At 40.9% G+C, this 141,474-nt stretch overlaps 9 protein-coding genes and 1 non-coding gene across 16 annotated transcripts; 3 read left to right on the top strand and 7 right to left on the bottom strand.

Annotated features, from left to right (window-relative positions):
- Positions 1 to 40,436: 40,436 nt before the first annotated feature.
- Positions 40,437 to 59,050, top strand: rorb (RAR-related orphan receptor B). Of its 3 annotated transcripts, none has more exons than XM_086313772.1 (10): positions 40,437 to 40,748; positions 55,109 to 55,194; positions 55,305 to 55,446; positions 55,640 to 56,071; positions 56,528 to 56,649; positions 57,034 to 57,166; positions 57,315 to 57,422; positions 57,555 to 57,665; positions 57,913 to 58,025; positions 58,269 to 59,050. In XM_086313772.1, exons 1-10 carry the CDS (start codon positions 40,742 to 40,744, stop codon positions 58,431 to 58,433), a joined length of 1,419 nt encoding a protein of 472 aa, XP_086169898.1. In that variant the 5' UTR covers positions 40,437 to 40,741; the 3' UTR covers positions 58,434 to 59,050. The 3 variants fall into 3 exon arrangements, with proteins under 3 accessions (XP_086169898.1, XP_086169897.1, XP_086169896.1); XM_086313771.1 differs by lacking the exon at positions 40,437 to 40,748 and adding an exon at positions 54,228 to 54,523; XM_086313770.1 differs by lacking the exon at positions 40,437 to 40,748 and having other exon boundaries at positions 55,072 to 55,194.
- Positions 59,051 to 62,243: 3,193 nt separating this feature from the next.
- trpm6 (transient receptor potential cation channel, subfamily M, member 6) lies at positions 62,244 to 82,788 on the bottom strand. The gene is made up of 40 exons (XM_086313769.1): positions 82,615 to 82,788; positions 81,774 to 81,853; positions 81,545 to 81,583; positions 80,731 to 80,920; positions 80,212 to 80,425; positions 79,830 to 79,954; positions 79,527 to 79,698; positions 79,257 to 79,431; positions 77,790 to 77,913; positions 77,636 to 77,708; positions 77,397 to 77,497; positions 76,628 to 76,762; positions 75,929 to 75,982; positions 75,485 to 75,619; positions 75,240 to 75,365; positions 74,823 to 75,091; positions 73,602 to 73,830; positions 72,280 to 72,432; positions 72,024 to 72,179; positions 71,769 to 71,897; positions 71,417 to 71,668; positions 71,114 to 71,288; positions 70,137 to 70,251; positions 69,862 to 70,058; positions 69,629 to 69,761; positions 68,000 to 68,438; positions 67,032 to 67,689; positions 66,634 to 66,725; positions 66,361 to 66,463; positions 66,068 to 66,114; positions 65,886 to 65,950; positions 65,764 to 65,789; positions 65,597 to 65,647; positions 65,389 to 65,454; positions 64,983 to 65,281; positions 64,778 to 64,860; positions 64,496 to 64,701; positions 64,350 to 64,401; positions 64,119 to 64,231; positions 62,244 to 63,439 (listed from the first exon to the last, which is right to left on the bottom strand). The coding sequence occupies exons 1-40, from the start codon at positions 82,630 to 82,632 to the stop codon at positions 63,345 to 63,347; spliced, it is 5,964 nt and encodes a 1,987-aa protein (XP_086169895.1). The 5' UTR covers positions 82,633 to 82,788; the 3' UTR covers positions 62,244 to 63,344.
- trnal-cag (transfer RNA leucine (anticodon CAG)) lies at positions 72,887 to 72,969 on the bottom strand. The gene has a single exon. It is a non-coding gene; the product is annotated as a tRNA-Leu (tRNA).
- Positions 82,789 to 84,166: 1,378 nt separating the features above from the next.
- LOC147317107 (uncharacterized) lies at positions 84,167 to 85,883 on the bottom strand. The gene is made up of 2 exons (XM_086312864.1): positions 85,406 to 85,883; positions 84,167 to 85,158 (listed from the first exon to the last, which is right to left on the bottom strand). The coding sequence occupies exons 1-2, from the start codon at positions 85,772 to 85,774 to the stop codon at positions 84,997 to 84,999; spliced, it is 531 nt and encodes a 176-aa protein (XP_086168990.1). The 5' UTR covers positions 85,775 to 85,883; the 3' UTR covers positions 84,167 to 84,996.
- Positions 85,884 to 86,982: 1,099 nt separating this feature from the next.
- carnmt1 (carnosine N-methyltransferase 1) lies at positions 86,983 to 92,177 on the bottom strand. Of its 2 annotated transcripts, none has more exons than XM_086313766.1 (9): positions 91,863 to 92,177; positions 91,442 to 91,583; positions 90,900 to 91,095; positions 89,393 to 89,562; positions 89,071 to 89,211; positions 88,780 to 88,958; positions 88,311 to 88,424; positions 87,822 to 87,925; positions 86,983 to 87,729 (listed from the first exon to the last, which is right to left on the bottom strand). In XM_086313766.1, exons 2-9 carry the CDS (start codon positions 91,579 to 91,581, stop codon positions 87,532 to 87,534), a joined length of 1,242 nt encoding a protein of 413 aa, XP_086169892.1. In that variant the 5' UTR covers positions 91,582 to 91,583; positions 91,863 to 92,177; the 3' UTR covers positions 86,983 to 87,531. The 2 variants fall into 2 exon arrangements, with proteins under 2 accessions (XP_086169892.1, XP_086169893.1); XM_086313767.1 differs by having other exon boundaries at positions 89,393 to 89,559.
- A 221-nt stretch (positions 92,178 to 92,398) lies between these two features.
- LOC147317105 (serine protease inhibitor A3K-like) lies at positions 92,399 to 95,673 on the bottom strand. Its single transcript, XM_086313768.1, has 6 exons — positions 95,550 to 95,673; positions 94,489 to 95,104; positions 94,310 to 94,377; positions 94,020 to 94,213; positions 92,675 to 92,822; positions 92,399 to 92,595 (listed from the first exon to the last, which is right to left on the bottom strand). Exons 2-6 carry the CDS (start codon positions 95,096 to 95,098, stop codon positions 92,401 to 92,403), a joined length of 1,215 nt encoding a protein of 404 aa, XP_086169894.1. The 5' UTR covers positions 95,099 to 95,104; positions 95,550 to 95,673; the 3' UTR covers positions 92,399 to 92,400.
- A 314-nt stretch (positions 95,674 to 95,987) lies between these two features.
- LOC147317104 (dual specificity protein phosphatase 26-like) lies at positions 95,988 to 99,151 on the bottom strand. Of its 4 annotated transcripts, XM_086313760.1 has the most exons (5): positions 98,740 to 99,151; positions 98,456 to 98,642; positions 98,120 to 98,150; positions 97,752 to 97,980; positions 95,988 to 97,661 (listed from the first exon to the last, which is right to left on the bottom strand). In XM_086313760.1, exons 2-5 carry the CDS (start codon positions 98,632 to 98,634, stop codon positions 97,465 to 97,467), a joined length of 636 nt encoding a protein of 211 aa, XP_086169886.1. In that variant the 5' UTR covers positions 98,635 to 98,642; positions 98,740 to 99,151; the 3' UTR covers positions 95,988 to 97,464. The 4 variants fall into 4 exon arrangements, with proteins under 4 accessions (XP_086169886.1, XP_086169888.1, XP_086169885.1 ...); XM_086313762.1 differs by having other exon boundaries at positions 97,752 to 97,963; positions 98,120 to 98,188; positions 98,456 to 99,149; XM_086313759.1 differs by having other exon boundaries at positions 98,456 to 99,147.
- A 368-nt stretch (positions 99,152 to 99,519) lies between these two features.
- On the bottom strand, positions 99,520 to 103,056 carry bag4 (BCL2 associated athanogene 4). The gene is made up of 5 exons (XM_086313758.1): positions 102,772 to 103,056; positions 102,142 to 102,261; positions 101,739 to 101,969; positions 101,281 to 101,550; positions 99,520 to 100,995 (listed from the first exon to the last, which is right to left on the bottom strand). The coding sequence occupies exons 1-5, from the start codon at positions 102,847 to 102,849 to the stop codon at positions 100,540 to 100,542; spliced, it is 1,155 nt and encodes a 384-aa protein (XP_086169884.1). The 5' UTR covers positions 102,850 to 103,056; the 3' UTR covers positions 99,520 to 100,539.
- Positions 103,057 to 103,367: 311 nt separating this feature from the next.
- On the top strand, positions 103,368 to 106,780 carry lsm1 (LSM1, U6 small nuclear RNA associated). The gene is made up of 4 exons (XM_086313763.1): positions 103,368 to 103,723; positions 103,874 to 103,942; positions 104,087 to 104,202; positions 105,592 to 106,780. The coding sequence occupies exons 1-4, from the start codon at positions 103,678 to 103,680 to the stop codon at positions 105,760 to 105,762; spliced, it is 402 nt and encodes a 133-aa protein (XP_086169889.1). The 5' UTR covers positions 103,368 to 103,677; the 3' UTR covers positions 105,763 to 106,780.
- A 996-nt stretch (positions 106,781 to 107,776) lies between these two features.
- On the top strand, positions 107,777 to 135,636 carry grk5l (G protein-coupled receptor kinase 5 like). Its single transcript, XM_086313757.1, has 16 exons — positions 107,777 to 108,299; positions 124,766 to 124,861; positions 124,989 to 125,101; positions 130,764 to 130,841; positions 131,127 to 131,224; positions 131,369 to 131,461; positions 133,096 to 133,159; positions 133,253 to 133,393; positions 133,470 to 133,660; positions 133,819 to 133,856; positions 134,048 to 134,137; positions 134,220 to 134,428; positions 134,514 to 134,651; positions 134,924 to 135,061; positions 135,173 to 135,304; positions 135,392 to 135,636. Exons 1-16 carry the CDS (start codon positions 108,248 to 108,250, stop codon positions 135,473 to 135,475), a joined length of 1,755 nt encoding a protein of 584 aa, XP_086169883.1. The 5' UTR covers positions 107,777 to 108,247; the 3' UTR covers positions 135,476 to 135,636.
- Positions 135,637 to 141,474: the final 5,838 nt, after the last annotated feature.

Raw genomic sequence — 141,474 nt, 5'->3', positions numbered from 1 at the left:
GGTTGTAGCCACAGCTGCCCTGGGGCAGAGTGACAGAAGCGAGGCTGCCATATTGCGCCATCGGCCAGTAGGCGATGTCTTGCCCAAGGACACAAAGACAAGGACAGAGAGCCCGGGGATCGAACCAGCAACCTTCCGGTTACAGATGCGCTTTCCAACCCCCTGAGCCACGGTCGCACACCCAATTGTCACAATTGTAGTTCTGACATGCTTTTTCTACAATATTTCTCACGTCCTTACACTCTCTGTGTGTTTATACCACTCTGAATTTAGTCCTTAGGTCATGATCGGGGCAGGAGCTTGCCCCTCCCAGAGCCTGGTTCTGCTGGAGGTTTCTTCCTGTTCAAAGGGAAATTTTCCTTCCCACTGTCACCAAGTGCTTGCTTACAGGAGGTAGTCTGACAGTTGGGGTTTCTTTGTATTATTGCAGCGTCTTGCAGTGACTGCTGTTGTGATTTGGTGTTATACAATTAAGACTAAATTGAATTGAATTAAATGTTTGGTTTAGAGTTTGTACTTTTGACCTCAAACATAAAAATCTAGAGGAATCAGGAGTCGCACAAATCTGGATAACTGTGACATTCATCTGTGCCCACATGACTATTCTTTTTTTATGGGCATGAGGCTGAATTTTACTGTCTTCACACTGTCAGAAGTGTTCTCAGGAAACTTGGTAGCTAGATGCAATGCTCATGATTACCCTCTCTAGCATTACAAGGACTTTAGTAGGTCATTTCAGTTTGATGGTCAGCTGTATTAGTGTAACCCACAGAGAAGCCAAATCAAATGGGCAAAAAGATTTGAGTACTGAGGCAGAGACAGAAGGGGAACTGCACCATCTTGAAAGGCAACACAACTAGGGAAACTGTGGTGTTCCTGTGGTGTCTGCTCTGTTGTTAACTGAAGCAGCCTGGTCTGAAAATAAATGTGCTACAGCTCATTGTGCATCCAAAGTAAACCAGGAACAATGTCGGCAGAGGGTCATTTAAGACATCTCCCTCGGTGGATATGCCAAACAGTAGTATGGTAGCTGCTCTAAACACCAGTGAAGTCTGTTGTAGTCTGTAATGGTGTGGTGTGAAGTGTGAAGTCTTCTACCTTTTCAGTGGAGGTGGAGACATTCATTCATAAATCATAGCCATGCTGGCAGAAAAGACTAAAAGTGGCCAGACCAAATGCTCACCTCTTAATACTATAAGAAGTTGTTACAAGGTAACATGTAACAAAAACTTGCATCCAGAGGTGAAATGAACAAACAATGTTGTTGAATTTTGTAAAGACAAACCCACAATTGAGAATTTAAAAGATATTAAAAAGTTACCAGTAACACACAGACAGAAATGTAACAGGCTGTTCTTGTGATTTCTCATCACTAGCTGATGCTAGCCCTTAAATGGCTAGTCTAGCAAGCCATTACATTAAATGATTCATTTTTTTGCTACTTTTTGGAACACACAAAACATTTTACTGAAGGCTGGCACTGCCTTTTCTGTAGGAAGACATTCAATGGAAAGTTATCTACAGTCTCACAACTAATCAGTCGGTGCAGATGAATGGTGAAGGTGATTAGGTCATCTTGCACAGTAGCCCAGATTTGCAGAGTTAATAATAGAGTTAACATGACTTTTAATCACCTTTTAGACACGCACTCCTTTGCATTAATCAGCATTTTGGCTCATGTCTGAATAAGCAATCTGATCACCTTTCCATAAAATAAAGATGGCGATCTTTGATGCCAGTGAGTTCCAGGCATCATTGACTACAAAGAACTCTGAGCAAGCATTAAACATTAATTAAGGATCACATTTACTTTATTTTTAATTTATCCAATTATGTTTAAGGCACTGAGGGTGAGGGACTGTGTTAAAAGAATCAGTAGCTAATATAATATTTTTGTTCATTCCAGATCTTTAGTACCATGGTATACATTATGAAAGGTTTGCCACGGTTTCAACATTTCTAGACCCAGCTATGCATCTGAATGAGAGGAACATTAATTTAAAAGTGACTATGATAAAAGGCATTACTTTAAGCCACCAATACATCCACGCCTGAAAGGGGCTTTGGAGCCACAATAGCTGCATTTATGGAAAAATGCCAGGTTGAAATAAAACTGTAAATCCACTTTAACTTTCAGGCAGACAAATATACTGTGGTTCAAAGGGAAGCCTCATTTAAATTGTATGATGTCTAAGTACAGTAAGACCTACTGTGGCTCAGAGAGAGATGATGATGGAGGGAGAGTAGTGAGTGTGCAAGGGAGGTTCACATACTATAAGAGCATATGAATGAACTTTACATGTAGGTTTGTCTAGACACCAGGACACCCCTGTACACAAACGGAGCACTTTACACAAAAGACCACACGTCTCATATAAAATAAAATAAAAAGGCTTTCTAACAAGAAGGAAGAGGAGAGAAACCACAGTAGCATTTGTTTGATAAACTCTTAGATCCTCTTTATATTACTGACATCTCTGGTGTTATTACAGTAGTAATTTCATGACCATAACAGCTCAGTCATTTATTACTCACGTGACTGCTGCTCTGAACCTCTGAAGGCACTGAGGCATTAGCAGTAGATCCTCAAGTAGATCATAGATGCTCAGTCAATTGAGAAGTGGGGATTGCAAAGATCAAGTCAAAACCTTAAACTCTCATCATGTTACACAGTTTTTACATTTGTTAAATGGCACGCATTTTTTACAAATGAGGCCACAGCCACCATGAAAAGTTGTGGCTGGTCTGCAGTTATGTTGAAGTAAGTGGTGCGAGACAACATAATGTCCACATGAATGCCAGAACCCTGGGTTATTCCCAGCAGTAGAAAAGTGCAGTAGTGCAAGCTGCTTTTATCGCTTGCACTGTTGTCGTTTCAAATGTTGTCTTTTCCTAATCACTGCATAAGGGGAGATGTCCTGACCTGGCCTGACACAGTCATCATGTCATCACAATTTGTCCCTCGTCAACATGTCTCAGATCCTAACCCATTGTAATTTTTCCTACCTCCAGCACATCAGCTTCAAGAACTGCCTGTTTATTCAATACATAATGTACCCTGCTCCTTGGCAGACGCGACTGCAATGAGGTCAAGAAACTTGTTCACCTGTCAGGGTTACAGAAGGACAAAATGACGTGCAAGTGCTGCTGTGACAACCCAGGCTTTCACTTGGATGATGAAGCTCTGTTCTCATTCATCTTGATTCCAATTCAAGTCCAGTTGTTCATCAATATTAAGATGGATAGTTGGACCGCTATAACTTTTCAACATGAAGGGCATCTTAATTACTGGAAGAAAAATGTTTTTGACGTGAAACGAATAGTTTTTATTACTTGTACTCAAATCGCTTTTAGATCGAATGTATTTTTTAATGGTAAATGGCAGTTATTTCACTTAATTCATGTTTAAATAATAAATAAACACTTAACTTGAAAAAACAGTCAAATGTTTCACCACATGAGTTTCCTCCTTTCAAGATTAATGAGTATGATATACATTTTGTCACCACTTACTTCAACAGTAAAAGAAATGTATAGCCAGTAAATTAAGTAAGTCATTATAGAAGACATGAATATTCACTGACTCTGTTCTCACAGCAACAGAATCCGTCATTTAAGGAAAGTCCCTCCTTCCTCAAACAAATGCAGAAGTTCATGTGGCAAAAAAGGGGGAAGGGTAGGAAAGGCACCTACGTTCATAAACAGTCTGCGGTGAGAAGGTCCCACCCACACAGTTTACAGACTGTGAATGTTGGGGTTGCTGGATAGGTTAACAAAACATTGGAGTCCTATGAGTACAGCACCTTCTGTACCTTACTCTGCGTCCACTCAGGAAGCAGTTTGCTCATTGTGCATCGTTTTGAAGCTGGCGATTGGTCCATAGACAGTATAAAACATGGATTTACCTATCATGACCTATCTTGGTTGCAAAAAACAGATGTGACAAATCATGCAGGTCTGACTGTGAAACGCACTCACGGGCTAACAATTTGAGACCAACAAGTCGTCAGCCAATGACCGTTCTGTTTGCTAGCACAGATAATCTTTTGACACACGGTATGACCAAGATTTACAGAATAGACTTATTTTTCTAATTAGCATGACCCAAAACAAGGGACTGAGCCCATGAATGCATTAGGAGAGTGTTTACACTGTTAGGTCAGTACCAAAAGCTGTTTTAGACTTCGATAGGAATAGAAGTCTTTGAAACCACAGCTATCGCCATTTTGTGGCCTACAGAAACATTGTGGGTTTAAAGCACTTGAGTATTGGCTTCATTTTTTTGATTAATCTCGCGTTCTGTGAGTTGGTCACAGGCTAATGGTTCCAGGCTCCGGTTACGTAGGTTACTCTCTAAAAAGTATCTGTTATCAGCTCATAATTGGTAATCACTCAACTCAAATGCGAGAAAAGTTTTGCTTGCGACCCACTATCTTTTTGTTTCCTCTGGGGTTTGTTTTTTTTTATCTGAAGTCACTCAAAATGACAAAAGGGTAATTTTTTGTTGTCTGGTTACCATGTCACAGTAAGTCGCTTCCTCTGTGGACACATGTTAACACTCTAAGGGCTAAGTCATCATCTGTGCTAACCCTAACCCTAGTCCCACCTTCACTTTGGGGGAGCAGCACCAACTCTTGCTAGCAAAAAATTCTTTGCAATATCAAACTAAAACCAATACCTGAATCCCAAATATCTATTGAGATTACACAAGATATAACACAAATTGATTTTTTTTAATGTATTGTTCTACATGGTTTAACAATAACGTTATCACATCTTAAAGTATGAACCTAAATTATCACTGAGTGAGTACAGAAAGCAGCTTTTTGTTAGTAAGCTATGTCCTCCTGGTGATGAGGGTGGCAGATTGAAAAATGCCTGCATGCGTCTTTCTGAAGGGCAGCTAAAAATTTCATCATGTTGTTTAATCTGGGTTTGTTTTTCTTGGTTATATTTAGATGTCTTTACTTGTTTACGCTTGAAAAAGCAATTTTTAATTTGAGACTCCAGGCATTATTTGACTACTAGCTCGAAGATTTAGGGTATTTCATCCTGTAGAGCTCAATTAGTACATTTAAAAAAGAATTATCAGTTATAATAAATATTTTCTCACTTAGCAACTAAAGAACCCGAATCATGGTGAGATGATGTGTTTGCACTGAGAGTAAGACTGATTTAAACGGCAGGCTTAAATTGCAGATTGTGTCGTAATTGTTTGTGCATTTTGGGGTTGTGCTCACGCATGCCTGCGTGTGTGTGCGAGTGTGTGCTCCCCGTACTGTGATTGAAGTTATCCATTATTGATGATGTCCTGATGAGATCAATCAAGCCAGAGTTTTCTCGTCTTTTGGCTGCTGAAGCTGATAATGCCGTTATGACATACTAATCGTCATGTCATGAATATTTAAATCACAAGGAACACACATTCCATATTCATGACTCTTCTCTGTTTTTTGTCTAGTTTTTTTTACTTTAATTTTTCCCCCCGTCTGGAGTCACCCCCCATCATGCTTTTCTCTCTTAATTCATTTTAGACTGTATTTATAAAACAGTCACTGTCGCCATCTCGTTTGCTGTGAATCTAATCTCTAACATTGAAAATCATTCCCACAGAAGATACCAGATCTGTAATTTTACGCCTGCGCTCCGTTTTCCGGCTGTGACCAGAAGTCCACAGAGATCCATAGCACATTTCGGTTTCCTCTCCATCTCGTCTGTTCTCCACTGCATTGTTGTTTTATTTACCTCAGAGACAAACACCATATTTATTCATGACTCCTCACAAAATGCTGGTAAAATAAACATTTGTTTTCTCCTAATGAAAAGCGTGTTTCGGAAATGAGTTGTTTTGTTTTGGGCTCGACCCCAAACAACTTGCTCTCGATACAACAAATATGTATGAAAATAAAAAGGCAATAATGCAATTGGTTACAGCGTAAATGCATTTGTTCCAGCAACTATCCTGCGGAGGCAGGCAGATCAGTAATAATTCATAAACAAAAGAGCTAACTGTGTTCATAATTCATAAGAAGAGAAACATATACACCCCAGTCATTGCTGTGGCTTACTGGGCCAGTGTGCAGTAGAACAGAAAATGCTTGGATGCGTTGAACTTAAAGGTTCGAAGAGCAGCATCAGGAATTCAAAATTCAAAAGTGCACAATGACCAATTATCAAAAGTTACACTTAAAAAACGATTTAAATCCAATGGACTTTTGTGCAGTTTCCTAAGCTGACCACAATACAGACACAAAGTGAGAGTTGCAGTACTCACGTGTGTGTGTGTGTGTGTGTGTGTGTGTGTGTGTGTGTGTGTGTGTGTGTGTGTGTGTGTGTGTGTGTGTGTCTCCGTCTGTGCTGGTTGGCATGAATGTTTCAGTGCTTAAATGGAGGCAGACATATTGAATCTTCACTTATCCTTGGGAGAGGCCTCTGGCACACACACACACGCACGCATGCACACACACCCACACACACAAGCGAGGCTAGGAAGTGGTGTGTGGGAATATTCATACAGCATTAAAAAATAATGGATTGAGACACACCAAATATGGCATATGTGAATACATGTGTGGCTGTGAGTAATTTGCAGTAAAACACAAATTTCATCTTATTTCATAAGATTTTTTTTATTTTCTATACAGGAAAACATTTTCATTCTTGCACTGAAACCCTTTCATTTTATTAGGTGGAAGGACTTATTTTGTAGAGTTGATTTCCTCATAGACATTAAGTGAGCTCTTCTAGACCGGATGCATATGGATGGATGGATGGATGGATGGATGGATGGATGGATAGATAGATAGATAGATAGATAGATAGATAGATAGATAGATAGATAGATAGATAGATAGATAGATAGATAGATAGATAGATAGATAGATAGATAGATAGATAGATAGATAGATAGATAGATAGATAGATAGATAGATAGACCACTGCTTCCTTTTTTTTCAGATAGGTAGAAAATATGAAGGATCTTCATAAGTTTATGGTCAAAACTTCTTTGTTTAGACTACACCTTTTGGTGTATGGCTTCCCTGCTTTGTTTATATGTGTTATGTATAAGTACTCACCGTTAAGTGCATGTCTTAAACTACAGAAGCATGCTCTCATTGGCAATTTGGGGGAGGAAAAGATCTAGAAGCATCGTTCTCTTAACAACCTTGTCTAGACCTCTGCTCTCAATGTACATTACAAGTGGCCTTTATTCACACACACAGAGGCACACACACACAAACTTACTCACTGACTTTAATAGCTATGGTGTGTTTTTGTAAGTTGTATAGGTTGCCTCGAGCGCTGAAGCCCACAGACAGGCAGGTCTGATGGAAGGATGGATGGACAAGAGGCATTAAATTACATGCTGACTGACCACAGAGGTGAAGACTCAAGCCCCAGGCCTAAAAGCTGTCTTCCTCTCTTTGTCCATTGCCTTCCCCTCTGTCTCTTCATCCATTTTCTTCAAACTCTTTTCCACCTAAATCCTTTTTATCTTTAACAAACCCCTCTCACTCTTTATGCTCATTTGAATGCCTATAACATTGATTCCTCCTGTGAAAGCTCAATTGTACATTTATAATCATGTACGCTTTTTTATTTCTTTGTTGGGCATGTTGTGTGGTCCATTTGGGGGGGAATTGTGTGGCTCTGCAGAAAGGGCAAATGGATATTTCTGGATAAATACATGCAATGCATGTAACTCCTGCATGTGCTGTCTGTCGGCAATGATGATTGCAAATCTACAACCATAATTTTTCTCACAACAAGGCACACTAAGGAACAATTAACAGTTTGATAGTTAACAGAAGATAAAATTATTGTTGTCTATAACATGATGTTCTAACACACACACACGGTTCACCTGCTCATTATTGCAAATATCTAATCAGCCAATCATATGGCAGCAACTAAGTACATTTATGCATGTAGACGTAGTGATTGATTGATTGATTGATTGGTAATTTATTTCAACATGTGAACAATATACAAGTACATTTAGAAAAGAAATAAGAGAGAAAAAAATACTATACAAATTACATACAAAAAACCATTCTGATTAATTTACATGTTGAAAGGGAGTGGGAAGAAGTATACACTTATTTAATCCCACCCCTTTGCCATAAATTATCAGTGAATATTTAGTCAGCTTCCTTACTGATATAATTTGTAATGAAAATAGTGAACAGATTTCTGATAGTGAAGACAACCGGCTAAAGTTCAAACCGAGCAGATGACTTTGAGCTGTCATGGTTGTTGTTTCCAGACAGAGTGGACTGAGTATTTCAGAAACTGCTAAACTACTGTCATTTTCCCACAACACCATAAAGTTTGTCAGAGAATGGTCTAAAAAACATAAAATATCTAGTGAGGGGCAGTTCTCTGAGTAAAAACGCTTTGCTCATGTCTGACATCAGAAAAGAATGGCCAAACTGCTTTGAGCTGACAGGACGGCAACAGTAACTCAAACTGGAAAAAACGTTGCCAGATCTGGTGACTCTCAATTTCTATTGCGACTGTTAGACGTTAGGTTCAGAATTCATTTATGACCCGCAGCTTTCATGTCAAACTGTTCAGGATAACACACCATGTCACAAAGCTCAAATCATCTGAAAATGATTTCTTCAACGAGTTCAATGAGTTCACTGTAATTCAAATGTCCTCGTCACCAGATCTCAATCCTATACAGGATGCTCTGCCACTCTGTTCTATTGCCACTAGGATATAGTGGACCAGAGGATTTACATGAGCCATGTGCAGCTAATAAACTCTGAATTCTCAAAAAATACAATATGGATATATGGGTAGAATATCACGTCATTATTCAGACTTTTGTTAGATATGGGTACATGAACCCAAACTCAACTCCAGAACCTTAATTTGTATAACTTTCATATATGAATATGCAACTGAAAAGTGTTACATGCACTTACTACTAAAGAAGATGATGCAATGATGATGATGATGTGAGAAGCTGGTTAAACAGAGCTTATTTCATACGTGGACCCGTGAATCTGGTTCTCTTTTCGATTTAGAATCATCAGTTTCTTACTAACAGTTCCTCCTGACTTTTCATTCTGCCGCTGCACTGGCTGCAAAGATACACAACTATTATCGTAACATGCACAAACACACATTCTTCTCTATCACTCACAAACACACACACGCACACTTTCCCTCACACCATCACCCCCTACTCTTGATAGGCCAGAGGGGGTTCCATTAGCTCCCACCACCTGCTGTGATACACCCACTCATCCTTTCTCCCCACACACACACACACACACACACACACACACACACACACAACGCACACTTGCATGCACTTGTGTAGAAATGTACAGTCCTTACTGGCCCATTATTTCTTTTCTTATGTGCATAGCAGCTATGAATTCATTACAAATTGTGATTAAATGTAACAACAGGTTTTTAAAAAGTGCAGCCATATGAGGAAAGACTGCTCCTTTACAAAAATTGTAAATCTTTTTATGGTAAAATGTTATAAGATCTAAGTAGAAATATTAGCAGTAAAATGTAAAAAATGATTAGGAAATTATTCTTTAACCATTAAAATATTGATATAATTACCTGCAAAGAATATCCAGTGTTGTCAGTCTACCACACTACTGACTGCTAATGATCTAGTTGATGGTCTTTATGAATACTCAGCTTGCGAAGATTAATAGTGCTGTAGTGGGCAGGGTTTACATGGCTCTACTGTCAGAATATTAGAGTACTGTACTTAATAAGTATATATATATATATATATATATATATATATATATATATATATATATATATATATATATATATATATATATAAAACTAATGTTTTTGTGCTTTTCTTCTTGTTTCTGTTTATCACGTCATCTCTCACTCCATTTCTTCCTCACTGTTCTCCTCCACATCATTCCCATATTTCGCTTCTCCATATCCCGTCCTTTCCTCCCTCCCTGCTTCCCTCTCATGCCCCTCCTCAGCTCGGTAGCCATGCTGAAGACGGGGCGATGCGCTGCAATTACTCTAATTGGTTGTGACTTCTTCATTTACATGACAAGTGCGCAGCAGTCCTGGGAACCAACGGCCTGCTTTCTGCACCCTTCTCCAGCTCTGGTCAGCCTGGGCCTGAGGTCCCCTGGGTTTGGTGGTGGGGGGGGGACCACTATGAGGAGCAATGGTGGGAGACAAAGAGGTGGGTGGTGGTGGGGGGGGGGGTTTCTGGCATTACATGGTTTATGATTCTCCTCATGGGTCTAGAGAGTCTGAAGGACCCAGACTCACAGGAATGGATATATTAGAGGGGAGTCTGCAGTAGAGAGCCAGAAGTTCAGCATCCTACAGAGTAGCTCTGGGAGCAGATGAGAAGCAGCTGAAAGTTTAAGTCTAGAACTAAAAAAGCTCTCGGAGATAAAATAACAATCGGAGCCAGAGATGTCCTGACATCCCCGAGGAGGTCTTGGAAGAAGTTTGCACTGGGAGTGACAACATTCGGGGGGTTAAGGGGTGATGGGATTTTGGATGGACGCTTCAGAACAATATTGTCTGCTTCTCGACATTCCTCCTGCTCATCGTCACGGCGACGCTGCTACTGCGGCCACCACCCCTAACAAGGCAGCGATCTCAAACAGTGAAACTACTCATTAGCGTGGCCGGGGTGCATATGTGTGTGCGCGCACGAGTGTGTGTGTGTGCTGTACTGTTAGTTTAAGTATTATGAGTGTACTCAGCTGAGCTATTCTTATGGTAATTCAGGAGTTAGGTATTCATTCGGTGGGCGGCTCTAATGTTTGCTTTGCGGATAAAAAGGGGCTTTTATTGCCAGATGAAGTTCACTTGTCAAGACTAATCTCATTTAAACAGCTATTCTGCAGGCCAGAGAGGGCAACACAAACTATTACTCAACAAGCTGGTGGTATTGAGCTTGGTGCTGTTTATTTATGAAGCACTGAAGAGAGCAGGCACATTTCTTTTAATTGATCTGGAGGAAGAGCGTGCCTCTGAAGGATGGGTTTACATTTTTCAGCCTGTCCTAAAGCAAAATTCAGGTGTTCATATATAAAATTATCATGGGGTTTAGTTCCTTAAATGATGGTGAGCTGACGAAAGAAGCAAAAATTTGAGTGATTTTTTTTTTTTTAAACCAGTTGAGTCTTTCATTTAAAAAAAGAAAAAGTAAAAGTGGGCTTGTGGGTAACCGGTGAGCGATTTAGGATAAATATTATATCAAACAATTAGAGCTGGGCGATAGAACGATAACGATATGTATCGCGATATAACTTTTACTCGATAGAGAAATTAAGCTATCGCGATAGACCTCGTCGCTCTTGTCCTCTTAAAAAAAAAAAAAAAAAAAAAAAGATCAGCCAATCCAAATTAAGTAGCGCAGAGCCGAACCAATCACAGCCGCAGCGTCACGTCGCGTGACTTGTTACGTACAGCACAAGTGCCAAACCGCACGTGTGTTTGTTTGGGAAGCAGCCAGCGGGTAATGGAGGAAATGAGTGTGCCGACTAGAAAAATCAACCGAGCGTGACCGAAGAGAAAACAGATAATGGTTCCAACGCCGGAGAGATTGTCGAACGGAAGAGCCATAGAAGTTCCGTAGTGTGAAGGTATTTCGGCTATTTCAAGTCTGACAAAAATAGAGTAGCGTGCACTGTAAATTGTGCCGAAAACAAGTCTGGAAATACAATAAACTGGTGCATGCGTCACACTGCGCCACGTTATTGTTTCGGTGAAATGAATTTCTACAATACTGTTAATTCTACTCTCTGCAGTGTTTAAATGCTTACATATACACACAGTTACTGTCCCTCCACACTTACGACTCGGTTCTGCTTCTATGCCCCAGCTTTGTTTACTTTTTCCCACCGAGGCTTCTAGACTTCTGATTGGCCAACATTTCTGCACGGTTAGGAATCTAGCGCCACCTGCTGCTTTGGCATGTTCATAGCAGCGTTTTCCTTCATTTCTGCCTTTATGTGTGGACGGGATTATTTTTTAAAACGAAAACGGAAAATCTCCGTTTTCAAAAATACCCGTGTACGTGTGGACGTAGCCTCAGTCTCTGACTGGAAGCGCTAATTCGTCATTCGGCTTTTGTCAGACTAAAGTAACTGTTAAAACTGTTTGAAAAGCTCAGCTATACAACAAGGAGAGATTGAGAATTTCCTTTTAGTTCTCAGTTTATTTGATATTGACAAAAGTTAGTCAGTTTTGTCTGTTCTTCTGTAAAACAAACTAAGATTTATTTTTAGAATTAATATTTTGTTTCTAAGTGGAATTGACAATTTAGTCTGTTTCGTTTGTTCTATTTTGAAACTTAAACGCTTTAGCGGCTGCCTTTTGTGTAGTTTGCAATATTTGCCTTTATTTATCTGAAAAAGTCTCATGTTCCTTAAGTACATCTACCCTGTTGAACTTATTATGGGAAATAAATATTTAAATAAAAACAAGCTGCTGATTATTTCACATTTTACTTGTGAGCAACGGCACATTTAAATCTTACAAATATAGTTATTTGGCTTATATCGTGATAGATATCGTTATCGCCTGAAATGAAAAAAACATATCGTGATATGAAAAAATCTCATATCGCCCAGCTCTACAAACAATATTACCCTAAATTAAGCTACAGCCTCTGTGATGTGAAATAAAGTGAGCTGAAGTTACTGTATTCAACAATAAAGTGTTTACCTAGGCTTAAATTTCAGTGTAACAGCTATTCAAAAGTGCACTGTGTTCCCTGCTCTTCATGCAGTCCAGGCAAAACTGTGACGATGCTTCTCTCTGTCTTCCCCTCATTACTGCGCATTTGTTCCAGACAGTAAAGGTTGCCAGCTAATGAGCAAATGAGAGTAAAAGCACTGCAGCTTTTTGAATTTATTAGAATCCAATCCAACTTTATTTATAAAGCACTTTAAAATAGCCAGCACAGGGCCAAAGTGTTGTACAGTAAATAAGTGAAGAACAATAGATAACACAAAATAGCAAAAAATATAAACTAAATAAAACACATAATACATAAAGTTGGATTGAATTATGAAAAACGTAAAAAAGTTAAAAACAAACTCTGTAAGCAAAAATTGCCATACTATTCAACGACAAACACGGCAGACTAGAACCCCGTTTTTAGAAATCTAGTAAAACGCCGTGTACAGCGTGAATAAAAGCGGCCCCATCTCAGCATTAATCCTGCAAGCTGAAAAAGGATACTTGCTGTGTGCGTTTAACTGAAGTGCAAAGTGACAAGTTAGGAGCGAGAGCCATCTCGCTGTTACCGCAAACCCGGTGCGTCACTGCACCTACACCAAAGGACAGCGGCTTTTACAAAACGACAGCATTTGATGCCCTGGGAATGAGAACAGGTCGAACTGTTTTGCCTCTCCCTATGAGTGATATAGCTTATACCAAACTCAACAGAGCTTAAGGGGAAACAACCAGCAGCTAAAGTCAGTGTTGTCAGTCTTGACCCCTGCTGACCTCAATGGGGACACTTTTGCTACTGAGAGCTTAAACAATGGAGATCTCCCTTCAGGGGTTAGAAAGAGGAGAACAAGTGACAATGATGGGCAGTAAAACACGTCTTAGGCTGGATTCTCCGTTTCTGTGATGGTTGTATTCACTTTCAAACTGTGAGGTAAGTTGAACAGAGCAAAATGGAAAATGAATCCAGTGTGTTTCCAAACATTGTCATGGTCATAGTCTTAGTTGTCTGCTAAGGTTATTGACCTATACAAGAAGGTGGAGCGACATGAAACAAATGATTTTCTGCACAGGACAGGGAGACTAATGTGCAACAGGAATTGTACCTGCAGTGAGGAAACTTAAGTTTATGATTGCATTGTAGTTTCCCACGTGATGAATATCTAATTAAACTTTTTTCAGTATACATTTGGAAATCCAATTAGTTCACACAGAACCAGTGCGTTAGTCTCCCAAGGTGACAACAGATTAAAATAGATTCAACTTCAAATCATCCTTTAAAAGGATCATTAGGCTACTCTATTGCTGTCAGATCAAGCTCTCTGATTCCAGGCATTAAAAGAAACACTATTACCACAAGCAGTACTGGTACCAATTATCTACTTTGTGCTTTGATGAGGGGTTTTTTTTGTTGTTGTTCCGATATTCATATCTCAAATTCGTGTCAAATAACTAAGCATCCATTTTTTTGCAAAACGAATACACAGCAGTATTTTTTAAATGGATGGATTTAAAAATTGATGCAATTGCTCAGCAGCTATTGCAGTTAAATTAAAGCAGCAATTAAAGCTGACAGTTTGCACTTGATTGTTTCATTTTAATTTGTGGCGTCACCAAATTTTTCTGTCCCTAACTGTAACTGTATGTCAAACCATGGTAATAAAATCTCCTGGATACTGTAGCTCTCCTTTAAAGGCAGGTTTTTATCAGTGCCTCACTTTATTCATATCCTCACAGTCTGCTCTTCAGCACAAGAGGAAGGTACACGTTTTTCTATCCAGAGCTAAACGAGATTCTAGCTGTTCCCTGAATTTACAGGGTGAGCTGCAACATGAACGCATGAGTATTTATACATAATTAGCTATAATTATATATTTGTGTTGCCTAGCTTGTACGGCTCACCCCTACCTATTAGCTTAAATCATCATCTAATTGGTAGAGGTGAGCAAGACATTTCCTTTTGAAATAGAGTAGAGGTTTTTGGCTCACTTCACCTACACGTATCTGTTTTTCTGTTTTTATCTAAGAATTCAAAATATTAAAGTGAAGTGAGATGTGCAATGCATGCTTTTGCACTCCTGTAGAGATGGGCCTTTTTAAACAACAGACAGGGACGTTTAACAGCACTTAGTGCTGCTTTAAAGATTTTTCCACAAATCTCAAACAGTCCAGACCATCCGTCCATCCAGGATCACAGCAGTCTGAACAACAAGTACTCACTGCACTGTAAAAAATGCTGCGAATGCGATATAAATCCTCGCTTGGACAGATATAAATATTTAGACTAATGTAACTGGTAATATTTATGTTGGTGTCATTTCTGGCCACCAGATTTGGATAAGCTAAATGAACTGCAACAAAGAAATTGTTTTAATGGGCAGCAGAGATTTTTTTTTCATCCAGACTGTCTTTTCTTAAATGACAGTCTGATTTTTTTCTTTTTAAATCATGCATTTTTAAAATTTTGCCTGAAAACAGGATACTTTGCAAATTTCCAATTTATCTTAAATCATTTCTAACTTGTCTCACTTGTTACCTTCATTTTCAATTGTGTTGGTAAGTTTAGGCATCAGAACCAACTGGTTGTGGTGTTACAGTGATTTTAGTTCTGCACGTTCTGCATACACACACCCAGCTGATAGTCATTGTTTAGCTTTAAAACGTAACAACTTGTACAAATGGCCTTTTTTGTGAGCAGTTTTGAATTTTTTTATGTTGATGTAAAGCATTCAGATTGTATGTTTTAGATGAAAATATATTCAGGTATTTTTGTGTACTGGCATAGCATTTCCTGAGTTACGCTAGAAAACAAAACAATTTTGCTCAGATCTCCATTCCTCTCCTTTACACATATAAACTTTGGGACCAGTAAATACTGTCATCATCAGAGGTTTCATGCCACAGATCACCTCTGTTAGTTGCTGTCTGCGTGTAACTGTGACCTGCTTACGAGGAGTTTGGAGTGTTGCTCTGAGCTTGCATCACTCAGACCTGCAACTGTATTTGCATGGCTTCCTCACTTTGAGCTAATGCAGCTATCAAAGAGACCCCCTGAAAAACATGCTGCTTCTTGCTTGTGAGCTTGCGTGTGGATTCACTCGAACAATTGAGCCAAACCTACGGGCTTATCTGTTTCTGGCTGCGCAGACGCCAACTCACAATAAAGTTTTTCACAAGAAAACGCTCTCCTTCTTTACTTCTTCCCCTTTACCTTGCCTCAAGGAAGTCGTGCTTTGGCAGCTGTAAATGCCAGTATCACTATAATATAAAAGAGTGATTGTTTCTTTATTCTCTGGGGCCTTTGAGTCCTGCTGAGATAGTATGCTAGGTGTGTTCTCAGAAAAAACTGTGCGTCCATCCATGTGTGTGTGCGTGTGTGTTTTCTCAGCAATGCTTTTGTTGACTGTGTGAAACAGACACTTTTTAAAGCTGCCTTTTGAAGTTGTAGATCCTCAGAGAGAGAAGAGCAGCGAGACAGAGAGCTTGCAGATAGTGACAAAGCAAAAGGTAGCAGGCGTGTAACAGGACAGGACACACAACCTCGCAAGACATGTGATCACCGATACACACATTTACTCCCAGCTTCTCAGCAGACTGCCAGATTCCCCGCTGAACAAGCCAACGATGAAACCCAAAGCTAACGTGTGTGTTCTCTTTCTGACCACAGCTGCTCCGCTCTCACGCTCCCTGAGGTGTGTCCCTCACACACACATACACAAACACACACATACGCTCAGACACACATGCAGAAACACACACAGGAGCGCGCAGCGTGCAGGGACGAGATAGTGACTGAAGATACAGAAACACACAGAATTTTATAAGCAGAGGGAGAGGGCTTTTCTTTTTTCTTCTTGTCACCGCTCTCATCATCGTATCATTCAGAGCCAGGTCACGACCAGAGAGGCATCAAAGATGAACTCCCAGTGAAGCCACAGAAGAAGAGAGAGAAAGGGAGGAAGAGGTCATGACCACAGTGGCACAGAAATGAACCCTAGACTGGGATCAGGAGACCAAGAAAAAGAAGAGTTAAATGGAGGTGTGTTGCTAACAAATTAGCTTTGGCTAGTCTTTAGAGATTGGCCTTTTTGATTGGTTCTTTTGGTCTCTTTGGCACACAGCAATTAGGAACCACACAACCCCTGCTCTCCACAGAGACAAAAAGCTGGAGACGCCACTTCTGCTCTGCCATGCTGACTGAATCCTGGACAGTTTTTGGTGGGGGGGAAAGAAATAAACACACATTTTCATGGTTTATGGATAGAAACAGAAGGAGGTATGGAAGAAGATCCTCTACAGGACAGAATGGGATCGAATGCATCATGGTTTTTGCACATGTTAGATGGCGAGAGATGGTTTGAATGCATATAATATGTGCCTAATGTCAGATATTTTTATTCACTGTAGACTCCAGTCATGCAGGCTTGGCTTTATCTGCGAATAAATGTTTACACTCAGGACAGGACACTCTCCTGGTGTTATTGACCAATCACATGGTGTTATTCACCAATAACACCAGGAAACCAGTGTTTTTGGATGAAGATGGATGTAGTCAAGCTTGATCAAATAAGAATAAATATGAAATAAAAGAGACAGTGGAAGTTGTGTAGAGTAGCTGGTGAGCAGGTGGAGGGCACCAAACAGAGATTTCAGAGCTGATGTGAGCATTTCAGACTGATATTTTTGGTGTGAAACGTATGCTGCTCTTTGTTGAAGGTGACCATGGCCTTTGCATGTGTGTGTGCAAGAATGTGTGTGTGTGTGTGTGTGTGTGTGTGTGTGTGTGTGTGTGTGTGTGTGTGTGTGTGTGTGTGTGTGTGTGTGTGTGTGTGTGTGTTTTGAATTTCTTGCTCATTTCCAGTCATAGCAACTGCAGGGCATCACTGTGTGGTTTCCGTAGGGTGTCCTCCTGTCCTCCCCTCTCTTCACCCACACCACCCCTAAGCCAGTCTGACATATTCACTGTCCTGTTTTCATGAGCATGCTATACGTGGGTCTTCGGACTGGACAATTCTTTTTAATTGAGCTTAAAACGCAGCTTGAATGAATTAAAATTACAATCCATGATGACGTGATTTAAAACAGTTTGCTTTATCAGGAGTTTCACAGCTGGTTTATCCATGAAATGAATCTTCTGACTGGTTTGGCTTGGGAAAAAAAACCCTGCATCTTCTATCCTGTTCTGCACCCAGAGATGGAGACATCCATCCCCCAGTACTCCTTCCAAGGTAGGGAGGAGTGTAAAGTTCCCAGAGGCGAATAAAAGACAGGAAGGGCAAAGCTGCCACACCACACTCTAGTAAGGTTCTCCAGGACTGGTAAGTCTCAGATGGGATCCCACAACTACTTCTGTAAGTACCTGATGTCTATCCATCAGTATTTGGAAAAAATTGCTGGACTGACAAAAACTGCAGTTCTTTTAACGGTCGCACCCAAATATGTCAGTCAGCCGAAAGACTCTGGATGCCCAAAACCAGCAGAAATAAGCATCCTTGCAGCCAAGTACAGAAAAGAGCTTCTGTAATAATTCTCCAGGGAGTGCATATTTTTACAACTTATTCATTTAAACATTTTCAAGGCTTAAAGTCAAGGGCTCTGCTTAGTGTGACATTTAGATGCCGACACATGTGGCTGGAGCTGGCTTCTCAGTAGGTGACCTTTTTATCTATCTAAGGCCAGCACTTTGCATACATGGGAATGGATAATTGGACAGATAGCTAAAACCTTGTGATAGTTAGCTTCAGACACGCTACTGCTCCTATGACAAACTCATTAGTAGGTATCAGTAGCTATTGTACAGTGTAGCGCAGCTACTGTACAGTATCTAATGGTTATTTACTTAGTTACAGCTGAACAGATTTGCAGCGTTAATCTTGGTAAAGGAAAATGAAGCACATTAAATACTTTAAAATTTGTTATCTTATATTTAAATGATAATAATAGACACACATCCAGACAGAAAATAAAATCTGCAAAAATACAATGTACAGTTTTAAAATGAAGGAATTTTAATTATTTTTAAATTGGGTTTTTTTTAATCATACATAGAATTTTACCATTTACCATCTGTAAAAACAAACACACACTTAAACAAAAAACATGTAATGGCAGAAAATTACCAGCACATTCGGTGTTTTTTCTGAGCAGTTTTTGTTTTCAGTTGTAGCATGGCCTGGGTCCGTGTGCTCCTGTGTAACAGCTGCACTTTTATTTGCTTGCTATAACAACACGTGACGCAGGACAACAGTTTACCTCCTGAATGTGATTTGATTTGTGTTAATTTGATCATTTTCTTTGTAAAAATGAACATCTTTTCCTCTTGTAGTTCACATTCAAAAATCTCCAATGTGCTGCTGTCTTGATATGTACTTTCACTGTAAGTTCTTAACTTGAATATGTAGCTCAGTAACTGGTTTGAAGGTGATACAAAACAAGCTGAGCAATCCGCTTGGGCCAATAAAATTTTCTCATTATCACATCATTTTACTCGCTTCCTCCCAATTCTCCCCTTCACTTCCTCTTTCCACTATCTACTTCTCCACACGCGCAGAAAGTTACAGAGAAAGTTCGCACAACTCCTGTGGATTGGGTGGCTTTTTATTGTGTTCTTTATTCATGTGTTATTTGTTTATGTGGATTAATAATTAAAAATTTGGTGCATTTTACAAAGGTTCAAGTCTGCAGATAATGATTCCTCTCCATTCTCTCCCAATGGGTTGTGTTTGTAATTTTCTTGAATATAAAAGTTGCATAATTCATGTGTATCGGCGGGCCACATCTATTAATTATGTCAGTCTTTTAGGTGCTCGCATCTTTACTGCATCTTTTTTTCCCTTTCATTCTTTCTCTCTTGTCCTCTACATCCCTCTTTTGTGATTCACTGCAGTAATAACAACTTTTGGAGTATTTCCCCCCCCCCTCTTTCTGTCTCTCTTATTACTCAGTTCATGAGGGTCAAATGGACTGTGTTCAAGTTTCATCTAGAAAAAGATAAAAAGAAAGAGCGGAAAAAAGGAAAAAGTTTGCAGTGCTGCTGTGATGTAAATGCCCTTATTTAGTAATTTATAGAAGAGGGAATTGAGCACAACTCTGTGGAGATTCATAAACTATTGATGTGTCTAATCTTTTAGATCCTGCCAACACGATGATCATGATCTGTGTTAGCGTAAGATGCTTCAGCCCCCCCACCCACCACCCTCTGCCTCTCATTCTTCTCTCTCCCTGCCCCATAACTCTTAATTCTGTCACTTTCGCTCCGACTCGCTTTGTTTCCACTTTTACTCAAAATAATTAACTTTTTCATTGTGATGTGGTAATGACAACAGCCAGGTCTTGAATACCTTATTGCACTACGTGTCTCTGGCCAACGTTTGGCATTAAAAACGTGAAAAGGTTTTTCTTTTTGAATCTTATGTATGTACACTCAAAGACCAATTCATCAGCTCATTAACACAACTCAATCAGCTAATTACAAAGCAGCAACTCAGTGCATTTAGGCTTGTTGACGTGATCAAGATGACCCGCTAAAGTTCAAACTGAGCATCAGAATGGGGAAGAACGGTGATACTACAGGGAGTGCAGAATTATTAGGCAAGTTGTATTTTTGAGGAATAATGTTATTATTGAACAACAACCATGTTCTCAATGAACCCAAAAAACTCATTAATATCAAAGCTGAATGTTTTTGGAAGTAGTTTTTAGTTTGTTTTTAGTTTTAGCTATTTTAGGGGGATATCTGTGTGTGCAGGTGACTATTACTGTGCATAATTATTAGGCAACTCAACAAAAAACAAATATATACCCATTTCAATTATTTATTTTTACCAGTGAAACCAATATAACATCTCCACATTCACAAATATACATTTCTGACATTCAAAAACAAAACAAAAACAAATCAGCGACCAATATAGCCACCTTTCTTTGCAAGGACACTCAAAAGCCTGCCATCCATGGATTCTGTCAGTGTTTTGATCTGTTCACCATCAACATTGCGTGCAGCAGCAACCACAGCCTCCCAGACACTGTTCAGAGAGGTGTACTGTTTTCCCTCCTTGTAAATCTCACATTTGATGATGGACCACAGGTTCTCAATGGGGTTCAGATCAGGTGAACAAGGAGGCCATGTCATTAGTTTTTCTTCTTTTATACCCTTTCTTGCCAGCCACGCTGTGGAGTACTTGGATGCGTGTGATGGAGCATTGTCCTGCATGAAAATCATGTTTTTCTTGAAGGATGCAGACTTCTTCCTGTACCACTGCTTGAAGAAGGTGTCTTCCAGGAACTGGCAGTAGGACTGGGAGTTGAGCTTGAGGAGAAGCTGCATTCAGCTTTTATGCTCCTTATATCTGGAACAAACTCCCAGAAAGCCTCAGATCAGCTGAAACACTCAGTTTATTTAAATCCAGGTTGAAGACTCACCTATTCTCAGCTGCATTTGAATAAAGCACCAAATCCACACTTTTAAGCTTAAATTTCAAAACTTACATTTAACTACTGATTTTATCTACTGTTCTGATTTTATCTGTTTTGATTTTATATACTGTTTTGTTTGTTTGTTTGTTTGTTAATTAGTTAGTTTGTTTGTTTGCTTGTTTTAATCAATTTTAAATCATGCTTTTTATTTGTTTTTGTTTCTAATGTCTCTGTAAAGCACTTTGAATCACCTTGTTGTTGAATTGTGCTATACAAATAAACTTGCCTTGCCTTGCTTTGCCTTGACTCCATCCTCAACCCGAAAAGGCCCCACAAGCTCATCTTTGATGATACCAGCCCAAACCAGTACTCCACCTCCACCTTGCTGGCGTCTGAGTCGGACTGGAGCTCTCTGCCCTTTACCAATCCGGCCACGGGCCCATCCATCTGGCCCATCAAGACTCACTCTCATTTCATCAGTCATCAGTCTGAAATATGGTCAAACTGGTGACAAGTGGCATCTTGGCAGCTGCACGCTTGACTTTTCTCAGTTCATGGGCAGTTATTTTGCGCCTTGGTTTTTCCACACGCTTCTTGCGACCCTGTTGACTATTTTGAATGAAACGCTTTATTGTTCTTCTTTTGACCCATTTTGCCAAAGGAAAGGACGTTGCCTAATAATTATGCACACCTGATATAGGGTGTTGATGTCATTAGACCACACCCCTTCTCATTACAGAGATGCACATCACCTAATATGCTTAATTGGTAGTAGGCTTTCGAGCCTATACAGCTTGGAGTAGGACAACATGCATGAAGAGGATGATGTGGACAAAATACTCATTTGCCTAATAATTCTGCACTCCCTGTAGTGACTTTGAACGTGGCATGGTTGCTTGTGCCGGACAGGCTGATCTGAGTGTTTCAGAAACTGCTGATTTGCTGGGAGTTTCTCACACAACCATCTCTAGAAAGGATGGTCTGAAAAAGACACAAATTCGTATTAGCGGTAGTTCTCTGGGAGAAAATGCCATGTTGATGCCAGAAGTCAGAGGAGAATAGAAAGGGTGGTTGAAGCTGATAGGATGACAAAATTAAGTCACATAACTACTTGTTATATCAAAGGTATGCAGAGGAGCATCTCTGAATGCTATGTCAAACACGGCAGGGGGCTACAGCAGCAGAAGCGCATGCCAGGCGTCACTCCTGTAGCAAAGAACAGGAAATTGAGGCTATAATGAACACAGGCTCAGTAAAATAGAAGACCTTTGGATTGCAGCGAAAGACATCATGGATGTACTGCCAAAAAATCTGCAGCGACTGTGTGATGCTGTCATGTCATTATGGACTCTGAGCACCTTGTGCTTGTTCAGCACCTTTTTTAATCTGTGCCTTTAAGCATTATAAGGAAGTTCTCAAGTGTACTAACACAGTGTAACTAACAAAGCAGGCGATGAGTATATGTTTGTATTGTTTTAAACCTATTAAAAGTCTTTTAAGCCACTTGTCTTGGAGTCATTTCTTTGAACATGTAACATTTCAACAGTAGATTTTTCCTTTTGCAGATGTGTAAATGATAGTCATGATGTATGTCAGCTCTCAGCTTGAATGATCTCTGACATTCAACACATCACCTCTGGCCTTATCTCACCCTGTATACAGTCTAACTGAGACATGACTACTTGTAAACATGTACTACTTAGTGTGAATGCAGGCAGAGCACTAACCATATTTGTTTTATTATTTGTTTGTTTTGTTTTGTAATACAATATGAAACCAGCAGTTTGTGTAGACAAAAAAAAAAAAACATCTTTTCCATCATGTGCACATCTCAATAAGCTTCACTCCTCGCATATTAAATTCCTTTCCATCCATCACTTGAAATAATGGGTGGTATAATCAGACGCAGTTAACAAAAGCAACAGCAGGAATAGGAATAGAAATCTATGCACATCTAAATAATACAACCATCAGTATATGCCAAATCTCTCAGGCTACAATCTCCCCCCTAAGGGTGCATGCCTGGAGCTGATTTGTATACAAAACAAATCTAATGTATGCTTTCAACACATATTTAACATATGCCACTCACTGATAAATTATTCAAGAAAAGAGGCTTACATTTTTAATCGTCAGCATTTCGTCTTCCCAGTAAGTGATGAGGAAATGGGAGGACAATGGGTCTGTAGAGAGAAATGAAAATATTTTGTTGACATAATTGAATGTAAAAGTGACACTAACATAAAATAATGTGCTGTTTGTTTACTTCTCATCTATCTATCTATCTATCTATCTATCTATCTATCTATCTATCTATCTATCTATCTATTAGGGCTGCCACAAACGATTATTTTGATAGTCGACTAGTCACCGATTATTTTTGCAATTAGTCGACTAATCAGATCATGCATCCATTGGATGTAAAACCTACATCTTATTGCACCAGCATGCATCTGCTCTTATATAACTATCATTAGCTTACAGCTTTAAGTGTTTAAGGTATGTGCTAACTAAAAATAAAGACAAGAGGATAGTTTATTAAATTTTAATGACATTTGCAGATTGTTTCGGTGGATTTTAATAAACTCAGCCGTCTGTTCCTTGCTATCTAAATTATAACAGGACACCGGAGTATATTCTCACGCATCTCACACTTCTGATAATCAGTTGTCTGCTTGACATTTATTCAGCTGTGTAAAAACTATAACTTTAATCTCAGCCAAACCGATTTACTCAGGAATAAATAAAATACTAAAAAAAAGCCAAACAATAACATTTTTAAGTTATCTAAGTGACTTATATTACATGTTTAACCTGAGTAGCGAAAGACGGCGGTGGGTTTGAAAACGATTTGCCGGGAGTCCGGTGTTCTCACAGGCTCTAGTGAGCCTTGAACCCTGGCTAACTATCGAGTTGGTGAGACGTCTGTTACCCACATCGGAGCGCAAAACGTCGGAGCACTTTTGAAAATATGTGGTGTCTTGATAAACTGAGCAGATATTTGAAGTTTACACAGCTACATTCTTGCCTGAAAATATGTTAAACCTTTATTTTGTGACCCAGAAAGAATAATATGTGTAATATAAAAACTAACTAGCTGCCGCCATTGTTGACAACTGAGTAGGGCCGCGCTACGAATTCTGGGACACTGCTTCTTCTTCTTCGAGGTTTAACGGCAGCTGGCATCCTTGTACATGCAGTGCTGCCATCTTCTGTTTCAGTCCGTTATTACACTCTTAAATACTACTACTCATTCCTGCGTCTTTTGGGATCTTACAAAGCTTCAAACGACGAGTCGACTATTAAATTCATTGTCAACGATTTTAATAGTCGACGTAATCGTGACTAGTCGACTAATCGTGGCAGCCCTACTATCTATCTATCTATCTATTAGGGGTGCAACAATACTCGTATCGATATTGAACCGTTCGATACAGTGCTTTCGGTTTGGTACGCATATGTATCGAACAATACAAAATTATTTATTTATTTTATTAACTTTTCTTCTGACGATGCTGTCTGTGTTGAGCGCACAGCAGATCTGCGTTCGACTACTCCGCCTAGGTTGCACTGTCGAGTGCAGATCCACTGAGCGCAGCGCAAGCTAGCAAGACAGAAGCTAAGCTCGTTGCAACATGGCAACTGCCTCAATGCTACCCGAAATTGAACCTCCCCCACCCTCATTCAGATCTGGCGTTTGAAACTATCTTGGTTTTCATGTGACGTATGACCCTGAAGGTAAGCGCGTCATGGACAAAAGTAAAACAGTATGTCCGATGTGCCACGCAATGCTCAATTAGTGGGAACTAGTGTGTTAGCGCAGTTAGCTTGTTAACATGTTGACACCGTCTAGCCCCACGCACGGGACGATCTGCGGTAACTCGTTAACGGAGATTTGCCGCGTTATGGCGTTAATGTTATTTTAACGAGATTAACGCTGACAGCACTAGTGGGAACACAACAAATATGACTACACATTTACGCCGACATCATCCTAGTGCAAAGACAAGTGGAAGCAGACAAAAACAACAAGCACGCATGCTACAAACTTTACCCGAGTCATTTAGACAGCCGATAGCACATGGTTCTCCTTATGGGGACCTGATATGTTTAATATGCTGCTGAGAATATAGCCCAGAAGAAGCGTATAGTATAGCTTTTATTTTGGAAAGAGCCATTCCTCTGTAATAGACTCTCTTTTCCAAAGATGAGTAATTCCTCAATCAGATAGATTTTTTTTATTATTATTATTTTGTTGTTTTAGCAACATTAAATTTAAAAACTGTACTAAAATATATTATATTAAAATATATATTTATAATTTTAATAAATGACAAATTAAAAAGGCATGAACATATTTTTGTATCGAAAAAATATCGAACCGTAACACCAAAGTATCGAATCGAACCGTGAATTTTGTGTATCGTTGCACCCCTACTATCTATCTATCTATCTATCTATCTATCTATCTATCTATCTATCTATCTCACCTCTACATGCAGAAATTCACCCCAGTATTGTAAACATACAAACAGAGCAGAGAGCAAACCAGCAGTTAATTTTTCTCCAAAAGTCTATATACAGAGACCACTGCGAAAGATCTCCCCCCAGCATAAAAATACATGCACGGGGGGTCCGTACAAGTTGGCAACCCACATCTGCGCACTGACTAACACGTGAACTCACCCAGAAGTTGAACCATGAAGGTTAGTTGTGTTCAGGGGGTGATTTGTGACACACAGATGATTCATAATGCAGCCATGCAAACTGTTGTTCAACATAATAAGTATTCAGATGCATGGCCAAAAATAAACACAGGCAGACAGACTTGGAACCAAAAGGACACACAGAAGCAAGTAAATTTCTATGCGTAAGTACATAAACAAAGGCAAACACATGAACACACACACACAAAAACACACCTGCTCTCTTGCAGGAAAGTCCATCTTGAAAATGCTGTCAGTCCATCTTGCTTTGAGATGTAACTGAGTGTTTCAGTGGCTTTTGTCTTTGCCACATGCCTGTTGGCACAAATGTGAGCACACGTGTAGTCGCTGTCTGTCTTTACCCTCAAGAGTCTTTGGCATGTTTCATGCTTCTGTCATGATTAAGGACAAAGACACCTGATATGTCTTGACCTGATAGTATTCTCGTCACATGAACGAGCGGGATACCCGAGAACACAACTTTATGATGAGCAAAGAAATACATTTATGCAAGTCAAATATTATGCAACATAGACAGGATATGGGGAGTCATATAAAAGGATAAACATTAGGCACTGAATTGTTTTTCACGGAGCAAATTTCTTCACTTATGTCAGCCAATTAAACATTTGGCTTTGGCAACTGTCACCATAAGTTTAACATGAGCACGGCCCTTCTGTAAACTTAACCTATAACCCAAACGTGTTCCACGGAGGTTCCAGACAGAGGTTACATAATCATTCATCATTTTTGGTCTTTTTCAAAGCCTCTGACAAACAATGTGTTTTTTGTCTTTCATGCTGGGGAACAGTAAGCAACTCATTGGCCTACTGCCCCGAAGCCATCAAGGTCAAAAAAGTCAGAGCGAGATCTGCTCGGCACACTGCAACAGCAAATCAACATGGCACGGAAATTTAGAGAAGAGCAACAAAAGAACTAATAATGGCCCTTTCCCCACAATAACCTTTCCTCCCGCCTTTGTTCTTTTTACCCACACTCTTCTTGTCCCTTCATAATTTTCTCTTTCACTAAATGCTTGTCAGGTCTCTCACGTCTTCCCTTGCTTTTCTGTCCCTCTCTGTCTGTCTCTCTCTTTCCCCTCTCTCTGGGTAAGAATAAGGAGCAGCACTGCTATTCAGACCAGTAATTACATTTCTGTCCTTTGTTGGAGCCGAGTGTTATTTTCCATTAATGGTTGGACATGTTATATAAGCAAGTCTTTATGGAAGTGATAATGGTCAGGGACAGAGGAGATGGTGAGCAGGCGAGTGTATCAGTGTTGCTGTTTTTCACAGAAGGGGCACAGCGGAGCTTTCATTAATCCTTCAAGAGTGCACACCTAACCCTGCTGTAAATGAACACACACGTACGTACAGCTCGACTGGGATGAAGTGACACACGCGTACGTACACAACACAGCTACACTCGCATATTCACATATGTGGTTGGCCGCCACAAACATCAGCCATCACCAACCTCACTCCCCATTCAGAAAAGCAGAGAAATAGGCCATGGTGATACGCTGATGCAGAGGTTATGCCCACTTTCACGATATAATTAATTCATCTGTTGTTTGCAAAATGCTGTATAAAATATAGATGGTCTGAGTTTGGCTTTAATGTTTCATACAACCCCGAATGAGAGAGCAGAAAGGCTGGGAAAAATGGCCCTTACTGCACACTCTGTTAAATCATACTGGATGGATGGATGGATGTTAGCCACAGCAATTATCTGACCAATAATATGTAGTTTTACTAGTAGCTTTTTGAGTTTTGTGAGTTGGAGTGCTGGAAATTTTGCTCAGAGATTCTGGTCCATATTGACATAACAGCTTCAATCCACGATTTTAACATAGATTTGTCCATGATGTGACTTTCCCTTTCCACCACATCCCAAAGGTCCTCTATTGGGTTCAGGTTTGGTGACCATATTAATACACTGAACTCGTTGTCACATTCAAGAAACCAGTTTAAACTTTTGATACAAGGCAGAATGGATGTTTTCATGTTGTTGACTTCAAGTTTTGACCCTTAATGCAGCAGAAATCGAGACTCATCAGACAATGAGATGTCAGTCTGGAAGAGGAGATGTCCATGAAGTTTTCCAGTTTGTCTCAGTATATTATAAAGGAGCTCTGGCTCAGACGAGATGGCAATGTTTCTGGATCAAGTTTCTGAATTTGTGGATGCTACAGTCAACTGTGTTCACAGACAGTGATTTCTGGAAATATTCTTCAGCCCATGCAGTGATTCCCATGATAGAATCATGTCTGATTTTTGTCCTTACACAGAGATTTCCTCTTCTGATTCTCTGAATCGTTTTATCATATGTACTATAGATGATGAGATATTCAAAGTCATATTTTTACATGCGGGAACATTATTCCAAAACTGATTTTTGCAGACTGGTGAGACTCCCAATTCTTTCCTGCCTCTACATAGTTCTTTTTGTGCCAAATCATAATACTGATTAGTTGCCAATTAATCTATATTTAGTTGTTCCTCCAGCTGTTTTAGTTCCACTCATTTTTCTAGCCTTTAGTTGCCCCATCACAGCTTTTCTAAGACATGCTGCTACCATCATATACAAAATGAGGAAACATTTTTTTTCTGAAATAATAAAATGTTTCATTTTAAGCTTTTAATCTGTTTTTTAATGTGTTATTGTGATTAAAATATGTTTTTGTAAGATTTACAAATAACTGCATTCTATGTTGGCTAAAGTTTTTACTACTATGTACAGTAGTAAAAACTGTACCCAACCATCTCAGAGGTTACTACAGATGAATAACGCTGATGATGTTAATAGCTAGATTTTGTGTTCTAACCTCTTCAGCATACTTCTTTAAGATTATGTTCTTCTACTTGTATTTTTGTAGTCTGGAATTGAAATTGTACTTAATAATGTTTCGCACAGCATCAGTATGTGTTATTATTGAGTTTGGCTGCATAAATAAATAGCTGACATGCAGCATTTTGTTTCACTACAAAGCACAACTGGTGTTTTCTTTCTTATTAGTTACCAAAAGTCTATCTTCTACATGATAAAGGTGGAAAGCTGGGATTTATGGCTCGTTCATGAATCAATCTTTATGGATTGTCTACAGCTGTTGTTTTCTCGTGAGGGCTGAGCGTGAAGAAATCAATGCGCTTTTATAGAAAGTAAAACATAGTCCGGATCATGTATTATCACTTTGTCTTCTATAGCTGACAACTCAATCTCTTTAAAAGAAGAAAAAAAAACAGCATATCTTGGACACCTTTCATTTTCACTTCACTATAAGAGGCAGTGTTGAATTCAAAACAACAAATTAAAAATGATAATAATATAATTGTGCCCAGCTGGGAAAAAAATAAACATACATAGCAACACACAACACACCCATGTAGCATCACTTTTACCTACTAGAACACAACATGATGGAAAGTGACAGCATTGCTTCAGGCAACATCAGCGATAGAGAGAAGACAGAAATGGAAAAATGGAAGGGGAAGCAGAGGATACGCAGAGCTATAGTGTTATATCAGTGTACATAAAAATGCACATACCTATAAACCATCCCGCAGCTAGACACGAGTCTGCTAGTCTGACATGTTTTTATTTAGAGATGATCACAGTGCTGGAGAAAACAACTGGGAATACCACACAGGTGGGTTTTTGTAGGTTGAGGTCCAACACTGGCTGATAACGTGAATGTATGACCTTGGGCAGAGCATTAGACCCCATGTTTGCAGTGTTAAGTTAATCTAACAGACTATCGCCCCATGAATATATAAATGGTATCTATCCTCTTATTCAGCTCTTAGCAAAAAAAATGTAATAAATTAATTTTCCACAATGTCGCATCATTATTATTATCATTGAATAGTTACCGAGCAGTTTAATTGCTCCTGAGTGTGTGTAAATAAAAATGTAGTGATCCTTACTGTCTATCACTATAATGCATGAGGTAAGCAAGAAATGACTAAAGTTCAGTTTAATATGTAGCGTTGCTTTAAGGCTTGCTGAGGGTCTCAGCAAGGAAAACAAACGAATCAGGAAGACATCGGTGACCTTTTGGTAAACCTTGTAGTAGACACACACATTAACACTCAAGTTTCCAAAAGAGGGGAAAAAGCATCCCATATTATACTCTGAAAGTCAAGTTGTTTGATCTCGTATCAAGACGATGCAGATGATTGAGTACATTGCGCTGAGAAGGATCTAACCCTGGTGTCCTTCAGCCCGCTATTCTTACATGTGCCTGCAAAGGTAATATTGCAGAGTAATCACAACAACATGTCTCCCACATAATGCCCTATAATGAGATTTCCAGTCGCACGTCCATTGATTTCAGCCTATCTCGACCCTCTCAGACAGAAAGAGGGTGAAATTGGTTTTGGCACCAAGAGGTACTGAAAAAGACTCCGAGAAAGAGGAACGAGAGAAAAGGCAAAGTCGCCAGACAGTCGGTCCTTCATTTTTGATATTTTTTTAGCAGTGAGGTGGTGGAAGATCATTGCAGAGTGATAGGATGAGATCTGTGTTAGGTGTGTAGAGAAAATGTTTATGAGTTTATGAGTTTGTATATATATATATATATATATATATATATATATCATCTGCCCATGTGTCGATGGCAAATGCACAAGCAGCCATGCATATAGATGTGTGCATTCATGCACGTGTTTACATTGTGTGACAAAATGTGTGTAAATCCAAAGCTAAATGATGTCAGAATCTTGAAGCGAGGATGTCTACATGTTATAAAGACCTGTAATTAGCGAATACAGTGAATCATTATCAAGATGACACTTATGAAAGAAACCAATTTGTGTGTCATCTTGTCGTACATGACCCTTTTTTAGTGTGTTTGTGTGCGTGCGTGTGCAACTGTATACATGTCTGTCTCCCAGTATTTGTCATGTTAGGCAAGAGTTGACGTTGCCAGCAGGTTTTCTCATTAGTGAAAAACGAAAGCTCTTTCGTGCTTTTAACCCACGAGAGTTGAGAGATAAAGGAAGAAAGACAGAATGACAGACAGGGGCTGGGAGGGGGATTATGGAGAAAGAGGCTGTGATTGACTCGCCGAGCAACTTAATAAGTTTTTAAATGAGAGACAAAAGAAAAACAGGATTGAGAGAAAACAAAAAGCTGCGCTCGTGAGGTCGAGCCGAAAGGAGGCAGACAGCGCAGACAAGAGGCATAACATTATTTATGGGCTGGGAGTAAGGTGAACATGAAGCTACTTCACAGACTGGAGATGTCTTCTAAAAAGCCATGTGAAGGTTCGCTTTTTCTCCCACTCTAAGTTTCTCCAAACACTCATGAATGCTGACAATGCACAAGCACAGCCCACACACGCACCTTTAATCCCATTCATCTATCAATATTTCAGCGTGGCAGAGGATGGACACGATTGTTACCAAGCAGACTGAAAAACAATCACAAGTAAAATTATGAGAATCAGCAAGAAATTACAAGTTACAAGAAAAACTGAGAAGAGGAGGGATAACGTGTTTCAGTGGAGTCGTGTCGCTTGTACCACCACTGCACCCATCGCCCCCATTGGTCTGGCATCGGGAAACAGAGGGCTGGCAGGGCTGGATGGAGGGACTGAATCGGTATCCAGGGAGAAAGGGTGGGAGGTGGGGGGGGGTCACATCTGGACCACAGACTGAGCGAGAGGAAGAGCAGGATGAGGAGGAGGAGGGGTGGAACATAGACTCAGCTTAATGAATCACTGCCCTAACAAACACACATGCAGTCGTGTTTCCACCACTTCAGAGGACACGGACTTAAATGCACTCCCCGGAGACGTTTCCTAAGCGCGAGCATAACTACTGCTTTCCAAACCCTTACCCATTAATTCTAGATGTAACCTTTAAATCAGACGTTCACTGTTACATTTAACAGTTTAAATTATGAGGGCTCGCTTTTTATCCCAAAAGAGAGGCAGGTCCCAACGCTGTGGCTGTGTAAACAGCTTTACTCACCTACAACATGAGTAATACACATGCCCTTCCCCGGATGCTGCATGTTTCACCCTGCAGCATCCACTGCTGTACAGCTGCCTCCCCCACAACCCCCTTCTGCTTTTTAAAACAATCTAACACCGACATAGTTGCAGTGTTTTCCTCTCACATAGACACTCAGATAGCCATACGCACACCGTAACCAATTTTATTTCCATTCATTATTTTGGAGATTTAACACCAAGCCAACTCAACAAAGGAGAACGTCACAGAACACCACATTAACACGCTCTTTCATCAGCACTACATTTGCATCTATGCACAGCTGAAAATTTTAGATCAATTTAAAGGAGCGCCCCGTGGTCATGTTTGCCCTGTTGTAAATATCAACTCCCAGCTAATGGCATTTACAATGACATTTCTACCACTCTGCTTTTTTTCTTCTTCTTCTACTTCACAGATGGCATTAATGTCTTTAGTAATGCCCGGCGTGCTACTAAGCTTCTCTGTAAGAACTTTGCCCCTCAGCTTTTTCCCTGCGTTTGTGTTTCCGTGTGCTTTTCCACGGATATGGAAACACACATTCCACAGTGAGGCAGTCAATGGAGCTCCAGCGTGGTGCGGTGATTATGCTGGTCAATGTGCTCCGCTGTGTGACTGCATGCCCCCAAGACTGAGGCTGAGTCTAGACACGAGTCAGCCAAGCCGCCCTGCTGACCTATATCCTACAGTTACACAAAGTGAGAGACATAGGGAAACGGGGAGAGAGAGAGAGAGAGAGAGAGAGAGGGAGAGGGAGAGAGGCGAAGTGCAGGGGAGTAGAGAGAGAGAGGGAGAGGGATGATGGGAGACAAGGAGAGAGGATGTAGAAAGTGAAAGGGTGCAATAAAGTGAGAGAGCAAATTCAGAAGAGAGGGGGGGTGGAATGAGGAGCACGCGAGACAGCGAGCAAGCAAAGATGCAGACAGGAAAAAGGGGGATGGAGAGGGGGGAAAGAGGAAGAGCGAGGGAGCGATGCGTCTATGGATAATTCAGAATGAGTTAAAAGGGAGAAGAGATAGGAGGAGAGGAGAGATTGGAAGTGGCAGCCACTAAAGCAAAGAGAGAGCGACGGCTAAGTACAGCATGTAAAGCAAAAGAAACAGAGGAGAGAGCACTGAAAAAATCCCAAGAGATGGACACCAACCACATTAAACCATCACCATGATATCAGCACTGAAAAGATACAAAACTTGCACTGGGATATTGTCCCAGCCCATCTTCAATATGACTCCTAGTCTTTAGAATCCAAATAACATTTTTCAAAAATTTGCCATTGCACCTTAAACTCAATTAACGTGTTATTAAATTGCAGCGCGGTGTACATGTATGACTTACAGTTCTATTGTTAAAGCTCTCAAAGTTTCCAGTAGCATCAGTGATTTGATATACACAATCCTGTCATTTGAGCTGCAGCAGTCGTCCTTTTGTTACAGTACACATGTACACATCGAGATTCAGTAAAGCCATTCTGAAGTAACTCAGTGTTTACCATCTCAACCATGAAGCTCAATGGACAACTCATCATCTATGTCCTTCCAATTTTTTTCTTTCTCTTTTTCCCATTACTCTTCCTCCCAGAATGAGAGACTGAATAGGCCCAGACAGAAGAGGACAAAGACTTAACATGTTTTTCTCTCTTTTCTTCTGCGCATTGAGAGGATGAGCTGGACTGTACTAATAGTCTTTGTGTGTGTGAATGGGACAGAGGGCTTTTTGTGTGTGTGTTCCAGACAGCGGCGCATAAGGCAGGACTTAAGTAGATGTTCGCCAAAGCGTGCGTAATGCCAGGGAAATATCAACTAATCCCTACACTCTTCTACCCTTTACCCCTCCCTCAACATCCATTCTTCTCCTCCTCCTACTCATCATCAGCATCATCACCGTCATCACCATACTGTGCCGCTACATTAAACCATTTAAAATAATATTTACAAATATGATTTGTTTTTTTATCTTAAATGAAGGATTCAAAATTCAGAGATGAACATTCAGGCATGGAAGCCCACTGTACTGTACTCTCCCTGTCACACACACATAAACGCACACACACAGGATGCACTCCATGGGGGATTGTTGTTGTTTCTTAATCCTGGCGGATTAAAAGACTAACAGACTCATTTTACCTCAGCCCAAACAAAGAGAGATGTCAAATCATCCACCCAACGCTAAAGGTGACGACTGTATTAACATGATGAAGCTGCGTGTGTGTACTCGTGTATGTTGGTAGGGGGTAGGGTGTGGTGGCAGGGAGTTATCTGGCCTTTATTGCTACTAGGGGGGAAAAAAAGGGAAAGGGTGAAAATCACAACTACTGTTGTGAACGTTCATGATCTTACTCAGACACATTGTCGGTTTCTGTTTTTCCACACTGAAACACAACACGGCAAAATGCGTCCACACGCATCAGGCCGCAGTCCCGAAGCTTGTGCCAGCACTCAGATTGCATAGGATGTCATTAGCCAATGTGCTAACTCCAATATTCTCACAGAGCCGTGAATGTAAACTGCTTAAAGACGTAATCGTATATACCCTGTGGGACACGGTGCGTTCTGTCAAACAGTGGTGCTGCAGAGTATCCACTAATCCACATGCTAGACTCCAGATTAACAGGAGGGGATGGGGATGTGGGCAAGGGAGGGGTTAAAAACATGCCGGCCAGACCCACTCCCACCCCAACCACATCATCGCACACATACACACACACACACATAATCATTCCCCCTCCCCTTCAGATTATATTATGCTTAGTGCTGCCCCTGTGCGACAGACAGTAAGAGGATCTCTGGATGGCGTCCCTCTGGGCTCCGTTATTGGTCTTCTGGAAGAGCCCCCCGTGGATTGGACACCTATAGACAGGAAAGGGTTCAGAGGTCAAGGAGTAGGAGTTGGAAAGGTTTAAAATGAGGTGGTTATAAAAGATACATCTGTTTGTTTTGATGAGTGGGATTACTGTAAATCAATCCAGTGATGTCTCATGAGAGCAAGGTAGAAAAAGAAAAGCTTCAAATTCACTAAAGCATGACATGTCAGGAGAAAGGGTATGAAATCTGATTATAATGCAGCGTCACACACACACACACATATGAAACAGCACACGACGTGATCTTTGATTGTTCTGGAAGGTGTAATTTGCACACGCTCGCTAAAATCTGACACGCACATTTGACTTGGTCCTCTTCAATAAAGACTAATGTCGGGGAGTGTTCCTCTTTAGGCCGACCCGTCTTTCACAAACCATCTGTGAATATTAACCGGAGAGGCTGATTTGGAAAGCTGTTTCTGTATCCTCGGCTGGTTTGTATCATTACATACTGCTTCAGAAAATCAACATAACTATCAAGTAGCCTTGAACATGAAAGCCTCACACAGTCCCCGTTTGCAATTTCCTCCCCATTTCAACGTCAACATTTATTAAGCTCTCCCAGAGAAATCAACGACGACTAAATTATTTTGAGAGAGAGCCTCGGGCTACAGAGGCATATTCGATATGCCTAACGAAAAAAAATATATATTTAAATATATATGTATATTAAGAGGAACAAGGATAGAGGAGAGAAGGGGGAAATGAGTGACTCAAAGTAAAACTAGATTTAATATCTTAATGGCTTTGTGTGGAAAAAAAAACAGATAATAGAGAAATCCAATTAAAATCAGATGATTGGCACTGTGAGGTAGAGACATGAAACTGTTTGTCTGAACCACTGGCTCTATATAAAGCTTTGATTAGATGATGCTCGTAATAGTAGCAGCCAGACTAATAGGTTGTATATTTTTAACGCTGATATACCACAGGCTCTGAACACTTAACACAGATATATAACACTAGTATTAAAAAAGAGAAAAAAAAAGAAGAGGGAAGCAGGCAAAGGGGCTGAACAGTGGAGTAACTCATTACAGAACGATGTGAGCGTAAAGTTTCAGATTTGCATGAAGACTCAAAATTGTACTGTACCGTATCCAGAGTGTGTGTCACAGGAGTGTGTGTGTCTGTGTGCGCAGTGGGTAAGCGTTTCCCCTAATGCCTCTCAAGGTGACTTGGCCTTCCTCCTTCAGGGCTTTCCTTTCAATTCTTTTTGGGATTGAAATTATGATGAAGTAATTTTTCTACAGAAATTGCCTATGTCACTTGTGGTATCTCTCGGCAAATTTCTCAAGTGTATTTTCAATCTCTCCCTCTCTCTCTGTCCTCTTCTTCCATCTCTCATCTCTCCCTTTTTCTTTGGCTTTCCTTCTCTTTTCTCCGAGCTCTCACTTGACATGTCAATGTGTCAATGTCACATTACACTGAGGAAATATGTGTGAAACAATTTCGTGCATGGGCTAATGGAAAAAAAACGAACAAGCTCTTTATTTTGCACCAGCAAAACAGCCTCGCATGACAGTATACATTTATGATCACATAGTGCAGATGTGTGTATCTGTGTGAGTCCCTGCAGAGAAGGATGTGTTATAATAAAACAAGACACTTAGGAGCGCACTGCTAGTGTAGCTGCGCACACTCACTCAAGCTGCAGACCCACATGCTCATACATGCACATGCATATATAGTTTTACAGGGGAAAAAAAATCACCTGCTTGTTTCAGGGGAAAATAAGAGGCAGTGTGGAACATGTCGTCAGATTGAGAGGGAGATTCCTCAGAGACCTGTGGCCTAATTTCTTATTTTCAAGAGGAAACTTATCTAATTATATATAAGTTAACTTCCTAGTGGTCGATTCAAGGGCAGCACTGAATGAACAGCCTTAACAGAAAGAAGGATATCACCTCTAGCTCTTTCCTGGCTGGTCGTTTTCTCTCGTATTTCTCCACCGGTGTCTTGTTCACACATGATGTGCTCTGTTTTGGTGTCGTTGCGCGTGTGCATAGACACCGACAACATCACCTCAGCACAGGAGGCAGCGTGTTAAAATCCTCTGATGATGGTTAACCACTGCGATGCATTTAGTGACATTTTGTGAAGGACGTATAAAAAGCTTAAGTAGGATTTGCGTGTTACTTTAATGATGCAGATTGAAAAAGTCAAACAGGAATGAAATCTGCTGCTAAGGGCTCCGTGAGGCTGAACTTAAGCGACGTTCTGTGTTAGTTTACCATGTTAGCCCACCAACAGCCTGAACCATGAAATAATTGCCATAAAATTCACATTTTTTTAAACTGGAGTATTAATTGAACCTTCTGACAAATACATTTAAAAAATAAATTAAATATCAATTGGCATATATGAAACAAAATAAAATACATAAGTGGGTTAGGGTAACAAATCACACTGATGTCTCTCAAACTAATGTATAAAATATGATACTCTTGGCATTACAGAGCTAATATTTGCTAATTAGCACTAAACACAGCTGAGGCTGATGGCAGTGCTATTTGTTTCGAGGGTATCTCTGCTGTAACGACTGATTGAGGCATAATGCCAGCTTTACTTTGAGGTTATTTCATTGTAGTCCATCTAATAACTATTGAAATATATCTCTAAAAACCACAAATCCTAGCAGAGAAGGATGGCAGTGACAAGCTGAGACATTAAAAGTATAAAAACAACTGGGTGCAAGTATGAAAGGATAATGACAGACACGATCATCTCAAAACAGATCCACAATCAATCAACCAAGCAGTTCGACCTGACATCCTTCAAGGCAGGAGGACCATAGATGGGTGAACAGACAGACAGAGATGTAGCAACGGGATCTTGCAGCCAACAGAACCAGACAGCGAAACATAAATGGCAGAAGGACCCGAGATCCCATCTCAGAGGAGAGTGCTTCTTTCTCCAAGTTCGGCCCTTAGGCATGGCCCGGTCTGCTCCCTTCCTCCCTCTTTACCACCATATGGGCAAAGCAGCCATTATATCTAATCAAATGCAACCTTTATGTTCTTGTTCACAATTTCTCGCCCGGCAGACGACGTAGTTTATGTTCATGTTTAAAGTCATTTTTCTGCTATCTCTGTGGCTTTGGGAGGACAGTGAATGGTTGGCAATGAGGGGTAATCCTTCTTAATGGAGTCCCCAGCCCTCAGATGGATTCAAGTCCACACAGCACACAGATCACATAAAGACACATTTTATTGCATTGACAAAATGGGGAGAAACCTTTATTGTATTCTTAACACACACCCCACCCCCCTCAATCGTTTTTTGAACCCTCCTCTCCCCCGCCCCGTCTATCTTTCTCTATCTCGTCTTGCCCTCATCTCGTTCTCCTGTCTGCTTGTCTTCTAGAGTGTTTCACCCTGACCAGTCTGCGATTTTATCATGCTTGCTTTGGTCATTACATCACAATTATGGAGCTGTTGGTACGGGAGAAATAAGAGATGGAAAAAAAAGAAGAATGGAAAAAAGCGACAGATGAAATGTAGGTCAGTGGAGATGTGCTTGGGGCAGTTTCTCTCTCTGTGTGTCTCTCCCAGGGCCAGAGCTAAAGAGGCTAAAAGAGACCAGGGGTGAAAGTGCCTCTCTCTCTCTCACACACACACACACACCTGCCTCCGTTCCATCTTGCACACACTGACAGTAACAGCGTTACCTTTTAGAAAACCACTCTGATGGCAGATGCCTATGACTGAGTGTGATGCTAACTGTGACTGACAAGGGTGGCTCTTTTCAGCATTGAGTGGAAAGACACTCACTTCTTTATTATCTTGTCGTTTTGGGTTGTTGGGGGTTTTTTTTTTGAAGTTTTATTTCATTTATTCACATTTTGTTAATATTTTACGAAGCACAGCACCAGAGGTCACCATGAGTCAGTCCAGGGTCAAAGATTAGCTTTGGGAGGGTGGGGGGCAGGTTTTTCCTCTATGAGTTTGAGAGTGTGCTGAGGTTGTAAATCAGCTGGCAAACACTGAAACATAAAAAAGGAGACAGATGGCTTAATTATCCCTTCATAGTTGGAAATTCACCAGGAAAGATCATATGTTACCTTAAATGACTTTATAACAAGTTTTTAGAAGCATTATCTCATGTCCTACTAACACTCTTTCACCCTTTTTACTGTGTTAAAGCTTTCCCATCTGACGACAAAGCAACTGACACCGGTGTTTTGTAAGTGTATAAAGCACTGGCTACAATGGCTTTACAAACCAGTCAATCACCTGCTTGATATATTTATTTAATCCATCATTGTGATACTCAAGTTTTGATTGTCGTGACTGGGTCGTGAACTTTTGAATTTTCCCTCAAAGTAAAATCCTGCTGGTTAAAAAAACATCTTAAATTGTAAGTTTGCATATTAAAAATAATCCTGCAAAATTAGTTAACGCAGTTATCAACATGATTAGAAATTCAGAGAACCTGGCTGAAATTTTGATCACACACGCGGACATTTTAATACCTTGCAGCATACACCTGCTTAGTCAACACACAGTGTAGCGATGGTCACAGAACACAGACCTTCTCTTTCATTGTCCAGTTCAGCATTTCAGTGATTCTCTGAGGAAGGACAGCACCCCACCCTGAAAATCATCCCCGAGACACCTGAGATGCCTACTGTGATTTGAGCTGCACTTCTTTTGTTGTATAAGCTATTTTCACCTTTCTATGAGTACCCTGGAGAGAAGCAAAATGTTTTATCGTCGTTTTAAACATAATTACCTTCAATATAACTGATATAAGAATCGTAGCTGTGTTATTTAGTGCAATCACTATGATTCAGTGTGAACATCTGCAGAGGTTGAAGTGACAAAGTATCCTGCTGGGTGCAGTGATCCATGCACATGTGCAAAAACTGTTAAAGTTTCAACAATTCAATAAATTAAAAAAAGGAAAAAGAAAAGCTTCCATTCAATAGTTCAATAAGGACAGTGTGTGTGTGTGTGTGTGTGTGTGTGTGTGTGTGTGTGTGTGTGTGTGTGTGTGTGTGTGTGTGTGTGTGTGTGTGTGTGTGTGTGTGTGTGTGTGTTCATATTTAGAAATTCTTTTAAACATTTTTAAAGGAATTTGTTTTTGAGAATTTGGTTTAAACTTAAGTGCAATCATGTGTTTCTTTATTGTTTGTCATTATCAGGCAAATGCATATCTCTCATTTAGTAGCAAATTGTACTTCTTTTTTTAAACCAAATTTAATGTTTTTTTAAACGTTTGCTTTGCACGCCAAAAGTAACCTTTATTCATGAAATCTACTCTGCAGCCATATGAAAGATTCTGCAGAATTATAAAGCCTTGACTTGTAATTACTTTAGTCAACCGATAATGAGAAAGTGTTAGTGTGTTAGTGTGTGTTTCTATGGATTTTATTAAATCAGTAAAAACGAAACAGCACCAGTGGATCTATTCTTGCTGGGCAGAATGTTAGATCTCTATAAATACGAGACCAGATCAAAGACTAACTGTTTATGTGTATAGATGAAAAGTGCCTAAGTCGTATAAGATTGTTGTAATTGGAAGGTGAGGTTAAAAACTTCGCGGAGACTGCCTGTGTCTCGCACTAAGAGTGGGTTCGGGCTGTGCATGTGTGTGCGCGTGTTTGTGTGTGCAGGTTCCAGGCTGCAGGCTGAGAAGGAGAGAGTGGGAGGAGCGGAAAGTGCTCCAGTCCAATCCGGGCCGCCGGGTAAAGCTCTCCTATACGCTCTTCCCTCCCTCAGCCCCCAGAAAATAGTGAAACCCTCCCATAGAGGTGAGAGCGCAGATATCATGAGAAAAGCGGCCACACAACCAGAGCGCACAGACCGACGCACCAACCGACCTCAGCCCGCCTCCCTGCGCCCCGCTCTGGGATGCTTTTAGCGCAGAGACGCTTCCACTCAGGGCAGCCAGTGGACGTCGACGCACATCATCTACACTCCTTTCGTTGTTGTTTTTAACCGAGGATCTTTCACCACCACCACCACCCGTAGCCCCTTCTTTTATTTTAAGTGTTTGTTTCTTCATGACTGCTGCTTTGGGAAGCGAGCCTCAGCACCAGCTCCAGCAACACCGACACGATGCGAGGTAAGACCATCCCACTGTGCTCGCACTTTCTCCCACTTAACACACAGTCACACGCGGCACGACGAGCTTTTATCACTCATTTAGCTTTGAAAGTTTATTCTGGGAGGTTTAGGCGAAAATCTGAATTTGTCTCTTTTTTTCAATGTTAAGCTTAAAGCAGTGTGTTTGGGGTTCTCTGCAATCTCGTCAGCCACCTTAAGTAGTCTGTAAAGTTTATTTGGATCCCTCTCCGTGTGTGTTTTGACTCAGGAGCGTGTGTGTGGAACAGGCGCGCGTTCCTGCAAATTTTACTGGAGTCTGGGATTGGAAATTAAAAGTGCCGCATTATATTTAGCTTAATCATTTGAGCTCCACTCCACACCGGCGGAAATTGCGGATAGGGTGGTAGATCGGATTAGATTAGCCCATGTGCAGAAGAAAAAAGGGAGAAAAAAAACTTTATTCTGTTATGTTCTGATGGTAAACTTTATTGAATGCTTCAGGGATGTGCACTTTCAAGCGCTCCACTAACCCATTTTCCCGACTCTCTGCGCCGCGCTGAGAATGTTGAAATTCATTATCAATGCCGTCCTCTGGACGCTCACGCGCACGCAATAAGCAAGACCTGTCTCGCGCACGGTGATACACAGGGACACTCGCGCACAGGTCATTTTGCCCTTAGCCTTTTGCTCGACGTTTAAATTCCATTAACAGCAGAAAATGCGCGTTTTTCGTTTCTCCTTCATGACTATTTGCAGTTCATTAAAAGTCCAGCGCGAAGGCTTTAATATTTAACCTTATTATTATCAGCTTAGTGTTTTGGAATTCGCTTTATTTACTCTCGACGTTGTGCAATTACCGCTGGCGCTAAAGTTGCAACACTCGTTCAGCTGGATGATTTGAACTCTCATTTATAAGCCAATCTGTTTTAACTGGCCGGACCGCTTCTTACTGGCCTCAGAAATAAGTTAATTCGTTTATGAGGTGGCCTTTATGATGCCTGAATGTTCCTATATTGGAGGTGAGAAATTATTGGAAAATTTTGATCCAAGGGTACAAAGTCGCCTTCAAAGTAAAGGCATGTCACAGAAATCCACGGCCTGTGATTTGTCAAATTATAGCTTATAGCTTTTAGCTTAAAAATAAAATACTCGTTACGTTTCTTTACACGGAACAATATTGTTATCATATACATATACTGTATGCATGTTCGGTCAGAATAATTATTAAGCAAACTTGCGTCACCGTTATTTTAACCTGCTTATTAGTTATGACGATAAACAACAATACACTGTAATCGGATTATTTTATTGCAGTTATTACTTAGAGAAAAAAGGTCAAACATCAATCTATTCATGTGTCCATGTCATGTAAAGATGTAAAGCTATCTGCTGCCTCAGCTCCAGGCCATCAAACCTTAGGCAAGAAAAAAAAAGAAAAAACAGGAGGCCAAACATCTTTTCCTCTTACTCTCTTTCTGCAATCCCATGGCAAACTCCTCTGTCACACACCTTGTATTTTATCCACATTTTAATGGGCCTTGCGACTACTCTCGTGCATGGGAGGCTTTGGAGGGGTATACCAAAAGCTCCTGCTTTCACTTAATAGCCATGGTTGGCAGAAGAGGCCCCTGAAGCGTCTCTCTCACCCCTTTTTTACCATGTCTATCTCTCTCTTTCTCCCTCGCTCTCCATCTTCCTCTCTCCCTCTGCACGCCCCAAAGGGTTTTGTCAGATAGAATTAAATCAGTGTGGGCCGTGCGGCCCCCACTCCCAACCTGTGTGTGCGCGCGTCTGTGTGTGTGGAGTCTCGGCTGCCCTTGCACAGAAACGTGCTCACAACCACAAGGTTTTAAAAAAAATAGAGGCCCCTCATGAGCCGTGGTAATTATCATTTAACAATAGCCACAGCTCCTGAAGCCCTGACCGAAGATGTGATGTCACGCCATCGCCCGGCCTGGAAAAGCCAGAGAAACAACATATAATATAATCATAAGAGGCCTTTTCTGCTTCTCTGAAAACGAAGCTGGCTCAGTGCTGTGTAGGATGTTGTAAACAGGCTCATTATCTCTGTATTTTCAACAGCAATGTGGTGAAGCTCTGCTGTAAGAGGTGTTCCGTTAAAACCCATCAAATGACATTAGAAACAGTGGCAAGTGGCCATATATATGTGTTTAAGTGGCAACAGAGTTTTAGTTTTTACGTCTCTATAATAAGACAATAAATGAAATATAATTAAGTAATTATGCCCTATTTATTTGGATGAATCGTTTTAGTTATTGTAAATGAATGTTTGATTTTTTAAAGTAATTTTTTGCAGAAATTAGTTTAACCTAAAGAATGTCTGAGCTAATCAACAGCAACCTCCTACCAAATCATTTATTAATGCCATAATCAATAAGAGATCAGAGCCCTTCTGTGAGATTAGCATATGCGTGCTTGGAAACATACACAGCATCACACAAGCATGAACTGACATGTATTCTGCAAGTGAGTAGCTTCCTGTGTTACTCAGTGATCCCCACAGTCTACATTATCCCGTGGATGTGTATCCTTTTTATTACTGTTATAAGCCTAAGAGCTTCCAAATGCACCCGGGTCAGGCAGGTCCACAAGTTCAGCGATGGAGGGAGCAACAGTGGAGGAGGGGCTCGCAGGGCCACTTCTCCTCTGTTAGCAGTATGCGCCAATCACCATCTCTCATTCTCCTAACACTGTGGGATAAGATGGGATGACAGGAAGTGGAAGAGTATGAGAGCACAATAAAGTAATAAGATAATGGCAGGAGATCCAGAATAATGTGTGGGGGGGGGTCATTAAAAATATTTATCTCAAATCTACAAGAATTAATGGTCATTTCCATTTCTGGCATTATTTATGTTACCTTGAAAGGCAGCATGTGCACACATTAAAAATCCGAAAGCTCTGAAAACGCACACTGACACAAACAGCTGCAGTACTACGCATGACGGCCTCATGCCAATAGAATTAGTCCCATCCTGCTTTGCTTTAGAGACTCGTTTGCGAATTGATTTGTCCAGTTCGAAAGCATCCCGGGATCAATTTTTAGTCAAAGACAATGGAAGTTGTCTGTTTAGATAAATCCGTGGCACACAACTGAAATGGCTTTAGTTTACACTGGAGTCTAAACATCTCTCTTTTCTTTTTTTTTGTATTTTTTCATGTTTGTTCCTATAATTTCTTTTTTTTTATAACAGTAGAAACTATTAAAGAAGCACCTCCACCATTTAGTGCTTGTTGGCTGTCTGTGTTCAGTGTTTACTGTTGTTTTTCTCCTGAGCACAAACAAGCGGAAGGCCGATGTACAAGCACATGGATGACAACACAGGAAGACTCATGTGAATACATAGAAATGATGCAGAATAATAAACACAGATGTTCACAGCTACACTGTGATTACATTTAACTGCCAGTATTTGTATCATGTGCCATTAAGGGGGATAAAGTAAAGGTTAAAGATCAGTGGCGCTGAGTTGTGCCTGTGTTTCACTTTCAGTACCAACTATGAGTAACAACATGCAAAATATAAGTTGCCATTATTCGTACTGATTTAGAAACTGAGCCCAAAACTTAATTTACACCAAATCACTGCTTTCCATTGTCGCCATGAAACCTCTTTTTGTGCACCCGGTCTGGGTGAATCTTTGCTTTGCACTGTTATCACTGCATGTGTGGTCTGTTGTCCAGCTCGGTGTTGTTGATTGTGTTGTTTATTGTGTGTTTGTGCTGAGTAATGGTCTAGTGTTATGTAAGAAGAGAGGAGAGATTACCCCAAGCTCATGCAGGCCACACTGTTAATCCCTCAACACAGCCCCACTGACTGAAACGGGTACCGGCACCAGAGTGTTGTTGCGACACACACACTTACACACTCATTTTGCATTCAAGACTCACCGTCTACTCTTCACCTAGTGTGTCTTACCTGACCTTTAGATTTTTTTTCAAGCCATCTACTTAAAACATTCCACCATGCTTTGTGCGTGCGTGTGCTGCCTGGATAGCACTTCTGCGGTCCCACTGAGCCACTATCATAGCCTGTGTTTGTTTTGCATGCGCTCAGCATGCACCCAGTGTTGGTTTTATCCCTCCGCGGCCGTCTAGGGGAGCCTAGGCGAACTGTTTTTCCTCCTCAGTCAATTCTCCCTCTTTCTTAAATCTTTCCACACACAAAGCGTGGGCTACACGGCACGCTTCAGTTTGTGTCTCCACTTTATCTTAGCCGGGAGGGATTTCTGCCTGAACCACTCCTAAACTCTAAATCTGCCTTGAAGTCATAGAGTCCTCTGACAGCTCCTTCTGTTTTGTCAGTTTTACTCATCCATGAAGGCAGCGTGTCTCAGTGGACGCACAATGATATTCAATATTCACATTTTCCTCTGATTTACACTGAAGTAAAAACCGGGGGAAGAGGGTGACTGCGCTTATTAAACACAGAAAGCGAGTAAAATATGACAAAGATATCATTGGAGGGGTTCCTTTTATAGGAAAAATATGCTCACATCAAAAGTGAGAATTATCATATCATAACAAATCAGGTTCTGGGGAGAGGGACATCGAGTGCACCGACTGATAGTCCAAAGTCAGTGAGCATTGCGCACACACTTTTACAGTAAATTCTGATTTCTGCTACTCTAGAACAATGTAGAGATTTGGTCATTTATTCAAGTTTAGTCACTTTATGAGTCAGTTCATTTCGTTTTTAGGAGGTTTCCTTTTTTCTATCTGCTTAAAGACCATGAATCGAGCTAAGAATCTATATGGCGAATACACAGAAAACGAAAGGCGAGACAAACAGAATGAGAGAAGGGAGACTATGAGCAAGTGAATGAGTGAGATAAGAAAAAAAGAGGGCAAGTATGAGAGAGAGAGAGACTTAAGAGTTATATAATAGTGCAAGTGTGGACGCTTGTGTGCGTTTGCCTAAGCAAGTTAGTGTGTGCTTGTATGAAATGGTGAGTTAGGGTGCAAAACTAAATTTTCTTGCATGCATACTGGTGCAAATGCACACAGATACAAGCTATCCTGTTCTCATAGCACTTGCACATTCTAGCTGCCTGAAGCAATGAATAACATGCAGTACCTGTTATAGAGGTATCCAAAGTCCACGCTTGCTAACCACCTATCAGACTTCAGCTAACATTCAAAGCAGATTAGTCCATAAACTAAAGGTGTGTGTCAGCTTACCCTCTACGCTACGCATAATCATATACGTATATGATTTGATTATGCACAGCACTGATTACTTGGAAGTGCTGCAAGGCCCTTACTTTTAAGAGGTTTTGCACAAAAAGTGGACTCTGGCTCTCCAAAGTTATAGACAAGATGTGAAGATGACAGAGGAAGTGGCACATTATATCCCTATACTGTGAAGGTGTTCTCTGCAGAAAGCTGCAATAAGCCTATAATATGACTTAGCCTACTGCGGCATCTTTTCTTAATGACAAAGATTAGCCTGTTTTAGTGCTTGTAATCTCATTGAAGGGACTCTTATTAGGTCTGCCTTTCTTCCCTCTCTCTATCTCTATCTCTCAGTTACTGTGTCCAAGTCATGAGATACTTCTCTTAACTCTGTGCGTGAGAGTACTCACATATGTGTGTGTGTGTCCACAGCACTTGCTGTTGATGTGAGGGATCTTGCCATTCACAAAGAGAATGCAATTCTGAAACCAAGACGGCTGCCGCTGTTGCTGCTTTTGCTCACTTAACTCAGATTTAATGTTCATAACGCATTCTGTTAAATCATCCCGCTAGAGACAAAGAGAGAGAGAGAGAGAGAAAGAGAGCAGGTAAAGAGCAGAGCAGGCTGGGTCGAGCCGAGCTGAGTTGTGTGATAGTCTTTGTGATCAATTTGCCTCTATGAGAGATGCCCCTGGGGCCACTTTGGGGAGAACCTTGTTAGGCTGAGTTAAATTGTTGCCCGAGGCGAGCTATTAGCGGCCATCCCTGGGAGAGGACACACACACATATAGGCACACATGTGCATGCTCACACACTCACTTAAACAGAAGCACTGAAACACAAGTACATTGAAACCTTTTTAGTACACGCGTAAACTCAAAGGGAACTCGTTCATATGCTCGTGTTCACACTCGAGCTGACAGCCTGTTTCACTACCAGGGGTTTCATGAACTCACAAGCAGCAGGGCAAGAATCTCTAACTCAACACTTTGGCTCTCTGGTCTTGAAAGGTGTTATGCAAAAAGAGAGAAAGAAAAAAAAAAGCAGCAAGTAATAGCTGGAGGTATCACTGCAACATTTAAATTGAAAAAAAGGACATTTTGGTTGAATGCTTTGGGAAATGTTGAGCAGAAACCAGAGTGGTCCTTTAAGAAAGCATTTATTTTTTGTTTGATCATTATTATTAATAAGATAATGGTTAAACAGTTTTAAATCACATCGTCTCTCTTTACATAATGTCAGGTATTTTTATTTTAGCTTGTGGAAGAACGTCTTACCATGTACACCCTTCTTTTAAGGGTCAGATTATTTAATGAAGTTAAAAATCATATTTTCTAGAATAGCAGAGACTTTATATTAAAGGCATATGCTTAAATAAAAGCTGTTAGCTTCTGTTCACCCCTACTCAACAGTAGGACGAATATGTGTATGCAGTTATTAAAGCTGTATTAAAGCTGTACAAGTGTATCAGATGCAGAAGTAAGCCTTGTTAACTGAATTTAAAACAGTCCCACAGACGGGTTTTCCATCCTCTTCTCCGTACTCTAATTGTTAGCTAGTCACATTAAGTGCTCCCCTTCTCGTCAATGCTTTAAAGTCCATTCAGCTTCTCTCATCTTGACACTGCCGTTTCCCTGATTTTATCTGCTCGTCAACTGATTATCACTAGAAAGGATGCGACTCTGACAAAACTGCGGGAAAATTTTTCTCTGCCTTATGTAAGAAGTGAGAGCAATTTCTGCCCATCTCTCCATGGATGTCCCTCTCTTTCCATTTCTCTCTTACACTGTGATAGCCACCTTTTCTCTCCCTTCCCCCTCAGTCAGACACACACACACACACACACACACACACACACACACACACTGTCATCTACAATTAGACTCAAGAGAAACACCATAGTAGGAGGAGCGTGAGGTTAAGCAAGAATGGCCGATGCTAACATAGTGTTATTTTCTCATCTCAGGAATAAAGCGATGGTTTCTTAGTCAGTGTTTGTGCAAACATATTCTTCCTCGCACCGACTCGCTTCACCCAAACAAAGCTTGAACACTGCTCAGTGTTTCACAGCTCAGTGTGCGTCATAGGTGTCTGCTAGCATGAGGGCAAAGGTGCGAGATGAAATGGAAAAAAGAGAGAGAGAGAGACTGAACTCTAAAGAGTCTTTTTGCTTGTGTTTTCCTGTGTGTATGCATATATTATCACTGCCTGATTTTAGAATGGTAATGACCAGATGCAGGCCTCTCACACTTGGACTTGTTCCTTCCACTCTGATTTCTGAGTCTTTAAGGAAAGGTCAGAGGCTATCAGGGCCTCATAGGTCACCCGGGTGGTTGGAGTGTGCACGCCTGTGTACAGTGACCATGAGAGGGGTTCAGTTTACCCCGTGGATTCTTTTCCCACACCTCTGTCTCCTTCTTATCTATTTGAGGACACATGCTGCACTGGATGGGAGACTATGTGTGTGTGCATGTGCGTGCATGTCTGTGCGTGTATTGGATTTAGGATGGGAGCAGTGTGACCATAAAAATCATACTGTAAAGTCTGCTTTTTTTGAAAGTGGTATGCAGTAATGTGTTCTTTCAAGCATGTCTCAATGTGCGTCTCTGTCTGTCTGAATGTGTCTCTGGGAGCATGTTGGGGTGCATGTGTGTGTGTGTGTGTTCATGCCTGTGCATGTGAATCGATGCTCTGGATTACAGCCAGTGGCCCCCTTCTGTTCCCTCTCCGCAGCGTCCAATCACACCACGGCACAATATTCTATGAGCAAACTGCAGCTGATCCCAGACCTGCTATCTGAGCAATTACCCAGAGTGCTTTGGGGCCGCACGGCAAGCTGGACAAGCTCATGCCCTCTGACATATAGCATGGGGGGAGGGCGAGAGCGGCACTGTTTTTTTCTGACACTTTTATGCGTGTGTCTATGTATTACATCAGGAAGGGGGTTGATGACGATATACCAATGGGAAAAGCAGAGGCGGGGGTATTTAATGTATGCTTTTGCAGCAACAGTATGACTGTAAGTACTACAAAATGGACAAAGACATGTTTGGCGACAATATCTATCACCAAAACTCAATGCACAGCAGACTGTGGAAAAGAAGGGACCGGTGCACGGCTGTGCCAACTTACAGTATTTTAATGAGGCTGTTTCATGTCAGCATTATCTTTATTACTTCAGGCCAGGTCTGAGGTCAGTTTGCATCTAGAAGGCTGAAGCTGGATAATTGTTTCAGTTCTGATTTTTGCAAGTTGTTCCTAAATTAGTGTTACAAGCACCAGAGCTGACTCGAAATCAGTGAAACTTCACCTAAGATATAAACATTATTTTAAAATGAATAGAAAAAGCAGACCCAGCTGGGTATTGAACCTTAAATATGTTTTGTCCCAAAGAAACAAACAGAAGCCAGAGAAAACAGCACTAAGCATTGTTAAACTTCGAAGGTCAGGATTAAGGAGAGAATAGACAATACAGACAGCGACGACTGAGGAGGAATGTGTGCATCTAGCCGGGCCACAGGGCTCCTAAAAAATTAATTTGTGGTAAGTACTGAAGGCTGAAAAACGGAGCAGAAAGTCAATCAGTCCTTCATATATATATATATATATATATATATATATATATATATATATATATACACACACACATATACACACACACACACACATATATATATATATATACACATATACACACACATATATATACACATATACACACACATATATATACACATATACACACACATATATATACACATATACACACACATATATATATATATATATATATATATATATATATATATATATATGTGTGTGTGTATTTTAATGTTTCAGACAGTAAAACAGGAAAGAGGGAAAGTGTGACAGCACACACGAGCGCAGAGGTCCGTTTGAAACCATATGCCGTGGCAGTGTTTCATTGATTTTAATGGGACAGTATGATGTGGAAACATGACAGGAAACACAGGGGAGATAACCCAAGAAGCACTGCTATAAACTATTCCCAGCTGTGTGCATTAATCCGCTCAGTGATCACGCCACCAAAAAGTTTCCTCAGTGTTTTTCATCATTGGCAGAGAAGGAGAGAGAGGAGAAAAACCTCCGCTTGTTCCTCTAAGTTCTGTGAGACAGGGAGACAGAGTTTCACTGAGAGATGGAAATAGATCATGAAATACAGAAACTGAAATGATTTCCCAGTCACACAGCCACTTACAGCGAGGAGGAACACACGAATGAAAAAGTCAAACAGACTGAAGTGGAGTGGATGGTGAAAAGTGATAGCATAATTCACAGTATATAGACATCTAAGACCAGCGCCGGAGCTGTTCAGATTTAACAAGGAGGGGTGTTGGTGGGGGGTAAAGTGCTGATCTCCTTCATTTTCCCAGAAGATATCACGTTAACTGGGAAGAAGCTATGCATATTTTTTAATGAAGTGGAGATACCACCCACATTCATCCCCAACAAATCAACCCCTGGGACTACAGTAGGAGTCATGTTTGCATTTCTGAAGTGGCTTACACTGGCAAAAGTTACGGCAGGAAAGTGAACACCAGTCTCTGGTGTGCACTGTGTCGCTGTAAACTGCGTGATATTGTGTGCTGCTTCAATACATTTCTCTTGTAGACCCATCCTGCAGGCTAAATGAATGAAACATGCATGTCCATTCTGCCCTTTTGGAAACACACACCCATACTTGCACACACATACATGCAACTCAGACTTGTCTAGCAACACCTAGTGGCCTCACTTTGCTGTTACATTGTCAATATAAACAAGCTCCTTTCAGATAGCTGCTTCATTCTCTGTGCATCTACGTGTGCATTAACTCTCAGCAAGCCCTGTGTGTGAGCTACTTATGTGCTTTAGAAATAAGTATTGCTAAGATATTGGTGCAAGGCTGCTGCTTTTTTTTTCCTGTAGTGCAATATGGATAATTAGGACTCTATTTAGGGAAAGGGCCAGCCCAGGAAATTCACAGGAGATCCTCACTTCATTAAAAATCAATTATCACAACACACGTGCTGGTGCAGTACAACCCTCAGCAACACACACTCACACACGTGCGTGACTCACATTACAGCAACTATCTTTGCCTTCCCAGATTCTTAAGCGAAATTCATCTCTAGTTGGTTCGCTCCATCTTTTTCTCCCTCAAGAGATTGTGCAGGCCTGATCCTCCTCTTAGCTGAGGAATCGCCAGCACTGCAGTCCCGTTCTTACATAATAACCTCAGGATAACGCTCGTGCTCCGGCTGGCTGAGGACCTTGTCACTCACTGGGTCAGCTCCGGTTGGAAAAAAGTTCCACCCACCCTCAAGAAAGGCATGTGGCTAGGAGCAAAACAATTTCCAAAAACAGAAATGAGTGGCTGGTCCTCTAAGAGTGGCTAGTGGAAGAACTGCAATAGACTTGTTCATGTTAAGCTTTCATCTTTAGAAATTTATTTCCACCGCTTCTTTTAAGGTTTAAGTTTGCTTCTGTAATGGAAAATCATGAAATCCAACGCCCAAGAAGTATTATCATACATTCCAACTTTGAAAACAATAAGAACGCAGCTTTTTCTAAACAGCCAACAGATAAACGCGTCTTTAATTCTGCTACATGTATAATCCACTGCTGCAGCTACAGTATAGTCTGTATTGTTGACTGGATGTGGAAGTGGGAGTCCTTAAGTGAACAATTCAAAAAACCTCCGCTTAGGGAGGGCGACAGGACGAACGGTGATGATACACCGAGTTGGCTCCAAACACCAATGACATCATTTCCTTTAAGATTGTGACAGCTTAGCACATCATCGCGGTGACAGCCAGACGAGTGCAGAGAGTGGGTGGTCACCCTGGCAACAGCTATGCTGTCATGACCGTCTCCCTATATCCTACCTGACAGTCCCCATTGGCAATGAGCACAACACACACACACACATAGACACAGTAAACAATGCATACACCCACACATACACTCACACACACACACACACACACACACAATTTACCAAACACACACAGACATGTGCACATACTTTATCTTTCTGAGTCTTTTTTTATAAGTGAAATGCTCACTCAAACCATCCCTGAAACACACACAGAAACAATGCACATGCCCACACGCCCATGCTCTTTTGGGCATAATGATTTGATACAAAGACAAATACAAATACAATCTCCCATGGGGTAAAAGGAATTCAGTCAAGATATAATGTAATCGGTGTAGAGGACGAGGAAAAAATGTAAAGCACTTGTTCTGAGAAATCAACAGAAATAATAACGCCGTATATCCACATCAGACAGCAGCAGGTGTGGGCTGAACGCATTCAGATTGTCTAAACCCACGGAGATTAACTTGCTTCACGATTAACATTTTGATCAAAGAGTTTGACTAAAAGTATGGGACTAACAGTGCCAACCGGAAAGAATAAGAGGATTGCGAGAGCAAAGAATAATTAGAAGCATGGCTGATGCACTGTTGTACTGTCTTCTGGTTATACGCAAAATGTGGTCTGTTGATACCGGCCATGTCCTGGGTGCAACTGACCTGTTTTACAGACTAAAAATAGGGGTGCACAGGCCGCGTTCATTGACAGCTCTGTGTATGTAGTCTGTGTGTCATCCCAGTCCAGTGCCTTTCTGTGACCCAGTTTGGAGAGCTGGCCGAGAATTGGTGGAAATGGGTCACAGCTTGGGCTGCACCAGAACTCAGAGTATACCTGTGATACCTTAAGCACACATTCAAACAGTGTGTCATTTTGTTGCTAGGGCTGTCATGGGTGGTCCCCTGAGACGGATCAGGAGTTACTAGAGATAGATAAGGGGATTAAAGGCCCTTTTACATCATCAGTTATAACTATGGAGATATGTGTAACAATACATCTTGAATCAGAGTACATAGTCCAGGATCATGGCAGCATGTAAAAAACGTTTCATGTCTCTCAGTGGCCACCAGGGGGCGGATAGGCAAAAATGAATATATAAATTTAGATATTTATTTATACATATATAAAGATGCTGTTTCATTCTAATTAAAGAGAAAAAAATCAATTACCTGGGTAGATCTACTCCTATGCCCTGTTAAAAAATTACTTTGAATATGCAAATATGTTTGGGTTATTTTTGCATTTTTTTATAGCAGATGTCAGTGTTTAATCCTGGCTCTGTTTTCCAAAGCTTTCCACACCTAAAACTGAGAGAAAGCATAGAGTAACGTTTCACTTTCTGGAAATTTTTAAAACATTTGAAAGCTTCTTTTTTTTTTTAGTGCTCCTGAAACAGATAATAATAATGGATTGGATTTATGTAGCGCTTTTCAAGGCACCCAAAGCGCTTTACAATACCACTATTCATTCACACACTGCCCTGGGGTAGACTGACAGAAGCGAGGCTGTCATATTGCACCATCCAACACCAGTAGGCGGTAGGGTAAAGTGTCTTGCCCAAGGACACAACGACCAGGACAGAGAGCCCGGGGATCGAACCCCCTGAGCCACGGTCGCCCCGTACAAGAAGTAACACTGAAGGGCAGGGGGATTACATTGAAGTGATTGTACCTGCGCAGTTGCTAGACAGAAAACTGCTTCCATTGATCCTGACAAGAGATTATCCAATTATGTATACTGCAAACTCATTCTGCCAGACACTTAGCATATATACATATACATATATATATATATATACATATATATATATATACATACACACACACACACACACATACATACATACACATATATATATATATATATATATATATATATATATATATATATATACACACATATACACATACATATACATATATATATAAAAACAAAAAAAAACACCCAGCACGCCCCTGCGGGCGGTTTATCCTTCAAGCTCGGGTCCTCTACCAGAGGCCTGGGAGCTTGAGGGTCCTGCGCAGTATCTTAGCTGTTCCCAGGACTGCGCTCTTCTGGACAGAGATCTCCGATGTTATTCCTGGGATCTGCTGGAGCCACTCGCCTAGTTTGGGAGTTTTTATATATATATATATATATATATGTACACATACCCACAATCAACTCTGCCAAACCAAAGCACCTACACAAGATCAATGAAATACAAAATTAATACTACACAAATCCAAAACTTGTAAGCTCTTCAGTGTGCACACAGATACTTTAGACATACATCCATCGATGTTGTACGAAAGGTTTGGTGGCACGCACGAGAGGAATCAAATTTACAAACACGAACATACGTTATATCTGAACTTCTCAGGAGATTCCTAAAATGTACAGAATTTCCCACAGTATGCAAGGAGATTACATGTGAATGGCTATTTCAGCTGTGGCTAAGCCAGCGCTCAGCAGAGGAGGGGAAGGAGCTCGTCGGGAAATAATTTAGGATTAGATAGGCTGTCTAATCTCTTTATAGAGACTGCCATCTCAGCAGCATACCTACCTACCTCTACACCTATGTCATATCTCTTAACAGGAACTGCAGCTTTCACTTTCCATACAGTATGGACGCTAAGTTCAAAGGCACCCATGACAGGTGCTCGTGTGTGTTGAAATAGTTTTTGTTGTTTATATTCAGTGCCTTTGGTTGTGACTGTACATGGAGCTGCCTATACACAGTGAGTAAAACCTAAAATGAACAAAACGTAGTTCAGTTAGTGCACATGTAGATTAAGGGCTGCTAAACACTAACAGCATTTGAGTTGGTGGACCAAATGTGTTTGCATATGCGTGTGAGTGTGTGTTTGAAAGAGAGAAAAGATAAAGGTTGAAGAGTATGTGTGACCCTTTGGTGTTTTCTCATTATGGGCAACCTTTCTAACCCGCAGGGGTCTGTCCTTTAAGCGTAACACAAAGAATACACATGCACAATCTTGTTACTTTGTGCGTGTAACCGTGTGTATGCAGTCCTTGGTGTCCCATTCATTAGAAAACTCGTAGAAGCACATAATAATTGCCCAAATGTCACTGTGCCCTTGTGAATTTGAAGTTAACGTGACACAAATGCAGTATGCAGGCACACTGTTATCTCAATGAGGTCGTACACCCAACTGGGTTATGTACATTTACCATCAAATTAGACCACCAGCCGAGGTCTGACATCTGTGAGATGACTCAACAAGGTGTTCACAAAACTCCAAACTAGGCCGTATCCATCTGATTAGTAATGCAAGTCTTTCTTGTTCTCGCTTTTTTTCTTACAGCCCAAATCGAAGTTATACCATGCAAAATCTGCGGAGACAAATCATCAGGAATCCACTATGGCGTCATTACATGTGAGGGATGTAAGGTGAGACTCTATGTGGCTGAATCAAAGTCTGATTCATTTGCTCAGAAACATCATATAGTCTATGCTTGACGGGTACCTGAAGACTGTATTCTCTGCTGACATGTAACCAGGGTTTCTTCAGACGTAGTCAGCAGAACAACGCCGCCTACTCCTGCCCCCGCCAGAGGAACTGCCTCATCGACAGAACAAACCGCAACCGTTGCCAACACTGCCGCCTGCAGAAATGTCTTGCCCTAGGAATGTCCAGAGATGGTGAGGTCCAGGAAATACATATTTATATCTATGGTGCATGAGTGTGCAGGCAAATATATGCAAACAAATACATGTGCAACCCTCTCTGTGCAGAACAGCCAAAAATAGGATCATATGCAATCTTATCTGATACAGTCTGAGCTAGTGGAGCAATTTCTTTTCATCCTTCATTTTATTTTTTGTCCCCATAAAGCGGTCAAGTTTGGCCGCATGTCCAAGAAGCAGCGTGACAGTCTGTATGCAGAGGTGCAGAAGCACCAGGCACGGCTGCAGGAGCAGCGGCAACAGCAGACAGGCGAAGCAGAAGCTCTGGCACGCGTTTACTCATCCAGCCTAACCAACGGACTTTCCACCCTTAACCATGAAATTGGGGGCACCTATGCCAATGGTCACGTCATTGAGCTACCCAAAGGTGGCCATGGTAATGGAGCAGGAGTCCCCGGGGGTTACTATGGGATGGATTCCACCCAGCCGTCTCCAGACCAGTCAGGTTTGGACATGTCGGGCATGAAGCACATTAAGCAGGAGCCAGTGTACGACCTGACGCCAGTACCCAACCTGTTCAGCTATGGAGGCTACCAGGAGAGTCAGCTTGGGCCCAATAATGTCAGCATGGGAGAGCTGGGTAAGAAAGCAAAATCATTCAAAGCTACCTGACTTAGCCACGTGGAAATCTGCATGTCTGCTCACAAAGTAGTCCTTTCAGCAGCGTGAGTCAGGGTCCTAATCTGAGAGCCACACAGGAGATCAGACAGGCTTAAATTTACAGCTGACAAGGTGTCATACTACCGTATGCACAGCTAAGGCTGCTAGCACAAGTTAAGATTTATTTAAGATTAAGCACTTCAGGCTGATTCTAGAGAATATAAAATCAAGCAGAAAATGTACAGCAATATAAAAGGACGATAGATTGCCCATAGTACTTGCCACCCAATGTGCACAATGCTTCAGATTAATGTGCAGGTCTGCTTGTACCTAAACTAACACACTCCATATACTCCTATATGCTATATATATAGTAACACTGTGTAGGGAAAGAATACGTGAACAATCGACATGAATGAATAATCTTCTTTTCCAGACCGTATTGCTCAAAATATCATCAAGTCCCACTTGGAGACATGTCAGTACACAACAGATGAGCTGCAGCAGCTAGCCTGGCAGACACATTCCTATGAAGAGGTCAAGATGTACCAGAGCAAGGTGAGGTTTGACTTTATGGCGCCATCGAAACATGACATTTACAATTACAAAGTACCTTATATCTTATACTCTCCCTATATTTGGGTCTTTTTTCCTTTCTAGTTACATTAATTTAATTAACAGCTACTTCTAAAGTACTGAAAAGGATTAAGAACACACACACACACACACATATATAGTTTTAAATGCCGTAATGCTTTGAACTTTCATTCAAACTCAGTTTACTGAGTTAGTGGGGTTTCTTTTACTAGTAATAGAAATGAAACACATTTGAAATCACAGAGCATGTCAGTCATAGAAATAAAAATGTCGTTTATTTTATTTCCTCACATGAAATAACTAGGTACAAAAGTACACAAACATAACCTGGGTCTTTGGTTCTAGCCCCGTGACGTGCTGTGGCAGCAGTGTGCCATCCAGATCACCCATGCGATCCAGTACGTGGTGGAGTTTGCCAAGCGCATCTCAGGGTTTATGGAGCTGTGCCAGAATGACCAGATCCTTCTTCTAAAGTCAGGTGAGCCACGTGAGCAGTTCAGGCCTATCTCTTTATGTAAGCAGAGGTCAAACTGTCAGTCAGCAGACAGTAAATATCCTGTGGCTTCTTACTCTGGTTGGCTTTTAGTGAGTATATCAACTTCAAATTTATCACTCTCTCTCTCCAGGTTGTTTGGAGGTAGTCTTGGTGCGGATGTGCAGGGCATTCAACCCTCTCAACAACACAGTACTCTTTGAAGGGAAGTATGGAGGCATGCAGATGTTCAAAGCCCTAGGTAAGATATTACTAGCTAAACATTTTGTCTTGGTATGAACGAGGAGTACAGCCAAATATTATTAAAAAAAGAAGTGAGAGATAATTTAATTTTTTTTCTTACTGTCTGCCGTTCCCTGTGCGTCCCTCCAAGGTTGTGATGACTTAGTGAGTGCAGTGTTTGACTTTGCGAAGAGTATGTGCTCACTGCAGCTAACAGAGGAGGAGATTGCACTGTTCTCAGCAGCTGTACTAATTTCCACAGGTCAGTGTGAATCTGCTTATAATAATATATTATAATATTATAATAATGCAGGACGCAATGTGCATGGACTTGAATTAAAAACACTTTAAAAATAAGGTAGTGACTCTCTTTACATTATTCTGTATCAAGCAGCATAATCAGTCCTCACCACGTAACATTTTATACAGTGGCCTCACAGCCGTATCAATTTTACATTTTGCCCTTCAATCAACTCTGTCGGCATTAAAAAAGTCTATTCTTCTTTCAGATCGACCGTGGCTGATGGAGCCTCGGAAAGTTCAAAAGCTCCAGGAGAAGATCTACTTTTCTCTGCAGCACATTATGCAGAAGAACCACATGGATGAAGATGCACTGGCCAAGGTAGGGCTGGAACTTATGGTGAGAGAACTTAGAACGGCATAGAAGCCTAAAATGCATGAATCTATAGGCTAAGACCAAAAGGGAAATCAAACATGAAGACAGGATCTCCTTTGGTAGGAAGGATGGGTGATTCAATGGGAAAAAACACAACAGAAGTAGCAGAACAAAGACTGACTTATAGCCTTGTCCTCATCTGCACTTAAATTTCCTCATCCTTGATCATCTCTCTCTCTTGTCCGGCAGCTGATCAGCCGAATCCCAACGTTGTCAGCCCTGTGCACACTCCACACTGAAGAGCTTCAGGCCTTCCAGCAACTCCACCCAGAAACAGTCAATGTCCTGTTTCCTCCACTCTACAAAGAACTCTTCAACCCAGACCCAAACTCTGCCATGGCCATGCCCAAGTGACTGCCTGTGGTCCACATGCAACAAATGACGCCAGCAGAGGACCAAGAAAGTAAGACAGCCGCATCCAACGAGACGAAAGCAGCTATGTCGACTACGTCATCATCGTGGCAACCACATATTTCCGAGCCCCCCCAGGCACATTTCAAGCTGGTGGGTGAGGAGTCATCTGCTAGCAGCTTAGAGTTCCCGACAACAATACTAGGAATGTCCAGCACTTATCCCATTCTGTTCACCGATACAGTCTGAAGAATGTATATACAAATGAAACATGCCCCAGGCCACAACCTGAGCGGGGCTTCCACCTTTCTCCTGAACTGAACTGACTGACCAGTAATGTACAGACTTTAAAATATCTAGGAACAATTTTAAGCTGTCAATCTTTAAACAAAAAAAAAGAAAAAGAAATTGGTAAGTTAAAATGATTTAACTTTGAAAAAATCATTTGAATTATTTTCCATGTGAAGATGGTGAAGCTGGATGGGGGAGGGAACTGTGGATTTAGAGAAGCTATTGTAGATATTCTTCTAGTGGAGAGCGGATTCCAGTATTACTTCTTGTTCTGTTAAAATAAGTTAGTCTTAATTTAAATATACAGCAGTCCACTGTGGCTGACTATACCGTGTCTACGTGTTTTTATTTTATTTGATAGTTTCTTGTGTACAGAATTTGTAAAGTTGAGACTTGTAAAACAACACTGGCTAAAAACCGGGATTCAATTTGGGTTTGTTGATATATAGAAGCCTTGTCTGGATTTTGTTCATATGTAAAGAAGGTACTACATCCTTCTGAACCTATAGTAATGTAAAGAGAGCATATGAAGGATTTAAAAAAATAATAATGGCTACTGCTACTTTTCAAGCTGGAGATATATACAGAAATATTCTATTTTGCAAGAAAAAGAATCTGGCAGATTTGCCATCTTATCAATCGTTTATTTCTCGCTGCAATAATTACGTCCAATAAAAGCTGGACTGCTTTCGAACAATCAGCCACACACAGCTAATCAGAGACTAGGACCTTGCAATGAACCCCAAATCTCTTCCCAAATTCCCCATGCACCCAGACCTTTATCTCTCATGTATTAGGACCTGTCCGTAAAATTCTGGCAGATATAAGTGGATAGAAATCACGGTGAAGGCGTGTATAGCTGTCCACCAAAATAAAGGCAACGAAAAATGAAACAAACCTGAATTGGATTCACAAATTTCCAGTCACTCAAACATGTATGAGTGCTGTATGCCTCATCCCTACAATCACTATTTGCACAATCATTACAGTCCATGGGTGACAAAGACCCTGTGGGCTGTGAATATGTAGGACCCTTTGTCTAAAGAGCAATAATTTTCACACTGCCTTTCTGATCTTATTCCTTTCCTCCTCTTCATGCTTTCAGTTGTTCAGATCAAGGTAGCCGTTTTAACTAAAATGCACTATATTTCACTTAATGGTTATGCCTAACAGTCATTTCCATCGGCGGTACTCATTCCACCACCACAGACTCTGCAGTGTTTTCAGTAAAGAGACCATTGACTTAGAGTTATAAATTAGTCCAGAATAGAATACCATTTAAAGCTGCAATATGGCATTAACAATTTGAAAAAAGGAAAGTGTGATAGACAATCAATTTTTGCTTTTTATGTAGTCATTCCATAATTTTTAGCACTTACATTTTGTCTTAGTTTCTATGTTTTGTTGTTTGTTGGCCACTTTTTAAAAATCACATTGGCTCCACTGGGTATTTATCCAGGCATGTTGTAATTGGTCTTTTCTGGTGAAGGAATAATTTGAAATCTCATTGCGTAGACATGTTTCAGTGGTTTCTACACACTAGAACTAGAAGATGCTCTGTGAATCTCTCCTGTAAAGTTATAAGTGCTGTGAAATCTCAGCAGCGCGGCTAAAGAGCTCTCTTTCAAAATGAGCCCAAAAAAGAGACACTTGACAGAACATTAGCGCATGATGATGATACTTTCATTACCTGAAGACATGTTGGACTGACTAGCGACTAAAAATCGCACTTTTACCTCAGTTTTGAATGCTATGAATAATGGACTCTGATCTAGTGTTATTTAGGCAATTTTAAAACATTAAGCTTTTCTGATTTTTGCAAATGCACAGCGGCCAAATCTTTGACTTTCCATCAAAGTTATGTACCCCTTAAGCCCGCTGGTATGCCTAACATTTATTATCCTTCCATCTTTTTTTTCCCCACGTGGAGAACAACAATGAGGGAGCAAGTACCAATGTTAACGTTAGAAAATCAGCTTATACTGATCTGTTCCACGCTGCATCTATGTAAAGGTTCCCCAAAAGTCCAGCATCTTTCCTCCGACCCCTGACCCGACCACAGATCATAGGCCAGTGACTCTTTAAAAGACAATCACTTGCTCATTAAGGCTTGATGCACTACAAAGCATCTCTCAGGGAGCAGCTCTTTTTCAGATTTTGCATTAAGAGGGTTTAATATTTTTGCAAATTTACAAAAAAAAAGATTAATTATAAAAGAATAACTTTTTAGGATTAAAAAAAAAGGCATACGCCACCAGTGTATGCCAGAAATGAAATCTGCCCAGACAAGGCTTTGACAGATGTATGTCTGTGTGTATGTGTGTGTACAGAGCATGAATTCACTGTCCAAATATCTTTAGACTCCAGATTATATAGCAAAAATCATAATAACATAGCACTAAAAAAACAACAACTTGTATATCAGTGTGCTCTTTTCACCACTGTACGCTCATGTTTACTGATTCTTTTTGCTGCTTTTGGGACAGTGAGGGAAGTCCAGTAGTAAGCTGTGACACAAGCGCCATCACAACACCGCAGGGACAGTGAATTCCAACTCTGACTATGAAGTTTTTGTGTGTGACGTTTTTATTATCCCTTGTTAGACTGTGAATCAGAGGGCTGGGATGGGGCTGTAAGGGGAGGTGGGGTGGGGATGTGCCGGCAAGAACGAGTGGCAACGCAACACTGTAAGTAAGATACTGTAGCAATAAGAAGTGGAGGCATTTACTACTGTCATGTTTGCATTGTAAGATTATTTTTTATTTTATTACTATTTACTATTATTATTGTTCTTATTATGACTACTATTCTTCTATTACTATTAGCCTATTGTTGTTCTGTTCTATTTGCATGATGTTTCAGAGCAATGAAACATTTGGGGCTTATTGTGTTTTCTCTTCTCATGATAATGTGGGTTTCGTGGGAGAGGATTTTTTCTTTTGTTTTGGTTTTTTTTGGCAGGGTGGGGAATGGGTTGTGGGCAAATTCCACATCAATTTAGTCGGTTCAAAGCAATTTTTTCACATACTGAAAGGATTTTTAAATAAATGCTCTAATTTATACGTGACCAATTTTAATTTGTTGCTGGATTTGAAATGTTTTGGGGAGTTTTTTGTTCTCAACCTCTGAATGTGTGCGTTGAACGGCCCTTTCTGAACTGGCCTTACTGAATCGGATAACCCTTGAACCTGCTGTGGGAGAATAATCGATTCTGAATGTTATGGAGTAGTTTGTTCAGTGTGAGGGGCTGAACGCATCATGCGCCTTTACCACTCCATCAACACAGAATGACATCACGGAGCGCACAAACGAGCAGTCGTCGGCTCTTCGACGTGACTCGGACAAATTGCGCAGACAATTTTTTAAAACATGCTGAGTTTGAAATGTTTCCTACACTTAGTCGAACACAATCCAAACCTTCTTCTCCCTTTCCTGAGAAAAAGCTGTGTGCGCGTGAATGTGTGCGTGTGAGGAAGAAAACGAGATGTGAGATGACGTTCTGCTCTACCAATGCTTTGTAAACTTTCTTGATGCATTACACATTTGTGCAATTGGAGTAGTGTTGAAAATTTGTTAATTTATTGTTTAGAATGTCTTTGCATCCCAGCAAGAGCAAATAAAACAAAATGTAGCAATCTGTAACCAAAACCTAAAAGGTACTTAGGCTACAGAACCTCTTTTACACAGGACTAACAAAACAACAACAACAAGGACAAAAACAGAAAAAATACAAAAAAAAAGAGACATTTGTTTGTTTTCAAAGTGCCATAGCTAGTGAGGAGTGGAAGGATTGGCAGAGTGGGGCGTAGATGCTTTACGGTGTGAGTTTACTTGAGAAACCAATCAAAAAAGGGGAACTCTGAGGAAAAACCTGTATGTGATTACGCTGATGAACCGTTTTTACATTTTATGCTTTTTCATTTGGTGAGGACTCTGCTTGACTCTGAACTCTGACTCTGCCATAAATCCACGAGCTCTACTGTCCAACGCTTCATTTTCAGACGAGAACGAAAGAGTGACTGTGTGTGTAAAAGCATGCATCTGCAATAAAGTGAGTCACGCCCATAAACGATGGATCAGACTGGGTCGAAGTTCAGAGCCATGCAGGGGCCTTAGTGAGTTCTCCTTTGAGATGTATATACAATGTGAAGGTCTGAAGTGATTTTTTTTTGTTAAATTCTATATTTTATCGCTTTTGTAGACATTTTGTTGTGGGAAGAAAAAAAATAAAAAGAAATTTTATGGGTGAGATTCTGCTTCATTTTTCTAACTCACATACAAATCATAATATTATATATCAGATTAATCCATAATGTCTCCTGAGAAAATACAGCTATTAGTTATATACTGAACTAAAAATAGTACAAAAACTGCATTTTATTTTACAGTTTTTTCTATCACGAATTATCACATACAGTTAAATAACAAGTTATATTTTTATCTTTTTATATAAAGTTTTCTGATTACCGCTTTTCCTTCATTAACCCTGAAAATCTATAAACATCCTTAGTGCAAAATCTTTGGTATTATCAAGGATCTTTTGTGAAGAGGCAGAACTTGTGTTTACGAAAGACACCTATAAAAGTTCCCATGCTTTCTTTTCCCTACTTCCTGAGTCAAAGGTCACTTCCTGGTTTCATCGTCTTCTTGCTCTTCTGTCCCCGACGTTGGCTCCGCATCAGTGCTGTTCTCGCAGCTGTCCGGATGGTTTCTTAAATCTGAACAACAGAAACATCAGTTAGCGACATGTCGCTCCAATAACACAGTCATTACCACAAGAAAGAGAATACTGACAGGCCTGGGAGGAAATCCACGCATCCAGCATAAATAATTTGGTTTGATTTGTTGGTGAAATCTTGGAGAGGACACAAGAAGAGGAAGAGGAAACACAACGTACCTTTGAAATATCAAAACAACTGTGTCTGAGTGTTTGCGTGTTTGTTTGCTGGGCTTGTTTGTTTGTGAGCACAGTTTCTTTCCGCGCAGTTATCCTCTAGATGCCGGTATCATGTCTACCCAGAGACGTTAATTAATAGCTAATCAAAGCTAATGTCTCAGCAGCACATCGCCAGCACAAAGACATGATTAATACATAATCAAAGGCCGCTCAGCACAAAGACGGGCCCTCCCTCATGCCTCAAACACTACTGTTGTTATAGAAATAAACGAACACTCGCAGCTTAATTAGCTGGCTGTTCGTGTGTGCCGTCTTTATTTGAAGTTGCTGGGGATTTCTCTCTGAGCCAAGCTGGCCTCCTGAGTGACGACACCGAGGTGACATACAAAGGCATGTATGCACACATGTGCAAAAACAGGTACATACAATGAAATGCTAATCCACATGTCACACACTGGATCAGAAAAAAAACAGTAGACAAGGTTTTGTATGTTTCTGACCTTTTAGACCTAGTCTGTGGCACCAGGCGCTGCAAGAGTGTTTCTGCAGGAAACCATTGATGCCAGCGTCTCCAAGATTATCAGGTCCAAAAAGCATCTCACCCCTGCTAACACTGCAACAGAGTCAGTCAGAGTGCAGACTTTCATCAGTACATATGGGATAAAATGTGAATTTCTAAAATCAGAGAATATAAATATCACTTATACGCATAGCAGAAATGGTTACTGCACCTCTGGTCCTCTGCCATAATGACTGTCGGATCAGTCAGCTCCTCTCCCACTCCTGTCAAAAGGAATAAGGGAACAGATTTTAAAAAAAAGACTCAACATCTCACATGTGCAACTACAAACATGCAAAGTAAAGTAAAAGTATCTGCCTTGTATGTCGAGCACCAGCAGCTCTCTGCGTGAGTACTCGTAGGTCCAGTGGGAAAAGGCTAGAAGCATTTCTTCCAGTGAACAGCAGGGGGTGATCTCTTCTCCCGTGTTGTTGTTGTATTTCATGAAGTCACCAGACATATTCCTTTCAATCGTCAGCCACTGACCATTAGAATGCCAGAGGACCAGTGATACGTCAAGAAATCTGGTGGATAGAAGGGGCAGTTATTAAATGCACGGACACACCTAACACACACACATAGGAAAGATAAAATAGTGACCTTGGTGAGTGGTGCAAATCATCAGGTTTGACTTGGTTAAACACTTGCATCATCTTCTGGGCCGCTCTCTGCTGCTGTATCTCCTTCACAAACAAAAATTGATCATAGTGTTAGAAGTACTTGAAACTCAATTCAAAACTGTGAAAAGTAAAAGATTTGCTAACCAGCAAATGTAGACGAATCCTTGATTACTTGAAAGATTTACCCTTAAACAAAGCTGCAGTGCTGTGCTACCATGGAAGTACTTCTTACAGACACGAACCACCTCTGGTCTGAAACCTTTCACCACGTATACCAGCCCGGGTCTGAGCACATCCTGTTCTGCCCATGTACAGAGAACCCGGCGGCCCTGCCGGAGGCCCCCATCCAAAGAGCCTTCTTCGCTCAAGAGGGGCTGCAGGATTGCAGACAGGCCTCGTGATGACCAGGAAGACACTGAGCTGGATTCAGGGTCAGCATCAGAGGCTACTTCCTCCAGAGAGTAAACGCTCACCTCTTCACCTCCTACAGAGAATGTTCAAAAACTTGATTAAGTGCACAGAAATGGATTTTGGGGGTAAAACAACAGTAATGAAAAAATAAATAAATCCTAAATCAAACAAGCAAGTTACCCATGATTGAGACAGGAGTGAAAGGGATGGTCTGAGCCAGTCTCATCAAATTGTTTCTCTCCACAGCTGTTAACACACAGGCACGATACAGGCAAAACTACAGATGAGCTAATGTACGAGAAATCACAAAAACAATAGATGCACAATAGATGATCCTTTCAGGATCTATTATTTAATTTAGATAATTTTCTGCAGATCGTGTAAATACCTGAGTAGTGTGGATACAAACTGTCAGTGGACTGGAATGAGGAGTTCTTGGCTGCAGCAGGTAAGATTACAGGGCATTAAAAAACAAAACAAATACATCTCACTATAACAGACACTACATGACCACATGTTACAGAAAATGTATTCAATCTGTACGTCCAGAAATACCTTCAGCTGAAATGCCACTCTGTATTCTGCAACAGGCATCAAGAAAACATTGTTACGTTTAAGTAAAAAGTTTCGATAAATTCAGGGTAAATCTGGAAGGCTAAAAAAGAAAGGAGACTTACGAAGACCTGCGACTCATGGACCTGGCCCAGCTGTTCCAAGCTGAGTGCGTGGGGCTCCATACATCCTACCAGTAATCAAAGCAAGAACACTGACATATTTTACACTAATTATTTTAGCATTACTATCGCTAATGTTACCACAAATTACAAAATATTGTTACCACACTTTACCACATCTTTACCTGATGCGAAAAGACCTGTTTCTGCAGCAAATCCAGTTGTTCAAAATCTGAAAAAATATTGATATTAACAGTTTTTAAGTAAAACATAAGAAACTTCAAGTGGTTGATAATTTAAACATCGCACATACACATATCAAACTTTGTTTCTTTTAATATGAAAAAACAACCCTTGTCGTTCTTCTTGTTCTACTGTACATACATACAGAGGAAGCAGAGTGATGCATACTAGCATATGCTCTCTGAAAGCTCTGGGTACAAATACAACATGTACTCTATCTAAATGCAGGTCTTACTGAGCTGACTGAGGCTGGTTGAAGCCGACCGACTTGTGGGTTCTCCTATCAACCTCCGGCGCCTTCCCCAGCTGACATCAGACAACTGGGAATGCATGGCTCTCTATTTTCCAAAACAAATAAAGAGATGGAAAAGCTTCTCTGTAAAGAACCACCAAACGAAAATGAAAAACCCATTCACAAAGATAGCAGGGATTTAGTTTTATGACTTTGTGCCATGTTTTGCACCTGACTGATCCTCTGCTATGAGGAGCACAACTTTTTTCATATTACCAAATCTAGATTGCTCTCTCGTATCTTCACGGTCTTTTTGTTTTTGCCTTTGCTGTCCAAGACCTGAGTAAAGTCAGATGATTTGGACCACTCTGCAGAAACACAGACGTACATTATCTGTTATTGTGTGTAAATGCATGATAAAAAAATAGACAAGGTACACACAGATTTTCAAAATTTCCTTTTGATCATTTTCATCAGGGGCAAGATACAGAGAAAATGACTGCTTATGACCTGAATGACCCTTAAAGTTCTTTTATGACATTGTTGGTTCTGACTTGCAAAATTGTTAAGATTTGCATGTGCTACATATCACAAAGCTCTTCATGCAAACTCATTGCTTTAAACCATCAGCGTCCAAAGATTAACTTGATTTTCAAACCCATGCGTTATCATACCTTGGCTCCTGCTGCATCTTAGTGATGTATTGTTCTTTAAACCCCTCCTACCAAGCAAACTCTCATTGTTCATTGATTCATTGAGAGAAGGAAAGGATCCCCTGGTTGGGCTGAGGGGTGCTCCAGCGAAAGTCATATTCTCCATGCTGGATGACAAAGATCTGCAGTAGCCATACGGACGGTCCCTCGACAAACATGCCCACCTTGGGGATTTTATGGGTTTTCTCCACTGGTTGGAATTTCTGGACCGAGAAGTTGGCTGACTATCATCACAAGAAAAGGCAGGATTTGTCAAACCCTCTGAGATGTCTTCTGGGTCGAACAGAAAAGCACTGCTGGAGGCTCGGTGCACGTCTATGTTAGGTGGTTCTTCCTGTGTCTTTTCCTCCTCTTTCTCTTCTCCTTCTTCCTCTACTTCATCCTCCTCTTCCATGGATGTTTCTTCCTGACTGGTAAACAAATATGGCTCACAAGTCCAGAATTTAAAATGGAGTGACTCCAAGCCTCTGGGAGAAAGAGGAGACCCACACTGGGATGGTTCACAGGACTCACAGGGTGTCTGATCTCTGACCGAAGAAAATCCTCCACTGTTAAAGTGGGAGAGGGACGCACAAGACCCTGGGTCAGAAGCTCCCTGCTGATTCTCACATGGATGATCCTATGGGAAAAAAATAAGTGATTATCAAAGTATTTTAAATTCTTTAAGTCAGTGGTTATTTACTTTTAATGTCATAAAGCTGTGAAGAGATTACATCACATTAAAATAAGGACTTTATGGATACTTTATGGATCTCTTTTAGCTTGTCTCCCCCTAAAGGCCATGTTCAGGTTTGCAACAACTACCTCTCCTTTCAAAGAGTCTAACATGACAAACGTTTAAGGATCAAAACATTGTATTTAGTGTGAGGGAGTAGTGCATTCTCTTTCCTTCTTGTGAAACAACATTACTAGAAGACAACAGTAAGCACCTCTCTTGCCCTTTCTTCTGGTTCTTCTGTGTGTCCATATCTTCCTCCCCTGCTTCCCCTAACTCCTACATGGCACTCCTGTGATTCCCGTCTATTTCCTGCTAAGGTGTAGCCCTTTAGCAATGAAGGCGGGGTACTTTTATACGGCTTGGCCACCAATCGTTGTATATTAGCCGCATCACCGTCTGCTCCACTTCTGTGTGGAAGGGTCCAGCTGTGAGGGATGGCGTGCTGGGATGCTGTAATGAGCCGACACTGAGCCAGGCGTGTCTCCTCCTGATGTAGGTTGTTGGATGCAGAAAGAAGAGTGAGGGTGTCCACAGCCAGAGCAGAGAGGTCCTGGAGATGACCGAGCTGAGAGTCTAAGTCTGACAGGCTATCCTGAATGAAGTTGACCTTCTCTGAAACCTCCCCCACCATCATGCACATCTCTTCTGTTCTGATGGAACAAATATGAGCAAAAATGGTGAATGACGTTTTTACGATTTATTTACTGACGTTAAATGCTTTTTGTACACTAAACACAGCCACATGTTCAGCTGTAAATTCACAAAAAGCAAAGGAAGCCTGTGTTAGTAGGATCACAATACAAGCACAAGCTATATATAAGCTGGTATGTGAGACAAAGTAAATAAACATTTAAGAATCTACCTACTTACTTGTTTGTAAGAAGGAGCATTGGAGGCACATTAAAAAAGTACTTTGAAACACGGAGATTAAAGTTATCGTTTCAAGTCAAACAACTGCTACGGCTGCTAAACCCTCTACATAATGTCTTGTGTAGATGAGTTAGTGAAATCATACTTCAGAGTTGGTTTTAGTAACAAGGAAATTATTTATTTTTAAATACATAAACACGGTGTGGTGATAAGCACAGAAATGCAGTTTTAACGCAGAAAGCTGCATCTGGTCAGAAGGAAAAACCAGATTTTAACCCCCGATTTATGCAAAAATGAAACAGTTGGCAATGACATATGCAAGAAAATCAATGGTTACACCCTTGTGCAGTAAAGAGGGTTTATGTTGTATCACAAGACATGATATGAAAACTGATCAAGGTATTTCAGTAACTCTTCTACACAAGGCAATTTGCAATGTTTGCAATGGGTACAGCAGCCATCGCAGTTGTTTGACTTAAAATGACGACTTTAATCTCCACATATTCTCAAAATAATAATAAGTTTAATCTCAAAAGTTTGGCTTTATTGTGAAAATGAACAATAATCTTTTATCTTAATGCGCCTCTAATACTTCATTTAAATCTAGTTACATGAGTTAACTGCTTTCATCTTGGCACAGTATGTATACCTCATTATTTATTATACTTATCAAACTTATCAATATTAAACTTAACAATGTGATGACAGACAGAGCGATTGTTCGTGTTATAGAAGAAATAATCTATTGGCTCTTGAATCGGACACAAAAGGAACTCTACATCAAAGCAATGATCCTGTGCATGGCTCCCAAACAAGACAAATTTACAAGGCTACAAAGTTTCCAGCCATAGTGATATGGCAGGTTGGAGAGCGAGACACAGATCCAGCAGAAACACACAAGCGCTGGTAGCTCATCTTAAATAATCGAACAAAACAAAAGAAATGAGAAGCCCCTTGTTTGCAGTCCTACCTCTCAGCTGTGACTTTGATCCTGTTCTTTTGACTGCTGAGCGGGCATTCACTCTTCTCGTGAAAATAGGCCTGCACACATCTCTCCTCAAACTCATGCAGCTTCTTGCGATCCTCGTGGCCCAGATAGAGCTCTAGTAAAAACAAGTGAGATGGAAGAAGTGACAAGTGTAGAGATAGCTGCTAAACTATCACCATTTTCTTCCTTTCCAGAAAATATGCTGTGGTACTTACTAAGTCCAGAGGCTCTCTCTTCCCGCTCAGCGTCGCCACTAAATTTCTTGTAAATAGCTCTCAAACCCAGGTCCATGTGACTGAGGAGGTTTAGGGGCGGTGGCAGCCACGGTCTCACTTGATAGGTCATAATGTAGCGGTACCGGTTGTACTTCCACAGCTTGTTGGATGTTGATGCCATGTCAAAGTAGACGTTGCTGTTAACAAGAGTTTGGTTTATTGAAGGGTAGCCCCTCAAACAATTACTATAAATTAAGATTTTTCAATATGCTTACTTGAAAAATGCGATGAGGATGTTGACCATGATGATATACTGGACAAACATATACACAGCCTGGAGAAATGGTGCAAGAAAGGATGCAGGAGGACATGAATCATCTTCCTGACATGCTGTTGACACACAAAAATACGCAGATCTTACACACAGTGCAATAGTTTTTTGTTTGTTTTTTTATTCTTATTCATCATACAAAAACTGTCAGAGACTTGGTATGAATCTCCTTCTGCATCATGAATGCTAAATTAGAACCAGATTCATATAAAACTCTACAGGGACAAGAAAAGGGCACAGAGTCTTCCAACATATGGTACAGCCGACACAGAGCTCAGATTTTAACATCACTCAGTTGGTCTGAGACATCAGAAGCAACCGAGATTGCCTAAATCCACGCTGGAGCAGAGTACATTAAAAAAATCTTAAAGTAAGAGAATTGGCACTGTTTACAGGGTAAAGTGTGACAGACCTTGCACTGATTTGTTTGCTGCTCTTCTTATAGAAGACACAGACATAGCTCTTTGGAAGTGTCCAAACTTTATTTTTTGAACAATCTAAGTTACACCTTCAACTAAAAGCAGCAAAAGGACCTACATGTACTGTAACTCCCTTAGTCATTTATACCAATTACATTTTAAGTGATTTTGTTATTTGCAGCATATTTTTTATGCACGAAGAATCAGCCCCTGTAATAAGTGAAGTTGTCTAAATTCTGAAACAAAGAACTCCTTTCAGCTGCAGTCAATAACAAGCACTGCAATACAAAGGTGAGTCAAGCAAAGCTCACCTTGTGAGGTAAGACTGTTTGAATGACCTTAATTCAAGTGGAATAGGATAAGTGACGAATTAGCCTTGCAGCAATCTTCGAGTCAGTATTTCCAAGAACTCAGGGCAATGCAAAAATCATAAAGGTTAAATTCTACTGCTTAAAAAAAAACCCTTTGGTTAATAAGTATCTAGTGTTATTGGGCCACTAACGGTCTATCTCTGATGCATAGACCTCTCCATAGATCATCCAGTAGGGCTGGAAGACTATGTCTCGAGCCAGGCTCCATGATGGCTCCTCGTCTGGTGACAGGACAGCCTTCCTGGATACTCCGTAGGTCAGCAGCACTATTGCCATCATCACCACAATGTAAAACATGTTTCTGGTCTGGGCACAGAGAGAGTGAGAGGTTACTAAAAAATAAATAAATAAATAAATAAATAAATAAATAACACACACACACACACTTCTCAACTTTTTATGTTTCCAGTGAGTGCTGTGCAGTCTGTACACACCATCTTAGTGATCATGGTGAGGTAAGGGCCAGCATGCTGATTAACGGCCAGCAGATCCATCACCCTGATAAACCAGAAGATTATGTCCAGGCAGTATGTAAGGCGCCCTGCTGTCCGGTAGGGATCAGAGTGCCAACGCATTGCCAGTCCGGCCACGAAAAGCAGGATGGCGATGAAATCTGATATGTTCCAGTATTCTGAGAACCAAATCTTCAGCTTCTGGCTCAGTTTTGTTGCCTCAGACATTAATATCTAATTACAAAAGATAGAAACTTACATTACTACTGACTTGTGATTTTATATTCTCCTGTAACACTTTTTAATATATTCTGCTAAGAACTGAACCTCTGACCTCTCTGGTTTTCTCTGCTGCAGTTGACAAGATGTATGCTATAACCAGCCACTCCTGAACACTGGGTTGATCCTCCATCTTCACCAGGACAACATAGGAGAATAACATCAGAAAGGCCAAGTAGGACATCTACAGTTGAATCAGAGAAAAGACATTCAGACAGAAGGATGAGAACAATGTATAATAATCATTTGCATGATGCACTTTGAGAAAGAGAAATGTTTTATCGTGTGTTAACTAACATAAAAAACCTACCGTGTGAAACCAAAACTTGACAACAGGAGCTGTGTAGAAATCATAGAGTGTTGTGATCCAGGAAACACAGCGCACAGTTATAGAGGACATGGTTTCTGACACAGGACCAACACGTTTGTCTTGGAAAGAGAGTCCTTGCTCTGCATCACGACTACCCTGCATGGGTAGAGTAAACCATACAAGTGAGGTGAAATACTATGAAATACTGTAAAATATTAGCCAGTTGAAATTTGAAAGTACTGCACTCCTACTGTACCATGTGATCAGAGCCCTTGGTGCCTGGTGCTGGCTTGACTGAGTCGAGTCCAAACAGCATTGCCTCGTGTGTCTGTGGTACGTGACACATTTCAGCTTTGCTTTTAAACTCCAGAAGTAGGATGGCAGGAGGCAAAAGAAGGCTCAAAATGATCTAAAAAAAAAAAAAAAAAAAGGAGAGCGTGTCTGACTACTTAAACATCCTCCAACAAAACATACTGCTTTGCAAAATATGAAAAAAATAAAACAACACTTGAGGTAAAAACACAATCGTTTAGCACAACCAGGCTTTAATGGGGGTGATGAAAGCAGCTGGTGATGTGTGAACCAAAAGAAAACAGCAAATAATGGCTGAAGCGCTCCCTAGCTACACTCTACATGACAGGAAGATGTAACAATGAATGAAAATTACCGATGTGGTTTTGGAGTGGAAAAACATGGCTTTAAGTTTGACCCTAGATATCAAATCCCAGACAGAACTTCATTATGTGACAAAATGCTAATTCAAAATCGACAACAGTTAACTGCAGCACCCTACCTCATTTATTGCTAATATGTTTAATCCAGAATACTTTAACAATCCCTAAGGAAATTATGCAAACAGACAATGTCAGAAGTGGGATTCAAACCCACACCTCCAGGGGAGACTGCGACCTGAACGCAGCGCCTTAGACCGCTCGGCCATCCTGACTTCCTGATTAATGGATTCTAAATTAGAATCTGGGACCTGATGAAGGTCAACAGGACTGAAACATTGCAATAAATATATTAGAAATAATGGCAAGCTTTTGCAGAGACAGTCACATTTAATTGCTTTTGTGGAATCTTACAACAATACTGTGCAGGCTCCTGTCAAGTTAACAGGTTAAGTTACTTTTTTGTTAAACTTAAGTGTTAAGCAGTTGTGCTATAAGCACTACTTAATTTCGAATAGTTTTGTGCTTACATTTGACTTGTGCTGTGTCATTATATACAATGCTGTGTCAGCACTATGACATTATAATACTGCTGCTGCTACCAGCTTGTAGCAAGAGATTCAAACTTTGAATTAGCTAGTCAGTCTTCAATGATAGCAGGTAATAGGAAAAGAAAGATGGAACATGCCCTTCATGGACTAAAAATGCTGCATCCTGTGAGCTGCAATTGCTGATAAGACATATTCACTATTTTTTTCTATAATTCTGCTGAAATATTTTTGTATAATTTTGAAGCTATATCGCCCACCCCTACCCTGTACCCTTCTATCTTTATTTTTCTTTTTGCAGTGATGCAATTAAATGACACTGAAATATGAATTTTATCTGGTTTATCTGCAAGGTTTACCTTCAAGAATGAGTTTTTTCTCATGTTAAGTGGACCGGTCCAGAGATCAGTGAGGAGAGTCTGGGTGCAGGAGTGTGAGACGAATGGTCTGTGACATGAGGAGACAGCCATCTGCAGACAGGTGAAGTGGCTCCATGCCTCCATCTCATAAGTCAACAGCTTCATGGCCATCTGCTCGTTCTGACGAAACGCACAATCTAACACATCCACCGCCAGCTTACCAAACTCACTGACACACAAAGACAGAAGAGATATGTGCATGTCAACTCTGTGATAATTATAAAAATATGAAAGAACAAAAAAAAAATTGCACCCATATCTTCACATATACAAAGTAACATGAAGTCCCGAGGGGAAAAAAAGTGTACTGCATGGTAACGGTGCTTCACAGCTATAAAAGGTTTAGAGGTTTCTTGCATTTCAAATCTTCCAAGAACATTTCAATGAGACTCCAGTCTGGATATTGCCTAGGCTGCTCCATTCAAGGTCAGCTTCAAATTAAACTAAAGTTTCAGACACACCTTATCCTTAATATATCCTTCATAGCTGAATCAATGACTGCAAGCTGCCCAGTTGCTGTGAGACCGAGGCAGTCCCCAAAGCATAACCTTTCCACCACGCTTCAAAGACCGCAAGAAATTCTTCTCCTAAAAATAACTCCATCTTTGATTTGTATGTCCAGAGCACATTATGTCAAACATGTTGCTTCTGTCTCTGTGTTCACTGGGAAACTGTAGTTCTGCCTAATGTTCTTCTTAGACAGCACCTTAAATGCAGGTCAAATATGTCAAAATCTATCCGACTGTAGACGCAGGCACTTTGACACCAGAGTTACCTGCAGTCACTGTGATGACATTTTGAGTTGTTGGAGATTTATTTTTGCATCATGCAGTATACCCTTGAATTTGCTTGGGCAGTCAGTCCTGGATAAATTAGCATTCATTTAAAATTGGTGCCACTGTCTTATACTCGAGTGATTTATTTCAACTAAGTTGGAGACATTTTAAATCCCTTGCTAGACTCACAACACAGGCTTAGAGAGCTACTTAAATCTTAACACGATGACATCACATATTTCAGCAAAAGAGACAAAACCAGAGCTTAGATGGGAATTCAAAAGGTATTCCATTATGTGCCACTTTTTCAGAGTGTATCACTGCTATTAATAAGCAATGGATCACTGCTTGTTTAAAATAAGTCATACAGTTAATTGACACTCACAGTGAATACGTCTTGAATCGTTCTATAATGTTATCATCCAGGCTGCTTTGACGTGCTTCAAAGGCCATGGAGCGGTAAAGCTTGCAGGCCACCGCTGCACGTGCCAGCGCTTCTTCTCCATGTTGCCACAGGAACAGTGCCATTTGCTGCCTTTGCTGAAGGACTGCCCACACAAACAAGTCGTTGAAGTTGAAAGGAACCAGCAGTGGAGCATCATCAAGGCCTGGACTAGACACATCCCCACTGGTACTGGGTGACACATCTTGCTCCTAGAAGAAAAAGTTAGATGTATGAAAAAAAATAAGGGACAAGGAAATGAAAAAACAATAGATGGGAATGTGAGATTTTTTGTCATAAAACAGATAGAAAAATTAGAAACTGTTAATCTAAATCTTAAAAAAATAACTCTAAACCAACCTTGCGTTTGTAAGGCTGGGCGGTCCTAAAGAAATGCAGGTCCTGGAGGCTCCTGTTCCTTGTAGAGCTTGGCATCAGTCCATGTCTGAGTTTAGAAAAGGTGGCTGAACTGTCTCGTCTACCATTCTACAGGCATCAAAACAGGCATTTGTATGAAAACTGTAAAAGTCATTAAACCAAAGGATTTTTAAATGGCTTTTATCAGGGTGCAGCGGGCAAAGAAAAAGAATACAATCATTGCTCACTTTTTCGTGCAATCGGCTGTACGCAGCTCTGAATTGTTTGCGTGTGTAGGTGCTGCGGTATGCTCCTCCTATGAGATATTCTATCACCAAGCCCATGTCAATGATCGAAAGACGATAACCTGCAGGAAGGGATGTCTTCCCACAAACACATACAAACACGATAAATAAACATATACTGTGCACATGTAAATGTGGCTGCTTTTCTGTGTATTTATAACACAGAAAAGGTGAGGGACCACCCAGGTTGCTGTCAGTGCACAGTTCCAAAGCTGGCATTTGCAATTCTATGGAGGAACATTAGTGCACATGGGAAACTTGCACATCTGTAAAGGCCTCTTTAATGCTGAACAGGTCTTGGAGCAACATATGCTGACAATGCTTTTTTTCGGGAGGGAAAGGGAAGCTAGATTTGCACCTACAGCTACTCTCAATATCAAAACTCACCTGTTTTGCATCTTCAACGAGGTGGTGCAAGAAGCGGGCTGTTGGCCCTTGTGCCTGCAGGGAGGATTTTGTATAATTATATAAAAAAAGAAAATGACAGTTAAGAGAAAATGCAAAGCGCAAAATCAAAGCAAACCAAATTTACTAGTTACTTTTAACGGCTGCATAATGCACATGCAATCACAGCTCCACAAATATCAAATTGTTTCTTTAAGGAACTACTTATCCCAGCGTTATGAATAAGTGAAAAGGCTTTTATACACAAATATAAAGACAACATAGAGAAAGCTGAGGGTGAATGTATGGCAAAGAGCTCTGTGATTTTAGAAGCATCCTAAACCAACTACTGGGAAAATATTTTGGATGCAACTGACCATAAAACACAAGAGATCCTGGTGCAAAAACACTTACAGTGACTGAGATTTGGATCAAAGCAGCTTTGGGAATTGTGAGAGAAATTCAAGAGAAACAAACATAAAGGGATTTTGTATGTTTGCACAGCAAAGTGAAAGCCAAACGCAAGAGGAAATACCCCAAGATAATCAAAAGTACTCCAGTGAGTAAATGTTATTTTCTGAAAAATATATTTCACAGAATTAATTGTACTGTTCTCCTTGATTAATAAAATGATGAATAACAAATAAGAAAAAGTAAGTGTCTTAAATATTTAAAGCAGATATATTAAGATATTATAGTAACCATGTTGTAGAGCTCTTCAAGGCGATCGACTGTGAGGAAGCGGCTCATAGTCATGCCGTTATCAATCAGCGTTTTGACAAAACTGACACGGTCCATCACCAGAGCATCCAGCATGGCTTGCTCCAAGGAGCCCACCTACACAAGTAAAAAATAATTTACATATCTCCTTTTTTGCTTTAATGGAAAACAATTGCACTACAGTTTTGCATTAATGACTCCTGTCAATAGAAAATTGTACTTAGTAGTCAGTATAATCTTTTAATAATATAAGTTTACATATGGTAGTGATAGGATGTGCGATCCTTAATAGTCTGCAAAGGCTTTGTGTGCATTCCAGAGTGCTCTGGCATTCACACCCACATCCTGGGAGCATGGGAAAGGTCGTACCTTCTTTTATTTTTTTACGGTAGGATAAAAGTAGCTATGTCAGTTTTAGTCTAAGTGCCTTTTTTACATATAGATGAACTGTTGGATTTCCAGACCAGCAGGTTTAGGGAAGTCATTTATGGGGTCACACTCTGACACACACACGCACACACACATACACCTCCATATTCCAATGTAAGGAACAAACACCCACTGATGTATAAATAAAGACCAGGGCAGTCTCAGAGCTGCGAGTCCCTGAGCCCTCACTCTCGTGCGAGAGCTCAGAGCTGCCCTTGCTAAGCAACAAGTAAAACTGTGTGTTTCTCCTCTCTGATTCTCAGCTGAAGAAGTGTTTTAGAATATATCTCTTAACAACTCCCTTTGTTTTTGACTTTCTCACCTGCCAATGCTGTCCATATACAAGGACGTCTTTCTGTGCAATGTCAGCCCTGTCCCACGCCAGAGTCATACTCAGCTGCTCTGATGGACTGGCCTTTGTGCCTGTTTTTGATTCAGAGCAACAAAACATATAACATAACTCAGATTTTCTGACTTACTAAGAGAAACGCTCCAGTCCCACGTTAATGAATCAAAGTCACTTGAGAGAAAATGTTTGATAATTAAGAAGGAAACAAGTACCCTTGAGAGTAGCGGTCAAAATGGCAGCATCTGGTGCCATCTGGTCATCTGACTCTGAGTCAAAGATGGTTATCTGTTGTTCAAAGAAACGCTGATTTAGTAGTCAGTGTCCTCAGTCACAACACACACATGCCTCAGAGGCTGCTTTACTCACAGACTGTCTATGATCCATACACTGCAGCAGGAGAGTATAGAGGTCAGTGGCTTCAGTCCTCTCCATTCCAAACACATCTCCAATCGTGGTGAGGAAGTTCTCTTTAATGTCAGCTTCCAACGGTCTGAAAACAAACAAACAAACATAAAAACACAATCAGTGTACATTTGGGCCGGCTCGACCCTTTCCGTGTGGAATTGCATGTTCTCCCTGCATGGTGCTCTGGCTTCCTCCTACAGTCCAAAGCTTGTTAGGTCATCCACCTAAATTGGCAGTAGGTGTGAATGTGATCGCAAATTGTTGTCTGTCTCTCTGTGCTAGGCCTGCAATATGCTGTTCAACGTGTACCCCCAGGCAACACAATGTTAGCGCTTTTGCTTCACAACAAGAAGGTCCTGAGAAGGTCGCAGAAGGTGGAGTCATGTTCTCACCATGGTTGCGCAGGTTCTCCGGCTTCCTCCCATAGGCTAAAGACATGCAATTAGTGGAGTTGTGTCAATTGGTGATTCTAAATTTCGCACAGGTGTGAATATGAGGGCAAATGGTTGCCTGTTCCTCTATGTTAGTCCTGCATCAGACTGGCGACCTGTCCAGGGTGTACCCCACCTCTCGCCCTATGATAGCTAGGCTTCCGCTCCCCATGAGACTGAATTGGCGAAAGGATAAGTACATGTATGGAAGGATAATGTACATTTGAAACAATTTAATATTTGTAATCCTGTGTCTTTTTGGTAAATGTTAAATGAGTCAAAATAAGAGTCTAACAAACTAATTTATGGGCTTACCAGAGCAGCCTTTTGCTTTTTTGCACTAAGAGGACACTGCTGTCTAGTTTCTACTTTCTATCTCATTTTACAATCAATTAATTGCATCATCATCTTCAAGTTTTTATATACACCTATTGGGTAACCCTTCCTAAAATATAAACGTCACTCAAATGTAGTTAGCAGGACAGGATCATATTAGTAACTGTGTGTTTGGGTTCATCTGAGATGAGGAAAAAACAAAGAATGTGGCTGGGGTCTAACTGCCTTTTCAAATAGTTGGCATATGCGGCTCGGCAGTGGTGTGAGGTATCTGCTAATTGGAAGGTCAGTGGTTCAATCCCTGACTCCCCTAGCCTTCACACTGAAGTATCCTTGAGCAAGATACTGAACTCTGCGATCCATCTACTGGAGTGTGAATGAGGCTTGTTGTAAGGAAAGTACTTTGGAGTGCTCAAATTGAGTAAAAAAGTGCTAAATCTGTTTACAGTTATTCACTCTAATGATATAACGGTAAAGGGGAGATTCTCCCTTTGCCCATTTTTCTCTTTTTCACCTTAAAATATGCCCCAATACTCATGAAGAAGGTGTTATAACTTGCACTTTGCCGTAAGTATAAATTATGCTTGCTTATTAAACCAGCTGGCTCAAAAAGACCCTGCTATGCATCCACTACAGGCCTATACCAGCCTACGTACTGTACCTGTCAACAGCAGTCTGCTTGTGTAAGAAGGCGAGTAGGTCAGCAGCCCTGCCTGATCCCTCAAACACAAACACTGGCACAGGGGGCACAGTGCTGACGTAGTCCAACACTGTAGACACCACAGAAGGACCTCCCTCCACCACCACACACACCACAGGCACTCCTTGGTTCAGTCCTGCAAAAAAGAGAAGAGATGATGTTAAGACTTCAGTCAAATCTGTGTGCTTCCTATTTTGTTTCTTTTGTTAGTTTTTGCGCAAAAACACCCACGGGGATGTATCTTCTGTAGTTGTATGTGCTTCTCCAGCTTCCTCCTGAGGCCTTGCTGACAGCCATGCTTGCCCAGCGTTCCATCATCCACCAACAGGAAGTGGGAGTGGAAACCATTGAGACAGGCTCTCTTGCTCAAAGGGTTTCCCAGAGGCTGGTAAGGCCTGAAAACCTGAAGCGATGTTGAATCAGTGTCAGTCAAAGACAAAGAAAAGCAGCGCAGTGGGATATGGTACTCTGCATATATCAAAAAAATGTGGTGAGGAATGAAGTAACGTGCAAAAACACAGTTTCAGTACTGACATCTCTGCCTATAAGGTCCATGTTGTTGTCAATCACTCCCCAGGGTGTGATGCCAACTGTGTTTCTCTTCCTCAGGTCATGGCTTCCAAAGGATTTAACTGCATCACCTACATATTTAGACACACCTGGAGGGCATGCAAATAGTAGCTGAATGCACAGCAAATACACAATAAGAACAAAAGCACTAAAATCCAAGGGGTACTTTTACAACAGCACGCCATACAGAAATGAAACCTAACAGAAACTAACCAAAACTGAACCTTCTAGAAACAGAACACAGATCAACGTAGTTTTTTTTTCAGATGTAAGTAATGAGATTGCTGCCAGTCACTAACTGGAGATAGGCAGAAAATAATACTCCACAAAAAATTGTAAAACTTACCTGTATTAATGCCATCGGTGAAAATCCATGCCCCTGTGCTGAGGGCAGCAGTGATCAGCCCTTTGCTAAAGGCCTGGTTGACTTTAGGTGGCAAGGTAAAATTTTCGGAGCCTCCGTGGACACTCAGCAGTAGCTTGGGTCTTTCCATCTGCCATTCCCTCAACATCAGCTGGAGTAATGCTTCTGGCTTGGAGTCGACAGCAACACGAACATACTGGAAAAACATGAAAGTGTTTCCAACTGAGAAGCTCTTTGTACTTTTCTGAGGTGCTGCTGAGCCGATTGTTTTGTCACTACATTAGATAGCATCTCTGCTTTCATGCATCGCGACCAAGCCTGCTTACATCATAGCAAAGAAAACTTTACGCAACCATCAAAATCTAGGTCTTATTAACAGAGTGCAAGCATTTGCTTCTATATTTGAAGCAGTCTCTTGAGCGTGTGTACATTTACCATTTTACTTTTGAAAAAATGTTCCTTTGGCCTAGAGACACGCACAGAGCTGGTAAACTCACAGACCTTGGCTCGACAGACACGTGTGGCAGTATCTTCAAAGTCTACGGTGCCATAGGCATTTGTGGGACTGGCCCTGGTGTGGCGCTCCATGGACCACTCCTCTTCCACATCCTGTCCAGGACCAGGACAGAGGGACAATGGAGGAAGGGAGTCTTGCCAAGAGTGTTCCCCTATCAGGTGGCCGCAGCAACATCTAGCAAATAGAACGACATTGCATAGATGCATAGGAAGAAGCATCGTAAGGTAATTTTTTAGAATGATTAACTTCAATCATACTTTTACAACACTTTAGCATAATGTTGTTGATTTTAAATAAATTAAATTAAGTAGCTATTTCTGATAGTCTGCTTTTAGATAATAGGGAAGAGCCCAAAAAACAGTAACAAAATTATCAGTGACACTTAACTACATGTTAGCTCCTCAAAATAGAGGCAGGGTTGTTAATAAGCAATAATAATATGCAGGCGCATGACAAGCCCTAAAAGATGAAAGAAATCCACCTGGACTTTTTAAACCAGCCTTCAGTGATTCTTCCATTTATTTTCTAAATCCCACACTTCCTCTCCACCTCCCTTTGCCCTTGAGTACACATTTCTATGTCTGGCTGTTGTTATCATTTAACAGACCATGAAAATCACACATTTCCTGCCATTTCCCCATAACGGTGCAGTGCAAATGTAGGAGAAAAAAGGCAGAAAAGGACATGATGAAATGCTGAAAGAATGAGGGTGGAGAAAACAATACAGAAGTATGTAGTAAGAAAATAAGAAAGAGTTTGGTAGGACAGCATCTTCAGCACAATATTCATCAGTGATACCTTATCAAATTTTGGCAAACGTGGCATACTGGAATACATCTGAAAGAGACAGGAAGCGTTATCAAAATATCCACATGGCTGCTATTCCTGGAAGTAAGGGCTACATGCCAAATAGTTCTGCTCTCAGAAAAATGTTATTTCAAATAGCTGCTGTTAATGTTATACTACAATCTGTGTGTTTCTTCTCAGAATCATAAAAGCTAATCAGTGCAATCAGATCCCAGTTTACCTGTGCTGATCCCAAGAGGAAGGGATGAACTTCACACACTCTCTCCTGAAGAAGGTTTCCTCAATCCAACACTTTCTGGACTAAAAAAAGAAAAGCAGAAAATATTTACTTACAGCACACAGATACTGGAGCTGTTAAGCACTATATTGTCTTCTTTATTGACTCGTATTCTAGGAAGTGGAAGCACATTAGTCCTGAAATAAAAAGCGCGTTTATCAGTGACCTTCTCAGTGAAGCTCATTTTAGTGTCGATCACATGCTGAGCAAACAGTGTAGTAAGTGTAGATCCCTCCCCATCACAGAAAGCTGAAATGCAAACACCAAAACCCTGAGCTGCAGCACTCAGCCCCTCGTTCCCCTTCACAGTAATCTTTCCTTCATGTTTCCCAGGAATATTTAACAATGGCCTCACTGCAGGGAGAGAACTGCTTTCAGGAAACATGAGCACATACACAGACCTATACATCCTCTTCCTCTGATTAGTCTACACGGTTAGCGAAGTAAACAGTTACAACTGTTACAGTTTTATATGCACTAAATAAAACCGCCCATTGTGCAGCAGCAGGACCAACAGTTTAACACGTTGTATGCACAATGAACACCCGTGTTATGTTACTACACTAGTTCATTAAAAGTTTATTACTATTAACCGTTTTATCTAACTTAAAATCACCGCTAAGCGCTGCTAATATCACTGTTAGCAAACCGGTAACAGAGAAATATTGCTCAAATTTCTCATGAGTTCAAGTTCACATTTCGTAAAAAGTACACTTGTTGGAAATAAGCTGACCTACTTAGTACATATATATATATTTATATATAATATTAGCATATATCTTACCATGACTGCAAACTTCATTTATAAACATGTTCGAGGCTAGCAAAGACACTCCGCTTCATCATTACTCTCCCGACAAAGACTGAGCGCCCTTTAATCAGTCGCTGGTCCAAAGGGCAGGTTTCCAGGAAGCCTTGGGGAGTTCATGGCCTCCTCCCTCCAGCTCGGTTAGGAGTTTTTCACCTCCTTAAATTGTCAAGGAGGTGAAAACTTAAGGAGTGGAGACACCCTTATTGGTTGAGGCAATAAGGGTTTCTCCCCCTCTTTCTCATGAAGGAATGTGGTGACTGGTGAAAGTGGACACTGGTGAGTCAAAAATCTTACTAAAGTGTCGTCAGCTCTGGCTCAAGCAAAGTTTCACACAGCGCAGTGAGGCTCAAAACACCTGCAGTGGCAGTAAAATAAACAGGGTTGTACACTTGGGCAGGACAGAAGAGCAAGTTTTCCATTGCAATAATAATATTAATATTAATAATAACAATAATAATATATGGCAGATGTCTGTCAGATAGATAAATCTTGAGCTACCCCTCTAATATTTATATTTAGCTAGGAAATTTAGAAATAGGTGCAGGTTCAGTTTTGTTGAAACGTCCAAACACACAAAGTCAAACTCTCTTAGGCAAACTTTCTTGTAATTTCTTCAAGTAGTCTTCAGAAAGAGTTCTTCAGGGTTCTTGAAGCACATTCAAAGTTGGTCTTTAGGTGTTTCTGCCTTTTGATCTGTTCTCTATCACCAGGATCCCACACTGCTTCAGTATTGTTGAGGTCTGGGGTCTAAGGAGGCCAATCCACGAAAGATAGTGTTCCAGTGTGGGTTTCTTTTCAGGTATATTTATACATGCAAGAATAAACCCACTGCCAATCAGATGCTTTCCAAATGGTGATATGTGGTGAATCAAAATCTGTTGTGCTTTCATACTTGCATTAGTTTTGACAACCTCCACAACACCATTGGCTAAACTGCAGCTCAAAACATGACACAGCCTCGGTCATGTTTTACACCTCTCTCCTGCCCTCCTCTTTGCATTCTCATGGCAATTTCTACGGAAAATTTCAAATTTTGATTTTTCACTCCATTGGACAAAGGATGTAGAAAAAGGAGCAGCAAGACATAAGAAGACCATGAAAAAGATCCATGGACTTAGTGAAGGAGCACGTGCAGGGTTGGTGTGACAGAAGAGGATGCTCTTGATGGGGTCAGATAGAAGCAGATGTTTCACTGTGGTGGCCTCTTGAGGGAGCAGTCAACTGAAGATTCATCACTGCATCAGAGCCATTGCAGCTGATTTTCAGCTCAGTTCTTGTAATTGTGAATACATCAGCCTATGGCTGCACAATTATCCGATGCCCAGTCCACTGTTTTAAATTTAAAACCAAAGTGCTTTATAATGCAGCATCTGACCACCTGCCTGGATACGCCAACCACAGCTGTTCCCTGCACAACTGATGTTTACCAAACAGAAATGGTATGCAAAGAGAGCTGAGGATCAGCTGAATGTTAACACAAAAACCTTAACAGATGTGAAAGCATTTTTATTTATTTTTTGTTACAGTGCAATAAAAAAATTTTTGTCACTCTTTGAATAATCGTGACAAATAATCATGATTATCATTTTGGCCACAATACTTCAGACCTAATAAAATGTGAATACATGTGGTATGAATGTGTTACAGATGGATCTCCGCTTCCTGTCAAGTATGTGGTGTAGAGGGTGGTCAGCATTATCGTTGATAAAACCATAAATAAAACCAAACAATTAAAAGAAAAGTCACAAATATATATTTTTATTGTCAATGAATACAAAGGCATGTAACAACCAGCTCTAACTGGCAATCAGATGTGTACAAAATGTACAACCAACAATTCAGTCACACAATTTAAAAAGTGCAACCCTACACAACTGGACCAAATTTGTTCTGAAAGGCAACTATTATCTGCAGACCAAGCATACATCTTTAATTAGATCTCTAATTAGTTAGACACATATTTATATAATCCTACTCAACTGTAGGTTTGCAAAGTAAGGACTCAGCATTGAACATGGGAGATCAGTCACTGCTGTTATCAGGCTGTCTAAATGCTGGTCACACAAATCTGCTGGATCTATAAAAGGTTTGAAAAAAGTTCCACTTAGGTCTGTGAAATCTTGCATTAGACTGTTTTCCACTTAAGGGGGAAAAATAAAATAAATAAAGCCTGTATTGCTCTACAGGGGCAGCCTTGGCAGGTTTCGGTTATCGCATCTCACCTTGATGCATTTCAAGTAACCTGTTCTTGATGCCTCTATTTGCTGAAGAACATCACATTGTCCTCATCATGTTCCCATGCTTTAAACGGGAAGAGGCAGCTTTCAATAGGCCTCGCTGTACTACCAATCATCTTCAAGTCTCCATGGCGTCAGAAGAAGATGCTTTTGACTTGTCTTTTGTTTTTGAGTGGGCGCTTGCATCTTCTAGCAGTGAAAGGTCAAGCTCAGGTAAAGGCACCCTCCAATACTGGAAGGAGTTGTAAGTGCAGTCTTCAGTGTTTGCGTCCTCATCAGCCTGAAAGGGAACAGACAGATAGAAATGTAACGTCCAAACGCAACTACGTGGCAACATTTTGTTACCTGCTGACCAATCAGTCCCCTTTTCACTGGTCTATACAGAGTACAGTAAAAACAAGTCTAGAATGTGTAAATGGTGACATCTAGTGGACACTCACTGTAATCACACCAAATTCAGTTGTATTGCATGGTCGCTAAAACTGCAGTGAACATCCCCGACTTCTGTTATATTCTCAATAACTTACTTTATCATTAGATTTGGGAACAGCGGTATCTGGCTCCTCGCTGCCCTCTCGTGGTCGTTTCTGGGAGCTCGTGACTGAAGAGCTGCGACGGTCTTGGAAACTTCCAGACGTCTGCACCGCCGAAACATTTACTGCACGCTTCCTGGCATCGTAGTGTGAAGTCTTGCGATAAGAAGCGGTCTCTTCTTCATCGAAATATTGCGGCCTCTTTCTGCAGCGGGTCCCCAGCAAAGCCAGGAGGGACGGCGGGCTCACGCCCCCGGACGGAGCCATGCTCTCCGCCTGTATGTCAACAGCGCAAAGGGAGCGGAAACACCTCTTGGAGGGAGAGTTGTGCAGCAGAGTGTCCTCGGCGCGCCTCTTTGCCATGCAGTCTGCCGGTACGCCACCGATGTGCACAGAAAACCTGAAATCCCTGTAATTGCTGGATAACACCGAAAGTGCGCAGGAGCGTGTTTAGTGATGCACGATCTCGAAATGATGAGCACCGGTAGTAGAATTATTGCAAAGAACCAATCAGAATAGAGCACTGCTTTCTAGCCCCGCCCAGAGCACCCAGTCTCCAATCACTTAACTCTCATCTACTTCCTGCAATTTACAACACTGCCTGATACTCATTGGTTTGTGTACATCAGGGTTCAGGAAAATATGTGCACTGACACAAAAACACAGACCACACTGGATGAGGAAAGCTAGGCTTTTGACAAAATCCTCCAAGTACTCACATGTGACACCGTTGTTATCTCAGTTACACTGGCTTCCTGTTAAATTTAGAGTCAATTTTAAGATCCTGGTCTTGACCTACAGAGCTGTGCACGGACTGGCACCAGCCTACCTGATCTGCTACAGCCCTATGTCCCTAGCAGGTCTTTGAGGTCATCTGATCAGGGCTTACTTGCTTTAAAAAATACTAAGAGGAGGACTAAGGGTGATAGAGCTGTGGCCCCTAGACTGTGGAACTCTCTCCCCCAAACATTAAGAACTGCGGACTCAGTAGCTGTTTTTTAGAAAAACAACTCAAAACTCACCTTTTTAAAACTGCTTTTGGTTAATTTTTTGCCTGTTAGCTCAATGTATTATTGGTCGAAAACTGACAGAAAAGCCTTTTACATGACAAGTGTCATGTGTGTTGTCGACATATAGAAAGCATGCACCATATTGTTAGTCATTGGTGCTAATTTCAGTCATTATAGAGATGTACTGTTTAAAGGTTGGGGAAACCTGCAGTCAGCTGAACTAAAGAAGTCACTTGGATTAATAACAAAAACCTTTCTCACACTGAAAATGCTACATCGAGATAAACAGAATCAACTTTTTGGGACACTTTATAAAGATTATAAATAGAATGTCACATTTGACCTCTGACCTCTCCTTTAAGGTCAATAGATTGATCTGAAGGTTATAATAGTGCTATATAGAGCTATTTAAAACTATGTTTGACCTCAAATAAGGTCAAACTTTCATTAAAAAAAAAATGATTCTTCAAATTCTACTACCTTTGTTTTTATTGGCAACATTCACAAGATGATACTTGTATATAGAGATTCTAGATATCGTCGACCTGTTGTCGTCTTTTCTGTTATGTTGGTGTTAATGTATTTGAAAATGTGTTTAAGTAAAACTGAAGAATCACATTTTTAAAATGTGCGGCTTTATTTCAAAGTGTGATGACAGTCCAAAACAAACAATATAAAAAAAATATTAGATGTAGTTATTGGCACATAAAAGAGAAAAAAAAGGAAAAGCAGGCATTCACATCACATTCTTCTATCACATTCTCCTATCACATGCACACACGGAGCCTAAAAACAAAATGATGGTCTTCGTGGCCAGCAGCTGACACACAAACCACAAACACAAAGTAGCAGCCAATGGTAAGTGATTCATCTCAGACCCAGTATTTTGACTTTTGTTCAGATGGTACAGATCACTTTACTTCATATCACATCACCTTACTTCATATTACATTCCCCATTTTGAGCCACTTCAAGGTCTTGTGGATTCGGGCAGACATTTTTAAAAATATATCTGGCCAAAAGGAAAATGTTCCTTTTCCTTTGTTGTCATATTTCAGCCAAGGATTGTGCTCTTATGCTTTCACTTGGTTTTATCAAATGGACATCTTGTCACGTCGGGCTGTCGGGACCCTCTCGGCGTGGCGACTTAGCAGCCGGTGGAGAGTTTTGTAGCTGGTCTTCGTTTTGACCATTAAAGTACTGCAGCTCTGCAGGCTTCCGCACAACAAAGTAGGCACAGTCGTAAACGTATCTCAGCATCGACCGGTCGTTCTCTGTGTAGGTGGTCTGCATTGACTCCTTCTCCACCTGCGGGAGGAAGTTTAATTTGATTTTACTTCTCGAGCAAGGTTTCGGACAAGCGTATGGCTGAAGCGGTAATATTTAGGTCTTCAGGTTACCTCGATGTGGAAGCCAAATCTGACCATCGCTGTCCTAATGTCTTCGTAGCTAAGCTCAACTGAGAGCTCGTTGGCCATGTTCTCAAAGTGATACAGCAGTGGACCTTGAAAATATTAAAGAATGTTTACACTGTTAAGTTCACCGACTTAAGAGGAGAAAATCTCATCCATGTGAAAGTAAGACTCGTGTTTCCTTTCTATTCAATCAAAACAATTTTGTTTTAAAACTGAAAAAGAAAAAAAAAGAAATATAAAGATCCCCTCTATTTATTATTATGGCTCATTTTTTCTAAACAAACCAAAAAAAAAAAGTCAACATAAATAATTACTAATGTGAACAAAATCCAGCCCTATAAAAAGATATTACAGAGTGAGTGAAGAAGATCTAATAAGGCCTTAATGGGGGGATGATAAGATGCAGCAACTATAACTAGCTTAGCTTAATGAGGACCTGCAGTAGTTATTAATAGTTTGAATACGGACACTCACCCAAGTTGATCCACACTCCACCAGGCTTAAGAATCTTCCAGATAGTTTCCACATACTCCAACACATTATGAGCCGTGTCGATGAAGAAGCAGGTAGCCACACAGTCCCAGGACTCTGCCAGAAACACAAAATATAATAATCTTTATTAATACTTATGCATTTTTTTTATTACTAATATTACTAAGGTGGACATGAGTGAGATGTATTCATCGTTTCCAGCACCTTGTTAAATCTGTGCCATCAAGAACTAAAGCAGTTATGAAGGCAAAGGGAATCCAAACCAGCAGAAGCAAAATGTACCTAATGAAGTGACCAGTGAGCATATTTTATAGTACATCCACATTGAAAAGTTTGAGTCAATTATATTGTGCTTTTTGTAGATGTAAAAATGTATACTTTCGACCAACATGAGTAAAGTTTGGTCCCCTTTTTAGAAATATCTCATAGGTTAAAGATACATTTTATTTACCTGGCTCATTGTAGACCTCCACAAAGTCCCCTGCTACCATGGAGAAGTCTGCATTTAGTGACAAGCTCTGAGGGTTGACATCAGGGAATCTGATTGGTCGTGTTTGGTCAGAGGATCGCTTGTTGTTGCTAAACTGGTGGATCCAGGGGTAGAGTGTCAGAGCATTCACCTTTTCACACCTGAATAGAGCAGTGAAGATTGACAAGGAGAGTAAGAGTAGCGATTACAGACGCAAAAGAAAATATTAGTTAAGGTGTCTGTTCAGCCTGTGCATTTCTGTGTAAGTTTTACCTATTGAGAACAAAGTTTGAGGAGAAGAGCATGAAGAAGCTCCATTCGTTTCCCTGGCACATGTAACCCAGCCGAGCTATCTCCCAGGCTAGACGGCCAAGCCCAGCACCCGGAACCAGCACGCTCACCTTAGACACATCACTGATATAATAAAATGCACAAAATGCACATATCACATAGAAAAAAACTGTGTAAGTCACATAATCACACCAAGATGTTGAAACTATAGCATGCAAAAAGCTGAATGCACATATTCAGCAACACTGACTTTCTCTTTATTGGCATGCATGTGTGTGTCCAATTTACCATGTAAGCTCCTTACTATTGATCACTTGGGAAAAGTCTTTGGATCTCTTGGATGATGGGCTTATAGCAGGAGTCCCTCTCAGCCTGGCCTGACTCACTCCAGTCTCTCACAAACTGTTTTATGGTGGACTTAAGTTTGTCCATGTCAAATGTAGAGGATGGACGAATCTTCCTTGGATCCTCCTGCTAAAAGAATGGAGACATCATTAAGTCACAGTCTTTTTTCATCTGCTCCCTTTAGGGGTCACTACAGAAGATCATGTGCCTCCATCTCATCCCCTTCCAAGCATCCTCCTCTGTCACACCAACCATCTGCATGGTCTCCTTCACTACATCCATGAATCCTATCCATTCTGGTCACACTCAATGAAAATCTTAACATCTCCAGCTTGGCCTCCTGTCTTTTTGTCAGTGCCACCGTGCTCAAAACATACATAACAGCAGGACTCACTACCATCTTGTAAGCCTTCCTTTTCACTCAAGCTGCTGTTCTACAGACCACACTGGGTGAGGACTGGGTGACACTGTTCACAAATCACCCCTGACCCTCATCTCCACCCACTCCACCCCGCCTGCACTCTCTTCCCCATGTATCTTTTGCACTTTTCAGTGCTTTGGATGGTTGACCCCAGGTATTTAAACGCATCCACCTTCACTACCTCCACTCCTTTCAGATTCACCTTTCCAGGTAACTCCCTCTCATACACACATGTAGTTGGCCTTGCTTTTCTACTGACTTTCATTCCTCTTTTCTCCAGAGCATACCTCCACCTCTCCAGGCTCTCCTCCTCCTCCTGCTCTCTACTCTCACTACAGATCACAGTGAAGTCTGCAATAAATCATAACTCATGGAAACTTCTGGTTGACCTCATCTATTCATCATCACTGCAAACAAGAAAAGGCACACCTAACTCCAACCCATCATTAACTCTTACCTCAACCTCACCACTGTCTTGCTGTCCTCATACATGTCCTGCACCAGGCTCATATACCTGTCTGCTACTCGTCACAGCTCCCATCTTGGCACCCTATCATATGCTTTCTCCAGATCCACAAAGACACAGTGCAACTCCTTCTGACCTTCTCCATAATCACTCTCAAAGTAAACATCGTACCCATAGTGCACTTTCTCACCATGAAGACATACTGCTGCTCACAGATCATCACATCTCTTCACACCTAGCTTCAACAACTCTTTCCAATATCCTGGCTCATCGGCTTTATCTCTCTGTAGTTGCTACAGCTCTGCATAGCTTGTTCTTGAAAATCAGAAGCAGTAGACTTCTTCATTCCTCAGGCATCCTCTCACTCAAAAGATTGAGTTAAAAAGTGCACTGCCCTCTCCTGCAGACATCTCTATACCACCCAAGGTAAGTCATCCAGCTCAAACTGCCTTTCTATTCTTCATCTCTTTCATAGTTGTCCTCACTTTTGCCTTACTAATCACAGGAAAAAGACAAAACACTAGAAATAGCCAGCTCTGGATCTGTGATTACAGTTCATACAGCAGATTTAAGTCATACCCTCTCTCCGTATTCCATGTTCTCAAACATGTGGAGGCTGTGGTGGACGATGGCCTGCAGCACCTCCTGGTTGTGGTCCGCACACTGGCCGATCCGGTCCAGGTTGGACAAAACGTGTGGCAGCAGATTCTGGTGGTGCTGCGGAAGACTCTGAAACTGACGCTCCGCGCGTTTGACCTGCTCCTGAACATGGATCCTGGCAGGAAGACACAGAGCTGAGACTCAGGCTTCACTAGCTACACTGATCACCATAACCATACTGTGCACAAGGTTCACTTTTTTTCTCTTTCACTGTATTTAAGTGTGTTGTGAGCAGTGTGAAAGGCAGAAAGGGCTGATCAAAAGAGGTCAAATGCAGCGAGCAGAGTTGGTTCAAAAGTAGGTGTCGCAATTTAACGTTTAAATACAGTTTAAACACATCAGTAAGCCTTTTTTTTCTCTTTAGACTTGGTGTTCTTCTCTATGCTATTATTTGCTAACACTGCCATGTATTGACACAAAACACCCGCGGCCTGTCTTTATTTCAAAAAACCTTTTCATACCTGTAATATCTAAAAGCATCAATTATTCTCCAGAAATGTTTCCTTTCCAGCCTGGCCTCCTCCTCCGGGCTGTATTTTATTCTTTCTTTTATATAATGTGGTCCACCTTTAGCTCCTTCTTGTCCTGTTGTTTCAGCCATATCTTGAAAAAAAAAAAAAAACCTTCACATCCAATCAAAGCGAGGCAAACTTCTTCTTCTTCTGATTGGTTTTCAGCGCAGCAGACTCTACGATGCGCAGTGCTGCCACGTAGCGTCAGGTGACTAAACTACACTTTGTCTTTAAAAAAATCTATAAATTAACAATTTATTTTAAATAAATACAATAAATAAATACAATATTATACAAATATAAAATAAATACAGACAATAATGCAACTCAGCTCAGTAAAAGCATTCTGAACTCAACTCAGAAAACTTACTCTGTTGGTAAGAGCCTAATCCCTGCTGGCATGAACCTTTCAAGAGAATAAATAAAATGTATTTAATGTAATAACATGTAATAAACGCTATTTGTACTCACAGTCAAATTAAATGTGAAATATTGAAATGACTATTTAGTCTTTTCAGTCTTTTTTGACATAAAGTGCAATAGTGCATGACTTGATAGTTTAAGATGTATGCATCTTTATCTCACGCCTTTTTTGGTTTTCCATGTGCCTGGCCCAGAGGTTTCCAAGTGTGTTAGTGCAAAATCTATGCATGTTACACAATAACGCATCATTATTAATAAAGATGATTGAAAACATGCTATATTATTGTTTACCCCTGAGAAAAGCTGATGCTGGGAATCCTGTTGTTTGTATTTTATCTTCTACTTGTCAAAAACAGGTAGAACAATACTAAAACCATGCAGTCATAAAAGAAGAGACATGACAAGTGAGTGTTTTTTGTTTTTGTTTTTCTGAGTATTTTATGTTTACTGCAACAACCGTGGAAGAACACAAAGCATTTCCTCCATCAGATGTTTGGGTTAATAATCTTTCCCATGAAAACAATGTTTTCTGTGTTACGCTCAGTGATGATGACCATAAATGGGCGGTTAAACTTCAAGACCGGGACAATCCAGAGGGAGTAGGGGACGATACCGATGCCTGTAGCAGCTGCTGCTGTGGCTCCAGCCTCATCAACATCCAGGGTGGCTTGGTGTACCACCTACAGCGCAGTGGAGTGAGAAACATGTGAGAGGATTGAATAAAAGGGAGAAATGTGTGTTTAATAACACTGTCCTTACCTCTGAGACTGCCAGTTTATGCCCCTCTGAAATACCGGTCAGATTTGCACTATCACGAAACATGTCTGCCATTCCCATTTCAGTCAGCACTTTGTTCAGTTTGTAGGAAGTCTTGATGGAGAACTTTGGCACATATATGTTGTATCTCCTAAAAATTGTGAAAGGAATCAATAGTATTGATATTCATCCGGCAAGCATATTCAGGGTATGACAAAATATTTTTACTCTTCTTGAATTCTTAGTTTTTGCATGTTTGTCACACTTCTGTTTCAGATTATCAAACAAATTTTAACATCAAACAAAGATAACCTGAGTGAATGCAAAATGCAGTTATTAAAGGATAATTTCTTTTATTAACAGAAAAAAAGCTACCCAAACCTGCCTGCCCCTGTGTCATAAACTGCCCCTCCTTGTTAAAACATGAATTTACTGTGATTAACCACACGATTAAACACAATTTCATAAGCCACAGCCAGGCCCGATTACTGCCAGACCTGTTGAATCAAGAAATCACTAAAATAAAAACAGTCTGACAAAGTGAAGCTAAAAGATCTCAAAAAGCAATACATCATCTAAAGAAACTGCTGGAAAACTAAGTCAGTGACACCTATCAGTCTGGAAATAGTTACAAAGTTTTTCCAAAAAGTAAATAAATCTTGATGATCCCCAAGTATTTCAGTACGTGGACTGACATGACAAAGCTGAAGTTTTTGGAAGGTTTGAGTCCTGTTACGTCTGGCGTAAAACTAAGACCGTGTCCATGAAAAGAATATCATAGCAACAATGAAACATGGTGGTGGCAGTGTGATGGTCTGAAGCTGCTCTCCTGTTTCAGCATCTGGGAGACTTCCTGTAATTGGTCGAACCATGAGTTCTGCTCTCTACCAGAAAAGTCTGGGGGACAATGTTTTGCACCCTGAAGAGTTATGCAGCAGACGATCATCTGAAACACACGAACTCAAATCCACCTCTGATTGGCTCCAAAAAAACAAAACAACATAAAGGTTTTGGAGTGGTCAAGTTGAAGTAAGGATTTCATGTTTTAAAAAAAAAACCCTCCAATGTGTTTGAGAGTGGGCCAGAATCCCTGCAAACGCCTGACTGCACCTTGTGCTGCCAAAGGTGGCCCAAGCAGTTATTAGGTTTAGAGGGGAATTACGTTTTCACATAGGGATGGGTGGGAATCGGTAGTTTTTTCCACTTCATAAATGAAATCATCATTTAGAAACTGCATTTCATTTTTACTCCAGCTTTCTTTGTTTAATCTTAAAAATTTTAAGTATATGTAAATATGATGGACGTGTCTAAACCAAGAAATTAAGCATGATTTGAAATTCTACCCAACCTCTGCTTCTTCCATTTCAGCCATTTGTTGACTTGGCCCGGGCTAATGGCGTTCTCCAGCGTTGCCATATTATCAGGCAACATCAGCAGCATGGAGTGGGTGCCGTTGAAGGGGAGGTGGAGGACTGTTGTGTTAATGAGCTTGTCATCATAAATATCAACATCCTCTTCCATATTCATCATCTGGACTGGAACCTGGAAATGTGACAGTTTATTGGAAAACAGGTTGAATTAGGCGCAGTGATGTATAATTATTCCAACTAATCTCCGTTCTGAATCAGCTGCTTGAACCTGAACGTTCTCCGCATGGAAATGGTCGTCTGTGGTGTCCTGAGGATCGAACGGAGTCTCCCACTTTCCTGTTTTGCGGTTATAAGCAGAAATAAATCACACGTTACAGATGACACATCAAACTTAAACCTTGGAATAAAAGAGAGACCAGCCAAATCTCATCTCAGTTGACCTCTTACCTTTAAAGTATATGTAGCTGATGAGATACATGACTGTGTTTACATCCAGGCTCTCAACCAGCTTGTCAATCTTCCCATTGGTCTTGGTCTCCACATAATTGTTGATGGTATTGACACTCTCCGTGGCTTGGGTGAAGTCAACATTAAACCCTTCGGCAAAATAGGACTGCTTCAACACCTCCAGGAACTCGGGTTGCGGCTTAAAGCGGTTGTCCACGAACACGGCAGTCCCCTCACTGGTGTCACCACTCTTTGCGTTTTGCAGGAGCGTACGGAAGGACTGATCTACATCTGCTTGCATGAGCTGGGAACTGTTGAAACCTAGACCACTGAAAAGCTGCTGGTGGGTCTCCCCCCGAGCTCCTACGGACAAGGCAGCCAAGGCAGTAGAAATACTGACTGGTGAGAAGAAGATGTTTTTGCCTTGAAAGTCGGCATGAGCTGCTAACTTTCTGTACAGACGGAAGGCAAACTCTTTGTTTGCTGTGGACACCTGTGAGAGGCTGCTGTCAGTTTCTTGGTCTTGATCGGCATGGCCCAAATGGTGATGGCCTCTACCCATGCAGAACACTGCTGATAAGATCCAGATAGCCAAGGCTGCATGCATCATGGTCAACTGAGACAAAAGTTCACAATCGATTGCTTGTTCATGTGGGTTATGCAATATTTGCTCCTGAAAACAGTCAGTTTTGCTCTTTCGTACTGTGAACTGAGTTTCTGACCAACACGCTATGCTGCAACAGTTTTTGCTAAATTCCCAACAAATTTCTGTGTTTCTTTATCTCCTCACTCATTTGAAGCAGAGGGGCCAGATTTAATCCCTAATGTTGCCTATCAGAATTTACTTACGTACATTAAAATCCAAATTGGCTGTTTTGTGTATGGGCTGGTTAAATCTGTTTATAGACGTCATGATACATAGCTGCAAATATTCAGCGTCATTAAGAAGAGCTTAAAATCAAAGTTACAACTTACAGTCTACAGATGTTACATATTAAAGATAACCGTGCATCTGATGGCGGGACAGTTAAACATGCTATTAAAAAAAACATATCGCTTACCTTCTTCTGGTTGGAGCTCACTGTATGTATTATCAGCCACAGAGAGTGAAGCTGGACAGCTGGACCTTCTATTTATGAGGACGATCAGGCCGAACTTTGACTTTGTTTGCTCTTTGTCTTTGTTTGCTTTGTTTGTCTTTGTTTGCTCTTTGTCTCAGCCTCTTACTTGCTCAACCTCTGCATTTGTTCCGTGCAATGACTCCCCTGTAATCATGGCATCAAACTGAGTTCACACAAAATGCACAGAAAAGCCATTGTTTGTTAACGCAGGGGTACAAAAAATGCCATAGGTGATCACTAATCACCAGCTGTGCTGTACAGTATAGCAGTTGAACTTTGATATCACCCTGTCAACACTGATGTCAGAGAGAAATGTTTCTCTGTTGTGCAATGAAACACTAAAACACTTTTGAAAAGTTAATTTCTTTATTTATGCAACAGCTATTGGCCGAGTTAAAATTTCAGTGCAGTGCTGAAAAACACATTTAATATTTGGCCACCATGGAGCCACATTACTGTGCAAAGGTCTTGAGGTGCCCATTATTTCTTAGTATTTTGTTGGGAAAACAGTTATTGAAACAAATGCAAAAATACATGTTAATACACTATATAAGGCAAACCAGAGCTTAACAAAGCTTGAATGCTAATATTTGGTATGACTACCTTTACTCTTCAACACAGCCTGAACTGTCTTAGGCTGCTTTCTTGCGTTTTCTGTAAGTAGTCTTCAGGAATAGCGCTTCATGCTTCTTGAAAGACCTTCTTTGTTCTGTTCTCTGTCAAGATGATCCCATACTGCTTCAATAACGTTGAGTCTGCATGACTGACAGTGTTGCATTGTGTGTTTTTCTGTCCAGGTAAGTTCTGACTGTGGCGGAAGTGTGTTTGTGATCATTGTCATGCTGAAAAATGAAGCATTAACAAACCAAATGCTTTCCAGATGATATTACATAGTGGGTCAAAATCTGATGTCACTTTTCTGTGTTCATTGGTTTTGACAAGATCATCAACACCACTGTCCTAAATGAATGTCCAAACCATGACAGCAACTCCATCGTTTTTCTCAGCTCTCTAGTGTGCCTCTCTCCTGACCTTCCTCATACATACTGGCAACAATTTGAACCCAAAATTTCAAGTTTGGATTCATTCCATAAGACTTGTTGCCACTGATATTCAGTACAGCTCTTGAGTAATTTGGCAAGAATTAAAAATGGCATCTTAACAGATCTCAGCCTTCCAATGAGAACATTTCTGATGAGGCTTCAGCGAATAGTAGATGGATCACCTGAAGTGCCCAAAACATAAATCGGGTCAGGATTTGTTCCTTTTTCCACAGACAATGACTTTCAGATGCTGCATCTGCTGTAGATAGCTTTTTGTATTTTTGGCCTGGCACTTCTCCTTTAGTTCTCACACTGGTCCATTCATTGAGTTAGGTGCCTTTTTTATACTGAAGTGATCCATGAGTCAGTGTTAAATGGCTTAACAACATTAGAAAAAAACAACAACAACACATTCCTCTGAAAATGGTCAGGTAGAAGCGGCCGATGTCCAAAGAAAGAGCTTCAGAAAGCCTACAGAACTATTGATCAAGACCACTTTTAAAAATTACGAAAAAGGTTTGGTTCCTCGAAAGCGGCATATAAAGAAATCGGTGGTGGCTCAAAACTTTTCCACAATATTTATGTAAATTAAGCTGACTGCTAAACATCTTGTAAAACATCAGTCCATTTAACATGTACAAATGTAATGTTTTTATCTTAACGTTCATAACAATGAAGACCAAAGAAAGGATCACATGCTGTAAGACCCCAAAGTAAAACGCAAGAAATCTTTCATGCAACACATCATCTTGACATTAAAGATCAATCTTCTGGACCCGTGAAAGGTGACTAGTAATGCTGTTAGACGGGTTTCAGCGATGTTTGCCAAAGAGCTGCTCGTCCAGTTTGATGAGCTGTCGAAGGAAACCTCGGTTAGGAATCACACCACGGCTCTCTTTCACAGCACAAATAGCCTCGACGAGAGTGAGGTTCTGCTTCAGCATCAGGTAAGCCAGGACCAGGGTGGCAGAGCGGCTCACTCCTACATGACAGTGGACCAGCACTTTGCCTTCACAGAGAAATATTAGATTAAATTCCACACATCAAATCCATTTGCCTTTGAACTGTATTTATATCATTTTTAACTTTCTCCTCTTACCTCCTCTGCTCAGACCTCTATGGATAAAGTCTGCTGCTGCCTGGAAGTTGACACTCATGTCATAGTTACAGGAGTCATGAGCCTCTACGCCCATGTAGGTGATCTTCATTCCCTCATAGATATCTGGTTGTCCCTTACGATTACTGTGAGCTGCGTTCAGGATGTGAGTGATGTGATTCTTGTACAAATCAGCCTGGTTCTCTGCACTGTGTCTGGAAAACACACCACTCTGTATTCAGACAGTAGGTTATACGGCATGTATGCAATATTTCATTGTGATAAACTGATCCTTAGAAAAACACTTTAAGCATGCGAGTTCGAACATTCGAGACGTGCTTTCATGCCAAGGCATCAGTGCAAACGCTTACATGGCGTTGTTGTAGTTTATGCAAGTTCCCACTGTGGAACGCAGCAGGACAAGTGTCACGTTACTCATTCTGCATTTGAATCAGATTTATGATCAGCTCCTCTTTCACGTATGTGGAGTGAATCCAGGACTTTTATTGATTTGAGTATTTTTACTAAAAGTATCAGATGACTCTCTCAACACAAGAAAAACATTTGGAGATTTAGAAGTCAGGAAGTTTCCTCAGTCATAATCTCAATTCGAATCTGCTGTATATAAGTAAATACTGACGCTAGAGGAATAGGTGCAGTTAGATTATGTCAGAGTTCATCAAAAGAAATAAAGAGGAGTTACTTACTGGTCACCAATGTACAGCCTAGGCCACACTTCATCTGCATGACTGATTATGGCTTTGCCAGTATACAAGAGTTTTTCCAACTCAAACACAGCTAATCCAGGTGAACTCAGGTCAATTTCCAATTTCCGCGGAGGCGGCTCTGCATTCCACCACACAGGAAGTTTTGATGTATAGGACATTGCTTTTTCTGTCGACATGGCAATTTTATCTTTTGTAATGGTTTGTTAAGGGTAGGCAAAAAGTTTAAAAGGTGAAAAGGTTATGGAAGAGTTTGCCGAGACTACCTTTTACAGCTTCGCTGATGAAGAAAACTGCAAGCAGACTATTCCACAGTTGGTCGTCTGTAACCAGTGACTCAAGTGGAGCAGGCTTGTTTGGCTCAGATTCACACACCGGAGGGTGTCCTGTGTGTTGTCAGGCCATTTGACCCTTGAATTAAATTAGACTGCACTTGGAGCCATCATGGCCGGACATTAATGCTTTTGCGTCCAAATAGCTGTCTATTTAAAGAGCTCAATGCAGGCCTGCAGCTGAAGGCAGTGTGACCTCCAAGCACCAGTTTCTACTTGAGAAAAATAAGCAGCCTTCTCATTTTTAAAACAGAACAACATTTAGAAATGTTGTATGACTGATACCTAAACCGTCTGATATTCATGTGTGTTCGGTAAAGGCAAAGCAAAAACTAATTTGATCAAGAGTTAAAAAATATACTGACATTTAATCATTTTTCTGCCCCCCCTCCCACATTTCACTTGTGATCTTTTCACCGTTTATCAGGCAAAATTCCCCATCCTATGTTGGAAACATGCATTACATCTAAAACTACACAGCGAGTTGCATTTGAGCAGAAGGGGAAATAAACACACAGAAAATGATTTTCTTTTCCATGCAAACCTTGTGATATTTTTATATTTTTTTTCTCCTAATTATATAAAACCCATCCTCTTAAATATGGCACTTTTTGCTAAAACACATCAAGAATGTCTGAGGAGGGAAAAACAAAACAAAACATACACACGATAATGGACAGTGATGCGCACACAAAAATCAGTTTGATATAAACATAGATTTGTCCTCATTATCAAAAGGACAGAAAGAAAAACATTTAATCCAACCTTGTCCTTCAGCATAAAACATGACTGAAAATGTTCAAGTAGAGATTTCAGTTTTATATATATATATTTGAATGTTCAAAGATAGAGAAAAGGAACAGCTTGTCCAGTCATACTTAATCAAGTCTTTATCAGTGAGTCAAGTGAAACACATGGCATTCATATGTAGGTCTGATTCTAGGTCTTCATCAAAAAAAGATGAAATAATTGGGAACAGCAATCTTCTGGGGGATTTTCACTAATCTGCTACACTCAAGGCCCAGTTCTGAGCTCTGAGATATCATGATTGTATCAAGTGCCTATCTGACATTACAGTGCATGCAGGGCTTAAACTGAGTGAGAAAAAAAAAAGAAAAAAAAAAAGAAAAGACAAAAGAAATCACTGCACCTACAGAGGCGGAGGCATGGAGAGGTACGTGGCTATGGACAAAATGCATTTACTCCATTAGGTGAAAGCACAATTTCCTGATCATGCAAAGGGACCGTGAGATGAAACGACAGCCTGCTAAAGAAGTGCAAGAGCTGATACACTTTGGATCAGACTGAAACTGACCCACATTCCTGAGGGACAGCGTGATGATAATCTGCGTCCTGACTCAGAGACAACAGAGAGCTGCAATGTGGCACTACACAAGTTCATCTTCCAGTGACTCGCTCCTGCTTTTGCAGCTGATAGAGTCACTCACTGAGGCTGACGCAGATAACCATGAGCTTTCACGTCTAATACCACCATACCTTTTATACCAGCATTATTAGGCTTTAAAGTTTGAGTCCACGTGCCAGTAACTGCTGTGTCTTTTTCTTTGGTCCATGCCACCTTTCACAGGTGTTCTATAGTAACATGGTGGTGGGGAGAAAAAAAAAAAAAATTCCCTACAACACTGGTCAGCAAAAGACGACAAGAACCTGAACATGTCTATGGAAGATCAGGAAGATGAAAACAAAGTGACCCACAAGCAGAACAAGTCCAGCTCAGAAAGCTTTCTTTTCCAGCTGGTCCAGAATGGCCTGGATTCTCTGTACAGCCTCCTTTCGGGCTTGCCGGACACTCTCCTGTCCCTGAGTCTCCACAGAGTCTAGCACCAGCAGCTCTTTGGTAAGCAGTTCCTCCAGACAACGATAACTCTTGTCTGTTTTTTTGCCAACAAACTCATCAACGTCTTCCTGAAGCAGCAGTACTCTGGCCATGACCTGCTGGACCTTAGCCAGACTGGGGTTATCGCTCAGGGGCTGAGGTGCAGCCTGACTTGGAGTTGATGCTGGAACCGAAGGCGGGGCCTCAGCTTGCGACGCATTAGGATCACCTCTCCCAGTTTTATACATTTGTGGAGGAGAACTTATTTCAGTAGGATTATCACTGGGGGGATTCGGGGATGGTGCTGGCTTCGGTTTAGGTCCCACCGGTGGGGCGCGTTGGTGCTGTTGGTCCTACAGTAACACAAGAGTTTGAAAAATATTGTGTTTTAAAAGTTTGATAATATAAGGCTGTAAACTGACTCAAATAAATATACCTTAGCAAAGATTTGGTATTTAATTTTTAGAAAATCTAATCCCTCCAAAAACAGATGCTATCCACCCAGAATAGATGCGCGATTACAGAAAACAAAGTGCAATGGCTGTTCTAGTTTTACAGTTCATCATGACAGTTGTAATACATTGTGTGCACATCTGTGTTTCACAAAAAAACAAAACAAAATCTCTTAAGATGCTTACCTTGGGCTGGTACGGTGGAGGAGCACCTGTTCCAGTTCCTGGCCACGCTGGAGGATGTGGTGGACGGACTGGATTCCCATAATGGTTTTGTGGAGGCTGTTGCCCCGGCGGCCATGGCTGCTGTGAGGGTACATATGGACCAGAGTGTCCCCATGCGTCAGCCTGCTGGCTGGGATGAAGTGACTGGCCAGTTGGGTATGGGGGATTTGGAGGCAACGCATGGCCACTATCATTGTAGTGAGGGTACGGTCCGGGAGGATATCCAGGACCCTGAGAGCAGAAGACAAATGTCTCACATTCAGAAAACGTTTCTTTTGCGTTTAAAAAAAGGCATCTGTTTTTAGATTAAAAAAATAAATAAATAAAAATAAAATTACAGTGTATAATATACCTCATTTGTAAGACTTTATTTAAACTATTGTTATATTTGAAAACTGTGTGCGCTTAAATGCACCAACCCCTTGGCAGTGTGGCCCAGGGTAGTGATGATGCTGGTGTTGAGAATGAGGCTGTCCAGAAGACCCACTGCTTTGCTCTGCATGGCAGCCTTGGTTAGGATAAGAACCCGGAGCCGGTCTTTGAGGGTCAGCACAGTAGAAAGGGTTGGATGGGTGGAAACCACTTGTTGAATACTGACTCTGTGCTGGACTGTAGACTCCATGGCCGTTTGGATAACCACCAGGCATTACCTATGTGAAAGACACAAGAAGGGGAACTAGTTATTTAAAATAAAAAGTATAAATCCATCAGAGATACAACAACTTTGACAAGATAGATGTTAATATGAAAATGTAAGCATAAATCCACTAACCCAACCTTAGAGTTAGAGGTACTGGTTATGCTGCATCTGTATAGCCATACCTGTGGATTGTACTGTGGTTGAACATCTGATCCAGAGGGATAGGTATTTGCATAGTGCCCTGTGGAATGAGACTGAGGATACCAGTAGTGTGGAGGGTAGCCTGGATACTGAGGAGCATCCTGCAAATACAGTCACAAAGCATGGTTGGCACCAGAGTACTTACAAATAGACATTGGTATGACACAAAACTTTAAAACTACGCCTTCAACGTCACAACCAATCCCAGGACAAACAATAACTGTGCAAACAGGGACATTGATTCATCTGCCTGCGGAACCAGTTATGCAAAATCCTTAAGAAAAACTAACCGGAAATAAAAGGGCCCAACATGTCACAAGAAAGACACGAAATACTGACTCATTCTTTCAAACACGTGGAGTCTTACTAACAGTGGCGTCACGTCAAGATTAACGTAAAAGTCCCGGAAAACAGCTGAACTCTGTCCTTAGCCGTTACTATTACATAATGCTAGTTAGCTCAGTTAGCCACGCAGCTAGCATAGACAGGGCTTTGTGCGAGCTGGCTGAAAATGATCTCGGCCACAAATTCACGCTTTTCTTTAAGGTTTAAAGACACTAAAAGAGTGTGAATACCACGAGAATATGTCTGAGCTGTGTCCACTTACTTACCATACTGTTATTCCAGTTCCCGTGATTATTTCCGGAGTTGCAAGTCGAGGGCCAGCCGGGTTTCAGATTGGACTGCATTTGATAATGATGATGCTTGGACTAAGCGCTCTTACCAGCAGCCGCCCTGTCATCTATCATTGTGGGGGGGGGAAACAAATCTGCAGCGAGCCTCGCGTTACTTATCGGATGTGTCAGGTCGTCTGAAACGCCAGCAGCAATGTTGTCGTTTTCCTATACAAGTGCGGACCCCTCGGTTGAAGTCGGGAAACGACTGAATGACGTGAGCGCCCCCGTGCTGCGCCTTTAATAGCGAGGCGCTGCTAAACCTACAGAGGTCTCACTCCGTCAGATTTTTTCTGGCACAACCAACGTTTGGACGGAGAAAGTAACGCCAGAGTCTACCATCATTACACTAGCTATAAATTTATGATATGATTTTAAGACGTTAAACGTCTATTTTCTGGGCGTATTTCAACAAAAATATACATGTATTTACATAATGTACGGCGTTTTGAATTGTTCCGGCTCTGTGACCAATATTGTGTAAATACGATCTTTGCCGACGCATGCGCGCCAGTAGACGTTATTGGCCAATGGGGGGAAAGGTCATAAAAATAACATTTTAAAAACATTAACTGCTATTTTAATCTTCAAAACCCACCGATGCCTGAAGTTATATTTATTTAAAGATGTATTTTTAAAGGGCCGTTCCTGCGTGTTAGAAATGTAGTGAATCGCCAGCACACGAAGGGTTAAATGCTTACAGGAAGTTCATCCCTGGCGTGTATAAAGACGCTTCCTGTGCTAATTTTGTGAGAAACATGTATTGAAACATTAATGGCTTGACGGTATATACAGATATAAGACTCAAATAATAATAATAAGAAGAAGCAGTAGCAGCACAAGATGAACTACGTACCAGGGACGGCAAGCCTCATTGACGACATCGATAGTAAGTTGGAGGAGTGATTTGATGGAGCTGATTTGGTTTAAAAAGAAACAATCGTTTCAAGATGTGCAGCATCGTGTCCGACGCAATCTGGATCATCTGCAGCGAGTTTAAACTGCCATTTAACGTGCTCCTCTTGTTTGTATCCCACAGAGAAGCACCTGGTGCTGCTCCGAGATGGAAGAACATTGATTGGTTACCTGAGAAGCATTGATCAGTTTGGTAAAACTCTTAATTATATCCACCTTTAGTATTGTTTTTCTGAGTCGGGTCACTGCATTGGTTACAGCAGGCTCAGTTTATCTGTCATTATGATTCCCATGATCGGGTCTGTTCTTTATTTACCCCGGTTCTTTTGTCCTCCAGCCAATTTAGTTTTTCACCAGACAGTTGAGCGCATCCACGTGGGAAAAAAGTTTGGTGACATCCCCAGAGGAATATTCATCGTGAGAGGAGAAAATGTGGTGCTGCTTGGAGAGATAGTAAGTAGACATAATCTCGTTTTCACTTTGGTTTTTGAAATGGTCAGAAGGATGCAAAGTAAGGCTCAGTAGACATTGTTACTTACATTTCCTTATGTCCTTCACACACTGCATTGATACAGTTGTGAGAGTAGGGGTTGACATAAATGGTGGCTAAGGGTCCTCGGGCTAGAGCCTATCCCAGTTGACACAGATTGAGATCTGGCCTTTCTCACAGAGAGACGCGCAGCCATTCGTGGGCCAATTTAGAATCACCGATTAACCTAACATGCTTATCTTTGGACTGTGATAGGAAGCTGGAGAACCCTCACCAGTCTTTCTGGTACAAACAGATGCCAGAAAGACTGGTGGGCTCAAACTCCTTCCTAAGAGACAACAGTGCAAGCTGCTGATGCATCCTTAACATCCGACTCTCCTTAATCATGCTTGTCTGATGTACGTCAACAGCCAAGGTGACTCATTACAGGGACACTGCTGTGACACAGGACCTTCAAGGCCAGTACACTGAGCAGAAGTGATTCATGAACTCTTCTTGCGCTGTTATTCCTACCTAATGCTTGACAGCAGTACTCTGCTGTTAAAGGGATCCACATCATGCTGTAACAGTACAGCATGTCATGATGTAAAACTGCTTCAGTCATAGCAGAGGCTCGACACCACCTGTACTCTGATCTGCTTTTCAGTGCTTTAGAAGATGTTGCTGCCTTTTGTGACATTTGCCTGATGATTAGGTTCATTTGATTGTTAATTTATTTCTGTTCTGAAATGCTGATGGAAATGGAACGGCAGTGATTAACTACTTGGTGCCTTTTGGTGAGCTTGCATCTGGCAAACGATGACCGTAAGCTGACATCAAATCCTGTGTCACATCAGAAATGATATTGACGCACAAAAAGGCACATAGTCTCAGCATACGACATCTTCTGCACGCATTAATTTATGTATAGTTTTAAGAAAATGTTTGTCAAGCATGAATAAACAGCATTTCTGTTCATGCTGCTTATTATCAGAAAGCAGTTTGTGATTGATGGTTGGCATGAACCATGCAGTCTTCTTGAAGATTTGCAGATGTTTCATGCCTTTAGTTCTAGGAAGTGGCAGGTGTGCAACCTGTCCTCCTTAACTGGAAAAAGGAAATGGCTTTTGGAGAAGTCATTAGCACAGAGGTTCACTTTATTCTTCTACATTATTTGTGTTTGATAAAGACACTTGTTTGCTTCATTAGTGTAATCAGATTGTTTGTCAATAATCAAATTTTTGATCAGGTATTTTATTAGTAACAATTCAAAGTTCCAGAACACCCAGTAATTCCAATTAAAATGTGTTCAGTAGTATTATCTGAGTGTTTCAGGCCTGTGCAAGATGTGACACGGTCTCTTGTCTTTGCAGGACATGGATAAGCCCTGTGACACGGTGCTGCAGCAAGTCTCCATTGAAGAGATCTTGGAGGAGCAGCGGCTGCAGCAGCAAGCCAAACAGGAGACGGAGAAAGTCAAAATGCAGGTCCTGAAGGACCGAGGCCTGTCCATACCCAAAGCTGACAACCTAGATGAATACTAGCAGCCTAGTTGCCGTGGGCCTCTTTCTCAGTTGGCATTGAACTGACAAGTTTGAAGTTGAACCTGAGAGCGCATGGGAGCCTGACTTTTTGTTTTTAAGTGGGGAGAACATACCATTATATGGAGTCCAGCTACTGTGATGTACTGTATCAATTTAATTTGAGGTTTGTAAGGGGGGGGGGGGTGTCAAGTCAAGAAAACTTTTTTTTTTTCTCTGAAATCACTATGTTGACAATTAAGAATCAATAGCACTTTGTATTCTTTCATCATGTGGTGAATGTTTAAATAATGTGGAACTGCTATTGAGAGGGGGGGGGGGGGGGGGAAGACTATGTGCTTTGCCCCATTAAAGAGTTTAATTTTTCATGATGGAAGCTCTACTTGGGTGGGAGGGGTGTCATGCATTAAAGGGATGTGAAGCTCATCACTTTGGGTCAATCAGGGCCCGCTGCCCTCTTTTATGATGGCGCCACAGACACCACTAAGCAGATCACGTTAGCCGCTGCAATGTGACATCAAACCGGGCACTTGTGCATTTGTTATGTGGGGAAATGCCATAATTCATTGTGGTAATTGCACTTAGGCAGGCGGCATATCGGTGCATCAGGCTGCCCCACGTCCTGTTTATATAAATGAGAGCCCGTCCGCACACTGAGAAATCGATCCTATCTGCCTTCAGCGGTCAATAAGCTTGTTAATCGTTTTGACTGATCCATCGTGGCTTCTGTGAAACGGGGCAGCCGCGGGATTGTACTCGCTCCTAAACGAGTTATCCTCGTGCCACATGATTAAGCATTTCCGGTGGCAGTTTAATGTATTTTTCTTCCTTTCGTTTTATTTTATACTATGAACCCAGAGCCTGACAGCCTGCAAGCCATAAAGAAAGTTTCCACATATCAAGTCTTATTATATAAAGTGCAGTTTCCGGTGAAACTTCAGCGTAAAGTGCTTGTCTTCAGGAGGAGGGCAGAGGACCCCACATGAAGGTTTGTCGGTAACGTTAATCTCGAAGCAAACGCTACAGTGGACACTGGGACTGACTCGACCTGATTTCTTCACTAGATCTTTTTTTTCTTTATACACTCCTGCCTCCATTTCACCAGCAAACACTCATAAAGTTGTAAAAACACAATAATACAGCAACAGCGCGCTTATGATGATGTAAACAACTTTTTTAAAATATGAAGAAGCGAGTCATTTGTAAGAAATGAACAGAGCTGTATAAGTTAACGGTTTGAATAATATTTCCTGAATATGTCCTGTCGGACATTGCTTTAAAATCTTTGACAGATTTTTTTTATTATTTTAAGGCCAATTTGAGATGTAAAATTGGCCTTTTTGGTTTATTTTGGAGCAGTAAATGGCAGTGTATTTTCCAGAAGCTCATCTGTGGAGATGTTTAGAGAGAATTACAGTTTAATTACAAAGATAGCCCTTCTAAAATGTGGATTTGCTCCTTGCTGTCATAAATCCTTTGAGAATCCTTACCTTACAAAATTACTGGATTCCTCGCGAAACGGCCAATCACCTGGCATTCAGTCGTTATGTATTTATATATTTTCAAAGGTGAAATGCTTGTTTAGCATTGTTGATTCGCGAAAGTGATCCATAACGTTATGCACACCAGTTCTCGTATGTAGTTTAAAATTGAACACCAGAGGGCGACTTTACCTCTTACCCTTTTAATCTTTACTGCCACTACAGTCGGAGCACCTGTGCTTGCGTTACTGGGACAGAAATGGAATCACTTTGGCGGAAAGAAGCTCACTAGTTGTAGAAACTCTTGGGTATGAGATTCATGGCTACTCGAGGTGAAACGTGCGGGACCAAATAAAATGTGAATGTAGAATTCACAAAAAGCATTTTATAAAATGTGTCGCTTCCTCCAGCGAGCCAGGCAGTTGTAGTGTGCTTTTATTTTGCAGACATCGTGGCCTAACTTCTGGTAGAGGCTCACTGTGTGACGCCGCTTAACTGAGAGGCCCAGCCTATTTTGATTACGTACCAACAGGGGAGGAGGGGGCCCGCTGATGTCCTCTCTCGTGCACTCAGCCAACCCCTGCTGCTGCTGTTGTAAGGTAAAGCTGGCGGTATCCTAGTGTACCCTTGTTAAGGATCCGCCGCCGAAAGAACCCGGTTTGCAGACATCGGATCTTCCAGAAATAATTATTTTATGCGTCGGGGAGATTTCCTACCCAAATTACGCATGGAATGGTTTTGGGGGGATTGGAGTAGAAATGCAGCGCCGCACTTCCAGCCCACAACAAGAACCATGCCCAGCTTACACTGCAAGCAAATTTATGACATCCTGTTTTATCCTTTACGACTTTGATATGAGTGAATTTTACTTGGATAGTCACCAGGAGTGAAGAAAAAGAAACGCATCGCACAGAGCTGAAGGACGCTGTATTCGCCGCAGACGTTTGTGTGCCGAGAAACCTCTACGTTTAGGATTTTTTTTCTTTTTCTCTTTTTTTTTCTTTTTGATGGAGCTGGAGAACATAGTAGCCAACACTGTACTGCTAAAAGCCAGAGAGGGTAAGTTGACACAAATAGTAAGCGGGCCTGCTTTTGTCATATTTTGAGCTGTGCAGAAAAAAAATAATCGTAAGGATGACGGCAGCCTGCAGACTGTGTGGCTCATTACGGCAGGTAAATCCTAAAGATGCAACAGAAAAAAAATCGGGAGGGGGTGCTGTGCAGACAGTGCAGACAACATCAACGGAACACCGCGAAACTGCTCGTCTTGTAATCAGTGATAGACTCGAGTCAACCAAAATCCTTGCACATTTTGACAGATTGTATGCCCCCCCCCCCCCCCCCCCCTTAAATATATATATAAAAATATATATATGTTGGGGGACGGGGGCGGCAGGGGAGGGAGGATGGGAGGGTGGTCTGCCTCCCACATCCGCTTTCGTTGTCTGTGCATATGAAAGCGGCTCTTTCGCAACGTTATGCATGCTGGAGCAAACACTGACACGGGGAATAACTCCTTTCTAGAGGGGGAATAAAATGAGCTTAGGCTGTCTGACATTTGAAAGGTGATCCGATGACGTGACTGGTGTTGAAATCTGTGTAAAGGGCCCCTGCGGAGAGACGGACTCTGCTTATCTGTGTAGAAAGAGTCAAATGTCTGAAAAGGCCAGTTGCAGCCCGACAGCACGGTCTGAAATATGAAGGCGCACGGTGTCATTAATAGTTCATTCTGAGGAAGACAGGGTTGCGCTGAGGGCACGAGGAAGGCCTGGAGGTAAACGCCGCGCACTGTGTGATGCATTGACCGTTTTGGTCGTTGGGATCATGTGGGCACTTTTATTTCAGGTTTGGGGCCTGTGGGAAGTTACAAAACAAAATTCATTAGGTTTCGCCTCATAAGCCAAAATTAGGGAGTGTTTTGGTTGTGCAGCTTTAAACAGCAAGATAAATCCTGAGAGAAATAGCCATCCTTTTCCCTTATTCAGTCTGGGTAATGTCCAGAAACTTAAACAAAATGAAAACAGATTACATTTTGTCCTGAGTGTACCTGGGTTCCTTTGGGATGCCCTTTGAATTCTCCTCAGTAATCCCAAACCTGTTTTCAATCAGCAGGGTTTAAAAACCACCACTCACACTCATCCCACTTTATTGTCATGATTATTCTTTTTTGTTTTGTTTTGTTTTTTGGAACTGGTTGCAACAGTTTTCTGTCTTTCTGTAAATGCATCAAATCTTTTGCTTCAGTTTAAAATGACTCGGTGTATGTACAAGTGCAAGTGTACACAGGTCCGGTTGCAGGGAAGCTCATAGTTTGATGTGGCAAAAGCCTCTGCAGAGTTGCAAGATGACGCAGGAAAAGACTTTGGTTCTCTCGCAGCTCCTTCCACGCGTGTTACAACGTTGGCACGTTTTTAAAATAAATGGGCTTCCTGCACATAGAGCTGGAAGTGTTTCATAGGCACTAATAGAGTAATAAAATGAACCAGGATGGCGACATGCTGTCAAAATCCACACGAAGAATGCCTTCGCCCGTGGGTTGGACTGGACGTTTGTTTTATGGCAGCAGAACACGACTGGGCTGAGTGAATCAAGCTTCATGAATTAATAAGAGCAGTTAATGACCCATGACAGATCTCGCTTGTCCCAGCTGCTCCAATGGTGTGCATCTGCCCTGACTGTGTGTGCGCGTGTGTGTGGAGGAGAGAATAAGGCCTTATACAATTATTGGATGAGATGGATCTTTGAGTTAATAGCTGAAGCACGACTTTCTCAGCAGCTTGATCAATGCCTCTATAAATGTAGCTGTGTGGGACTGATTCAACAGTTGAATTGGAGTGTGCAGTGCACACACTGAACAATTTCACAGGTTGCAATATTGGTTGTATCCTCTAATGGTCTAAATCATTAGAGGTTTTGTATTACGTGATGCAGTGCCAAAGGCTATGCACATTCATGTCTGCTGCTGTTAATGCTGCTGCTTTCTGTGCATGCATACATTTAAGCAAGGCACTGTACTGTACACACAGAGACTCATTTTAGATCATGCACTAGCAACAGCCGAGAGAATGCGAGTGGAGCAAAGTGAAGAGTGTTTTTTCCTGTTTGTTTATGCGAGCATATCTCCAGCCATGCCTGAACTGAGAGGCAAGCATCCTCTGTCTAAACTTCTCCAGCTACGGACAACAGGAAGGCCCAGTTTACACTGCAGTCTTTGGCTTGTTTATGCCAGCATCCTCACACCTCCCAGATCAGTAAAACTGTGCAAGTTGGAGAAAAGAGGAGAAATAAGAAAGCTATTGATATCCCCGGGCCAAGAGTGGCAAAACAGGCCTCGTGCCAGCCTCTGGTTGCTCTTTGACTCTTCAGTGTCAGCGATGGCTGCTCTGACGGTGCTGGTCTGGCATTTGCCGCCAAGTTTGGTGAAAGCTCATCGTCGCTTATGAGTATTCAGAGATAATTTTGAGATTAGTAATTAGCTGGAAGATTGGAAACACTTTAGAAATGGAGGATTTCTAATCAAAAGAGTGCTCCGTTTAATCACAGTAAAAAACCTAACTTGATTTCCACAAGAAGAATTTTTTTTCTTTTTTTTAAAGAGAGGGGTTCTGACCATATTGGACCATTTTGTTAAGTGACCGCTGTCTTACATAAAGCTCAGTGGTATAATACGCTATCAGTTTGATGCAGCCCATAAGCTATTTAATCAAATTGATTGTTACATAACAAACTGAGTGGGCTACTGCCATCCGAGCTCCATCTTCCTGTAGAGCTCCTCTCCGGTCTCTGCGGAAGATACTTTATGGATGATGAGTATGCGGTGAAATGAAACACTTCGATGGTCATCTGAGTATCATCTGACAGCGACAGCACTGCTTACTGTGTCAGAGCAGCAGGGGGAAACGCTGGTGCGCTGGCCTTAAAAGCTGTGATGTCTGTGTGAGTTTGTCAGCTGAGGAAATTGGGGCTTTACAACAGATCAAAAAGATCAAAGGCACTTAGGCCTGACAGGGCTCTTTGTTTCAGTGGGATCTGTTACACTGTGGCCTTTAATGTTATACATATAGCTGACATACAGTCAGAGCGAGCGAGCAGGTATAATATCAGAACATACTGTAGACTTATGTGTGCGATAGCCGATGAGGGGTGTGGGGCAAATTCCTTTGTTTAAATGTAACCTGAACTTAGCCACTGTGACGCGAGCAGCATCGGTGCAGTAGACCCTTTGCTTATTGTGTGTGTGTGTGTTCACAAGCCTCTGTCTGCCTGCCTCCCCATTCACAACTCTTGCTGGCAGCAGTCGCAGATTCCAAGCCAGGCGAGTGAACGTCATCGGTTGTTTAAGTGAATGAGAGCAGGGGAAAAACTGCATTGCTGCATCCAGATGCCTTTCTTGAATTGTGGTAACAGAGCCCGGGCATTTAGTTTGGGCGACTAGACAGAATTCCACTCCGCTGCCTGTGGGCTTTCTCATTCGAGCTGCAGCGTTTTTTTGAATGTTGTAGTTACATAAGTAAAACTCCCGTTATATAAAAAATAAAAGCAGCTGAGGTGCTGTGGACGACTAAAAGTGATAGAAATACAGCAGGCGAGGATTTATTATTTAATCATCACTGAACTGAATTCTCAGTAAGCCTCCTTTCTGTAGCCTCTTAATTGAACTGGTAAATGTTTTGTATTGTTATGAAGTTACCATTGGTAATAACTGAGGAACAGCTACTACGTAAACCCAGAGAAACTACAGCTGAAATATGAAGAAAAACTCATTTCTTTACCGACCCAACTGCAGTAAAAACAAGCCCCAGTTTTTCCACGACATTACTTGACTTTTACAATAAATTCATGTGTGATCTCATGCATGCTGTGGTGCAAGTTCATGCTGGTTGCATAGAAAAGGGGACAGTCTATCACCATCTGAGACAAGACAGCGAAGTAATACCATGGAAAACTTTTACAGTCCAGTTTCAGCTTAGTCACTAGGTAGATTGTCATCTTTTTACTGAGTTACTTTGTTGTGGTTAAATAGGCGATGGCATGTTTTATTGCAAAGGTTATGAACATGATAATAGTGCAAGCAATTGCACAGTTTCAGGTTACTGGTAACTTTTCGAAACATTACCCAAACGAGGTGTATGTACATATGCAAACGCACATTAAACACGGCTAGTAAGCGCTTGTCATTCTGCTGAGACGGCTTCCTCGCATAACTAAAACAGGTTATTATAGTAGTGAGAGGGCAGCCATTGAGGGCAGCATAGGGGTGCAGTGGTTAGCAATGTCACCTCTCTCCAAGACAGGTTCTGGTTTGAAACTGTCAGCCAGCTGGGAGCTTTCCGTGTGGAGTTTACATGTTCTCCCATATGCCTGTGTGGGTTCTCCGGGTACTCTGGCTTCCTCCCGCTGTTGAGAGACACGCTTGTTAGGTTAACAGGCCATTCTCAATTGGCTGCAGGTGTGGATGTGAGAGAGTGTGTTGTCGTTTGTCGGTGTTAGGCCTGTGATGGACTGGTGTGTGATTGTGGTGTACTGTGCCTCTTGCCCAGTGTCAGCTGGGATAGGCTCCAGCCCCCTCCCACGACCCTACTTTGATAAGCAGGTTAAAATAGATCATGCTTGTGCATAAGTGAGTAGACAAACATGATTCACCTCAAATTTTCTAGATTTCACGTGTGAAAACAGCTTTACTGAGTAGATTGCGAAACAAAACTTCCTGAAGAGTGTTACCAGATGTGCTGATGTTATTTTTCAACCTAAGTATAAAAAAAGTCCCTTGTCAAAAATGTAAATGTTTGAAACGTTTTTGTAAGGAAGTATAACCATGAAAAACAACATAACAAAAAAGCAGTTCATTGGAATGTACTGTTTTCATTCCTAGATAGTACACAGTTAAATTTGGGTTGGACAAAATTTGGATATTTACAACTGTAATTCGAATGGACGTCTGTCAGAGGACCTCCTTTTTTACACAGTACCTAATTATACATGACTTATTACAAAGCAAACACAGTCACAAATACATCATAGTTAAAGTTAGTAATACCTTTTCTTTTTTCTTAGTGTTTCAGCTGTACATTTACTATATTTACCTACTGATCATCAGTGGTAATTACCCTAGAATACACTAGAATTTACCGTATAATTGCCAGTATAACTGCCTACTGGTCAGTGTCCGGCAGCCTCGCCTCTGTCAGTGCGCCCCAAGGTGGCTGTGGCTACACTGTAGCTTGCCATCACCAGTGTGTGAGTGTGTGAATGGGTGGATGATTGTGTAAAGCGCTTTGGGGTCCTTAGGACCACAACAGACCATTTACAATTATCAGCTATTTACATAATTATTTAATCTTTTGTGACATTTTTAGGCAAACACCAAAAAATTGCTTCTTTTTATTTAGATTTACTCAATGAATCTACAAAAAGAAACATTAGAACAATCGTCTTAACTAAACCAAAAATAAGCATTTACAGCGTGTGTAGATAGATATAGAATAGAAAAGAATAGAATAGCCACTTAAGTGTCATCCAGTTTAGTGCACATCACAACGAAATTTCTGTGCATTTACTCACCGTCAGACTGTACAATATAAATCTAAAGGTATAAAAAAGGAATCTAGGATATGTACACGTAAGAATATAAGAGACATTTGTGTGTATTCACTGCTTTTAGAAAAAAACTGTTGTATATATTAGGAAAAATGACTATATTGCATAGTAATAATAGCAGCAGAAAAATATAGTGTAAATTACCATTCCAGGTATGAAATTGCATTGCCCTAAATATACAGTCGCTGATTATTTTGATTATTAACTCAACATGGCTGTGTCTTAAATATCTGGAAGTCTCCAAAAGTTTGTCCGAGTCCCGGATTCAGCCTGCACTAAGCTCTGATTGGAGCATATTGCGTTTGAAACCAGCCCTACACATTTTTTATGTTTTTTTGCTGCAGTTGTTCTTTTAAGAAGACATTTTATTTCTACATAGATTACTGGCTGATAAGAACTGATTAGTCATTGCTGCTAGGAGAGTTACAGTTAGCCTATTGTCTTTGCAAGAGATTTACAGAGGGTTGTGTGTGTGGGAGAGGAGGTTGGAGGGATGTCGGGGGCGGGTGCTTCAGCGTTCCATAGAACAGCAAACCTAAGCAAGTCCAGCTGCTGTCGTTACAACTTGCAAAATGTAGTGAAATGAGCTGCACCCTCCACTATCAAATGCACAACACTGATCTTTGTTGTTTGCACCTGCCAGCTAATGGTAATCTGAGTATGAGCACTATATTGCAGACTCTGTAGTCTCTGTTACGCACTTCCTGCCCCGTTTTCATATAAACAAAAACATTTGCCTGGAGTGCTCCTCTCTCAGGACCTGTCTGAAAGGACGGAACCGAGGAATAAAACTGTCAGCTTTTATTTAGTAGAGACTCTTATTGGAGGGAAACCAGCGTCTCATTTCCTCATCGGGTCCTCCTGACAGGAAAGAAGTAAAAGATTTTTTTTTAAAAGAGGACCTGAAAAGAATATATTGCGTATACATGCAGGACTGTTTATGGTGTTATTAACAAAAGGTGATTCATTTGAATACGACATGGATGGGACCACACTGGCAATGCCCGACTATCCCATTGAATCTCATCATGTGTTTTCTGGAAGTGAGATCACTGCTAATGTTGTTAAAAGTATATTACAGATAGCTTGAAAAAATTCTCGGTCCTCATAAGATGGAGCCTGCTGACTCTAGTTATTCTTTAGTGCCGTGCCAGGCTGGGAATCGTGATTTTTTGAGCTCTTTGAAATCTTTCGAAAACTTTTTGTTGCCCTCCAGGTGTGCAGATTTGAACCCTTGAAAGCCTGAACCACAAGACAATTGTTTAAATTGAGTATTAACTAAACCATATGACAATATTTTAAAAGTAATTAAATATCCATTTGCATATGTGTGTGATCATGTATAAGTTGTATAGTTTTAATGTTTTATTTGGGAACAGAATGGTGTGTATGTGTAAGTTTGGTGATGGAGTTTTTATTATGAATGAATGATGAATTTTTATGAATTATTATGTCTATTTTTATGCTTAAGGACAACAGATGGAAATTAGCCCTTGGCTATAATCTGGTATGTTTACATTCATGTAATTTTTTTTTACATTTATGTTCATTAACATGCACTGTCCTAAATAAATAAATAAATATATGAGTCTTAATTTATACAATATTTGCTACATCCAGCATATTAATATAATTATTTTGTAATTTATTACTTTAAAATGCATTGCTCAGTTTATCCAGGTTTTTCTAAGGGGTGAAAATCACACTGATGATGTAGTCACAACAACTCACAAAACCTCATGTGTCAAATATGATACATTAGGTATTTTAAAGGAGGAATTTTTCATTTGTTTTTTTCATTTTCATTTGTCTGTAAATTCCCAGACATACCCACAGTTAGATCGCTGTTAGCCTGGCAGAGCTGCTTGCATGGCATGTCTTCATTTACATTTGGGGTATTATATATGACCCTGCATGTACAGTTCACGCCATTTCAATTAATATTATTGGAACGTTTTTGCTGTTTAAGTTTGTTTTTTGTAAATTCAAGGATAGGGGTTCCTTTATTGGCTCTTCATTCTCTAACAGCAGTTTTGCACTGAGATTATAAAGCAAAGACGAAGCAGAGATACCCATATCTCCACCGACAACACGCCACAAGGCTCGCTGTGTTTTGAGTAGGAGTGTGACTCATTTTTTCTTGAGTAGAAAAAAATTCAGCTCTCTGGCTCCTACTATCTCTATTGTTATTGCTGCCTCTACCCACACATACAGTATACGTAACTCAGCTGGATGCAACAAGTTCACGCCTGTTCTCCAGGGGTTGTCGAGTGGAATTCTGGGAAATACCGGAGATGATTTTCTAAAGTAAAAGTAGACTCGGTAAGCCGAGTGAAAGTGGATGGAGGAAAAAATGTGAATTTTAAGCGCTTGTCATTAAAGTACTCCAGGAATGCAGTCAGAAGCCTCTCAGACACACAGGTGATTACTTAAGTACTGTTTCATCGTGTCTCCATGTGCTTCCTGCGCTCTGCACTGCTGCCATATTGCTTTAATGGAACAGCTGATGAATTTTTGATGTGCATTAATCCAATAATCTATACAGTAACTTCTGAACCTTTCTCTCTGATATGTCCTGCTGGATGAAGAGCTAAATGCCAGACTGTATACGTCAATGCAAACACACTCAGAACCTACATGATGTTAAATGAGGCTGTTTATTTCCTTTAATGTCAGGACAACTAAACATAAAGAAGAAATGAGGGATCTTTTATGTTTGAGGAAATACACAACTGTAAAAAAGTGCTGATCCAGCCTTCGGATCCAAACAAAATTGGGGAAAAAAAGGCACAGGGATTTATTAAAACATGTTTTTGGATGTCGGTGAGGATGTTGAGGTCCGGGCTCTGTGGAGGCCGATCATGACTGATCCATGTTTTTACTGCATTGGCAGCATGTTTGAAATTATTGACATGCTGAAGCTGTTGCCAATCAGATGCTTTCCAGATGGGAGTGCATGATAGATCAAAATCTAACAGTACTGTTCTACATTCGTAATCTAATCAATTTTGACAAAATCTCCAAATGCAACTCCAAACCATGACAGAGCCTCCACTGTGTTTTACGGATGGCTGCAGAGACTCACTGATCAATGTCTCTGAACAGCAGATGGATCTGTGCTAACACTTCTTTCTTGACTTGTCCAGTTTCTTTATAATTTTTAAGGACACACGGCACACCATGCCAGGTTTCCCACTAGTAGCCTTTTAGGAATCAGTTTGTTGGTGTCAAAATAGTATTTTGGCATTTTTCCCAGATTAAATTAAAGACATGGGAGCAAATGATGTGTGTATAGGCTGCTAGTAAGAAAGTGACTGCAATTTAAAACTGGTTCTTTGCAAAGTTGTCTGTTATGTGTGGACACAAGGACACAACACTGGTTCGTCCCTTGAGTTAGTTGCCTTTATTATGCTTGAATGATTCATAGGTCAGTGGCTTAACAAACAAACAAAAATGGTCAGGTAGAAGGACTGGAGTGAAAAGGCATCCAGTGTCCAATGAAAGCCCGGAGAACTATTGCTCAAGACCACTTTAAAAAACAATACAAAACAATCTGGCTGCATGGCAGCAAAATATTAAGAAATGAGGTGTGGCTTTGTATTTATACATAACATATTGTTATTTATAGGAACCTATGACACGGGGATTCTTTAGAGTGCATTAGAGTAAAATCAGCTAATTTATTTGTATATTTGTAAAAACATAAATCTTGAGTAAAGCTCCAGAGAGTTATAAATGAGGTTGAAAGAGTTCATTAAGGAGTTTGGCTCATTTAAGGCCAAAGCAGATTTTAAAGACTCTTTTTTTTTTTTTTTCAATCGAGGCATGTTTTCGTGGCAGGACATCACAGGAGCAGGACAAGGAACAAATATCTTTATGAAGAGACTGTGTGTTTCATGCAGAAGGAAAGAAAGCACCCACCCAGTAATGTCAGTCCACGGTGCCCCATGAGTTCTATCTCACTGATGAGTCGGCTCTGTGCCTTTCAAGCACTTTCCTCAGTGTTTGCTCACTTAACTGCTGATTTTCACTCTGAATAAGCTAAAAATCATTCCTCGTAGAGATGTAGGACTGTATCGCGACACTGTTCACACTACCAAAACATTTATCGAGGTAAACAGATGCTATAATACCTCGTCAGAGCACAGGAGCATCCTGTTACAGCTAGCTTCATGTGGACTATGCTCTGTCCTCTTGGATCTTTATGGATGAGCAAACAGCAAGTATTACCCAGCGTGCCCTGCGCTGTGTGTGGTCCTTTGATCGGACAGCACGGTGGGTTATATAATTTCAGGGTTTTTTCGTGCTCCCCCCCGTCACATTCCATACTTTATATATTTATAGAACAGGAAACTTGTGGCACCTGACTGTTCCCAGACAGGATATGTACCCTGCCTTCTGCTGCGCTTGTCAGATTTCTGTCCTTGCATGCAAGTTTTGACACTGAGTGTCTTCCTACACCGTGGCTGTTTTGCTCGTGAACACATGAACTTTAACAGGCGCCGCTTCTCTAGTGACAACTGCCACAGCGCCCTAGCTCTGAGGTCATGGACTGGTTTGACCACCTCAGTTTGTATTAACACATTGCTGCTGCCCTTGGGCTGGTCTCTATTAATAGCAGTAATGTTTACAAGGACATAAAGACGGGGAAATGGGCAGTGTTGTGTGTGTTTTTTTTCCCCTCAACTCTTTGTGCAAAAGTAGCTGTTGGCAAAAGGTTAAACCTGGAATTTATGTCTCAATCTTAAACGCGTGTCGAATGCAGCTACTTCCTTAGGTCAAGCTAGATTTGGTTGTTGTTTTCAGCACACAGCTCGCTAGGTTGTTGGGACACAGCTGAATAGAACGCCAATACTGTTGCTGATAAGATCTCTGTTTTATTGTCTATGACTGATTTTGAGTTTATGACCCCTCATTAAGCGGTTCAACATGTGACCCTCACAGCAGCCAAAAGAAGCCGAGTGTGTTGCCAGGTAAAAAGGTGCACGTCATCAATGTTTGCTTTGAGCATTTCAGCAGATGTTACAGGCGGACCATCCAGTTGTTATTATTGTGATATATGTGGACACGGGAGCTCATTTAGGATGGTAATAAGAACAGAGGCACCGACATGACATCATGGTGGAACAGACCAACAAAGACCGTCTTCCTGCTATAGTCCACCCCTGCTGCTCAGGTCTGGGCAGTGTTTCCCCTGCCTTCCTGTGGCATACACACACACACACACACACACACACACACACACACACACACACACACACACACACACACACACACACACACACACACACACACACTTTTAATATGTGGATTAAAGCTTCAATAATGAGTCTTTCACATCTTGTTTTGGTTTGCTTTCAGTGCTGCTGGCTTGACCTGATAGGCATGCGCATGCATATATGCTTATATTTTTAATAAACTGGTATGCAGTGTAGTACCTTAAACCTTTATTTACGTCTACATTCCTGTTTATACTGCATATATAGGAGCAACATTCACACAAAAGCAGTGTGCCAAGGTATGTTTTTTGTTCTCTTTGCTCCTCTTCTGTCTTTGCAGCAGATAGATATCTAGTACGATTTAATCACATTTCCCGTGATAAAGCAAACCCATATATTGCTACGAATCACTTTACAGCGCCCGAAGAAGCACAAAGAGGATGTTTTGCAAATGCAAAGCTCCCGTCTTCCTTCAATAATATGCTTGCTGGGTGTTTACCACTTGTGTTTTGCATGCACAAGACCATTGGCCCTTACCTGGAGCTCTCATGCAAATAAATCCCGATCACCGAACGGTTGGATGTGCCGGGAGGGATGGACCGAGGGGAACAAAGGCATTTGCATCATAGTCTGGTGCTGGTCGGCCACAATGTATTTGTAACTCGCTGACCACCACAGTATGACTCAACCGCGAGGCCGACATTTAACAGATCAGACAAAGGAGGTGATGTGGGAATAAGCGAGAGTTAGATAATCAGAAAGGGATAGTGAGTTGTTTGTGAACAAAGAGGGTCAGTGCAGCCAGGAGATGAGAGTGAAGAGTCACTGAAACCTACTCAAATCTTGCACACTTTTTTACACAGTGTAGGTGTAGAAAATAGCACATATTCAGAACGCTCGGCTCTGCTCACGCTCGTGCTCTTAACATCACATTCTGTTGCAGATGTTATTGCATATATGCCAGATGCACAGTGTGACAGTCAGGATGTGGTTTCAGCTGGTTGTCCACAGCACATCTAGCTTCATGTTTGGAGTGAGATTGTAAGTGGAGGTGTTCGAGACCTCGGAGATTATGTGTGTGCACGTGTGTGTGTGTGTGTCAGGCACTAGATGTTAATGGCTTGGGTTCTTTTGAGTGTCAGCACTTTGTGCGTATAACCTCAAATCTAAGCAGGGTTGTTTTCGAAGGTGTGGATGGATGGGGCCTGCAGGATTGCCACGAGTTGATTAAATTGAGCATGAGGACAACACTAGAGAGAGGTCACAGTAGTGACATTGTGCGTGCACACACACACACACACACACACACACACACACACACACACACACACACACACACACAGATGTTTGGGGTTCGGGTAACCCCCTGGTGTTACGCCAGACGGTTGACGTTTTGTCTCTGACCTTCTTTTTGCTTTACTTGACATGCCTTGATGATGTCAGAGCTCCTAAACATGAGCATAAATAAAGGGTGGCGACCACACTGCCCACATGGAACAAATTAGACGGACAAGTTCCTGTGTGCAGCAAATCCACGCCACAGCACATATTTCAGCTCGTGTGTAACTGACAGACCACATAAGAGTGAGAACTCTTTAATAGCGAAAGAAATAAACAGACAGCCGTGAACAAGATGGTTTATGGAGGATATTTACGAGGATATTCATACTTTTAAGAGCCAAGTTTTGTTAAACAGGAACCTAGAGTTACAAATCTGGACGTAAAACGAAACATGTGAATGTTTTTCTCTTCTTCAAAACATGATTTCAAAAAGTTAGCACTTGCTTTCATCTTTGTATATCTAATACTGTTGTAAACTTTCCTCAAATCCTGCCAGAACATTTCGTAAAGCCGTGTAACAGCAACGTGTCAGACAATTTTTTTAACCTCTGTTAGGCTGTGCTTTCTTGAGCCAACAGACAAAAGAAGCCAAAGGGCACTAAGGCTAAACAGAACTTTATTTGTTGTTACATTCAGATGAGGAATAATTGATTCGTTGTATTTGCATGTTTGTGGGAGTGTTTGGGTGTGCTCTGTGTTCTGGTCTTTGCACCACATGGGCCTCGAATGTTACAGTGGGACGAATTATAAATATGCTTTCGAGCAGCTTTATTTGCAGTGATGAATGAGAGAAATCGAGGGGTTATAAAAATAACATGAACAGCGTGACAAGAGACCACACGTAGAAAAGCCCAAAAAGGAGGCAAACCACTAATCTATAGCACTGTTCTATTTTTATGGCCAAGGAGCTGTAGACGTCCTTAAAAAAAAGTCCTAAAACAAAAGGGGGTTGATAGACTTGAAACAGCAAATGAGGTCAGTGATTGGCTGGCAGCAAACTTGGTGACAGTGATGTGGTGATGACAGGAAATCTTCAGCAGTGTGTCAGAAGAAAAGGGAAAAAGATACTGGATCACAGGGAAACAGCAGAAGAGCAGAAGATGATGCCAGGAGTTCCAAAAAGCAGGAAAGGGGGGAGGCGGGGAGGGAGAAAGAATGAAAAATAAATAGGCTTGGAGAGCAATGAGAGGCAAAGAAAACAGGACACAGAAAGAAAAAGAAGGAACTGCATTATTTGTGGTTGTCTCAGCATTGTGTAGAAGTTGAATGCCTGGGTGGAGCACCCATGTTTGGTACAATTATTTGACATGGCGTTGACCCTTCACAGGAAATTTATGCCATTTGGCTGGACGCTTGTATCCACAAATGCCTCACACTAGCACAAGTGCATACATTTTTAGCATGGCGTCCCTCCCATGGGGAATGACCTTCTTCATTCGCTGTATTCTTTTGCCTTTTTGGCAGATGTCATGTTTTCATTAAAGGAGATTCAAAAACTGGAGCACACAGCAACACACTGTATTTTTGTGTGGGGAGCATAAGTTTACATATGAGCTGTTTACAGAAGCGATCAAATAAGGAAGTGCGCCTGTTTATAGCATAGTTTCGTCTACAGTAATGTTAATGAGGCGCAGGTGCTCGAAGTTAATGATTGTCTTTGGGGATATTTTTATTCGGGTTATTAATACATTCATGCTTCGTGTTTGTCTTTGGTGATACGAGTATCATTCTGAATACCGTATGTGAGCTTTGCTGACGTAGGGTCCCTTATCTTTAACACCCCTCCTCCTAAAAAGAAAAATACTGCAGTTCTAATAAGAGTCAGTACAACCCTGTAAAACTTTTTATGACTCAAATATGTAAGAAGTGGATTGAAATACTTTTGTATACTTTGCTGTGAAATCATCTGTTCAAAAATGTTATGTCAGCTTGTAATGATGGAAATGATCTCTAATTAAATCCCTTTGTGCCTGTATAATGTATGGTTATGGCTGGCTGTTGCAATGTAATCCTGAAAGTATGACACACGAGGGTCATACTTGGTAAGTGAATAATAAGCATAAGTGTGTAAAATGAGGCTTTTGTACTATGTGGGCAAAATAACCCGTACCATGCAAAAGTCTTGAGCCACCCCTCATTTCTTCATATTTTGTTGTCATTTTTTAAAAACTGGAAACTGGTCTTAAGCAATAGTTCTCCAGGCTTTCTGAAGGTCTTTCAAAGTGTTTCTTTCAACATGGGCTGCTTTGTTAATCATTTTTAGTCCAGTCTTTGAGCCTGATCATTTTTCTTAAGCCACTTAACACTGACCTATGAATCATTCATGCTGTAAAATTGTACCTGTTGTCCATACACACAACAGACAATTTAGCAAAGAACAAATCTGGAATTGAGTCTTTAGACTCTTTGTTATCAGCAGCCTGTCACAAAAACATATAATTTGTTCCCATTTCTTTAGTTCAATATGTGAAAAGTAAGTAAATTAAGTAAATACGTTTTTGTTTTGTTTTTTAAATATTCATAGAGCACATTTTAAGATAAATGTCACAAAGAGCTTCACAACAAAAAATAGTTAAAAGTTATGAAAGGTTACACAGTCTGACAGGCATAAATTTTTCCACCAACAAAGTGGTTCCCAAAAACCTATGAGCTCAAAACTTCATATCTCAGCATGTTGTGCAGAGTGTCCTTAAAAACCTGAGGAAACCAGACAAGCGGAGGGGGAAAAAGTAGCAGGCCTACGTGGAGAGTATCTGAAAGTCATGTGAAAAATTTGAGTAGACCTCATACAGGACCCGAGAGATGTATGTTGTCCCTCAGTTGATCCATCTTAAGGGAAAGAAGAATGGTACAGTAATTATATGCTGTGTTTCCATATATATTTGCAAATGTTTCAGCAGATGACTGCATCTATTTCCTGTTTTCCCAGCAAAATGGAAAAGAACTGAGGCGTGGATTAAGACTTTTGCGCACTAATATAGAGCAGAACATCCATTCTGGGTGCACGATATTTCAGTATCAGACATTGTAGCACACTTTTATGATCTTGCAGAGAGAGTGACAAAAACATGAATGAATGTATTCATGTATAAGATAATGTATTTGCTGTTAGATTAAATATTACATATAGTAAATATAGAGTAAACATTTCCTTAGTCAGTGATGTATGTATGTATGCATGTTCTGTCTATACCAACATTCATGTGTAACGTAATTCAGCAGTCAGCACTAAGTCTGCTATGGTTCACTTGTTTGACCGTTGGCTTACTTTATCTTAGTCAGTTTATGGCTTTCTGGGGAAGAAAGTTTCCCAGCTATGGTCTAATATCACACCAAAACATGCTAATTTGAGACTAATCTTCCCCTTGTTGAGTGCAATTTAATTTTCTTGGCAAGTAAATTATATAATATTACAAAGGCAACAGTGAGACGCAAAACAGACTGCAGAGCAGGAGGAAAGGATGAGACAGTAATGCAGCAGGATTGATGGGAAAACTGCTAAAAGCTTTCACTCAGAGCCTCCACAATGACGTAGGGCCTCTCGCATTCCTGGGTTATTACTTAAAGATGTCTGCTTGTCATTGCTCTCAATGCCTCTCACATTGGGTGAGCTGCTTGCAGCAAATTTCCACTGCACAGAGCGGTTAAAGGAAATCCCTGTCATTTCATTAGAGCAGTCGTAACATATTAAAAAAAATAACTTTGAGACGAACATGGTGTAAGGGCAAAGCAGGCTGTGGTAGAAGTACGAGGTTAAAAGTTGCGTTTAATCGCATCTGGTGGATACTGTGAGAAAACGCCAAAGGTGATTTAGACATGGCTTTGATGAATAATGGGAAAGCGGTCAAAGTTAAGAGGCAAAATAATCAGCTCCGTCGATGACTGCACAGTAAAATTTCTTCAGAAATCTAAGTAGGCGATGTAGATCTAAGTGGTTTTTGTTCGTGATGGTGTTACGTAGCTGCAGGAAGCTGATGCATGATTATTCAGTGCAGTGGAATCCAGTCTGGGTTCTGATGGGAACTGAGCCGGTCAGAATGGGCTTTCTGTCTGTGTGGACACAAAAACACACACACTCATATTAAACACACACACACTGTTCCACTTCCAGTGAAGCCACTCACATGAAAAGTGAGCAAGAAAGTCAGTGGAGAGAGGAGAGCGTTACGGAGGAAGTGAGACGTAATCTATGAATTATATATACACACTGAGACTATGATTTCATTCAGGGGAGAGCCCACACACAACCCCCCTCTCTTTTAGCCATTGGGCCTTCATTTTCTCCTCACTGACGAAAATAAATGTGGACAACTTTATTAATTTCTTTCAGTTGAACATTTTTACCTCTTGTTTTACCTGTCACCACAGGTGGAGGAGGGAAAAGGAAAGGAAGGAGCAAAAAATGGAAGGAGATCCTTCGTTTTCCCCATATAAGCCAGTGTACTGAACTGGGAAACAGCATCGGTACGTGTTTGTGCACTTCCTTCATCTAAAGAGAGTGTGTTTGACTGTTTGTTGGAAAGGCTGCGATTTAAAGTCTGTGTTCATTTTATGTTTTTTTTTTGTTTGTTTGTTTGTTTTTCTTTTGCAGACAGGGAATATTTCAGCATCTGTGAGAAACAGCCTATCGGACGACTTCTCTTCCGTCTTTTCTGCGAGACCAGACCGAAACTCCAGCGATGCATCCAGCTGCTGGATGCGATGGTAAACATGCACGCACACACGACTTACATCGACCCCTTTTTTATATTTGCATTAAAAATATCATTTTTTTTTTTTAAACTAAGGAATAGAAAAGTCAACCATCAACTCCTTGTGACAGATCACACCAACCTTCAACCAGTGATTGTAACTGAACCTTATCGCAACAGGATTTTAGTCTGACGTGTACTTTTGTTGTTTTTGTCATCTTACCGCTGCACAGAGTGTCTTTGAAACACAATTTAAAGCTTTGACTTACACATCCAGTGTCATTGCATTGATACAGTTGAATTCCAACACTAGGATCCCACCTAGAAATATTTTTTTATACCCTTTTTTAAAATGTTAAGCATTAATACTGATAAACTCCACACAGAAAGGCTCCAGCTAGTTGGCAGGTTTGAACCCACAAGCACCTTGCTCGTGTAGCAGCAGTGCTTCCCCAGATCATAACACTGCTCCCTACAGGGTAGTATGGTAGGCACTAGGCATTATGGGTTCATCTCATCGTGATTTGCCCATCACATTGAATCATTCATCAGACCGTGTGACCTTTTTCCGTTACTCCGATCTTTCTGTCTGTTTAGCCTCACTCATAAGTGGTTTTCTTTAGGCTACACAGTTGTTTAGTTCAGTGGAAATACTTTTACTTTTACAGTCAGAAATAGCTGTGATTTTTGCTTTTGATTTGTTGTCATTTTATTTCACCAAAATTGTCATGATTTTTTTTTTTTTTTGACCACATTTCTTTCTATGAGATGATGGTTCACCAAGTTTTAATGAAACTTATTAAAACAGTTTTAATAGTTACAGTTGTTAGTTGTTTTTTTTGCTAGATGCAGACCAATAATTTAGCCCTTCTGAGACAGTGTAACATCTTTACCATGACCATGGAATACCATGTCTTCCAACAAGGCTGTTTAAGGAATGAGAAGCTACCCACTACAGCAGTTAGGGTTAAACAGCCTGTAGCCAGCTGAAACACATTGGCAACTGTAGTTGTCCAATGGAGGGCTCTTACTTATTTGCCTAGTTAAATCCAAGTTTTGTTTGGTTGTTTTTTTCCCAGGCAGAAGCACGCATCATGACACCTACAGAGGATGTTAATAATGATTTTGGTGTTTGAGTTTTCTAGGAGTGGAGTGCTTACTAGAGGGATTCTCAAACAGCAAGTTTTAAACTTTTCAAAAGTGTGAATTTGCACAGAACTGAATAAACAGCATAATGTGAAATGTTAGTGTGCTACGTTATTTCATGAAATTACATTTGAATAATCCACTCCGGCCCTTAAAAGTCAGTCTTGTGGAAGCTCATATTAGAGTAGAATAAGAAAAGTGTCTCTGCATTTCAGATCATTTTAGATTTGACAAACTAATCAGTCACATCCTTTTCATGGGTAAAGGTAAAACAAAGTTTTCAGAAACATAAACTACAAATGCACGGATTGCAATATTGTGAAGAAAGTGTGAAGAAATCATTGAACTTTACAATATAACCCAATCCACGGTAAGCTGCAGCATCATCTTAAACTGAAACAACTGAAAGTAAAGTGCTCTGCTACTGGACAGATGTACAAATAAACAAAAATCAGATGTTGTACATTAGAGGTGGGAATCACCATACATCCCACGATACGATATTATCACAATACTTAACGTACGATATGATATTATTGCAATTTTTAAAAAAATGTTGCGATATTCAGATTCTGTACATAAAGGTAAATCTTATCAATATTCATTTTATCTAATATCAAAGTCTCACACTCAGTCTTTCTCTCATTTCATTCAGTTTTATTGTTGACAAACTGAACGGTTTGTATTACAGTCTAGTCCAACTTAACTGAATGCAACCATCTGGTACAATTATAGCTATTCTGAACTATGCAATTTATGAAAACTATGCAGCCCCTTCAGCAACTGAAGAATTTGAAAGTAAATTAAAACAAAATATAATTTTACATTAAATAAAAAAGTTTTAAACTTAATTAAAATAAAACTTATCTTAAATTAAAATAAGTAAACTGTCATGTTTATTGCTGCCAAAAAAAAAGTTAAACACATTTGGACAGTGTCAGGATTCTTGCTCAGAAAAAGGATCAACATGCTCTGAAGTCAGAGCATGTTCCAGTCCACAAAAACTTTTTTTGTAACAAAATATCGATTTCTGCTGTCCCTGTATCGATACATTATTAGCAAACAAAATATCACGATACTACACAGTATCGATTTTTCCCCCCACCCCTATTGTACATCCACCTTTACCTGATATATTTTACCTTGCCAAACAAAAGCAGGTGCAACAAAACCACTGTCAGTTGCTCATATAATTCTGTGTTTTTAACTTCACCAAATAACAGGAGAATGACCTTTTTCCCTTTTTCACTTGTCTCTATAATCTTCCCAGTAACTTCTTTAATCTTTTGCTCATGCTGAGGCTGCTAGCTTGTGGCTAGCTTTGAGCTCTGGATTGCTGGATAGCCATTTTTATTTTGTTAGCTTCTTTAAAATGTCCAAGCTCAGCTGGGTAAGTTTCTGTTTAGGTTTGTTAGAATTTAGTTGTGGTCCTCCTGCAGTTTACTTTGGCAAACTCTTTATAACCGCTCACAGGAAGTGGAGCTTTCACGCTAACGACATGCGGCTAACAGTGTGTACCTGACTATTTGCCTGCAACCCTGTCCACATGCTGTGTATCACCGGACATGGTCAGGAATGCTGGAAAATGTCAGATTCCACTCTCTTCCTAGAAGATCTCTATTAAACATGAAAGGATTTCAAAGGCATTATATTACATCTACTTTATAGGTGACGTTTTGAGAGAAGTAGTTTGCACTTCGACTTTATATCATCTTGTAATGACGATTTGTGCTTACAAATCGTCATTACAAGTAAATAATCACCTATAATTTTGAATTCATCTTTCAGCCCAAAAAATCAATGGTTATTTCTGGTCGCCACCCTTTATTTAATTCTTTTGCATGGAATTAAAGGCTCATCTAAAATAAAAGACTAAAAATGTTAAGTTGTACAGTTCCCTTTTATTGTAACCTGCGTGTGATCAATTATGTAATGGATAGCATGTTCTCAGATGCGAGTATCTGGAGGAAAAAAAATTGTGTTTATTGCTGGATAAATGCAGTCCTGGAAACACACTCATCAACTTTTTTAGTGTACTCACTCTGATTAGAGGGCAGGCTGCAAAAACGCCGGTGTTGCTGGGTCACACAGCAAGAGGACACAATTAAATGGAGTAGTGATTATTCAACCATCCAGATCCCCAATCTATCCAGCTTTTTGCCTCCTACCACCCCATGTCCACGTCTAGACAAAATACCTCCCACATGACACATTTAAGTCTTTATCTATCTATGCCCAGAATATCTTAGCGGACATGTGACGGGCAGAAAGGACGCATTGTTTCCCTCGCCAGCCCCTTCCAGTCCCGGCGCACCCCCGTCTCTCCACTTTTCTGCCCACTTTTAACCGCCCAGCCCTAAAAGTGACCATCACCCCCTCCATGCCACCCCCACTCTGTGTAGGGGGAAAGCACTTACACTCAAGCCAAACACGTGTTGGAGCTAATTCTACAGTCCATGTGACAAACTCAGCTTTATGAACCCCATTTGACAATTACTCAGGTCTGAGGGTGTTTACAACCAGGCAGGTGGTTGTATTACAAGTGATTAAACAACATTGCAGTCCATTGCTGGTATGAGGTTTACTAGACAGTGTTATTGTGTAATCTAGTGTGCAGTAATTAGTGTAATCTACAATTTACAGTAATTGTTGTTCTTTTATGTATGGTTTTTTTTAAACGTGTAAGCCGTGTGAAAGTATGAGCACAGCGGTTCAAAAGGAGGAGGGAGTGTTTGTGCATGTGTTTTTTCGGTGTGTGCAACTTAAGTGGTTCCAATGGTTCCTCTTACATCATGAGAAGGTGTTTGTATGTGTTGGATCTACTCTGCTTCCAAAAGGCCAAGGAGGCGTCTTCTTTCCCCTTTGGCTGAACCCCCCTCCCCCCTTTTCCTGCTCCTCCAGCAAGCGGTGGGAGTCAGACAGCTTATTTACTGTGTGTGTGTTTCTCTGAAACCTCTGATAACAAAGCCTCAGTTAATCAACACTTGGCAGCAGTCACAGCGCTCTCTCTCGTTCTCTGTGACTTTTAGTCATAATCTTACATGTTTACGTACAGTGTTGGCTTCTTCGTGTTTCATTCTGTAGTGTCTGTGATGCTGTGGTTTTTTAAAGCCAGTTTTTTCCTTAAGCTTCGAGCTCATGTGTGCTTCCGCGGTGCATATCATATATACGTTGATGTGTGTTGTAGTGGAAAGCTGGTGACGCTGGTGTGACACACTGTGACACTGCAGGACCTCAAGGAATCCCACCGTGTTTACTGTGTGGTTGCCAGGCAACACAGGGCCATGTTGGAAAAAGCCCACTAATAGAAACAGCCATGCCAGCATGCCGCATGGATGCCATGTTGCCCTCCCCCTCCCGCTTTTGAGAGGTTAAAAGTGCCGGCTTCCAAATGCGTCAGCGAGCTTTTCATGTCACTGCCCCTGCGAGAAGTCCAGTGTGTCCGCCGCGTAACGACCCAACCTGTTAGTGTCATCAGCTGCATGTGTGCAAACACGGAGCCAAGAGCAGCATATGTTTATGTGAGAGTGACAGGGAAACACAGATATACAGAGAGTGAGAGGTGTGTGTTTCTGTAACCGCACAGCAGCTGTTTCGTCTTTCAAAGGAAAAAAGCAGGAAAAATTCGAGAGACATTTGGTTTTTTGGGGGGGCTTTTTTTTTTTTCCACTATTGGAGTTATGCATCCAGTTTGAATGCCTTCTAGTCCGAGTTCTAAATCATCGTCAGTGTAATTTAAAAGGATTTTAGTAACATGTCATTTATCACAGCTGACTTTCTCTGGTTGAACGATTATAAAACACTTTAGTTGTGTTTAGTTTTTCTATTATCATCATTTCCTCCTGCACTTGTTTGAGGGGAAATTTATTTCCTTGTTTTAAACAAATCTCCTGCGCAGATTATAGATCTCGTCGATGTAAATTGGGGATTTGGGATGCTTGAGATAAAAAACCGGTTTGACTTGGCTTGACTGGAAGGGAGAAGTTATTATTTTCATTCCAATAAATTCTGTTATTCAACAACTGCAAAAGAATAGTGGGTGTCTTCCAAGTCCACTGGGACTTTGTGGTTAATAAAACATGTAGTCATGGTTTGCTGCTACAGAAAGTCAACAATCAAGCTGTTACAAATGTCAGTGAAGTAATTAATAAAAGGTCAGATTGAAAGACAGTTTCACAACACCCCATCCAATAAATCATTGCATTACTAAATACTGTCTGTTGTTGTAGATTTGAGATCTATAGAAGTCTAAAGAAATGTTTCACAATTTCACAACAAACTAAACATCATCTTTTACATCTGAACTTTGAAATTAGCCAATAATTGATCAAGTGATGTAAATGCCACTGTTTATAGTCTAGAAAATATTCATTACATAAGTTGCCTTGTTTGAAATTGGCACTGATAAATAACTACTTGACTGCAGACGATCAAGTGCACGTTAATACTTTTGTCACATCTATAAAAGTATGTAACACAAATCTATAACAGGAGTTTTGTTAACAACACTGAGTTGTTCTCTTGTTTAGGAAGACTACGAGGTAACACCTGATGAAAAAAGAAAAAGCAGAGGGTGCCAGATCATCAAGGCCTTTCTATCAGAAAATGTAAGTTTCCTCATTTGATGCATTTTAAAAATTTTCGAGCCTTCTTTTTTTTCACACTTTGCTTCAAAAGAAAACTTTGTAAGCAGACAAGCAGACGGCAGAATTAAAGTTCGCCAAGATGCCCGCATGGGTTTAGTAATCAAGTGTACGCATTAAAAAGTCAATGTATTGTTACTTCATCGTCAATTAGATCAGGCGTTTATGTTATCTCTTTAATTTGTAGTGTGTGTAATAAAGAGTGACGCATTCCTGTATGTGTGCTACTGTTTACATGTGTTGATGTAGTCACCTCAGCGTGTAGACATAGCGGAGGTTTTTGCAGACCAGTGCAGAGAGAACCTCGAGCTGAGTCCATGTAAGGAGATCTTCAGCAACTGCCGCAAGTGAGTTCCTCATTCATTCACACTCACCTGTTTGCAGGACTCTCTCTAATTTGTCTCTGCCTTGTCTCTGCATTTTCATCCCACAACGTGCGTTTTGGTAACTGATTTTTTTTATTTTTTTTTTATTTTTTTGCGCTGCACCAGGGCTGTCCATGACTACCTGAGTGGAGCTCCGTTTGCAGACTACCAGAACAGCATGTACTTTGACCGCTTTCTACAGTGGAAGATGCTGGAGAGGTTGGCTGGGTTTTGTTTGCTTATATCCATTTCTTATCTGTGAAAAAAAACCACATTGAAATTCTGAATGCAGACATTTATAAAATGTAATTTAGTAGTTGTAGTCAGGGATGTGAATGTGGGGAATAATCAGTAATCAAGATAATATGGATTACATATCATTTATTTGTAAAATGACTAGTAAAGATCACTGCCCTATAAATACAGCAAGGTTAAAATTAAAGTCGAGATAAAAGTTGATGTGTATAACGGTAAATAAGCTCACATTCATTCAGTGCTTCTTTTGTCTGATTATTTTTGGCGTGGAGTTTGACAGTTTTAAAACAAAAATTAGCCGCTGTCTGTTCTCCAGATCACGTTGTGGTAAAGATTCAGTGAGTCAAAGAAACAACCTAAAAAGAGACAAACATAGACTCCAGCGACAGGTAAATAAGGAAAAACCCAACATAAGTAAAGTCCGCATTATGCAAAGTCTGTATTGACTATAACTGTGATATTTGCAAACGAAATATCACTATTATGTTAGTAATGGACATTTGATAGTCTGGGAAATAACTGTGTCATCACCCCTCATGGACTTTGTATTTTTGCAGCAACCATTCGGAAAAAGTTGGGATCCTGTGTAAAATCTAAATAAAACTAAATTATTAGCAAATCCCATCCATAATTTATTGACAATAGAACACAGAAATTATATCAAATAATGAAAAACTCTAACTGAATGTAACTGAAAAATTATTGGCTCCTTTTGATGTTGATGTAGTTGGCACAGGGCCGTGTTCACCACTGTGTAGCACCCCCTCTTCTTTTAACAACAGCCTGTAACGTTCAGGAGTTGAGGAGAGCAGCTGCTGGACTTTTTAGAGAGGAATATTGTCTGATGAGGGAACAGCATCGTCAAAAAAAACGAACCTCTGCCTATATATACTTACTGAGAAACTGATGCTCTTTTTATACCCAATCATATTACTGGCCTGTTGCCACATCACCTAATTAGTTGCAAAATGACGTGTTGCTGCAGTAAAATTGAAAACGAGCTCCATTTTTTTCTCCATTTTAACCATCAAATAGGTTTTCTGTGTTCTGTTGTGAATAAAATATGGCTTTATCCAAATTCCAAGTGGTGGCATTCTGTTTTTATTTACATTTTGCACACAATCCCAACCTTTTGGGTTTTGGGGTTGTTATTTTTTTTCTTTAAAGTCATTTCACAGTGAATAAAATGAGACATGAATTGAATACAATGATATTGCAATAATATTGTATCTAGAACTTTCTGTGATAATCATGAAATGAAAGTCAGATGTCATGACAGCCCCAGCAACCATAATTTAAAAAGTTAAGAAGGTAAATTTTCCAGATAAGAAATGACTTGGATAGAATTACACCTCATTCTAAACAGTATAATATTTTATGCAGATAGCATGTAAATAAACAGCAGTTGGGAGTAAACAGCAGGCTTTCAGAGCAGCCTTGATTGTATCCGTGTCTGGAAAGTGAAATTATGTACAAGAGGTTCCATCATCTATACAGGAAACAGACTCAGGATGGTATTGAGTTCTGCACATAATGCCTGTCTTAATCAATACTATGAACATCTGTTAATGGGTTTTGCTGTGCCTGTGTTTTTCCAGGCAACCAATCACTAAGGACACGTTCAGACAGTACCGAGTGCTGGGAAAGGGGGGATTTGGAGAGGTGAGAGACCCGGAGATAAATTTTGATGTTGACATTAAAAGTATTGCCATTTCACAGTGAAATGTGAGATAACACGGTGTCTTTAATCCACAGGTATGTGCCTGCCAGGTTCGAGCAACGGGGAAGATGTACGCCTGCAAGAAGCTTGAGAAGAAGAGGATAAAGAAGAGGAAAGGAGAGTCCATGGCTCTCAACGAGAAGCAGATTTTAGAGAAAGTCAACAGTAGATTTGTCGTAAGTAGAAAATTAAGAGGAATAAAGTGCAGCGTTGATGCCTTGCGGCTTCTGCATGACTGTTGTCCTCAACCAGGTGAGCTTAGCGTACGCGTATGAGACCAAAGACGCCCTGTGTCTGGTGCTGACCATCATGAACGGCGGCGACCTGAAGTTTCACATCTACAACATGGGCACGCCTGGCTTCGACAAAGACAGGGTCCAGTTTTACGCTGCTCAAATCTGCTGCGGTCTCGAGCATTTGCACAGGGAATCGATCGTCTACAGGTAAATCTCACACAGTCTTAAATGCATTTTAAGGTGTAATTCAGTCAGAAGAGAAAAGCCTTTGAATGTTAATGTTTTTTAAAACATTTTGTTTAATAATGTGTGTTGTGAACTGATACTTTATGCTTTAACACACTTGCATGCTGTGTCATCTTTAGGGATTTGAAACCTGAGAATATCCTATTAGATGACAACGGTGAGTCTTGAAGTTTCAGCAGTTCTTATTCGTAAATATTGCGATGCAGCATTTTGCATGTTAAATTGCACATTTATCTTATGATAAATTACAGCCAGCTAGTTGTGCACAAAGATCCTGTCAGGTACATGTGGATAACATCAGCAGTTCTACCTTACCTCACCTCACCTCACTAACACTCTGTGTTGCAGGACACATTCGCATTTCTGACTTGGGGCTGGCTATCAAAGTGCCTGATGGAGAACTCATTAGAGGCAGAGTGGGGACAGTAGGCTACATGGGTAAGAAGCACTGTAGTCAACATTTTTAAAGGAGAAGGGTAAAATGTGCAAGTTTCATTAAGTTTCTCCCTTGGGTCTACAGCTCCGGAGGTGATAAATAACGAAAAGTACGCCATGAGTCCTGATTGGTGGGGACTGGGTTGCCTCATTTACGAGATGACCGCCGGGCGATCGCCCTTCCGCGCCCGCAAAGAGCGAGTGAAACGGGAGGAAGTGGAGAGGAGGGTGCAGGACGAAGAGGAGGAGTACAACGACAAGTTTACAGAGGACACCAAGGCCATCTGTAGAATGGTGAGGCTTGATGGAGAGATGTTTGTATAGCGAGAGATGAATGATGAACAATTGAGTGATTCATCTCTGCTTCTACTTCACCCAGCTGCTCACCAAAGACCCTAAGCAGAGGCTGGGGTGCAAGGCGGATGGAGCAGCAGGCGTCAAGGCCCACTCGTTCTTCAAAAACATCAACTTCAAGAGGATGGAGGCTGGAATGGTGGAGCCTCCCTTTGTGCCTGATGTGAGTTGTTGATATTATTCTGCACTGGAGGTTTAAATCAAACTCACTGCTAAAACCAAGTATCCTTACTGACACTCCCTGCGTCAGTAAGGACATTTTTTTTAAGTTTGTTATATCAGTGGAAATATTCAAAAATAGCCAGCATAAAAAATAAAATAAAAAATCAGAAACGGCAACCAAAATTCCATGATGATAAATTATCTATTAAGATAAACTTGTTTTCTGTTTTTCCCTTCAACCCAATCTTTTTCATGGTCATTGCCCTCTCTCAGCCTCGGGCAGTGTACTGTAAGGATGTTTTGGACATAGAGCAGTTCTCCACAGTCAAGGGAGTCAATTTGGACCAAACAGACAATGACTTCTACTCCAAATTCTCTACAGGCAGCGTTTCCATCCCGTGGCAGAATGAGGTAAGCGCGTTCATGTCATACGGCATTTTAAACGCTCAGTGCGCTTCTCGCAACTTGCTGGGAAAGCTCACACATTTTCCTCTTTCTGCTTCTTATTCTCATCTTATCCAGATGATAGAAACCGAGTGTTTCAGAGATTTGAATGTGTTTGGGCCACATGGAATGAGATCTCCAGATTTGGACTGGAACCAGCCGCCAGAGCCACCTCGACGCAGCCTGCTGGACAGGATCTTCAGGAGGCATGTAAGTGAACGGACAGGCGCATTTGGAAAGCAGGCAAAGCCAATTTCGATTAACCCACGCAAATCTATCTCTCTTTTTCTGCCGCAGCACCCAGAGGTGTCCATTTCCAACAGCCGTGTGCAGTCTTCCAGCGTAAACTCTGTGGACTCCATGTCCAACTCTGCCCCCTAGTGGCATCGTGTCTGTGTGGGCGCCCCACATACACAAACACAGAACACATACACACACACACATATACCGTGCAAAGGGAAGGAGCTACCGAGGGCTTCCCTCCTGCTGACTGGTCCACTGCTGGGGCCTGAGCAACAGCCGGTCTAAAAAGCCTTGATGGCCAGTCCATTGGGTGGGAGGGAGGGGTGGGATGGGGAGGGGAGGGGGGATGACCATGCCCTAATGTCCTGGGCATTTGAAGTAGGATGGTCAGTGTTGCAGAGACTTTTGGAAATGTTTAGACAAACCTTACCTACCCTCAGGATTGTTGGACTGTAGAACAGAGCCACTGATAGTGATGAAATTAAACAAAAAAAAAAAGGATAGAAAACAAGCTAATATTCAGGGGATCCACTGTATAATAAAGACCACCACAGGGAATTGAAGATGGGGTCTTGGTGAATTTTTATTTTTATTTTTTTTTTTGGTTTATTTGTTTATTTGTTTTTCGAGACAAAAAAGAGAAGAAAAGATTATCTTTTTTTCCAGTCACTTTCAGTCGTGTACTTTCTTTCTGGCCTGTATCTCGTACCGATATCTCTCCATCTATCGACAGCACCCGCCCCCGCCTCCCCAGGTGTCGCCATCTGCACAACTTTAACATGTTTTTTCACCTGCCATACCTCAGATCACTCCTAAACATTCAGAACACATCACCTCAACAACCTCAACACATAAATGTACATTGCCTTGCCGTACACTCAGGCCAAAGATTACGGTTTAGTTTTGTGATACTGTTGTCATTGTTGAATTTTGGGGTTTTATTGAAGGTTTTTTGTTTAGGCTTTTTTTAGCCGTTGTTTGGAACAACAGGAGGATCACAATGCGTGATCCCTTTTCGACACTTTTCTTTCTCTAAATATGAGCCTGCAGACATATCATACCGCTTAAAGCACACATACATGCATACAGTACATACACAATCAGATCGACGCGCACCCTCAGAATTGTGAGACTCGTGTTGTGTTTTCATTGCATGGACAAGTGTAAGTATGGACAGCTGTATCCCTTTCGCTTTTGCATACCTCATTCCACTGATGTTACCATCATATACACGCAGACGTCCCCCCCTCCCTCAGTTTACAGTGTCACTTTATATTTGAGATTATGTGGAGTTTGACAAACTAATTAACATGCTGTACAGAAACAGAACTCTACTTCTTTTCTTTTTCTTTTTTTTTTCTTTTTGTTGTTTTTGTTTTGTTCGGTTTTGCTCAGATTTTCTGCACAGTCCCCACAGAGTGGAGAGGAACACATGCACTCAGCCTGACCAAGTTGCACAATTTCAAATAATGTCATGCTGTTTTGTTACCAAATGAAAATGTTTTACCTCTGATCATTAAGGCACATTATTGTCGTGATATTGTCACATGACGTTTGTTTTTCTACATCCAAAACTAAAGTGTTCTTGTTCTCCCTATGCCTTTTTGTTTGTCCATGTAAAAAGATACTGCTGCATAGACATTTGCTGTTCAGGTTATGTTATGTTTTAGCCCTTTTACACCTACCCTCAACTCGCTCTTCAAAAATGCCTCACAAATCTAAAGGGTCTTCCTCTTGATACCCTGTGTCTTCGATTACAGTTGGACACACAGCTATGTGAAAGGTTTGCCTTTTGATTTTTTTTCCCTTAATGAGTCCAGTTCAGTCATGCTAGAGCCAGGAGGAGGAGAGGGAGACACCAGAGGATCTCCGCGCATAGAAGTGGCCTTCTCGCAGCAGCACCGCCAGTTAAAAGGGAGGAAGAGTTCAGGCTCTTGTTAATTTAAGAATGTAGTATTTTCCCTGTTTGAGGTAGTGAAAGCTGGTCCATGCAATACTTTTTAATCGTCCTTACCAATCTCACACAAGCCTTTTTTTTTCCCTCTGCGTACTTGATATGAAAAAAAAATCTGAATCAGACTGAAGTGCCTCCTTGTTAGCATGAGCTCTCAGACAATGCCCACACAAATATCAGCACTTTGTTTATTCTCTGACTGTCATGCTCTGTTTGCTTCGCTGGGGGAACGTGTCAACACCAATACACACAAACTCACATGGTTTGTTGGAAGTGAAGGGAAGGAGGAGCAAAAGGATGGAGAGGAGTGAATCAATGAGGGAATTTTCCTTCTTAAATGTGATATACAGCAAAGTGCTGAGTGCATGTGAAAGCCAAACCCACTGTGTCCTTCAAGTCCCAATAAACTCTGTATTATAGTTTGAGTACTCTACAGTTTGTCTATTTATTTCCCTGCCTGCTCTGTGCTGGTTGCAAAGACTTTTTCTTTTTGTGATATATACTGCATTCGTACAACTTTACTATGCTGTAAGAATGTTGTCATTTAGGGCACCAGTGTCAAATATAAGGCCAGGGGTCAGAATCAGCCAGGCGAAGACTCCAAACCTGGTCAACTGGACACTTCTGGAAAGTAGTGCATAGATTTTTAACTTTTATAGCTTTAGTGCGTTATTGATTAAGACTGCCCAGTGCAGTAATTAACTAACAGGTAAACAATCAAATACTGGGAAAGTTCTTGTTTTTTCTTCCACTATTTGTGAGTCTACAGTAAATTAACAAAAACTGTTTATATTAAATATAATAAAGACTGTAATTTTATGCTTTCATCGTGTAGTTTCAATGGTCTGGCTCCCCTTAAGATAAAAGCAGCTGTATGAGCTTGACAACCCTGATTGAGGTTTGTTTTTAATGTTTCCTTTACAAACAGATGATCAGCAATATTGCATTCCCATAGTGTAATATTTTACAGGCAAATAAATGCAGAGAATCATTGTGCAGTAACTAAGTTCTCATAGGCCATGTAGATGTTTAAATGTGAGTACAAAATGAAGGGGCAAAATGTGTAAAAAATATATTTTGTAAACCATTATGAGGCCTCATCCATAGCCAGAGTTTGTGTTTTTAAGTGCGTACATTGTGTTAATATCACTCTATCATAGCTTCATTTCCTTGTGGATGCCTCCATTTTCCACTGTGGAGGCATTTTGGCTCAATCTTTAAAGCATTGCTTCAGTTCATTGAGGTTTGCAGGCAACTGTTTATGCACAGCTCTCTTGAGATCTCAGTAGGTAGAGTGGTCGCGGGTTTGAATCCACTGAACGGCTACCCTGAGGTAACCCTGAGCAAGGTGCCGTCCCTACACACTACGGTGTTCTTCCCTCTGAAAAAACAAGACAAAAGCATACTTGTTTAATCTTTCTCTAATTGTACTGTAGCCTAATAGAGGCGACCGTGGCTCAGGGGGTTGGGAATCGCATCTGTAACCGGTTCGATCCCAGGGCTCTCTGTCCTGGTCGTTGTGTCCCTGGGCAAGACACTTTACCCTACTTGCCTACTGGTCCTGGCCAGAGGGGCCGATGGCGCGATATGGCAGCCTCGCTTCTGTCAGTCTGCCCCAGGGCAGCTGTGGCTACAACTGTAGCTTGCCTCCACCAGTGTATGAATGTGAGAGTGAATGAATAGTGGCATTGTAAAGCGCTTTGGGTGCCTTGAAAAGCGCTATATAAATCCAATCCATTATTAATAAACCTTCATTTTTAACATGCTTACTCAGGACTGCAGAGTCTTAGATGTAGCCTTGTAACATACTTTGTGATACCCAGCTAATCAAGTTTATTGATTTGCAGCACCTGGCTGTTACTTTCCCTCTTAATTCCTATAGAAGCACTGAGTAAGTAAGGTTTATTTATAAGTAGGGTTGCCAACCGTCCCTTAAAATACGGAATCGTCCTGTATTTAGAAACAAAAGTACACGTCCCGTATTGAGCTAATAAGGGACGCACTTTGTCCCGTAATACAGTGAGAATCAAAAGTAGTCTATAAATGTTAATGGAATTAACGCTTTGTTTGAAAACATAATTCCCAGCCCCTCTCCTGCTTTGTGACCAATGAGCTGACAGCACACTTATGACAATTCGAGTATGACAATTCAGATTACCGCTCATCTCATTGGTCGAGGAAAGGTCGCTTACGGAGAAAATACCGGAAGACAACAGATGACCACAACAAGAAGCATGGCCAACAGGGAAACAAACGCCGACACTGCGGTGCAAGTCTCGGACGACAGTACACCTAAAGCTGGGCAGACACTGTGCGATTTTTTTCAGTCGCGTTATTCAGCTCCTGCTCAAACTGCACGATTGACTCGCAGGGGTTAGAAGTTGGTAGGTCACGATGCAGGTCTCACACTATACCGCCCGATGCTCTGATGCGACCTGAGTGCTCACACTGTGCGTCCATAAAATTAAGGTTATAACAGAAAATCTGTCGCTCGCTCTCTCTGTCTCTCACTCACACAGACACACCACCACCATCAACTTTGCTAAATTGCTAATGAAAAACATGATCAGGCAGCTGTGATTTAGCAGCGATGTAGATACAACTATTTTCACGGTTGTTGTGGTCGTGATAATTTTGTGAGGCCACATCGAAAAGGCTCGGATGAGCTTTTCAAAGTTCTACAAGTTGTGCCTCCATCGCTTGTGTCCAGATCACACGCTGCACAGCTGTGCTGCTCCATCTTTTTCACGGCGTTTAGTGTTTGCGCTGAGCAGTGTGAGCGGCTCACGAGCGATTGATGATCGGGAGCTGGTCGTGAGGTGTTAATCACTTCTCGTTACCCCACGTATACTACACGACGCACGATGAAGGCCAAAATCGGTCCGATCACTCAAAAATCGGCTCAAAATGGGCCTAAAACCGCACAGTGTGAGCCCAGCATTAGAGCAGCAATGTTTGTTCCCCTCAGAGAAAGGGAAGAATGGGAAAAGGAAAACACCTGGCTGGAAAAAGTTAATATGGGCATGTGCAGTGAATATCAGCGCTATGTGGCCAGAAGTGTGATAATATAATTTATTTTGTGTAATAAACAACTGCAAGGATAGATGATTACAACAAATAGATGACTAATACATAAAAGTAATACATAGATGAATAATGATGATGAGTTATGATGCGTAATCATGGGAACAAGCGGGTTTTCAAACGGGAGCAGCTGATTAGCATTAGAAAAGCTGAAATAATACCTCAGCTGAAGCCAATTGTACTAAATGCACTAAATGTGCACTGTTACAAGAATATTTTTCTTTCTATTGTTTTCTATTATTTTAAGTTAAGCAGGACAGAGTTCTTTTAAAGAAAGATTTACTTATATTCTCAAAAGTTAAGCATGACAGGCTTCTGTTTAAGAAAGAGACCTGTTTTACTGTGTTAATGTTGTCATTTTGAGCTAAAAATAAATGGCTAAATGATCATTTGTTTCACATGTGTTCATATCACAAAGAATACACATCTACTTAAATCAAATTCAAGTCAAAGGGTTAAAAAATAATAATTTCACACACAAAAAAAGAGCTAGAAAATTCACCACACTGGGAAGGGTGAAGACAACTGGGTCGCCCGGCCCTGGCCACGAGGTGTCCCTTATTTATTTTTCAGGGAGTTGGCAACCCTAGTTGCCAACCGTCCCTTAAAATACGGAATCGTCCTGTATTTCGAAACAAAAGTACACGTCCCGTGTTGAGCTAATAAGGGACGCACTTTGTCCCGTAATACAGTGAGAATCAAAAGTAGTCTATAAATGTTTATGGAATTAACACTTTGTTTGAAAACATAATTCCCAGCCCCTCTCCTGCTTTGTGACCAATGAGCTGACAGCACACTTATGACAATTCGAGTATGACAATTCAGATTACCGCTCATCTCATTGGTCGAGGAAAGGTCGCTTGCGGAGAAAATACCGGAAGACAACAGATGACCACAACAAGAAGCATGGCCAACAGGGAAACAAACGCCGACTCTGCGGTGCAAGTCTCGGATGACAGTACACCTAAAGCTGGGCAGACACTGTGCGATTTTTTCAGTCACGTTATTCAGCTCCTGCTCAAACTGCACGATTGACTCGCAGGGGTTAGAAGTTGGTAGGTCACGATGCAGGGTCTCACACTATACCGCCCGATGCTCT

The sequence above is a fragment of the Aulonocara sp. 'chitande type north' Nkhata Bay genome, linkage group LG12 (assembly GCF_057382095.1).
Source record: "Aulonocara sp. 'chitande type north' Nkhata Bay isolate Kocher_YH1m ecotype deep benthic linkage group LG12, A_spYH_male_GT1.1, whole genome shotgun sequence".
NCBI lineage: Eukaryota > Metazoa > Chordata > Actinopteri > Cichliformes > Cichlidae > Aulonocara > Aulonocara sp. 'chitande type north' Nkhata Bay.
This window is presented reverse-complemented; position numbering and strand designations above follow the sequence as displayed.

What these genes read in the sequence shown, in the direction of transcription:
- rorb (XM_086313770.1), top strand. Translation starts at nt 55,072, where the DNA reads ATGCAAGTCTTTCTTGTTCTCGCTTTTTTTCTTACAGCCCAAATCGAA. An exon ending in CCTAGGAATGTCCAGAGATG is followed by an intron (nt 55,447 to 55,639) that starts GTGAGGTCCAGG and finishes GTCCCCATAAAG; the next exon opens with CGGTCAAGTTTGGCCGCATG. An exon ending in ATGAAGATGCACTGGCCAAG is followed by an intron (nt 58,026 to 58,268) that starts GTAGGGCTGGAA and finishes CTTGTCCGGCAG; the next exon opens with CTGATCAGCCGAATCCCAAC.
- trpm6 (XM_086313769.1), bottom strand. An exon ending in GTTTGCCAAAATTTGATAAG is followed by an intron (nt 80,921 to 81,544) that starts GTATCACTGATG and finishes TCTATTTGCTAG; the next exon opens with ATGTTGCTGCGGCCACCTGA. An exon ending in TCACCATGATCACTAAGATG is followed by an intron (nt 71,289 to 71,416) that starts GTGTGTACAGAC and finishes CTCTGTGCCCAG; the next exon opens with ACCAGAAACATGTTTTACAT.
- LOC147317107 (XM_086312864.1), bottom strand. Translation starts at nt 85,774, where the DNA reads ATGGCAAAGAGGCGCGCCGAGGACACTCTGCTGCACAACTCTCCCTCC. An exon ending in TTCCCAAATCTAATGATAAA is followed by an intron (nt 85,159 to 85,405) that starts GTAAGTTATTGA and finishes GTTCCCTTTCAG; the next exon opens with GCTGATGAGGACGCAAACAC.
- carnmt1 (XM_086313766.1), bottom strand. Translation starts at nt 91,581, where the DNA reads ATGGCTGAAACAACAGGACAAGAAGGAGCTAAAGGTGGACCACATTAT. An exon ending in CTTTTCCCAAGTGATCAATA is followed by an intron (nt 89,212 to 89,392) that starts GTAAGGAGCTTA and finishes TTATTATATCAG; the next exon opens with TGATGTGTCTAAGGTGAGCG. An exon ending in TGGAGTGTGGATCAACTTGG is followed by an intron (nt 87,926 to 88,310) that starts GTGAGTGTCCGT and finishes AATATTTTCAAG; the next exon opens with GTCCACTGCTGTATCACTTT.
- LOC147317105 (XM_086313768.1), bottom strand. Translation starts at nt 95,098, where the DNA reads ATGATGCATGCAGCCTTGGCTATCTGGATCTTATCAGCAGTGTTCTGC. An exon ending in CAGCTACATATACTTTAAAG is followed by an intron (nt 94,378 to 94,488) that starts GTAAGAGGTCAA and finishes ACCGCAAAACAG; the next exon opens with GAAAGTGGGAGACTCCGTTC. An exon ending in ATAAACTGGCAGTCTCAGAG is followed by an intron (nt 92,596 to 92,674) that starts GTAAGGACAGTG and finishes ACTGCGCTGTAG; the next exon opens with GTGGTACACCAAGCCACCCT.
- LOC147317104 (XM_086313762.1), bottom strand. Translation starts at nt 98,652, where the DNA reads ATGTCGACAGAAAAAGCAATGTCCTATACATCAAAACTTCCTGTGTGG. An exon ending in AGGCTGTACATTGGTGACCA is followed by an intron (nt 98,189 to 98,455) that starts GTAAGTAACTCC and finishes ATTCAAATGCAG; the next exon opens with AATGAGTAACGTGACACTTG. An exon ending in TAGAGGTCTGAGCAGAGGAG is followed by an intron (nt 97,662 to 97,751) that starts GTAAGAGGAGAA and finishes TTCTCTGTGAAG; the next exon opens with GCAAAGTGCTGGTCCACTGT.
- bag4 (XM_086313758.1), bottom strand. Translation starts at nt 102,849, where the DNA reads ATGCAGTCCAATCTGAAACCCGGCTGGCCCTCGACTTGCAACTCCGGA. An exon ending in AACCACAGTACAATCCACAG is followed by an intron (nt 101,970 to 102,141) that starts GTATGGCTATAC and finishes TCTTTCACATAG; the next exon opens with GTAATGCCTGGTGGTTATCC. An exon ending in CTGGGCCACACTGCCAAGGG is followed by an intron (nt 101,551 to 101,738) that starts GTTGGTGCATTT and finishes TTCTGCTCTCAG; the next exon opens with GGTCCTGGATATCCTCCCGG.
- lsm1 (XM_086313763.1), top strand. Translation starts at nt 103,678, where the DNA reads ATGAACTACGTACCAGGGACGGCAAGCCTCATTGACGACATCGATA. An exon ending in CCTCATTGACGACATCGATA is followed by an intron (nt 103,724 to 103,873) that starts GTAAGTTGGAGG and finishes TGTATCCCACAG; the next exon opens with AGAAGCACCTGGTGCTGCTC. An exon ending in TGGTGCTGCTTGGAGAGATA is followed by an intron (nt 104,203 to 105,591) that starts GTAAGTAGACAT and finishes TTGTCTTTGCAG; the next exon opens with GACATGGATAAGCCCTGTGA.
- grk5l (XM_086313757.1), top strand. Translation starts at nt 108,248, where the DNA reads ATGGAGCTGGAGAACATAGTAGCCAACACTGTACTGCTAAAAGCCAGA. An exon ending in ACTGCTAAAAGCCAGAGAGG is followed by an intron (nt 108,300 to 124,765) that starts GTAAGTTGACAC and finishes CTGTCACCACAG; the next exon opens with GTGGAGGAGGGAAAAGGAAA. An exon ending in ATCTTCAGCAACTGCCGCAA is followed by an intron (nt 131,225 to 131,368) that starts GTGAGTTCCTCA and finishes GCGCTGCACCAG; the next exon opens with GGCTGTCCATGACTACCTGA.